At 36.0% G+C, this 142327-nt stretch overlaps 12 protein-coding genes and 1 long non-coding RNA gene across 23 annotated transcripts; 7 read left to right on the forward strand and 6 right to left on the reverse strand.

The window, feature by feature from the left end:
• Window positions 1-10497: 10497 nt before the first annotated feature.
• Window positions 10498-14677, forward strand: LOC143461290 (leucine-rich repeat and WD repeat-containing protein 1-like). The gene has a single exon (XM_076959166.1). The coding sequence runs from the start codon at window positions 12678-12680 to the stop codon at window positions 14673-14675; it is 1998 nt and encodes a 665-aa protein (XP_076815281.1). The 5' UTR covers window positions 10498-12677; the 3' UTR covers window positions 14676-14677.
• Window positions 14678-15184: 507 nt separating this feature from the next.
• Window positions 15185-19163, forward strand: LOC143461295 (DENN domain-containing protein 10-like). The gene is made up of 7 exons (XM_076959171.1): window positions 15185-15327; window positions 15581-15795; window positions 16009-16237; window positions 16380-16491; window positions 17912-18108; window positions 18256-18350; window positions 18534-19163. The coding sequence occupies exons 1-7, from the start codon at window positions 15291-15293 to the stop codon at window positions 18693-18695; spliced, it is 1047 nt and encodes a 348-aa protein (XP_076815286.1). The 5' UTR covers window positions 15185-15290; the 3' UTR covers window positions 18696-19163.
• Window positions 19164-21282: 2119 nt separating this feature from the next.
• On the forward strand, window positions 21283-29938 carry LOC143461280 (uncharacterized). 3 transcript variants are annotated; one of them, XM_076959139.1, is made up of 5 exons: window positions 21283-21322; window positions 22547-22810; window positions 24484-24562; window positions 24696-28914; window positions 29200-29938. In XM_076959139.1, exons 2-5 carry the CDS (start codon window positions 22597-22599, stop codon window positions 29296-29298), a joined length of 4611 nt encoding a protein of 1536 aa, XP_076815254.1. In that variant the 5' UTR covers window positions 21283-21322; window positions 22547-22596; the 3' UTR covers window positions 29299-29938. The 3 variants fall into 3 exon arrangements, with proteins under 3 accessions (XP_076815254.1, XP_076815255.1, XP_076815256.1); XM_076959140.1 differs by lacking the exon at window positions 21283-21322 and adding an exon at window positions 21393-21410; XM_076959141.1 differs by lacking the exon at window positions 21283-21322 and having other exon boundaries at window positions 21854-22810; window positions 24696-24928; window positions 25040-28914.
• Window positions 29939-36577: 6639 nt separating this feature from the next.
• Window positions 36578-43997, forward strand: LOC143461299 (clarin-3-like). Its single transcript, XM_076959176.1, has 5 exons — window positions 36578-36758; window positions 39644-39756; window positions 40426-40611; window positions 40823-40929; window positions 42668-43997. Exons 1-5 carry the CDS (start codon window positions 36649-36651, stop codon window positions 42866-42868), a joined length of 717 nt encoding a protein of 238 aa, XP_076815291.1. The 5' UTR covers window positions 36578-36648; the 3' UTR covers window positions 42869-43997.
• A 682-nt stretch (window positions 43998-44679) lies between these two features.
• On the reverse strand, window positions 44680-46544 carry LOC143461301 (uncharacterized). The gene is made up of 3 exons (XM_076959178.1): window positions 46334-46544; window positions 45779-45924; window positions 44680-45491 (listed from the first exon to the last, which is right to left on the reverse strand). Exons 1-3 carry the CDS (start codon window positions 46428-46430, stop codon window positions 45375-45377), a joined length of 360 nt encoding a protein of 119 aa, XP_076815293.1. The 5' UTR covers window positions 46431-46544; the 3' UTR covers window positions 44680-45374.
• Window positions 46545-50215: 3671 nt separating this feature from the next.
• Window positions 50216-51177, forward strand: LOC143461302 (turripeptide OL11-like). The gene is made up of 4 exons (XM_076959179.1): window positions 50216-50338; window positions 50516-50550; window positions 50705-50829; window positions 51025-51177. The coding sequence occupies exons 1-4, from the start codon at window positions 50293-50295 to the stop codon at window positions 51062-51064; spliced, it is 246 nt and encodes an 81-aa protein (XP_076815294.1). The 5' UTR covers window positions 50216-50292; the 3' UTR covers window positions 51065-51177.
• A 10802-nt stretch (window positions 51178-61979) lies between these two features.
• Window positions 61980-81171, reverse strand: LOC143461293 (uncharacterized). Its single transcript, XM_076959169.1, has 5 exons — window positions 75761-81171; window positions 74400-74448; window positions 68104-68278; window positions 66826-66932; window positions 61980-63802 (listed from the first exon to the last, which is right to left on the reverse strand). The coding sequence occupies exons 1-5, from the start codon at window positions 75766-75768 to the stop codon at window positions 62936-62938; spliced, it is 1206 nt and encodes a 401-aa protein (XP_076815284.1). The 5' UTR covers window positions 75769-81171; the 3' UTR covers window positions 61980-62935.
• Window positions 81172-83174: 2003 nt separating this feature from the next.
• Window positions 83175-87774, reverse strand: LOC143461297 (nucleophosmin-like). Its single transcript, XM_076959172.1, has 11 exons — window positions 87638-87774; window positions 87432-87514; window positions 87008-87185; window positions 86699-86740; window positions 86460-86572; window positions 86276-86361; window positions 85728-85809; window positions 85484-85618; window positions 83839-83904; window positions 83618-83695; window positions 83175-83373 (listed from the first exon to the last, which is right to left on the reverse strand). The coding sequence occupies exons 1-11, from the start codon at window positions 87675-87677 to the stop codon at window positions 83326-83328; spliced, it is 951 nt and encodes a 316-aa protein (XP_076815287.1). The 5' UTR covers window positions 87678-87774; the 3' UTR covers window positions 83175-83325.
• Window positions 87775-100935: 13161 nt separating this feature from the next.
• LOC143461281 (uncharacterized) lies at window positions 100936-111308 on the forward strand. Of its 2 annotated transcripts, none has more exons than XM_076959143.1 (12): window positions 100936-101224; window positions 104995-105121; window positions 105241-105436; window positions 105519-105622; window positions 106269-106489; window positions 106705-108423; window positions 108530-108715; window positions 108809-109023; window positions 109199-109271; window positions 109405-109539; window positions 109656-109774; window positions 109941-111308. In XM_076959143.1, the coding sequence occupies exons 1-12, from the start codon at window positions 101024-101026 to the stop codon at window positions 110089-110091; spliced, it is 3447 nt and encodes a 1148-aa protein (XP_076815258.1). In that variant the 5' UTR covers window positions 100936-101023; the 3' UTR covers window positions 110092-111308. The 2 variants fall into 2 exon arrangements, with proteins under 2 accessions (XP_076815258.1, XP_076815259.1); XM_076959144.1 differs by having other exon boundaries at window positions 105519-105613.
• LOC143461298 (pyridoxal phosphate homeostasis protein-like) lies at window positions 111107-116185 on the reverse strand. 3 transcript variants are annotated; one of them, XM_076959174.1, is made up of 7 exons: window positions 114032-114381; window positions 113498-113609; window positions 113115-113258; window positions 112826-113027; window positions 112341-112582; window positions 112033-112130; window positions 111107-111281 (listed from the first exon to the last, which is right to left on the reverse strand). In XM_076959174.1, the coding sequence occupies exons 2-6, from the start codon at window positions 113600-113602 to the stop codon at window positions 112050-112052; spliced, it is 774 nt and encodes a 257-aa protein (XP_076815289.1). In that variant the 5' UTR covers window positions 113603-113609; window positions 114032-114381; the 3' UTR covers window positions 111107-111281; window positions 112033-112049. The 3 variants fall into 3 exon arrangements, 2 of the variants coding, with proteins under 2 accessions (XP_076815289.1, XP_076815288.1); XM_076959173.1 differs by lacking the exon at window positions 111107-111281 and having other exon boundaries at window positions 111473-112130; window positions 114032-114380; XR_013118032.1 differs by lacking the exons at window positions 111107-111281; window positions 112033-112130; window positions 112341-112582; window positions 112826-113027; window positions 113115-113258 and having other exon boundaries at window positions 113608-113737; window positions 114032-116185.
• Window positions 116186-119306: 3121 nt separating this feature from the next.
• LOC143461304 (uncharacterized) lies at window positions 119307-123429 on the reverse strand. The gene is made up of 3 exons (XR_013118034.1): window positions 123409-123429; window positions 120391-120937; window positions 119307-119765 (listed from the first exon to the last, which is right to left on the reverse strand). It is a non-coding gene; the product is annotated as an uncharacterized LOC143461304 (long non-coding RNA).
• Window positions 123430-123446: 17 nt separating this feature from the next.
• LOC143461285 (low-density lipoprotein receptor-related protein 1-like) lies at window positions 123447-132341 on the forward strand. 4 transcript variants are annotated; one of them, XM_076959153.1, is made up of 22 exons: window positions 123447-123934; window positions 124265-124406; window positions 124838-124923; window positions 125083-125275; window positions 125765-125995; window positions 126488-126625; window positions 127222-127354; window positions 127569-127740; window positions 127908-128039; window positions 128194-128295; window positions 128565-128702; window positions 128770-128950; window positions 129186-129319; window positions 129405-129549; window positions 129644-129813; window positions 129928-130071; window positions 130234-130347; window positions 130569-130700; window positions 131124-131354; window positions 131480-131573; window positions 131876-132000; window positions 132189-132341. In XM_076959153.1, the coding sequence occupies exons 1-21, from the start codon at window positions 123835-123837 to the stop codon at window positions 131970-131972; spliced, it is 3009 nt and encodes a 1002-aa protein (XP_076815268.1). In that variant the 5' UTR covers window positions 123447-123834; the 3' UTR covers window positions 131973-132000; window positions 132189-132341. The 4 variants fall into 4 exon arrangements, with proteins under 4 accessions (XP_076815268.1, XP_076815269.1, XP_076815266.1 ...); XM_076959151.1 differs by having other exon boundaries at window positions 123448-123934; window positions 130231-130347; XM_076959152.1 differs by having other exon boundaries at window positions 123448-123934; window positions 130231-130347; window positions 132192-132341.
• Window positions 132342-132385: 44 nt separating this feature from the next.
• Window positions 132386-141469, reverse strand: LOC143461284 (low-density lipoprotein receptor-related protein 2-like). Of its 3 annotated transcripts, none has more exons than XM_076959147.1 (22): window positions 141094-141469; window positions 140759-140900; window positions 139282-139367; window positions 138650-138851; window positions 138310-138543; window positions 138063-138203; window positions 137393-137519; window positions 137070-137241; window positions 136653-136781; window positions 136349-136453; window positions 136127-136270; window positions 135811-135976; window positions 135569-135702; window positions 135305-135446; window positions 135027-135187; window positions 134775-134915; window positions 134431-134547; window positions 134087-134218; window positions 133778-134008; window positions 133545-133652; window positions 133132-133282; window positions 132386-133037 (listed from the first exon to the last, which is right to left on the reverse strand). In XM_076959147.1, the coding sequence occupies exons 1-22, from the start codon at window positions 141188-141190 to the stop codon at window positions 132932-132934; spliced, it is 3168 nt and encodes a 1055-aa protein (XP_076815262.1). In that variant the 5' UTR covers window positions 141191-141469; the 3' UTR covers window positions 132386-132931. The 3 variants fall into 3 exon arrangements, with proteins under 3 accessions (XP_076815262.1, XP_076815263.1, XP_076815264.1); XM_076959148.1 differs by having other exon boundaries at window positions 133545-133653; window positions 133782-134008; window positions 141094-141467; XM_076959149.1 differs by lacking the exons at window positions 140759-140900; window positions 141094-141469 and adding an exon at window positions 139553-140620.
• Between the last annotated feature and the right edge of the window lie 858 nt (window positions 141470-142327).

Raw genomic sequence — 142327 nt, forward strand, 5'->3', positions numbered from 1 at the left:
TTTACGCACCAATAACTTGACTAACTATTCTTTTTCGTTCTCTTTTCACAGCGGGGGCGCGGCGTAACAAGAAGAATTTATAGAAATGTGTCACTTTTAGAAATGCTTAATTTATACTAAATTCACTTTCTTCAGTTTTACAATTATGATGTATACAGGAAGCCAGATGATGTTTCTACTAACCTGTAATAATCTCATCAGTCTACGACGCATAGGTTTCTAGTAATTAACGATTGCAAATGTGTGTGCGGGGTTGGCCACACCTAGTTTTTTTTAGTAAACTCGCGAGCCTGGTTAGGATAGGGTTAAAAGATCCACAATTTATTGAAACAACTGACGATATGCACTGTTAAAAGAACGACAATTTATTAAAAGAACTGACAACATGCACTGTTAAAAGCACGACAACTGACGAAGTGCACATTTCAATCGCATTCATTTAATTACAAGTTGTGTGCAATTGCTCGAAGATAACTTTTTATGTCCATATTTGTTGAGTCATAATTTTCAACTATACTCTTCAGCCGTTGGTTGACCGCGTCGTAGCGCTTCTTCCGAGGTGGGCCATCGATTCCAGCACTCAATTGCTCAATTAACATTTCGTTGGAACCTTGTTCCCGCTTAATTTTTTTGACGAGTCTTCGAAGCGTCAAATGGGATAATGAGACACGCTTGCTGAAAGCATTGTGCCATCCTTCTATGCTATTATTCGTTCGTGGAAGGTCATCTTGAACCCGGTGGAAAACATTCCAACACCGGATAGGAAATAGAGGTTGACAACGATTCCTGCGACACAATCGTCCAATCCAAGTAGTTTCATTTACTTACCTGATGCCTCATTAATACAATAATTCACACTCACTTCAGTACATTGACTCTGCAATCTCAATCGTACCAATCACAAGAAGAGCAAAATATCTGTATTCACACTTCAACAACACAGCATTAAAGTGACACTTGATGCTGCTTGCTTTGTGAAAGTTTTTCAACATCTGGTGACAAGTCATATGAAGCAAGAACCAGAACATTTTCTAAATAGGCGTCGGAAATGCGTGATCTTAGCTTGCTTTTCGTGAATTTCATTGTTGAAAATATTTGTTCACATGTGTACGTGCTACCAAGCATCGAAGCCATTTATTTTGCGCTGTCGGTCAAGCTGGGATAAAGACTACTTTCAAGAAGCTACTTTGTGTAAAACTCAGGCAGCGACATGCCCCTTGCTATTAAATTTTGCCTTCAATTCCTTACTCTTTGTATCTATAATGACTAGTCTAGTCTACTGTACAGACAATCTCGTACTTAGTAATTCTCGTGCGTATTCTTGTGATATCTTATTAATATGTGGGCGGGCCGGCCGCCATGCGAAATCGAACACTTTATGATACAAATATAAAATATAGATATAAAATATAAATCGTCAACTTTATGATATATACATCACAATTCATTAATGCACACCATTACAAAGACTGCACATCACAATGGCTCATTGTTTCAATGTTTGAGAAACACGCAAAAATCTTGCTTGAACTGTCGGTTCGATAAAGTGTCGTTCGATCAACTGTCGTTTTGATTAACTGTCGGTTCGATAAAGTGTCGTTCGATCAGCTGTCGTTTCGATAAAGTGTCGTTCGATCAACTGTCGGCTCGATTAACTGTCGTTCGATAAAGTGTCTTTCGATCAGCTGTCGTTTCGATCAGGTGTCGTTCGATAAAGTGTCTTTCGATAAAGTGTCTTTCGATAAGGTGTCGTAGTACCATGCAAGATATAATATGATTTGGAAACAGGCGTTACAACTTTAATAAACATAACAAAATTACGTACTGCTGCAAGAGTTTCAAGTTTAAGCCTATATACTAAATAGGCTACTATATAACTTGACCTGTTTATTGTATTTTTTGTTCGTATATACGAACTTTATAACTAATAAGATGAAAACGTAGCATTGATATACACAGCATGGTACTACGACACCTTATCGAAAGACACTTTATCGAAAGACACTTTATCGAACGACACCTGATCGAAACGACAGCTGATCGAAAGACACTTTATCGAACGACAGTTAATCGAGCCGACAGTTGATCGAACGACACTTTATCGAAACGACAGCTGATCGAACGACACTTTATCGAACCGACAGTTAATCAAAACGACAGTTGATCGAACGACACTTTATCGAACCGACAGTTCAAGCAAGATTTTTGCGTGTTTCTCAAACATTGAAACAATGAGCCATTGTGATGTGCGGTCTTTGTAATGGTGTGCATTAATGAATTGTGATGTATATATCATAAAGTTGACGATTTATATTTTATATCTATATTTTATATTTGTATCATAAAGTGTACGATTTCTCATGGCGGCCGGCCCGCCCACATATTAATAAGATATCACAAGAATACACACGAGAATTACTAAGTACGAGATTGTCTGTACAGTAGACTAGACTAGTCATTATAGATACAAAGAGTAAGGAATTGAAGGCAAAATTTTATAGCAAGGGGCATGTCGCTGCCTGACTTTTACACAAAGTAGCTTCTTGAAAGTAGTCTTTATCCCAGCTTGACCGACAGCGCAAAATAAATGGCTTCGATGCTTGGTAGCACGTACACATGTGAACAAATATTTTCAACAATGAAATTCACGAAAAGCAAGCTAAGATCACGCTCAGCTAATACACCGAGGGGAGAAGCCTTCGTTATCGAGGACGACGATGAGAACGAATTCTATATGTTTGCATCTCAAAAGAATCTGGATATACTGAACAACTGCGCTAATTGGTTTTGTGACGGTACATTTGATGTTGCCCCACTTGGATACCAGCTGTACACGATACACGCGCTGGTCGATGAAAATCGCACGGTGCCACTCGTATACACCATTACCGAGAACAAATCTGAAGCTGTGTACAATCGCATCTTTTGTTTATTGGAACAACAGCGACCAGGAATAGCCCCAGAAACCGTAACAATAGACTTTGAAATGGCAGCATATAATGCTCTTTCTTCCAGCTTCCCTCGGGCAGAAATTCTCGGCTGCCTTTTCCATTTTGGCCAATGGCCAATTCCGCTTTCTTCCAAGAACGAATAATAGCATTGAAGGATGGCACAATGCGTTCAGCAAGCGTGTCTCATTATCCCATCCGACGCTTCGAAGACTCGTCAAAAAAATTAAGCGGGAACAAGGTTCCAACGAAATGTTAACTGAGCAATTGAGTGCTGGAATCGATGGCCCACCTCGGAAGAAGCGCTACGACGCTGTCAACCAACGGCTGAAGAGCATAGTTGAAAATTATGACTCAACAAATATGGACATAAAAAGTTATCTTCGAGCAATTGCACACAACTTGTAATTAAATGAATGCGATTGAAATGTGCACTTCGTCAGTTGTCGTGCTTTTAACAGTGCATGTTGTCAGTTCTTTTAATAAATTGTCGTTCTTTTAACAGTGCATATCGTCAGTTGTTTCAATAAATTGTGGATCTTTTAACCCTATCCTAACCAGGCTCGCGAGTTTACTAAAAAAACTAGGTGTGGCCAACCCCGCACACACATTTGCAATCGTTAATTACTAGAAACCTATGCGTCGTAGACGATGAGATTATTACAGGTTAGTAGAAACATCATCTGGCTTCCTGTATACATCATAATTGTAAAACTAAAGAAAGTGAATTTAGTGTAAATTAGGTATTTCTAAAAGTGACACATTTCTATAAATTCTTCTTGTTACGCCGCGCCCCCGCTGTGAAAAGAGAACGAAAAAGAATAGTTAGTCAAGTTATTGGTGCGTAAATGAGTAATACGTTTCAATGCGGAGAGAGAGCAAAATTATATAAATATCACAATATCTCAAAAATTACAAAATCCAACTTTATCAAACAAACATGGACAGATAGCTGAACATCACAATGACCCATTGTTTCAATGTTTGAGAAACACGCAAAAATCTTGCTTGAACTGTCGGTTCGATAAAGTGTCGTTCGATCAACTGTCGTTTTGATTAACTGTCGGTTCGATAAAGTGTCGTTTGATCAACTTTCGGTTCGATAAAGTGTCGTTCGATCAACTGTCGTTTCGATCAGGTGTCGTTTCGATCAGGTGTCGTTCGATTAAGTGTCGTTCGATTAAGTGTCGTTCGATTAAGTGTCGTTCGATAAAGTGTCTTTCGATAAGGTGTCGCGTCACGACACAGCATAAACCATATTTTATTATTATATCATATCGTACATCATAATATTATTCATAGGATATAGTCCACATTTCATCGTAATTACTGAAAAGGCGTGCAGTTCAGCTAAGTCTAACAGTAATGGAAAGTTTTAGCGCTTTGTCAAGATGAGTTTGTACTTTGGAGGGCTGTATATCAAGGAGGAATATCCTTGGTCAAGAGTGGGCAGCGGATGTGTTCCTGCTGTGACCGTAAACTTCTGCAACATCCCAGTGAAAATCAGGAACATTTCCATCCTGGAGATACTTTCGCCCAAGCAGCTGCGTCCACCTGTTGAAAACGGAATAATCTTTTGGGAAAACACAAACTTGCCATTTTCGTCGATGTGCCGACTAGGATCAAATTTTTCAGGTTCCGGCCATGTGTTTGGGTCATGATGAGCAGAAAATATGTTAGGTGTAACGTGAAAAGCAAAGGTTATGTTAACTTGAAGCGTTATGGCACTGTTCATCACAATAATCTACTTTCGTAGCTCACACTAACAAATGTCTTGATAGTTGGCACTGATACACAAGTAAGTTCGTTGAACGCAAAAGGCTGTGTAGGCTTACATAGCGGGATACGTGTAAGAGAACAAGAAGTATGTAGTTTGCTTCAAACCTTTGTATTTTTGGGAATGTGGTATCCGTATATAACTGTGTCCTCCGTGGTCAAGTGATCAAGAGAGTTAGGTAGAGCTGGAGTATATCGCATGACTTCTTGAAGAAACGCACACGTTATCGGCATCTTCGCCCTGTGTGCTATGCTCGGGGATTCGTTTTCACCTTTAATGTAACAAACAATTATATCAACGAGTTCAATGTAAATACTATCTACAGTACACGCAATTAATGCTATTTTAACTATATGCTTTTACACACCTAACCTTTACAATAGCCTAACTAGGCTGCATGGCATAATAGCAATAGCATAAAATATTTCTGTCATTGTAGAAAACGGAAAATCTCACCAATGACTGTATCCACTTCTTGCACTATTCTTTTATGGTATTCGGGAAAATTTAAAATCGTGAGAAATATCCAGCTTAAAAACGTGCTAGTTGTCTCGGTTCCAGCCACGAATAAACATCTTACAGTAACGTCAAGCTGTTTGTTCTTTACCAACAACAACTCTTTATTACTAGATTAAATGCATGATTGGGAACGTACGTAAAATACATGTACTTACGAAGTTGGCTTACCGTGAAAGTAGGGTCGGTTTTTCCTATAGCGAATTGTTTTTCGTACAGATAAGCATCGATATAATCTCTTATGCAATTGAGGTCAAACGTTTGCTTATGCTCGTCGATGATTGGTCGTATGGCGTCTCGTGACGCGACACCTTATCGAAAGACACTTTATCGAACGACACTTAATCGAACGACACTTTATCGAAAGACACTTAATCGAACGACACCTGATCGAAACGACAGCTGATCGAAACGACAGTTGATCGAACGACACTTTATCGAACCGACAGTTCAAGCAAGATTTTTGCGTGTTTCTCAAACATTGAAACAATGGGTCATTGTGATGTTCAGCTATCTGTCCATGTTTGTTTGATAAAGTTGGATTTTGTAATTTTTGAGATATTGTGATATTTATATAATTTTGCTCTCTCTCCGCATTGAAACGTATTACTCATTTACGCACCAATAACTTGACTAACTATTCTTTTTCGTTCTCTTTTCACAGCGGGGGCGCGGCGTAACAAGAAGAATTTATAGAAATGTGTCACTTTTAGAAATACCTAATTTACACTAAATTCACTTTCTTTAGTTTTACAATTATGATGTATACAGGAAGCCAGATGATGTTTCTACTAACCTGTAATAATGTCATCGTCTACGACGCATAGGTTTCTAGTAATTAACGATTGCAAATGTGTGTGCGGGGTTGGCCACACCTAGTTTTTTTAGTAAACTCGCGAGCCTGGTTAGGATAGAGTTAAAAGATCCACAATTTATTGAAACAACTGACGATATGCACTGTTAAAAGAACGACAATTTATTAAAAGAACTGGCAACATGCACTGTTAAAAGCACGACAACTGACGAAGTGCACATTTCAATCGCATTCATTTAATTACAAGTTGTGTGCAATTGCTCGAAGATAACTTTTTATGTCCATATTTGTTGAGTCATAATTTTCAACTATGCTCTTCAGCCGTTGGTTGACAGCGTCGTAGCGCTTCTTCCGTGGTGGGCCATCGATTCCAGCACTCAATTGTTCAATTAACATTTCGTTGGAACCTTCCTGCTTAATTTTTTTGACGAGTCTGCGAAGCGTCGGATGGGATATTGAGACACGCTTGCTGAACGCATTGTGCCATCCTTCAATGCTATTATTCGTTCGTGGAAGGTCATCTTGAACCCGGTGGAAGACATTCACATGTGTACGTGCTACCAAGCATCGAAGCCATTTATTTTGCGCTGTCGGTCAAGCTGGGATAAAGACCACTTTCAAGAAGCTACTTTGTGTAAAAGTCAGACAGCGACATGCCCCTTGCTATTAAATTTTGCCTTCAATTCCTTACTCTTTGTATCTATAATGACTAGTCTAGTCTACTGTACAGACAATCTCGTACTTAGTAATTCTCGTGCGTATTCTTGTGATATCTTATTAATATGTGGGCGGGCCGGCCGCCATGCGCAATCGAACACTTTATGATACAAATATAAAATATAGATATAAAATATAAATCGTCAACTTTATGATATATACATCACAATTCATTAATGCACACCATTACAAAGACCGCACATCACAATGGCTCATTGTTTCAATGTTTGAGAAACACGCAAAAATCTTGCTTGAACTGTCGGTTCGATAAAGTGTCGTTCGATCAACTGTCGTTTTGATTAACTGTCGGTTCGATAAAGTGTCGTTCGATCAGCTGTCGTTTCGATAAAGTGTCGTTCGATCAACTGTCGGCTCGATTAACTGTCGTTCGATAAAGTGTCTTTCGATCAGCTGTCGTTTCGATCAGGTGTCGTTCGATAAAGTGTCGTTCGATAAAGTGTCTTTCGATAAGGTGTCGTAGTACCATGGCGTCTGGTGGAGTGAGTTGTAAATTATAAAAAGTTCGTCTTTAATTGATCTTACTCAGAGTTACAGTATATACGTTGCCCTAAGCAACAAGGTCAACTGGCATAGGAAACTATATGTTTTCTTCTTTTAGGTTAGTAGTTTGACAAGAAGTTAACGAAAATAAAGTTTTTGGTAAATGGTATTTCTACTCAGACTTATCTGATATAGGCATACATACATACGAGCATCGATATATAGGCTGCTATATCGATAAGCCGCAGACATTTCGAATTTCATTGAATTCATTATCAATATTAATAGTGTTGTTGGTAACATTTATTTATTCTTCGTATGACACGAAACTCCCAACAGTTTGCTTTTAAGTATATTTTGCGGTACTGTTCGCACTAAGTCCATATAGTTTGACAAAGATGGTGTACAGACACATAATCACGCGACACTTAATCACCGACACATAATCACTTGGACAGTTAATCACGCAACATTTGATCACACGTGGGAAATGTGAGTAACTGCACGAAGATAAACTAAAATTTCACTTGACAGATAACGATCAAATGTGTTTTGTAAATGTGTGATTAAATGTTGCGTGATTAAATGTCCAAGTGATTATGTGTCGGTGATTAAGTGTCGCGTGATTAAGTGTCGCGTGATTAAGTGTCACCAAACTAATAAAAATGTATGCCGGCGACTCTTATGTATGTTCTATTTATTGCTGAAAATGTTCAGATACCTCTGATAGCATATTCAGCATTTCGGAATTTCTCATTTGCGCTTTAAACGGTGGAATAAATCGCAGGAGGTTGTAAAAGTAGATCAAAATCATGATCAATTTGGCATCTTTCGGATCTCCATACCTACATGTAAAGTTGTGAACAAATGAAACGATGATGCAATGATTGCGTTTGTGAAACAGAAATCCATCGTTGTATACACTAGAGTGACTAGACCATCGATATAAGTATAATGTAGACGTAACTTACTGCATCTTCAATGTGTGCAATATTTCTCGAAATTTTGGGTCATCATAATCGAATCGCCTTCCAAGTGCGATAACGCATATGATATTTGCAATAACGTTGTTATAGTAATCCAGCTAATAAAAGCAAGAAGTTGTGGGTTACTTTTAAGGATTTCATATAAGCCACCCAAAGTATAAAGTTGCGTTTGCATTTTGTATGAAAGGCTTTCAGATAAAATTAATTCATTTAATTTATTGCTTGTCATTATGGAGCGGGAAATATGAAACAAACAAAAGCTAATGTTGTGTTAATGATGTTAATAATGTTATGAAAAGAGAGTTACCCCCAAAGCCACAGGTTTTCCAACCATAGTTTCTAGCTTTTCGAAGAAATATTGCGCTTCCTGAGTTATTATATCTTCCATTTTCTTCTTCCCCATTCCAAGGCTATGAAATTAAAATGAATATTATAAAATATGGCAACAAAGCTGCGTGCAGGGTAGATATGAAATACTCTTTTATTAACGTATTAAAGCAACCGTACTTAAGGTAGTCCAGTCTTGTAATGACTCCGATCAAAGTCCAAAATGCTCGATTTACGTTAAGATATGACAATTGTGAGAGCAAAAAAGACAACCTTTGGTGCCGCTTACAAAATCGGATATTTTACTAAACAATTACAACTCCCTGCAAGAAGTATTATGATCGCCCACGCTTAAAGTAATTATTACATCATTCGCGATTACGTATTTATCATTACGTCACGCGCTGTGCCTCATGGTATAGCTTACGCTGAAATTTTCTCCAAATAATCTTTCATGTATTGGCTATTTTTATACTCGTCTTAGTCTGACAATCTATTCAATGTTAAATGTAAACTTAGCTGTAGTAGCCTAGTTAGGCTATGTGTGATAAATTGTTTGCAGACTTCCTTTACTTTACTCTGTAGTTTTACGTCATATGTAGCATTATTGGTATAAGTGACGTACTTGAATAATCGAGCTAAGTTTCAGTACCAGGCTTCGGTATATTTTCTCTGATCAATCTCAGCGAATTTTTACCAAATATATCGACGTATTTTTATGACCAGCATCCTGAATGTGTGAGAAATGCTTACTGATTATTGCATTAGCGCATGTATATATTCTTGTACCTATTGATAGTTTTGTCTAGGGATGTGCCGCGAAGAAGATTATTCGGGTTCGTGCGAACCCGCGGAACCCGCAAAACTAAAAGTTTTAATACAAATGCCCAAACTCTCAAAATTATCGGAAAGCTTTGGAATTGTTGAAAATTTTCCATCTTTAACCTTTCATAACTTGTGTGGTGGTAGTATTTTGGTATAGACATAAGCTACATGACATGGAAACTAACCAAAATCAAAGTTTGGAAACTGAAAAACAACGCGTCAACATTAACGGTCACTTGATATATGATGTTGCGCAGTGGTGTATATCGTAGACTTGAAGAAAAGCACAACTACTATGGCGTAACGTGAATAGATACAAACACAGAATATAAAGCGGCGATCGCTTTGTTGAGCGATACAATTTATGCAAGTTGAGGTGACACACCGTATTCATGTGCACAAAGCAAGTACACAATAATGTGGGGAAACAACTCTACAAAACATCGCTTTCCAACCCTCCACAACTAGTAAGATTTTATTCACAACGATTATTTAAATGTTAACCAAAGACTGTACAAAGCAACCTGGCATTCAAGATAAACCTAAACTTTCAAGGAACAAAAGTGACTTCCAAAAGTTGACAGCTAGACTAGACTTAGGCACGGGTTGCCGACCAGGTGTGGTTGATATTACGTCACCAAGTGAAATTTATGTGCATGATGGATGTTGGGAATCGGGACAAAGTATGAATAGGATATCTCCTATATTGTCATCCGCGGGAACACTTCAAAATGGTCATGGTCGGAATTGGATAAGCGATAGACTTGGTGCACACTTGTTGATTTTTAATGCAAGAAGCTGTCGTTATTGTCACAAAAAGATATTTGTAAAAGATAAGAAAACATTTTTTAGCAATCCTGTGGACTGTTTGGGTGACATTAAATTCAGGAAATCGAAGAAAAGTTTTAAACGAGCAAAGAAACGTAGATTAAAATCGAGGAAACTTGTAACCTTGCATCACTTTATTTCAGGAAATATGTTTGAATCAACTAAAGAAATCAAAAACTAGTACAATATTGACATAGGCACAATTTTATGCAAACTTTACAGCCTAAATTTGCGATTTCTGGTTGTCCCACTCAATTTCTATAATAAGGCTGTGGGCTGTGACGTATCATTGGGGTCGATACGTGAGAAGCCGCCGTTGATAGAACTCGGTGGACGCAAAGAACTCCGTGGTTATCTGGCTTCTCAGAAGGGGCTGTTTCCCAGCATCACTGGCCGATAAAATCAAATCCAACCATCGTATATTTGGCGATGCAAGACTGTGTTCTGTATTAACTCGGGTTCCTTTAAAGAATACGCGAATACGAAAAACGCGCATCCCGCAAACACGATACTGATTACTGCTATGTAATTGATTACAAAACAAAGGTGGCACTGTATGCCACTAGACCTTACTCAATTTGTTATTCTTCCGGTACGTTTCCTAGCTTCAGTTTGATTGCTTGTTCCAGACCATGACGCTTTCATGCAGTCACAAAAATGTTCAATTGCAATTAAACATGGTTTGCAAAATGGACATAATTAAACAAGAAATTAGCAAACTGGAAATATGAAATATCCAAGCAAGAAGTGAAAAAATAAATTGTATGATATGTATAGTTTGGTTGCTAACAGGCATAATAATCATCAAATGCAAGGCACAACTGGTAAAACTTCTGTTCAATAAAGTTCTGTTTTTAACTAGTTGTGCCTTGTATTTGTTGATTGCATTATATGTGTTTAAACCTTTTCATGGTCACTTTTTTTCTATTTTCTTGATTGGAGTTTGTTTTGACAAATTATTTCAACTTATGTCGGCTCAGTAGCCTAATGGTTCGAGCGCTGGCATTGCAATAAATATGGTTTGTGTTTGATACCCAGTGGCGCTATAGTGGTCAGCTATTGTAATGTCCTCAGGCAAGGCATTGACAACGCTTGCTCCTGTTCAGTGGACCTGGTGGACAGTTCTAAATTCGGGCAATGCTGTATAAAATATCACAAAAAGAAAATAAACATATGTGTGACAAACGGAACTTGCACAAAGGCTAGCTCGGTAACCGGGTCTTGAGCGATAAGGAATCATCGCCGGGTTTAGCACATGCAAAGACTTTCCTGAGTCCAAAGATAAAGATTATATCATAGCATTTAAATTTAATGCAATTGTGAGGATTTTCTTCACTTCTTCAGATGTTTGCAGTTTAATTCAGTTGCAGAGCTCTCTGCATTTTTTTGTTTGAAATTTTCTAGGATACCAGTAAATGGTAATTAATTCTGTATCATGGTAATTTACAGTGCTTTGTACTTCTATGTATAAAAATATCTAATTCAGCATTTTCTTTTTACAGTATTCGTATGGATTACTTGTTAAATGCCATATTTTGACCACATTTTTATTTTCTTGTTCGAATTAAAATCCGATACTTGACAAATTCCTGTATGAATTAATGCAGTTTGTTAAGTTTTACTTAAGATATTTCCAGTTCACCAACTTTATGTGTTATTGATTATGGTTGTTTTCATATCCTGTTTGGAAAATTCCAATTTGTTCAAATCTGTATAAACATACTAGAGTTTTATTATGGTGCCCCACATAAAGTACAAGTAAAAATGATTCTAAAAAGATAAACCATAATCAGATAACAGATAATCCACAGGTGTGAAGATAACCACAATGGTGTTACAAAGATGAATTACTTTCTTTTGTTTTTTTATTACTTTATTCTTAGTTAATTAAATTACAGTATATGAAATTAAGCATGCCAAAGTAGCTGTTTATAAAGAAACAGGTTACGTTATCATAGTACAAGCTTGGTTTATCAGGAAATTTAATCGATAATCCCTGCAAACACTTACCTCAATGAGGATATTCAACATTACAAAATTGTTTGATTGCTATAGGCTACAGAATTTGAAAGTTGTCGCAGACTATTAATTAATAACTTTTTCATGGCTTGTAGTTGTACCATATTTGATACCATATACAGTAACCATGAAAGCTACTGTATAACTTTAATTAATTATCAGTATAAATGTTAACTATAATTGTTTTATATGAATGTTGTGTGGTAGGGTGGGTTGCCTCGGTTTTTAGTGTGTTAAATTTAAATGTCTTTCCTAAAAAAGCTTAACAACCATTAATTTAGACAGACGCAGTCAAACTTATCAGATGGAGTATAAATATACTGCTCTTTGGGAATAGTTAAAGTTAATATGTTATTTAATATTCTAATAGTAATTTATGACAGGTAAGTAGTAACAGAAGGTTTGGGGAACTGAAGGTTATGGCATCTAATGTCAACCATCCTGCATGGAAGGGAAAAGTTGATGAAACATTTCTTAAAGTCATAACTGGTGTTGATTCATTGGCAGAAATTGAAGACCTACAGCTCTGCTCTCTTGGTCTTCAAAACAGCCATTTAGAGTCTGGTGTTTTTAACAAACTTGTGTCATTGGAAGAACTAAATCTGTCTTGTAACAAGTTAACAAAAATACCAGGTGATGTAGTGCTGAAAGAACTTAAGTATCTGGACATATCCAACAACAAAGTAGAAGATGTTGAATGGCTGAGCAAGTTTAGCAACTTAAAAGATGTTGACATTTATGGGAATGAATCTGTTACTATTGATGACCGATACAAGATTATGTTTCTTTTGGAAAATCTTGAAAAACTAGATGGCAAAGGAGTTGAAGAAAAGGAAAAAATTGGTAATAAGTTCACATTGGAACTCCTCCAACGTATGGAAAATCGCTGGACTCGAACATTTGCTCAGATGCTTGAGAAGGCAGACACGGAATCCAAGGTTAATGATGTTATTAAGAAATTTACCACAGTCTCAAAAGAAACAGTTCGCTTTGGAGCAAACTCATTTAAAGGATTCAGATTATGGAGAATTGAAACAATTGCCAAGCAGCTTGTTGCATTTAAGATCACTTATCCAAATTGCAATTACATGAAAATGCTTGATGGAGAGATAACGTCATCAGTTTCTACTTCACCCACCACACTTCAAAAACACAAACATGTAAAGGGAAAGGAAGATCAGTTTAAAAGAAAAAAGCTTTCGGTATCAGGTGCTGAAACCCCTTTGGATTACAAGCCTGCCATTTTTTTACAGTGTCATAGTAAAGAAGAAGGTTGTGATGACTTCTCAACACAGGTTTGGTGCTGTGCATTTGAACCAGATATGAATGATCCTCAAAAGACCACCAATCGTGTAGCCACATGTGGAGGAGATAAAGTTTGTGTCATTGACTGCAATGTTGGAAAGGTTCAGTCAAGATTTGAGCAAGCCAATGAGGAGTTTTACACAGCTGCTTGGACAACAATTTCACTTGGAAACCACCTTTTGAACATTCTTGTTGCTGCTGGCAGCCTTGGATTTGTGCATTTGATTCATGTTAGTCAAGGAATAAATTACGGTCGAATAAAAGCCCATTCTTCTCCAGTACAGCATGTTGTCTTTGCAAATACCGCTCCAACCCACTTGTTATCAGCTGACAAAAAAGGTTTTATATACCTTATTGATATTGACATTCCGACTTTACCAGAGTACAAATTTACTATTAGAAAGCTCATGAGTTTTAATGGAATGGATGCTATCCCACTGAAATTAAAAACTGTGAAGAACTATTTGTTGGTTGGCAGTGAAACAGGTTTCTATTTTTGGAAGGCTCAAGGTTTGAAGTCTCTCCACCTTTCTACTGATAGTAAGGGCAAAAGCATACTTAAGAATATACCGCTTTCTTGTGAGGTAACATTTCCGTTTGTTGAAGAAGAAGATGGCATGTTTGATGCATTAGAAATGATTACTGATGAAGTTGTTGTCACCAAGTGTAGCCTTAGTGGTGTTATATTTCTCTGGCATCTATCTGAAGTAGAAGACAAGCTGACAAGTCTTCGGAAAAGTGAAAAGAAGGTTGTTGAAATACAGGCATTGGCTGAACTAAAATGGGCTTCCACAAAGCAGTGCTATATGAATATATCGGTCTGCAGAAAAAAATGCATAATTGCAGCTGGAGATGACATGGGCCATATATGGCTATATGATGTTTCTACAGTGATAAATTCAAATAAAACAAGAGCTGATATACCATATGTTGTGATTCAGCCAAGCAACATAGTACCTTACCCAGTTTGCACCAAACCAGATGGTGGCATGGTATCGAAAAAAATTCGTGGCAAAAATATCTACAATGATATATGCCTTAGCTCTGATATGAAGTGCATTGTTGTTGCAGCAGATAATAATATTGTTGCAATATATAAAGACTGGGTGTAATAAATTATGTGCATCATTTTTCACCCCAGAGTACTTTTTTGACTGTGTTTTATGGTAAAAGTGTGTCTGTCATTCTAAAAGTCGTTTTTGCTGCTGAAAACTTATTTTAGTTGTTTATTTGTTAATTGACATACTTATTTTTGTTGAGAAGTGCGTTATATCCAATGGTTTTGGATATTTTGTTTTTTAATTAAAATGCAGTAAGCGGTCCACAGAAGAATCATTTTAGCATGTTTTTTTTAGGTGCTTTTTCTTTATGTGCAGCAAAACACCACTCCCACTTCACTGTGTGGCAATGCTATAAATATCAATTTTGAGCAATTTAGCCATTTTGTTTTTTTTACCTGGTTGCCTTGCATAGGTTTTGTATACTGTCGAGTCATATTACATAGTTGGTGTTCTTCATTCTAACTTTCTATTCTACATCACTGCCATTTCATAATGCATAGACTATTTTTCGTCATGCAGTTTTATTGTTTCTATAATATTGCACAAACGCCTTCAATTTTAATGGTGAAGCATTATTGTTGTATGCAGATATAAGATAACTACAATCTGCGTGAGGAAAATGTTGTAGATCTACTCAACATTTGCTGTGTGACAGAATAGTGAAACATGGCATTGGCTTCATTAAATGCCGCTGGAATTGTTGGTGAGTTTGTGTATCTGTTATTTTAACTGGTTGTTTCCTTAATATTTGCTGCCAGGGCTAAACTAGAAAATATTTCAATTATGCCAACTGATTAATGATTATTGTCAATGATCGGTATTGTAGTTTGAATTATTTGAAACATCTGTATTCAAAAAAAATAATTTTGTTCCAATTTTCTATTCAAAAAGGTGCCACTTAAACCCAAGTGTGAGATTGTTTGATAGGTAAAATTTTTATAACTTTCTTGTTTTAGAAAGGGACAAAAACGGAGGGATTATGTGGGTTTGGTCATTTCCAACCTTTACAGATCTACAGAAAGACATTGCAATGAAAAAATGTTGCTTAACTTGGCAAACGGACAAACAAATGAAAAATATGGACATTATTCCATTTGTATATTATCAACATAGCAAACTGTGGTTTTATATATTATCAACAGTCACTAGTGAAGAAACTGCTGTAAAAAGTGTAAGCTTATTCATTTCACAATGAAAAGTGGTTGTAAATGGTATTAACTACTACTAACACATAATAGACGATATAAACTAATTTACCATTTATAACAAGGCCTTCTGAAGTTTAATTTGAAAACCTAATTGCTAAAAGTTCATTGCAATAGAAGTTTTGTGTTAGACTATTCTTTGGACATGTCAATTATGCGATTTTCATTGTTTCTTTAAGGTATCCCATTTCTCTATTATATTATGTGGAAAAGATTTCAATCCTGAAAAATATAGCGCTTTGTCTCGAATACTGAGCCGTTGTTATGACGTGTCTGGAAATCCAGTTATAATACTTGAACAGTACTTAAAGGTGCTTACCTTGGGATACTGCCAGAGCAATAATAATGGAGTTTTTAAAGTTGCAGACTTTGATATTCAAAAAACTTACTTAGCTGCTAAGCTTAAAGGTATTATAAAAAATTCGATTTTTATTTGATTTATTGTATTTTTTATTTGTGACAGGAAACTGAAATTTTAGCTATGAAAGTACTTTGGACTACTTTCATTCATGTGATTACAGTATTTAATGTTTATCTTTATAATTTGTAGACTTCATAAATATGTTTGGAATGGAATCTGTCTTGGTGTATGTTGCAGTTGTGTTGAAAAGGAGAGTTGTTGTTTTCCATGATAGAATACAAGCACTACTGGATCTAATTAGGTAACTTCCATCATTTTGCATTGGTTTCTACTGTATAGACCAGGGGTGGGCAAATTTGTTCAATGAAAGAGTCACTTGCGGAAAAATATAAACACCAGCGAGCCGCAAAATCAGTAATGATTGTCAATTTGGTTATTATACTATTAGTAGTCATTTTGGGATATTACTTTTTAACTAAAAGACCCATAAAAACATGTTGGTGAGGTGCATTTTGACAACCTTTGCCATAGAGCAGCGTGGTCCAACTGCAGGCCCGCGAGCACCGATTTTTTGGCCCACGAACTGATAGTCAGCTTTGATAGTCGCTATTGTCGAGGAAGAACCTCGACCGCAGATGTCACATTGATCAGCATTTAATAGCTAAGCTCTTCAGTTCTAATTTAAAAACATTGGCCCGCAGGATAAAAAAATTTTCTGATTTTGGCCCGCGATGAAAAGAAGTGGGACCACGCTGCCATAGAGTATAGAATCTATACCTGAAAACAATGTCGGAATCGATGTCTAGTGTTACGTCATAAACGAAATCCTGGCCTAAATAAAGAAAAACTACACAGAAACTTTCATAAACGGTACTCTTGGTAGCCTTTACATTTTTTGGAATTTTACGATTCGACTAGAAGAGCCACAAAAAACATGCCGGAGAGCCGCATGCGGCTCGCGAGCCGCAGTTTGCCCACGTCTGGTATAGACCTTGAACTTCGATCTGGCTTAATGTGGGTATTGTTCAAAACACGACAATCATTCAGTTACCACAATTAATTAAACCTAATTGACATACTTACTAGTGATTGGAAGATTGAAAAATTTTTCTTGGTGATTGTTTCTATTACCAGTTCCAATTTTTACCCACTAAATAAACATGCATACTATTGGTTAATTGAGAAAAAAGAACTAAATAGGCATGTATACTGTAGGTCTCACAAATTTTATTATGAAAGTGAAATAAAGCTGGTATTTTTAGATGTGCCTTATAGTATAGACTAATAAATGTGTGCGGTCAATGTGGAAAACTATGATGTCAACGTTGGTTATAAAACCTGAAGCTGCTATAACCAATAAATAATTCTCACTGATAATTCGAATTAATTTTTCTGCCACTTGTTGTAATCAAGGTTTAAAAATATTCTGCAATAGAAGAATTTTGTATAATAAAAATTTTTGGTCTGTGCTAACATTCTTCTGGTGTAGATACATACATACATGTATTTATACAAATATTAGTGAATTTCATTGTTAAACTTCTTGATCTAATTGCTGAATTTCAGCATTTAAAAAAATTCCAATGGTACCAATGGCATATGTTTTCCATAAAAATCGGTGTAACACTTAAATTATGGGTAAAAATAAGGGTTCAACCTGTTCTCAAGTTTTTCCGATTACTTGTTTCTGGTATCAATCCTAATGATCTTTTTGTTAACAGAGCAATACCGTCCCTGGCCTGGCACCAGCAAGACTGGTCGCATCTTCATCCTTGGGTTGAGGATTTTTCAGAGTTGGAAGAATTGCCATATTTTATCACAGGAACAACGAATCTTGATCTAAAATCGGCCTCTGAGAATTATGATCTTTTTATTGACGGCACGAGAGAAACTATCACACTTTCTACGCATGCAAAAGGTTCTATTTCACTCACTTTGATTACCATTTCATCATTTATACATACTGTCCGTGTCAACTTATTCTCAGTATGAAAGTATCATCCACATTGCTTTATGATGTAAATGAACACTGTAAGTAACCTAATGTCATAATTTGCTTTTGTAGATACCTTTGCACTTGGTAAAATTCACAAAGATATTGCCAAAACAATGGTTGATCTCGCCAGTGATATTGATTCGACGAATCAGGACTTAATCGAGGTGGGTAGTACGTGTTTAATGACCATAATGTAATTCACAGTGCATTTAGGTTTTGTAAAAGATGTGCATAATATGACAGTTTTGAACAAATATCTACACTGCTGGTTCGAAGAATGCTCCTGGCGTTACAATATGTAGCAAACAACCGAAAATGATCATAATTAATTGGCAAATATTTTTTAGGCTATCGATGTAAAAACTCAGGACATTATTTCCAAACTGCGCTCACTAGGTGGCAACGAAGATCGTGTATCTCTTAAAGAAATAAAATCTAAGAAATTTAATCAAACAACTGAAAACTTCTTAATTAATCTTGCAATCGCTGAGAGACTAATTGATTCCTGATAATTATTATGTACTCTACTTTCATTAAATTTATTTTAATTCATAAGACAGCTCTGTATGTTTTCCCACTTTCAAATTCATTTTCATGATGAACAGAGCGAATCTTTCATGTTGACAAGTTCACGAACAAGTTACTCTTGGTTATTTTTCTCAATGCTATTTATTCTTTGTCTGACCAATAATATCCTTCCACAGTGAGCAGAGTAAACAGTGCATGCATTAACCTTGCGGTCTCGACTTGCTTACCAGATTTTTTACTGTCATTGTGGTATGCTCAAATTTAACCCACATCAAAACAACTACTTTTTTCGCTTCCACAAGGCAAATTTCTTGTAGCATTGCCGTCATTTGTGTATGATTTTCATCAACCGTTTATTCGCTTCACATATATGTGCGTTTAAAATTACACTGCTATAACAGTCCCGCAATGTTGATTTTGTGCAATAAACTATATATTTCCTTTACAAATCTAAGCACTGCCAACAATGATCAGCATTGGAACGTTACGTGCGTCTTGCGGAATATTTGATTTCTTTGTTCCCTTTACAAACTGCATGTTGCGCAAAGTTTTTGTTAGTCGTTCCGAAAGTCATCTCCATCGAAGCAGCAGCAGTCTTTCTCTGAGCAGTGTCTTCTCAGGAGACACAGTGCAAAGCAACGTTAATCATTTGTACTGTTCTTGAGCTGAAAGAAGAGTGAATTTCGGAGTAAGAAAACAATCATGTCAAGCGCTACTACGTTCTTCCACTTTGGTCGATGTAAGATAATTAATCAGAAACTTCCTTGCGTTAAAAAAGGTCTTAACAGAGTGCCATTCATACGTGAAGCGCGAAATATGATTAGTAGTTATTAATCCGTTAATAGCTAGCTGTGTTTGTTTCACAGCGGAAAAGAAATTTAAATAGCTTTTGTTGCACTGAAGTGCTACCTATCTTATGTAATAAGTGTGTTTTAAATACAGGTAGTTACTTTCAAAAGAAAATAATTAGGCCAACTTTTGCTACTTTGAAACGACTTAACAGGTTTTAGCTCTGGACGATACGTTTTACAAGTGCAAGTAGAATTCGCCTAACATGACCACCCGCTTTATTTGAACATTTTGGTACAGTCCCAAATTTTGCCATATAAAATTTTCTGTTTACTATGAAAAGTCTTCGGGTATTGTGACAATTTTTTCAAAACTTTCGTGTCAATTATGAAGCGTGACAGAGACAATCGTGCCACATGTATTCTTAATGCACTTACTGACATCGACTTTCATGTTGCTGTATAACGTTAATGATAGAAAATGATGAATTCAATCTTTTTGTTATTTTGTGACTAACTGTATCGATCCTTGCGTGGTTAAACGGTACCGTAGCAGCTTCGATTATTGTGACCATTCGATGTATTCTGACCAAAATGAACTGATCCCAAGGTGGTCTTAATAAGCAGAGTCCAATTAAATAATAATAAGTAGCGCTCAGTAGTAAACCTGAGCGTTCGTGAAATGGTTAAGTTTGTTGAGAACGAAAATGTTCGTACATACTGTAGTGTGTATGTCATGAACGTATTTCAAATTTTCTTGCTAATTTCTGGTGTGGTTTGATTAGCCTAATTGGCCTAAACCACAATATTACTTTGATTTTGTTCATTGGATTTTTGTCCGTGCGGATGTATTTTCTATATATACTGTACATTCGGTTTATATCCTTATAGATACACATTCGTTATTTACAACAGTAGCAGGATTTCACTTTAAAATCGTTTACACATGTACTGTACGCACAATCCGAATCTACACATGTATTTTGATAGATTCGTGTTACGCGGTTGATCGTACTTAATGTGATTTGATGGCATGTTCTCAAAACCTCACAAATTTAGTTTGGTAGCAATAAAACGTAGTAATTTTTACCGTAACCCAGTGAACTATTTTCTGTTGTAAGCATTGCAATCGAACAGCAAGTCATTGTTTATTTTTTGTACTAGGGATGTTTTAGTCTTAACGCTACCAGGAATGGCGTCGTTTCACAAGTAAAGAAGTATTGGAGTTGGACGGTAAGATGTTAGCAATCCGACTAACTAATTGCAGTTTTTAGACAAATAGCATTAAGATGGGTAGGCCTATATGAAAATCCTGAACGTTGATATTTCTCTATACGACAAACTCTTCGACTTTCGGAGAGGACTGAATTAGCGTGGTCAACAAAATCTCTATTAACTTATAGGGCATTTTACTTTCGAGACGTTAACCGATAATTCTATCTAAAAAGTTGCATTGATATATGATAAGCTCGAAGTGACCACTTTGCAGCCTCAGGCAACACGTGTGGGTAGGAAATATTAATCGCATAGGGTAGACCGGTGTCGCGTTAGGAATGGTAGATTTTTATATTTTTTATGCTGGTGAAAGTCATGAAAATTGCGCAATAGGATAGGATAATATAGCGGACCAATACGGTTAAACGTTTAATGTCAGAAGTTATCTCGCGCCTAGACGGATAACTTTTCAAAAATTGAAACTTTTTTGTCAAAATTTGATACTTACCCGATTATAATAAACTTTTTACAAAGTTTTGCTTTTTCGTTACAGGGTGGAATTTATATAACTAGAAAATTTTGTCGCGATCAAAAAAAGTCTTTATGTAAGTAGGTTCTGGAGCAATTATTTGGACGTAAAAGTATTGCAAGTATCTATACCGCAAAAAGTTCGATATAAGTATATGTTAGGCTGTAAGTCATCAATATTTATTTTGTTAATTATTTTGCTGTAGCCTATTATTCTTTTTAGTATGATTTCGGCGCATCTATGCGACTATTTTTGTAAGGTGCTGATACTCATCACATAAATGCACATAGCACGTAATATATCAAATGCTGATAACTTAGATAACTAAAAACTATACCATAAAAACCGAACGTATACTTGCAAATGGCACGTGCCTTCATGTGCTCAAAAGCGGGTTAAGTTTTGTCAACAACCGGCGGTTTGGTGATTTTGCATTCCCTGGTTTTGTATACAAAAGGTGTGATTTTTACATTCTATGGAAAAACACTGGTTTGACGGCTTTTGCAATGCCAACAAAGGCACGATATTTTCAAAGTGCGTGGAAGTATTGCCTCAAGCTATATTCGAACACGTAGCGCTTAAGCCATTGGTTCATTTTACGCTATGTTTTTGGTATCTTTAGGTTACAACAATAGACAAATCGCGGTATACTGTTGTAACTGTTGTAACTGTGGTACATACACCACAGTTTAATACATATATGAATGATAAATAATTTAGAGTTGCGTTTGATAATAATTATATCTTTTTACTTATGGAGGTTTTCAAATGTATAAGAAAGCTTGGCTACTTAATCGATTTGAATAATTGCTCAATTTGGGTCCATTATATCTATTTATTCCAATTTACAGCAGTTTGTTTATTTATAACTTTTATTGAACCATTACTTGTTTATTTATTGTATTTAATTTTTCGCAACGTGGCCAATTCAAGAGATCAGTTGCTATATATACTTTGTTGTTTGGTTTGATTTTCGCAGTGAGAACGTTAGTCCCATTGTAATTTTTAATGTTGTCAAAATTTTAATGATCTCGTTGTGCTTGTTACAAACTTTTTTAGTCTATTTTTATCACACTATTCCAACGCTGAAACATGTAGAAAAACATTTGGGTCACGAAAACTACAAATATCTATGTTTGTCAAACCAGACTGCTTATGTTTACACGCATTGTTTTCAAGATATTATCAAACCCTAATATATACTCATGTACAATAGAGAGATCTGCTACAGTCATTAGCCTTCCAAAGCTAGCATAAAACATGTAAAATGTGTATAGCATTGATTTGCTTCCTTTTGCAGTAACAGCACGCTTGTAAATATCGTGCTAAACTTGATGCTGTCTCTACGTCATGAGATCAAGGTCAAGGGAGAACGATTTAGTCGATCAAGATTTTGTGCGACAGGTTAGTTTCACCTATCCGAAGATAACTTTTTCCCAACAGACGAGCTGCTTTAGGGGACGAAGGCAGATTCAAGTATTATTCCGTGATTCAAAATACAACATTTCGAAGCGTGATCTTACTACTGAGACGCGACTTAAAAATATCGTATACGTCATTACAGGTTTGTCTTACAAGACTAATGTGTAGAAAATGCCTGTAACTTGTTGTAGATGACTAATACTCGTACAGTTACTACTGGAAAACTTGTATTTTTATGGGATTTTAAAATAGGCTCAATTTGACAGTTCAAGGCAAATTTTCACGGTCACGTATGTCACCGTTCTTTCCGAGGAAATAAATTTATAGCGAAGATACATATAGCATAAATTGTTGCCTGTTCTCGTAAAAGGCAAGTGAGAAATCTTGTTTCAATAATATTTCCAAAAATGCTAGTAATTCACGAAAAAGGGTACTCAATGTTTCGATTTTACTTCGCCATTATCAATTTCCGCTTTGCGCAAGCATTTTTAACAAACAATAAGCTTGTTGCGACAAACTTATTTTGACGAATGGCGAGCCAAACAAGTAATAGCGCACAGTAAACTTCTGTAATGATAAATTATGACGCGACTAAACGGGATATTATGAATCGAAGCGCCGACGGGCACAACGTGACATTTTTCTGGTCGTCAAATCGACAATTAGTCGGACTGTAAGAACCAGGTGGGACTAATGACTTCGTGTGCTAGCCTTATCTTTGGTCTTTAGGTAACGTCGTAATTGTGCATTTGTTTATTGTTTACCTTTTTTAAAAGGCAATTTAACGTTGATTTCAAACCAGAAGTGAAACTAAGTAGTGATGTCAGTTTGTTGTCGCCAGCTTACACAGAAGGTTTAGTCTTATATCGAAGATGTACCTATAGGCTACGTATGCTGTGGTAGTCTTTTTTCTGTCAAGCCACGACGCACGTTTGAAAAGGAGTAGATTTTATATACTTCTTCGTCTATAGCAAAATCTCAAACTATAGGATACTCAATTTTTTTCAATCTTTAAATTTTTTAATCCGTATTAATTATAGCTTATGGTAGGTTTCAATAAATTCTTGTAGAAGGCTCACAGTTGAGGGGTAAATTCGTTGCATAAGCAGTCAGTATGCAAGTTTTGATAAAGTTTTGTATGCATTGGCTTTCTGCCACCACCAAATCAAAAGATACGATGAGGAGGATTTAGCGAGAGCTTAGATTTTTGGTTAGTTTAGTTTGTGGATTTTAATGTTTGTCCTTTAGCAAATTAATCTGGGCCAGCAAATTTGTATAAGGTCGTGGTTGTAGGTTTATTTTCTAGCTCCTGGCAGCAAATAACTTAATAATCCAAAACTCGAGATAAACAATTTTTGAGGTAATGATGTCCGCCTCTTCAACCTGTCGTGGTGTCGGTTTATATGAATAGGTTTGATTTGACGTGAGATTTGCGGCCAGCGTTTTATAAAAACCTAAATCAATCAGCTTATAAAAAAAACAAACATCTTGAACCCGTCGTACATTTTCTGGCCATAGGCAAGTTTAAAGCAAAAAGGCTGATTTTATATTTGACGGTTAGGAAAACATGAGAAGCATTGAATGGTTTAAACAAAATACAGAAGGCGATTGTAAAACCTACAAATGCCCTATACGTAATCGAGAATCTGTATATACGATTGCAAAATTAAACTTTGCTATACACGTAGCTAATAGTAAGAACCTTATTTTAAATTTCATTTTTCAGTATAATTCAGCGATAGGCAGTGTAATTTGTTTTGAAAGCTGAAGTAAAGTAAACAAAAGTTAACATTGATTTGCTCGTCCTCTGCTTAGGTGTGCGGCCTCGGAGTCAAGTATACATTTACGATGTTGGCAATCATTTACCTGCTTCACCTGACCAAACGAAATCTGGGTAAGTCTAACCTTTATCAAAGAGAGTTTCGAGCAAGTAGTTTGTAAAGGCTTCCTTTAAACTTATCACCAACTATCTTGTTATCTCCATGGTAACCTAACCACACAGCAATTCTATTTGAACTGTCTTACAGAAGCCATCTTGTAGAAAGTTTAACGGAGACTAAAGACTTGGATTGTTATTTGATCCATTACAACGAGCCAAAAATTATTGACAACCAACCATCACCCGTTGAAAAGAATGCTATGAGCCAGTCCGAGGAACCTGAAAGTTCATCTGTCGATACTATTAAAGCACGAACTCTCGATATACCATTGGAAGCTAATAGAAAAATGGAAACAATTGATACACCTCAACGTGATTTAAGTACGTCGCTATATGGTGAAAAGATGGATGTTTTAGAAGGCAATGTTTCACAATCTACTAGTAATAATCAAGCAAAAGATTCCGACGTTATTAAGGATACAATTTCTTTAGAGGAAGATGATTCATCATCATGCAGCGAGACTGACACATCGTCTACATGGTCAGATTCATCTGATAACGGAGAAAGGCTTGTTGATGAAGTCCAGAATGACCTCAAACGTGACAAAGGGGATTATCTCAGTTCGCAGCACACAGAAAACGACATTTTCTCGGATGACGACATCCATCAGAGCAGCTTTGATGGTTTTGCTCTCACAACTTCCTCCTGCAGAGTACTCACTGCGGAAGATGCGCTTCCTTTTGCTCGGAAGTTTGGGAGCGTCGGCGATATTTTGATGGCATGCAAACGAGAACTCCCCTTGACATATTCGAGCAAACATTTTGCAATGGAGCTGCAACAAAATCAACTCAAAAACGACGAAGAGACACTTAGTGACATTTATAAACAATTTAGGGGCATGTGCACTGATAACTGTGAAGCAAAAAGAACTGGTGGGTTTGAAAACGGTTTAACTGCGCCTACTTCAAAAACTGCTGCAGAGGGCAACTTAAAAAAATCGCAAACCAGATATTTAGACGAATCTTTTGCATCAAAGACTTTGCCTAGATGCCATAAAACTTCAGCCCGACTGAACTCAAACTCAAATTCGCCTCCTTGTAACATACTACAAGCCGGTCTCACGCCATCGCCATTGTTGGACAAACACAAGCCGCCAGTAGAGGCGCCATTAGACTTTCCCCAAGAAGGTACAGAAAGTCTGAATGCTGGTAGTAACCCTGGAAAGAAAGTTCCGAAAAATAAAGCTCAACCATGTAGCACTGGCCAGAAAGAAGAGCTTTCAAAGACTGAAGACAATTTAGAAAGACCGGAAAGCCGCGAATCCAAGTCTTTCAAAGGATCACTCCGCGCTGCTTCTGTATCATCATTGGTGAAATTTTTTGATAAGCGAAAGAAAGGCTTAAAGAAACGTTTTTCAATGAAGAGAGTTATTGATTTGACTCGCTTGAATACACGAGAAACACAAACTGGCTCACCAGAGTTTCCCAAAGAAACCAAAACCGCAAAGCGACATGACGTAACAAAGACACGTTGCCATTCCTCTTCATGTACGAGCGAAAATATTAAAGACATTGTTGATAAAAAAACTATAAGCAAAAGTCAAACAACGCAGTGTTTTTTTGAAGCCAAAGGTCACACCACATGTGCGGTGCCTGCGCTTGCGGCAGTGAACACAGTTGTGCCTGAAGGTGAAGACATATGTTTTGCGCCAGCTAATAGCAAAGCTAAATTTGACAAACTGCTTAAAGACCAAGGAAACGAGGCTTCTTCCGAAGTCGAACCGAAAAATGAAGTTGGTCCTGAAAACTTTGTAGCGGCGAAAGAGTTGTCAAATGATACTGCTTCTTTATCATGTACTCCTGAGAGCACATACACCGCAGTTGCCAGTAACACCACTGAGCATAAAGATGATTTTGAAATAACACCTGAGCCGATTGTATCTGATATTGTTGACATTACTGCTGAGGATAAAGGTGTCCAGCACAGTTCGAGTACTACAGAAGATACGTCATCTGAATTCCCAAGACAAAAGATCGAAGAGAACGCATTTTCTAAACCAATAAATACGCAAGACATTGTCGCTAATGGCATTGTTGACGTTCCTACTAAACCAGATTTAGTGGATAAATCTGAGCCCAAACGTTTTTCACAAGACGATAGTTTGCACCAAATATGCAAACCGTACCCGCATCAGGAAACAGAGATATCTAATGATGATCTACCTCATCCTCCTAAGAAGTTCTTAGGCAACAGCATATCCAAGGAGAAAGAGTTCCCTTGCTCAGCTTCGGATCCGTCCGTCTCTCCCACGTCTTCTCCTTCCTTAAGTCACTTGGATGATAGTGGTGGGGAAGACAGCAAAGAAACAGCTGCAGATACCGGGTTTGAATCCGAAACATCAACAGAACTTAACCTCTCCAACCGGGCCAACGTCAAAGTCCCTACGTCCTTTACTCCAAATGTTATTGTCAATCCATCCAACAATCCATCTCCTAGCTTCAACACTTCAAGTATTGCTACCTCCAGTACGACTAAAGATCATAGTAAAGGCAAAGAAGCCATGAGTAACAAAGAGCTAAAAAAAGACTTTCTGAAAGTACCTTCTCAAGGAAAATCCATGGAAAGAAATTTTGATACAGATCGCGAGAACATTCCCCGCAAGACAAAGAAAAGCAGAAGGGTTAATAGCAGCGGCGAGTTTAGCAAGGTGTCTTCTTTTCCTGATTCTACTTTAAAGACCAAATCCCGAGATAGTTCTTCCACCATTGAAAGTATTATCGATGAATATGACGAAGAACTTTTGAGGAGACTCCTGACCACACCCAACAAGCCAAAACGTAGACGCAATGTAAATATCGAGAAACAAAAGCCCTTGGGAAGCTACTTTCCAGCTGATATGTTGGATGGAAGTCTAAATAAAACCGAAGAACGGAAGCCATCAACATCCATGCCATCTGCAGACAAACTAATTCATGAAGAGAGGAGGTTAGAAGTTGCGGAAGAACAAAGCAGTGGCAGACCATCCTTGCACAACGTTCGACCGCAACTGCAGAGCCAAGACCAAAACCTCAACCATAGGCTTACTCTTGCCCATGCAAATCCTGAAGGACCTTACAATTCCCACGCTGCGACACCACCCAGTAGTGAGCACCCTTATAATGGCTTTAACGTGCAATCACGAGACATATACAGTGAGTACGGTGCTGTTAGGCCTAGAATGGATGTACCCTATGGTGCACTTCCGATGCTCCGTGGAGTAGAACGTCCTTTGTTTCATGAACTTCGCCTACCTATGGTCTCCGGTTCCGTTCGACAACCCTTTCGAAGTCCAATCCCCGGGAATCCGTACAATCCAAGTTTTATGCAAGCTCCCATGAGAACACAATTCCCATTGTCAAACCCTTTCAGGAACTCTTGGGTCTCGGGAATGCCTACGGCACCACATTGGGGGCCAAGACATATTCGAGGACAGAATATGATTCCTCCAAACTTTCCGTATATGAAAAGCGGCCCGCCGCCTAGGATCCCGTTTGAATACGGAGCAGATTCAGCGTATCTTCCTTCTTTCAATCAAAATCCTCAATTTCATAAGTTTAGAGAGTCCAGACCTCCGTATGTTTCCCCTCACGTGCGGCAAGATAATTTTATGCCAGAATACGAGCCGGAATATCAAGATTATCCAGAAATGGACCCACGTTATGAAGAGGATGAATATGAAGAAGATTACAATCGTGAGAATTTGCATGAGTGGTTGGATGAAATTGAAGACGACTGCCATCGACTCCAGATAGACAGTAATGTGTATGACTCCAGAGAAGATCTCAGATATCAAAATACCAACAGTAAGCAATACGACGATAACATATACGGCGTAAACGATCCTTATAAAGGTTTTAATGTGAGGCCTGGCATTTCCCAACGTTTTATCCCTGCTCACAAAAAATCAACAAGAACACTCACGCCACGACCGTCCTTCAACAGATCTTCTACGCCGTCACTGAGGCCACCGCAGCATTCGGCATCTTTTAGGATGTCACGGCCAACAAGAGGACAGGAGGCTCAGAAAGAAGCCGAGGCAGATCCCGATCAAGCGTCGTACTCAGATTTCCTAGCCGATTTCACTCAAGAGCTTCGTAATCCTAACCTGAACCAAAGGGAACGTAACTTTCGTTACAAGGTTATGGGTCAAATGCAACGTCTGATGCCAGTCGTGCCTTGGCCGTACTTAATGCCCTTTTACGACGTAGCGTTAAGAAAATTCGAATCTAGCTCGAGATTGATCACAACGTCAGAGCAGAAGGATGAAGATGCAAGGTTGATCCTTGATGAAATGGTTCGAGATGTCTTGGCGACCCAGGGCGAACGGGTAAAATGTTTTAAGTTATATATTATTGTCTAGTGTAAGGTCTGGTGCAGCCAGAGATTTTTCGCGAGCGGATGTCACGTTTGTTCAAACGAGCTAAGAATAAAACATAAAATCGACCGGAGAAAACTTTATGTGTGGATCCAATGTAAGAATACATTGTTTGGTTTAAACTTTAATTAATATAAAATTGAAAGACGAAAATGTATTACCAGACATATTTTACTTATAGCGTTTATTGTTGGTTATCCACTACATGAAAAAAATTTAATACAGTTTTACTCTTAGGATGGCGGAAATGTCCATGATCCATACTCCTTTCACAAGAGGTATGATCCCCATCACAATGAAAGTTTCTACGACCAACAAATGACTCACAGACGGTGAAACTTATCTGGTAATGACACTACGTAACTTTAAAGAGAAGAAAAGTGTTTGTCTTCGTCCAATGCAAAAAGACATTTGGCATTGTTGACATTTTTTAATGAACTTTGGACTATGTTATTTTCGTCAACTATTTGGTGTTGAATTTCGTTGCTGCATACCACAGCCACACACTATTTGTGGTGTAATCATGTATATACAATTGCCTTAAAACTATGTTAAAATTTATGTTGTATCAACAGTGTATGTCATATGCAAAATGTCAGCTATAACGAAAAGGCACTTATGATTGCATGATTTTTTTTATATTATCGACATTATTTCGTAATCCTAATGTTGTGTCTATTATGATTAATAGCCTATTTATTGATGAAATTCTCTCTAAGAATTTTGCCTTATATCATACTTGATACAAGACGTGATATGTATTTTGCAAAAGGTAAGAAATTGTTGTAGTGTTGCCTATAATTGGCTTTTCGCCGCCTACAGGCTGAAACATTTACCTAAAAAATTACTCAAACGTCCCAACATATATAAATTAGTTTTGGTTCACGATTTGTGGGAAAGTTCGTTCAAGAAGCGTAATCACTAATCGTAATGAATAGCCTATGATATAGTAACGTCAAGTCTTTTTCCGGGATTTTTAGACAATTGGCAATCTTCTACTCTATCACGGTGGCTTAGCTAGAACTAGTAAATTTTGTAAACTAAACCTTTGCTTTATAAACAATTTCACACCATAAATTGTATAGTGCTGTGGAAACTGATAAAAGTCGTGAGCTGGCAGCCCGAAAGAAGTTTCTAGTATAATAGCTTGGGTTTGCGGTAAGAATCATAAATTCATCTAACATATAAAACTTGACGTTTTTGTCAATGCTTTGGACGAATATCAAATTTCTCCGTAAGGCGTAGGTTAATATTGCTTGATGACTTCTATTTCTCTAAATATTAAATTTTGTATTTGATAAAAACATTCAGTCGGCTTAATATAAATTCACTGCAAGTTTTAGCCTACATGTTAAACTACTATGGTTGCCACCAGGCATAATAACATCAAATACAAGCCACGATTGGTGAGACAGAGAACTTCATTTCTGCCATCGTTTCATTAACCCATTCGGGTTTGCTTCATCAGGGCAATACATGTTAAACGTTTAAGCAGCAATTGCTATACCGAAACTACGAAGTATTGTGTAAATTTTTATATTCCGACTTGACTACTTCCTCCCAGCTTTGTCGCCGATTCCTGAACAACCCAAACTTGCTGAACACGTCCAAAGTTTCTGTCAAACACTCCATTTCTGTAAAGTTTTCGCAACAAAAAGTACAGGACGCTGCCAGTGAGAAAAACGGTTACAGAAACAGCAATTGAAGTATCTGTAAAGGATAAGTCTGCAGTCAATAGCCTATACTCCTATAGTATACTGAGGAAGCAATTCTTGCTGAAAAAAAAATAACAAATGAAATATAAGTTTTGTATAATAACTAAGTCTCTAATATTGTGATAATTGCTGAGTGTCTAAAACAGACAATATAGGCTACTGAGGAAAGGATTTGTACTAATATGCAGTGGTTAAGCAGTTATTCAATCGTTAAATAATGACGAAGATGGCGGTTTTTATTACGTCACGACAAAAGAAACAATGGGGATGACCTAGATATTTGGATCAAGTATGAAATGAATATTTCCTGTAGCAGACAAGTGAAGAGTAATAGATAAAATAAAATCGTACATAAATATATAATTAGAACATCTTGCGTTAAATAAGCCTAAACTAGCTTACCGTTGGTATAGCCTACAATATTTGTACTGGTTAAAGTAGATGCTAACTTTCAGTACAGTTTAGTCTTGGCTGTTGGCTCAAGTCTAGTTCGGTACCGATAACTGTGGTAAAAACAAGAATGCTTTACCAGTTCATTTATTGAGTATTGTCATCTGTGACATTCCTATGCTGAATATAAACATTACCTGCTACTGATCACCGACCGTTACATATGGAGATGTATTCCACTCAAAACGCATCAGCTAGTAGCCTACCATGCACTACTACCATACCTAATACAAACCCCAGTCATCAAACATATAGTTTTTACATTGTGATGTCATAATCATCGCCCTTTCCGTTATTATAGTACGACAAATTTGCGATACAATTTTGGCAATAACTACTTAGCCACTACATAGGCTATTATTAAAAAGCCTTTCACCTAACCTAACCGCCTATCTTTAATGAGGCGTAAGAGTTTCAAAAAAGGGTCAATGTCTTTGTTTATTTCTTTCTGTAGTAAACTTATTAAAAATGCAATTACTTGAAAATTGCTGACATTTCGCATGCGAACTAGATTAGTGATACTATCTCATACTGAAATATGGAAAAGCACATACCACTATATCCCGTTGCATAAGCCCTAAGTCAGAAGTGGATTTTTGGGCCTAAAAATAAACATTTCCCAATTTTTCAAGCCAATTTCTCTCCAAGTTTTCTGCACTACTGGGAACTTTGAAACGCGCCAACTGCTAAGGGGAGTTCCTAGGCAAGAAAACAACACCAACTATGCTGTCTTATGATTGGTCCAACTAAACAGACCTTTTAAAGCCTTCCTATGACGTCTAAAAGAATCACAGAAATCTGATTTTGACCCATACGTTTCCTTTTACAACAGGCTGCGTGACCTACTTAAGGTGAAATGTCACTCTCTATTAAAATCCTCTCACAGGTTGACCGTCTCGCTCACCTCCGCCTCTTTAAGAATGCATCACAAACGCCAAATCTACTCAGCTTATTAGTGTACATAGGCTACTTGACCATTCGTAATAACTACGGAGATGCGAGTCGGCCATAACTCTTTGGTTCAAGGGGCAGCTCTGCTACACCAGTATGTTTACTGAAACATACTCTTTGATTTAAGGCCAACTTGTTGTTGGACTTTCCCCTCACTTCAACCTTAAAAATCGATTAAAGATCGATCGATCGATAGGCTACTGCTCGTTAGCAATGCAATCCTTCCTGAAGCACGAAATTTTCTTTTTACAGGTTTTATTGAAAGATGAGTGTGACGCTGCTAAGTTTTTGCCTCTTTCTGTAACACATGGTCGCCTTTTTCAGTGGCCGTCCTGTGTTGCCCGCGCCCCCTATGTCGTGCCACTGACCGTATCCGAACCCTAAGCATTGAAAGATTAATAGTTGGGCTTTATGGCGAATAATGGACCCTCTTAAAAATGACTAAACATCGAGCAAGCACCCCATTCGTCTACTTTCCGCCCATTGAAATGGTCCAGAGTACGGGAACTTTTTCCCATTCCAATGGTTGAAAGTATGCCTTTCTTACCCTAGAGTAAGATATATGCCTTTGGAATGGGGAGAATTTTACTTCGGCACAAGTATGGTTTGTGAACCCCATTCGTCTATTTTTCCGCCCATTAAAATGGATCTGCTTTCAGCAATGGGGTTTCCCACAAACCATATTTCTGCCGAAGTAAACATCTCCCCATTCCAAATGCATATATCTTACTCTAGGGTAAGAAAGGCATACTTCCTGCCATTCGAATGGGAAAATATTACCGCATTTCTACCCATTTTAATGGGCGGAAAGCAGACGAATCGGGTGGAGCAAGAAAGAAGGTTGTAATTTTAATTTCCCTACAGACAATGACGAAAAATAAACAATACAATACAACTTACACCAAATTTACAAATATTTATTTCACGTCAGTAGCCTACTTAAGTTAAAAAACTATAGCTTATGTTTATAATAGCAGTTTCCTCAAAATTTGTAAGTCAGTAAATTCTATCTTTTATTTAATTCTAACCAAGCTATATAAGCCCGTCTTAATTGCTAATTTGTTATTTCTTTCCATTTCAGCTTCCCGAACCCGAAATTATATCGAAACTATTGAAAAATCTCAATTTTTGGTTTGTTATCTCTTGCGTAACAAGATTTTCCCTATTGTCAATGCAGGAAGGCTAGATAGGTTACTGTAGTTACATCACATGTTTGCTATTAAATTATTATATAAATATTAGCTTATAGGCTACTTACAGAAGTAAATCCGTGGCACTGCAAACTGAATGACACAGTACGACACAACAATATGTAGGCACGCGAGCATTGAAGGGTACACGAAAACAGGCATTGACTCTGGACAACTGAGAGAGTTCATTAGGAGGTTAAAAAAGCTTCAACGTGATGTCAATGCATTATCAAGGCTTCATTTAAAGATATGATGTATCCATTTTATGTAAGATAATTTGATACACTTCACCAAAATGTCCACACAATGTTAATTAGTTTTGCAACAAAAAGCTTTCGAAAACGATATACTGAGCTCCAACATCAACCCGAAAATTAACAAATCATATTTTTACGAAAAGGCAATTATGATGACACAAGCAAAAATTTTTGCAACAAGTAAATATTTTCAAATATGTTACGAAAATATAGACTATAGAGTATAATTAAATAATTATTATTCACAGTTTCGTGTCGTGTACAGCAACAATCAGTCCTTGCCAAAAAGAAACATGTCCGCTTAACTTGTGGTGTAAGTACAGCCAGGTACAACATATCTTTGGTAAACTTGTTACTTTTACAAAAGAAGTAGACTTGGTAAGTATAAAAAAAACTAATTCTGTTCTTAGATTAAAAAAATAGGAGTTGTGTTCGAAGCAATAAGTTGGAAAATATTTGAAATATGAGACCGCACTATAGACTAGGCTACTATAAAGCATTTTAATGTAGTCTTATAATCGCACAAACTCTTGTTTCTCATCATGCTACACGAAAATATTCGCTGTCGCTGGGCTATCGACATAGAAAACAATTTTTCTATAAATAGCTCATCAACAAAACAGATACAAACTCACATACAGATCGTGTTGCCAACTTATTTCTTTGGAGGCTAAATACAATTTGTTTAGAAATTTTTAGCCCAAAAATAGCTTGTTTGTTTAAATTTTTAGTGCATTAAAAAAAATAACAAAGTTTGTTTGTAATTTTTAACGTACAGTTTTGCAGTTTAGCCAAGGTTTAACGGGGTCTAAAGCTGAATGTAACGCTTTTACTTTAAATTATGAATTAGCAACACTGATTTTGCACACAGCTTGTTGTAGCGGCGTGTCGTAACCAAAGTAGCGGGCGCCGCAGCCTGTTGTTTTCAAATAGCATCCTGGTATTGCTTACTGCTCAGTGATGGACAGGGTGCTGTTCGTAAAGTAATCAATAGCAGCTTAATTTTTCAGCGAAGTGAGCAGCTGATGCGTTTTTTTTTCAAAAAAGCGTACATTAGTTTTAAAAAGAATATATATTTAATTATTGGTAGTGTGGGTGAGGATAGCGTAAGTTATACAGTATTTATGTCTTAAACACCCTTGATGTAAACAAACTGTCAGCAATCTAGTTTTCAGCAGCAAATAACAGCAGGGTGCTATTCAAGCAATCACAGTCTGCTGTTATTTATGTTACCAACAGCAGCCTGTCGATTACAGAGCAGCAACCAACAGCTTTTATGTTAAAACTAAACAAAACTAAAGCAAAAGCAGAAAACCATACGTAGGTTTGTGAATATTCTGTAGTAGATAGTGTTGGAGCTGCACACACGACAATTATTAAGTACGCTGAACTTTTTTTATTTTTACGCCCATTTATTATTGAATGAATGAAGAAAAGTTGTTATTTGGGCGAAATAGGAAAAGAATTGAGGCTTTAATGCACGCCATCACACCAAAATTTACGTTTTTGATTATTTTTTGTCGAAAACTGCCGTAATCAGGTGATTATTTACACCAAAACAACGTTCAAGGAAATGTTGAAGACATGCTTAAGAGTTGTTATTGTGCATGAGACCGGAAAAAATAACACCCCGCCCAAAAAACACCATCCTGGGGTATAGGGATCGAGGTCCTGTTACTTTGGCCATGAAGGGTGATGTCATGATATTTCAATTGGACCCTTCAGTTGCGCAAAAACATGTATATCACTTCAATGTTGGTCCGTAAATAGAGATGTGATTAATAAAGAGAATACGCTGACTCGAAATGTAACATACTTATAACAGATTAAAACACATGCAATTGGGTACTATGCTACAATATTTAGGTCTGGTACAAAAGTGCCCAACCAAATGATGTCATAATGAGTAGCTGGGGTCTAGTATAGAAAGACATCCTGTAGTTGTGCACTTATATACTAGACCCCAATATGTAACATAGGAAACTAAAGTTAGTCGTTGAAAAGGTATTGACGTGTATGCCCGAAGACTGTCTGCGTGAGTGAAGGTAATAAGGATGACATATCAATTACGCAAATGGTGGAGATTATGATTCTCTATTTAGGATAAAATATTGAGTAGTAAATTGCAGACACCCCTTGTAGAAGGAAATGAGGCAGTATACTGGTATAATATCCATTTTAAAAGAGCATTCTAGTTTGTTTTAATTTGCTTTGTTATTAATAAAGCGTATTACAGAATTAATAAATTGTTTATATCGTATTGTTTATTTTTTACCATGTGTGTAACCAAGGTTAGTCTAGGTCTTAGAAGACTAAGACTTTTTGGTTAAATTTGTGTTAATCACTGATGTAATGTGGAATAATGTATCTTAATCTTAAGGAGTGTCCCATCAAAAATGCACAGTCATTCGTTATTGGAGTTGAGTTAAATTACAGAATTAATGGTAGTTGGGCACATGTGGGGCATTAAGCCTATATTTGTAGTTAGTCTACTAACTGGTCTATATACTATAATATATAATATTGTTTACCGAAGCCTGTATGTATGGCATATATACTTTGGACGAAACAGTAGTACACAATGCTAATAATTGTTTATGGTATTTATGATCTAGCTTAAGTGCCTTATTGCTTTTGTATGAAACTAACCTTACCTCTTATTCCTACCAAATGATATTCAGTACGGTAAAATGTAATAAATAAGTTGTTATTACCTAGTTAACCATTAACTTTTTGATATTGGTAGTGTTTTTTTTCAAATAAAAATTAGATAATCTTAATTATTTATTGTTGAATATACCGCTTGATATGAATATAGGGTGAAATTTTTAGTTCCAAGAATTTTGAACCCAAAACTTTGATCAACATCATAAAAATGTACAGTTTCGAAAAAGCACATAAGCTAAGAATGTGCCAAAGTATTAATACTTAATATATATATTTTATTATCTTGGAGGTATAAGTAAAATTAAGAATATCATCAATAGCATATACGTAGTAACTTTAAGCATCAAAGAATTATGTCTATGTTGCAATTTTTAACTAATATTTTTAACGGCCAATGCCTCTTAGGTTAATTTTTAGATCTAGTTATATATAAAGTTAAAGGCTGGTGGTTGCAGCATGAGGAAAGGATATGCTTTTTGTACTTTTGTTGCTGGACTTGGTGCTGTAGCATTGATTAGTGCTTCACTTGGAACCGAAACATGGGCTGTCTTAGACATACAGAGAAGGTAAACAATAAACATAGTAATTATCTTCTTAATTAAACGATTTACATACCACTAACAATAGCATAAGAATTCTAACCCCCACGATTTTTGCTGCAGCAGTCATATTTCTGATAGAATTAGGTCAATAAGCTAGAGGTGCGACTTCTATTTTTATCTGATTATTGCAAGAAAGTTCCCTGTTTCTGGTCTATAGAGTGAAACAATTGATCGATCAATCGATATAATTATTATCTATTTGTGGGTAGTTTTAACCAGTTGTGGTTAGTGCAGAAATATTACTAACTTTGGCATTAATGGCTATAATATCGCAAAAAAAATGACGAGGTTGTAACTATAGACCTTACTTCCCTAACCTAGTTGTAGGAAAGTAGGGTCTATATCAGGGGCGGGCAACATACGGCCCGCGGGCTGGACCCGGCCCCCGACGGGATTTTAAGCGGCCCGTAGACAGTTTCCGGTCTTACATGATATTGTGCCCTGCGGCCACATTCTGCCGCAATCCCTGTATTGCGTCATTGAATAAGTCCAAGTTTGCCAACCTTAGAAAGATGGCCATAAACCTACTTGTTCGGTTCGGGTCTACATACATTTGTGAGCAAACATTTTCGACCATGAACATTAATAAAACAAAGCTGCGTTCCAATCTATTCAGGAATCCGGCCCGCCAATTACTTCATTTTCTCATATCAGGCCCGCCGACCAAAGAAGTTGCCCGCCCCTGGTCTATATTAACAAACATTTGTGCTATTATTGGTTCTCAGTATGTAAATTTGTAACCATTACCTACAAAAAGTGGAATTGAAATTTGTACATCAAAAATCCGAATGTGCTGAACAATCAGAAAGTGGAGTTACTGGGAAGCGTGAAACATATACTGCATTTTATGCTTACCACTCTACAGTCAAACATAAAAGTACCATACCACTCATAGACACCTTAAATAGAAGGACTGGTATCTTCTATGCTCGGTATCTGGAACTTGGGTCCCAAGTCGGAACTTTGGTCCCATCATAATTTGTGTGAAATACATGGTAAAACCTTCATTCTGGTGTCTCTTGGGGGGGTTTTGAAGGGTGAGGAATTACTTTTTCATACTTTTAACCTTCTACAAGGTCATTTAAAGGTCAAATCACGAAAAAATAGTCCAAAAGTACAGTTCATACAGTACCTATACAGTACATAAAGAACTGTATACAGTTTATACAGTTCTTTTCCAAAATTCAAAAGATTCGCGGCACACCTGAGAATCTGTGGCGGCACACTAGTGTCTATGATTGGGACCCAAGTTCCATAACCCGAGAGTGCGAGTTACTAGTCCTTCTATTTAAGGTGTCTATGATACCACTGTATAACATAATGTTGACTAACCAACACATAACCAACACAACCGATGTGGTCAATAGCATGCATAAAATTGCAGATCATTTTTATTTTTGATGGTTCACTAACTGCAACATATTTGCAACAAAAATGTTAGTCTACCTAGATCAGGGGCGGGCAACATACGGCCCGCAGGCCGGACTCAGCCCGCAGACAGTTTGCGGTCTTACATGATAATGTGGCCTGCAGCCACAGTCAGCCGCAATCCCTCACTACTTGCTTACTACGTAAAAAATAGTGATTGTTAGTTATTCTTTAAGAAGAAGTGTAACAATCTAAATGGTGATGTCACATAAAGATAAAATAGGAATCGATGATACATTATTAATCCGGCCCGCCAAGCACTTCATTTTCTCATATCAGACCCTCCGACCGAAGAAGTGGCCCGCCCCTAACCAGATGTTATAACATAGTAACCTAAAACTAACCGAAATATTCGTTCTAGTCTAAGTATAACTTAGACAATTAAGTTATAAATAACTAAAACTAACTTTTTGCATACCCATTCTAACCTATCCGCATTTCTTTAACCGCGGGCTGCATGACCTATTTTTGGCCAAACGTAGTTGCTTTTTAGATAATTTATTTCAATCCATAACGCAGTGAGAGACATAACAACAGTGCTACAATGTCAGGTCTGATAAAATACATAGAATATAATTAGAATTGATTCAGCAATTCAGTAATCAACTTTTACCTTAAGTGTTTAATAGAAATATCTGAAAGGAGGATAGTTTTAAGAAAATTTGGGCTAAAAGTAACCACAAGACAGTTTTTCCTAGAGATGCATTTTGTGATATTCTTAGTAAATTGGTTGCAAGGAAATATAAAATCAAAAATAAAATTGGTGAAATATGGCAATAAGTTAACCAACAGCATGAGCATCGTGTCTTACTTTTTTACCATAAGAAGGGACCGAACAAGCACCTTGTATATAAATAATGCTTCGGTTCAGGTGATGGCTTTTACAAAGAAATACGCCGCAAATTTCAATTAGAACACAGTAAAATGATTCAGCGTAGTAAAAGATACTCCAATCATTTACAGCCTTAACAGTTTCGGACAATGAAAAGTTTTATTTTGTGGAAACAATACACATAGTGATACATATTCAGAGAAACAAATTGATTTTTAGCCATACTTTTTAAGGTGGCAAAACTTGACAGGTCATTGTGACATCATGCCAGGTATTGCTGTTTGTGTTTCAGTACTACTTTGTACTGGAAGCTTTCCCATGTTTAGGAAATATGATAATTCCCCCTCTAAGTTCCAAATATTTTTCAAAACCTGACGCCTATGATTATACCTAATTGCAGTGACTGATCACCAAATATTTTCTGCTAACTTTTCATAGAACATCTGGCAATTCCTAACTGTTTATTTAAAAAAAAAGTTATGTTATGTGACTTGTTTGTTTCTAGGAGTATGATATATACCTAGCTAAAATTTATATTGATCAGTAATGTAGACTAAATTTTATTTGTAACTGTTTTCTGTCTCATTAGCAACTCCTCCTCAAATCCTTGTGATGTAAAACGTCAACTAGGCCTTTTTAATGGAATAGATGATTACCAAACTGGACGTCAATGCCTAACCACTGGTACTGAAGAATACAATGGTTTGTTTCTGTTATGATTTGTAAGATATTTTTGGAGTATATATATAGATATATTTTAAATCCTGTTTAGTAAACAAAGTGATAAAAGCAAGAAATGCACATTATAGTGTTTGAATGCAAATGTTTAAAGAGTTGTATGAGGATTAAGAAAATTGTGAAAGCAATACCTCTTTAATACTGGAGAGATAAGATAAAAATATGTGATAAATAACAACAAATTAAGTGGCTGGGCATCGATATTAAGCATTTATTGTCAACTTTCACTTTTCAAATTAAAAATTTGAAAACTTTGTATTTAAAGTTCAGTATTAAATGTATGTACAGAGCGCAATCTGCCAATGCAATATCTCCATACAATTCGCATGTGCTCACAATATCTTTGGGATATTCTGACATCATAAAAATAGCACCCAGACATATCCACCATGCTAAAAGTAGGATCGTCTCAATAAATGGGGACCTATACACTTGAATATCTCCGTTATTATTCAGTTAATTTTAAAAAGTTAACATTGTTGTTTTCAAGAAAAAAAAACACTTTCAAATGAAGCAGTAAAGCTTTTTCACTGCAGTTACACTATAATCTATTCAGTTTCCCCAACTTTGAGTTAATGTACTTCCATTGTATAAAACAATGTGATTGAAGTTATTACAGAAGTTTTTTTGCAGTGTACTCTGATGATGAAGTTACTCTTCGTATCAACTCTGGCATATTATATGCGGTGATTGCTTTGTCAGTTGTGGCTATTTTGTGCGGCTTATTTGCAACGGCAGTTGCAGGATATAACTTATTTGATAGGCCTTATGAAACTTGGGCTGGTCCATTTGGCCTTCTTGCTTATTTTACCACTGGCTGTGAGTCAAAATAGATATTGAAAACATAGATACATTTATATTTGTACTGTAGTTTGTATATACCAGTAAGGAAACATGTGTAATATGTAGTATATAAATTAACATTCTAACACACTAGAACTGAGGTAATTACTTTTTAGCGGGCAATTTTATCTGATGAAGAAAACTGCTATTGCTAAGCATGAATATTCACAATGAGTTTTTGTTTCAGTTATTTTCGATCTGGTGGCTGTTCTTATGTATGTCATTTATGGATCTACAGACATTTTAGAAAATACTTTGCCTAAGGAGTGTGAGTCTGGAATTTGCACAGACGAGGTTTGCAGCTAGCATTGGTATACTGTAATTAATAATGTAATTCAACTTTAAAACAGTCCAAATGGAATTCACTCTTTGTTAATGATATGTATGTGCTGAAACTGCTGGCATAAATGTGTCCACTCAAAAGTCATTTTTGTCCCATATATTATCTGCATTTATACCGCACTCGATCTTTACCCATCACTGCCCTCACTGTTATCAGTCATAAAGATTTAGTCCTATACCTGACTGTAGTGAAGACTGGAGAGCCTATCTAAACAAAAGGAAATTATGTGCAAACAGAACATTTCAACAGACAAAAAAAAATTTTGTCCTTGAATGGTCACAGTATCTTTAGATTTTTCCATCAGTTTAACAGAAATTGCTTAGATTAGTGTTGATTCTTAAGGTGGGCCTAACACCAGTATCGGTGCTTTCAGGTTAAGAGTTTATCTTTGTTAACTGTCCATGGCATTGAAAATGCTGCAAAAAATGATTGTTTTACCATGTTGACCGAGATATTTTAATCTTAATGCAAAAAGTTTATCATCGAAATAAAATATTCACACAACTGAAAATGAAAAACTTGAATGTTTTGCTATTGCTTTCTTACTTTAATACAGGGGTTCCCAACCTTTTTATGTTCTCGTACCACTTAGCCACCACGGATTGTCAACACGTACCACTACAGTCGAAATCGGTTAATCGCATATCGGTTAATCGCATACATCGGTTAATCGCATAGCATTGCATAATCCCAAACCATTCCCATTCACTTGTGAAGAAAATTCAACGGTTAATCGCATAAGGGTTAATCGTATAAATCTGTTAATCGAATAGGAATTCTTGATTGATTTGTAGACTTGTATCACTTAACCGCATATTTCCTTTGATGAAGTGTTAAGTTGCTGAAGATTATCCTTACCAATAAACAAAAATCGAAAAAAGGCCTTCTCTACAGTGATTATGAACCACAAAACTACGTTTCATTTAAGGATTGTTACGGATCGTTACATCACAATAGAACAACAAGACTAATTTTTATTTAATGATTATTACGTCGCAAAGCGCAAACCACGTGTCGAAATCGAAAAGAAGGAAGCTCACTTGTTGCGTCATAATGCATTGTGTCATTCCAAAAATCGGCGGAGGAGCAAGAATGCGTGCGCCGGAGTTTAAAAAAGAGAATAGCGGAGAAAATGTAGGAAATGCATACATCGGTTAATCGCATAAAAAAGCTTGGCAAATTGACTATGCGATTAACCGATTTCGACTGTATTTTCAAAACAACAAATTTGATCCAGTATTCGCACAGCAGCATTGTATTAATAACAATGACAGCAGGGAGCAAGATCGACAAAAGTAGCTTACTGAGTGCAGAGAATTTAGTACGGAAAGAAATAAAAGTGTTGTTCGCATATTTTAGCAACTCAAAATTAAATTGTTATACTACTATGCTGTATATCGCATGCAACGGAGAGCTGCTCGCGTACTACCTGAAAAGCTCCCGCGTACCACCGGTTGGGAACCCCTGCTTTAATATGTAAAAAAATATTTTAGCTGAACCTGCGTATAAATTTATATTTGTGAGGGTAACAGAAATATTCAACTTTGATATATTTATAAAATTGAAGTTCGTGTATGACTCAGCACATGGCTAAGTTGCTGTGACTGTGAGTAATGTGAAATTTTAAGTTGGATAAAATAGCTTTGACTAATTTCATGTTTGCACATATTGTGATCAACTTTTTTAAAGGGCTGGGAGCAGACTGGTGGGGTGTTTGGTTATTCCTTGTACCTTCTCATTGCTTCCATGGGTGTTTTCATACTGGGCATAGTGCTTGTCTTTCTCTCCGGCAAGCAGATAAAGAAGAGACTAAAACAGAAGTTTTGTCCAACTTCTCCTGAAGTGGAAGAGGAAATGGAGGAAAAGAACAAGGATGTTATGATATTTTAAATTAATTAATTAATCTAAACACAAGTATGTCTTTAATGTGAATAAAAAAATAGTCTTTAAGCAACTAAATTTAGAATCCTAAAACTTTAATAGATTAGAAGTTGTGCAGCACAAGCCACTGCGCAGACATTTTCTCTATGGGCTGTGTGATTAAATCTTCATCAGATATTACAGTTCATGCTTGCATTGTATTTGATATATTATTTCTTCAAGTCGTACTTGAACAACATAAGGTGGATTTAAATGTGCCACATTGATTTTGTATTTTTCAATTTAGTGTTATTTTAATTGATACTCTAATTTTTCTCGGCCATTTGTACTTGATTATTGCACTTGTTTTTCACTATTTTAAATGAAGCTCGTTATTTAGCTGAAAATGCTGTGTGTGATAATTTGTGTTTTTCTAAGCAAGGTTTATTCGTTTTGCTTTGACGAACTTCACGATCTTCAATAATAATTAGTTGTAGCTATCAGTGGTGGGTTAGGGTTACAGGTACTTTAAAAAGCTGCATTTTATATAATGATAACTTATACAATACGACCTAATATTCTTTCTGGTTCATTGATTATTCTGAAATTACTTGATTTTTGTTGGATTCTAAGTGAACTATTACGAAGTTACTTCAAAATTTTATTATTTTGTATTATATTGAAAAATATTTACAATATATGTAGCTTAGAAATTTGTGTATGCCTATTCTACTTATGCCACACTTTGATAGATTTCAAATATAACAGTTCAGTAAATTGGAATAAAAATGTCAAAGCCTTCGTAGTTCCCCACTCACTGTACTTGATACTTGTGACATCGTTGTGCAAACATTTAATGTACTATAGTGTCTTGATTACTGTGGAAATTTTGCTGCTAATTGTGTAAGATCTGAAGTACCTATTCAAGTGGTGCTCTTCTACTTCTTTTTTGCCTAATTTTTATCAAATGTGTTGCAATTGAATTCATTAACATATCATAATTTTATTTTGCGTAATTTTATTTTTAACTTTAAATTTTGATACCTTCAGATGGTGGTCCTGCATTTTAGTACGCTTTTGTTTGGCGCTGTATACAGGCAACGTGCATTATAGAACAAACAAACTGCATTTACTAGCAATACAAGTAGAATGATAGCGATTCGTTGTGTGGTCAAGATGATGATCAAAAGTAAGGTAGTTATGAGGAAGATGCAAAATGAAATTCAGGGTTGTTGCCCTCAAGATTTAGAAAACATTTTGTTTTTTTTCACATTTGGTATGAACATTGTGGTGATGGTGTGAAATCAGCTTTCATTATGAGTGAAGTGTGCTCGGACTGAGACCTGTCTGGATTTTTTGTTCAGAAGGAAGTTTCCTTGAAAAAAAATGTATGCAACTTGCATAAAATGCACTGTTGTGTGGAATTGACGTTAACTGGATGGCAAACGGAGAAAGACCAAGAAAGATATGTATAAGTGTAGTTTAGAAAGTGTTTCAAGACAAATGATATGAGGAAATGAATGATTCTGCCATGGGAATCACCAGCCAACCCTTGAATCAAAGTATGCAAAACGGAGCGGAACCCTTGCAGGAATCAGAGTATGAAAAACGCTATGGTAATGAATTGGTATGAGCATTCTTTAGTGATTCCTAACTTACTTATAAATTTTATCAACAATGAGAGGCTGTAAATACCAGTATTATGATTCAGACATTTGCTTATAATCGCAGTGGCATAGGCTATGGCAATGCCAGTGATTAAAACTGAACATTTTTTATACTGTTAGATATAATGTGCAAAATTAGCTGTGAAAAACACACGGTGTTGTAATCAAGGAGTAACCTTTCTGACTGAGTAGGTTTTTAGATAATATTTATTTATTAACGTAAATAAATAAATGCACAAGGAAGACATAAAGTGCACTAAAGTAGTGCAACAAGAATACATAATTATGTTGTGGTTGTTTTGCATCATATCGAGCATTTAGTACGATTAAATAAAGAATTTCGCATTTCAACTATTATTTCGACCAATGGTATGGAACTAAATTACTGTATAGATCAGGGATGTCCAACCTTTTATTATAGTGGGCCACATTGTCACTTGAAATAATTCAATGGGCCGCAGAACCTATTAAATTTCAAGAAAAATGGGTACATAAAGTACATACTTTTGGAGTGAAAATGACTAGCGGGCCGCAGGTTGGACATCCCTGGTATAGATGTTTCCATGTAATTTCCTAGACTTCAGTAATTTCAATATCAAGCAAATGATGATTCTGGTAGTATGATTCAGCCACTTCGTGTTAACTAGTTGTTAATATGATGCCGGTAATAAAATTCTATTGCTTTATGGTACCGGTAGTTGCTGTTGTGGAGAAGTTAAGCCAATATTAGCACCATATTTTCATTTCCTTATCTCCATGGTAAAACATAAATCATATGAAACGTTAATACAACTGATCGTTCAAAGTTTTGAACCCCACAAATATCTTTTTCTCAAACATTTTTGTATATAAGAAAACCACTGAAAACATCATGTTACAGATTTCTCTACAGTTAACACTTTTGGCAACTTCCTGAACTTGACTTTAATTTCCATTTCTTTGCTTTGCTCTTCAATGCGTGTCATCATATACTTCATATGGTTTTCCTGTCAGTAAGAAAGGCATTCATATCAGCTGTTTTCTTAAATGTAGCTTGCATAGTTGCAACTTGCATTTACACCTTTTGCAAAAACAAACGATAGCAAAATGTTCTGAACTTACATTATATATTTTTACAAACAAATTATATGGACTTAGGCTTGAACTATTTAACTCAAGTATTAGTATTTTCAATACTTCAGTGGTGGTAGTAAGCATTTTTCTGCACAAAAGTATAAAGGTATTAGGTATACGATGAGAAACTAATGAATAACCAGTCTAATATGTATCATACCACATTATCTTTAGTAGATTCACGAACATGTTTGAAGAGAATCTCTACTTTTTGGCCTTTTGAAACATATTTCACAATTTGAGGTACTCTGTAATCCAAATCCTTTTCAGCAATTTTGGCTTTCACAGTAAAAATTTTGGGCTCATCTGAAATTAAACAACAGTATTTTAATGAAGATTGTTTTTGAATACTGCAACTCAGCTATGCGGAAACTCTTTTACTCTAAACGTAAGGGATTGTGTAAGAAATTGCTTTAATTTATCTAAAGTTGGTATAATTGATTTGAATCACCTATTTGTGTAACTGTAGATATGGATACAAGAATACAATAATGGGACAGAAACTGGTTTGATTTAAAGGGCAAGGCAAGTTTGTATATCATATACAAATCTGAAAAAGCTTGCTATATTGTTTTCGTGTTCGGAAAAGCAAACTTCAATAATAATACTAATGTTTCTCAACACTATTATGAAATTAATGTTGAGCAGTGAGCATTATTATTCTCTGATACAAATGGCCAAATTAATTATATATACACACAGTATATGAAAATACCTTTGCTTAATACCAGAGTTGATGTGGTGACGTTCCTACTCTGGGAATAAAATCGCAAGGCAGTACTCATGAACCGCATATCCACACTTCGAAGCATAATACTATCGCATGGTCACCAAAAGCAAAAAAATAACTTTTCTTTTAAATATCAGGGGGGGAGGGAATACGTCAACTGTTAGTTATCTAAAAGCTGTAAATTAAATAAAATTCAGTAATATTTAGATCTAGGCAAACAATGATAACGGCAGGCATAATGTCACTGCTTTAATACTATCAAAATGAATATTTTACAAGCAGATTACTTTGTTTGACATCTACAGAAACATTACATTGTTTTGTAATGGACAGATGTAAAAATGATCTAAAAACCTAATGAATCTGTCCCAGACAAAATCATATCTTGCTGCTGTAAGTGTGATAGCTTGTTTCCACTGATTTACAATATAATACGTTATAGTGAAAGGACATTTATTATTACACGACAGTAACATGTTTTTGTTAACAGTTAAGGATACCACAGCAAAGATGCAATAAATAACTGGTCGATTTTTGAGAATAAACAACCCCGGTTGTCAAGCCACTACCTGGGCCATAACTGCCCAAGTTTTTTCGTTTTGTTTCTCTTTAACAGAGTAAATATGTGCAGATAGGCAGCAGTATTATTTTTGGATACGCTTAACAAATAGTTGACAGAATTTATCTAGAAAAGGGTAGACACGACTATTTTTCAATATGATAGGAGAAATTACTTTATTGAAAAACATTTATGAATAATTATACTGCGTTTAACTTGTGGGTAACTCACTGTTGTTTCGAAGCCACGGTTGCATTTTATAATCTTCTGGTAGATTCCTATAGATAGTCTTATAGTATTGTATAGGGATGGGCCGATAAGAACCCAAACACATTCGCCGAATATCGCCTGTGTGATAGATTCAGGCGAACACAAATAGGCCTAGGCCTACTAACAATGGTGAACCCGAATACAATGTTACAACAAAATTTATCGACATTGGTAAGAAATGATTATCTGTTTTCCTGTCTAAGCTAAACTAGAGTCAACGATTCTCATTGAAGGTATTTCACGGAAGCATTTTGCTTTTCTAATAGCCATTTGGTCACTAACTTTTGAGAGTGACCATTTCACCGAAAGTAGGTCACACAACCCATAGTTAAAGATAGGCGGTAAGGATATTTGGTTTCCAAAAACTTGATTATAGTTGTTTATGGTTTAATTAGAGTTATATTTAGATTAGAAGTTAGATTTTGGTTAAGCTTAGGCTACTACGTTACCTAACATTTAAGTTAGGTTTACAAGAAACTGTGAAAAAGAGCTTTGAATGACCGATTTTTTTCAGTGAAATAGTGGCAGCCTTAATTTTTGGCAATTAAGTCACCTTACAAGAAATATTTAGAAACTTTTTGATGAAATTTTATTATCTGGTGATGATACCAGTAGATAGGCTTACCATACATCCCGTTTTAGCTGGGACAGTCCCGGTTTTTAAGGCTTTGTCCCTTTGTCCAGTCAGTCAACCAAAAAGTCCCAATTTTTGTCATTTAGTCGGCCAGCATTGCCCTAAACTACACGAATATTAGCATGCTGTGATTGGTCTGTGAAGCCAACTTGCTAAAGAGTGATGCCTGATGCATGTTCTTGTTTCGTTGTGTGGAATGTGAAAGTAATTGTTACGTAATTCTAGTGGGTAATTGGTCCAGTAGTGGGTTGATTGTTAGCGCATTTGCTAGTTCAGTAATAGTAGCGAGATGTGATCTTTCTGCAGTGAGGTTATTGAAACAACTTATTTCGTAACGGTACTTCTTTGAATTTCCTCGTGCAAAAACCATTTGAATATGAACGCCCTTATTACCTGCAAAATTAATACTGACTTTTCCTGCTGTGATTTTTTGTGAAAATAAAGACTTCTTCAAGAAGGTATTGTCTGCAAAAAAGTATGACTGGGCGAATGTATAAATTTACAGATGCTTGAACACTTTTTTATTTCCAAGTAAAATGCATTATTTTAGTTTTTCTTAGGGTATTACTACTTTAGTTGTCCCTGACGATAGCAACGCAAAATAGTTCCATATACTCCTAGCAAAATATGAACCACATTTATCTGATAAGGCTCGTTCAATCAATCAATCATTTTATTTTTCGTCAAAAGCGCGGTGGGGACGAAAAATCAAGCCAGTTGTTACTAACACGTGCCAATGAAAAGGAAAAAGTTACTAAGCCGAAAAGGCTTAAAACATGTTTAAGAGAAATAACGTTAATATTTTCTGGTTACAACTAGCACGGTCACTAAACCTATAGTTAGTTAAATCCATAAAACATAAGTTAGAAAAGTGAAAATTGTGTTGGTCTGTTAAGAAGTTGTTCTGAAGCGCCCCGGTTTTTCATCACAAAAATGTGGTATGCCTGTCATTAGAGCCTAACTCTGTTACACCGCAGTACCAAATCTAGCCTAATTGTTGACAGTAATGTTTACAACAGGGTATTCCCCTAAATTAAATATTTATTCTTCTAAGTTACTTATTTAGGGTTTTTGAACAAGAATTTGAAAGGAGAAATAGATGTGCCATGTTTTTTTAGGGTTCCGATAATTCATGGTCACTCGTAAATTTTTCCTTAGAAATCGAATTTCATTCGAATAAGTTCGGGTTTGACACTAAGCAATCGCTTGCATCATCGATTCTTTTTATTCGAAACACAAAAATAATCAATTTATTCGTAACAAATTTGCCGTTAATTCAATGTGTAGTCCATGTTTCTGTGATTAGTAACGATTAACTTTTAACAACCACAGACTTAAATTTAATCGTTAATCACTGGGCAGTTTACAGTCTAGCAAAGCCAATAATAAATAGTCATTTTGATCATAAACTTCACGATTAATCATGGATCAAGACACATTGACCGTCATAATAACGCAGGAGCAAAATAACTTGCATTGCTTGGCCTAATTATTAATTAATTAATCTAATCAATATATCTTTCATTCACTTTTTCCTATATGATTCTATTGTATAAAATTGTGTAGACCCATATAAGGTTGTACGAAGGTCGTGTTTTAGTCGTGCAAAGACTTTTCTCAGTCTGAGGATAAAGATTTTTAATATCATAGAAATATAGCCTACCATGGGCTACCAATGTTTAAATCTACTTTGGTGGCACCAAATGCAACCACTTGATATGTAAAATACAGCGCAACCCCACCAACGTTAAATTGACTAATTATTAATTAAAGCAACAAACATGTTAAAAGAAAGAGAAGGCTAGAGTCTGCGGACATATATTTGCAATAAGTCTATCTTTAACTTTTAAGCAATATTTCGCTTTATTTAGGCTAATATATAGTGGAGTGGATAAGCAATTCATGTACCTTATTTTTAGAAGATTACTCAATGACCTGAAGTTTGTTTACAGACATGAAGGTATTTTAGATTTTACTTCTGTAGATCCATAGGTCGCGGGCCACTTTTGCCTCTCAAAGATATTTCATTATGGTTCTAGAATCTAGATCCAACTATGCAAAACATTTCGTGGTTTATTCACGTCTGTTATGTTGGCCAATCCATGATTTACTAAGCCTTGGTCGAGTTATAAAACCTTGAAAAAATTTCCTACTGGGTATATAAGAACGCTTCTAAAAAATGAACAATTTTAAAGAGTTTTAAGCCTTTTATGACAATTTTAGTATCCGGAAATAAGTATACGTAGGAATACTGTCAAGAGAATTCCGAATAGCTCTCCAAAATATAAGAATTGTCAGGCTATACCTCGTTAAAGCCTCCATGAAAATTAGTCTATTCTTTTAAAAAGGAAACTTGAGTATACTGAACAGCTGTCAAATTTCCCAGGCCCATTTTAGTTATAGACCTACTGCAGTGAAAATTCTGTAAGTCTTAATTGTTTACTCACGTCGACTTGGTGAAAGTATAAGTTTACGAAAAACATGGGAAATATTTCCTTCTACCTGTTTTCATATTTACTGTTGTCAGGTAACAAAGATGCGAAACTTTACCTAAGATTAAGTATAAAGGTTACAGTACAGGCACCAAGCCAGATTAGAGCATTGTTTTTAGTAGCTATCTAGAACAGCAAATTCTTCTATATATAGAGCACTTTAATATCATTTTGATTACAAAACTTATACAAAAAGTTTAACATTTTTGCAGTTTTCGTCCTAAATGGCGTAGCCTCGTCGTTGGATGTAAGTTAAACTTGTACAAATATTTGATTTTTTCTCGTAGTTACAGTGCGATATACTTTTGTACTGTATGTTGTATGAATCCTGTTTGTAGTCTGATACAAATTTGTTTTCAAATTTACTACAACTAAAACCCTTAATAAAAATATTTGTACAGGATTGCAGTGCCCGTGAACTTAATGGCATTTGTCAAATGAGCCTTTTTCCAGTCTGCGGGACAGATCATCTTACCTATCCCAACAAATGCGTGTTGTGCGCAGAGAATGCTAAAAAAACAAAAGAGTAAGTGTATGACAGTGAAAGAGTTTTATTTTTGCTGTTTGATGCAAGCATCTTTAGTGAATACACTATAGCCAATATATATTTTTAACCTACATACGATAACAGTCATAATTAATCACATATAGCAATATCATAAGATACAAATCAATGGATTAATGTAGTCTTAAATTACTTAACATTTATGTGTCAATATAGAAACTGGATTAGAGTCGCTCACAAAGGTAACTGTAGCTAAACCTTTCAGCAAATAAGCAGTGTGATTGATGAAGATGACGTGGTTATCATCACAAATGTATTTCTGCTTTATTTGCCATACGACCAAGGAATAAAATACTTAAAGTTCTGCAAGTTCTCAGGTTGATGTTTTTGATATAGCGTTTAGCCCAGAGCTTATTCACCTTATTGTAATGGTACGCCTCGTTTGTACTTGCTCCGAACCTTTTACAGCATATACCGTAATCAAACCCTCCATAGCCCATATGTAGGCAAACTATAGGCCTACTGTCAGCTGGTCGCACTAAACCAAAGCGTATTTTTGACGATATAAAACTGTGACTAAAGAAATAAATTACAGTTGGTTGTCCAACTCAAACATTAACAAAACAAATGAAAGATTGTATTTACTTCCTTTGCATGAAATAACCAGTGCTTTACAATTTATATTATTGGTGCACATTGCATAATCGTGTGTAGTCTTGATAATGACTCGCTGCCCTTGGCCCGTATATATTGGAAAATTAGCCCTTTCGTTCTCTTGAGTTATGGATCACCCTGCTATAGGCCTAAAGCGAAAATGCCGGCATCAGCCTACAAACACTTTCCTTTTCTGTTTTCGCCTCGTCAAGTACAGTAGATTTAGGTTAGATGGAATTATGATGGCGCTGAAGGATAAAATACTTCCAGTGCTTGCATGATAAAGCTTTTATACCATACTTGAAATGTTTCAAATTGAAAAAGTTAAGTATTCGTGAAAATAAGTAATGAAAAATAAACTTTGCTAGTCCGAAATTGCAAATGCGCTTTTAAACTATACTTTAAGAGAAAATAAGCCATTTTTAATTGAAAATCTTTCTATCTATATATTAGGGTACAAACCTGTTGTTTCTAGCTTATACGAAATTACTTATACTAAAATTTCTGCGAACCATTTTTCGGTTTTGTAGTTGAATTCTTTGCAGTTTTTTTTATACATGATGAAAAATAAAGAATTCAGCCCGAATATTTTTGCAAGACTCGAAATTGTGAAAATAGCATAATGTGTCCGTATTTATGGACGTATTAATCTAATATTTTAGTCCGAGTTTGCAGTTACGCACATCTCTGGGCTGCATAAAACGCAAAGAAGGTTTTGTTCTGCAATAATAGCTGTCAAAGGTCAAAAAGTATATGATTTGGTACGGGATTTGCTGTGATGCAATTAAATAGCGTATTACGAGACGGAAAAATAAATCTGTTTTTGGAATCTTTTACATATAGGCTTAGCAGACCGCCAATATATACCCTATTGAGGACCTAATAGGAGTAGAGAATTTCAATAACTATTTTCAAGGGTCCATTTACACTACTGCCATGCATGGACTGTTGCAAATTATATTTGATACGTGTTGAAGTAATCTTTTGGCCTCACATTTGTATGAATTTTGTTGTCTTTGATCGTGCAAAGATTATGGCTTTCACAGTTAAATGGTTTTTTTGTAGGAGATCAAAAGCTTGCCGCCAAAGTAGATTGCAGATTTCTAAAGTCAGTATGACAACTTTTAAACTTATCTGTTACATACGCGCTATAATAATAATATACCTGATGCCAAACCACACTATAGAGTATAGACTATATTAACTACATTTTGGTATTTAATATCTGTTGTAGCTTCATACATTTTGGTATTTGGAGCAACATTTTTGTATGTGATATTTGGAGTTGTTGTATACAGTATACCTAACTACCAAGGTCAGTATAATACAGATTAAAATCTTTTGTATAACCGGACGTGATCCTTAGAATCGTTTCAATTTGTAATTTGATAATTGAAGTTGGAAAAAATCGTTTGAACTTTCAAGTGAAGCGTTACAAATTCGAAGACTTGCTGATTTTTTATCACTGCGGCAATCTCTAAGAAATTTTCAACTTGTGTTGTTGTCAACACTTTCTTATTATATCAGTATACCCTTTATAGACCATAGTTTATGGTCTATAACGCGGTTGTGCTTATGTACACATATAGGTTTACTAACCAAATGAGGAAAGTCAGCAAGAGAAAATAGTAATTTAACACTAGAACGGCCGAGGTGTCGAAATCGACACTTTTTGAATTTTGATGTAAGTTATATTTTTTTTAGTAAAAGCAGTTGCAACGATATAAAATTTTCAGTAGCTTCCTAACTTTCTTGAAAGAGTATGGATAAGTAACATTTACCGAAATTTGATTTTCAATTTATTTTTTACAACTTGTTATACCTTCAACGGCCGAGGTGTCGAAATCGACACCAAGATGATTTGAGAGGTTCAGTAGACTACAACATCTTTTTACTTCGCACGATTGCACTTGCAACTAACATATCCTTGAGATTAGCCCAGTTTTTATCTTTTCAAGTGATTGTTTATCTCATTTAGATACAGCTTTTACGGAGAGTTTATGGCATCCTAAACGTACTTTGTCCATGTACATTTGCACAATACAAACTCGCTTTGCTTTGCAGCGAAGGCGAACTGTAAAATGCACACGACAGTTTTTGTGCAACGTATGGATTGTATGCCATACGCTATTAGCAGAGCTAGGCTATAAACTATACAGTAGGCCAAAACAAAACAAGGTAGGCGTGGACGTTTTCGACCAAACGGCGAGAAAATACACAACTCATGCAGCAAGTAGACGATGACCTTTGGCTGTTTGGACAAAACTACTGGACATAGTAGAGCTAAATTCCTGGATTCTGCACAGAAAATGTTTCGGTAGCAAAATCGGCCGACGAAGCTTCATACTCCAGCTTACGGAGGGGTTGAGGGATGCTTACGCGGTGAAGCGGAAGCAGGTGGTCCAAAGAGAAGTGAACCCAGCGCAGAGAAGACCATCTGGAAAGCGAAGGAAATGTGCGGAAGAAAGTCGTAAAATTATATAGTTACAGTTTGAAGTCACTGCAACAGGCCAACTTGCGGATTGTGTTGTAATGGCGACTGGAAACTTACACAATGCAAAAACCGCACGACGTAAATAGATCAACATGGGTCCTGCTGTAAACTCTAAAGACATGTCACATTGTGTGTGGGAAACATATGAGCTTTTTCTGCAATAGTTAGCGTTTTGTGAAGATACCTACCATCAGAATAATGATTGTTTATGTTTCAACTCATAAATATTGTTTTTTTCGTTTCTTACAAATGTGTGCAACGTCAACAAAGGTCGAATTGCTGTAGCTATTGTAGTTTTTGTTTCTACTGAACAAGCAAAATACATCCTAAATTTATTACGGAAGTATTTAGTTTTGAGTTTTTCGCTAAATTAAATCAAAAAGTACATTTTTAAGGATGGTGTCGTTTTCGACACCACCGGCCGTTAGAGGTAAACTTGTTTTCCGGCCGTTCTAGTGTTAATACTTGCGTTAACTAATATTATTGGCAAAGATAAAACTATTTAATGAGTTTTTATCATTAAATGTAATTACATAAGCCAAAGACTCACTTCTGTTATTCATAAATCGCCCAATAAAATTTATCTTGGATAATTAAACAACATTCACAACAAAAAACAAGAAACATAAAAGTATACTACTCAAAAGTCTAAACGAAAAAGAAATAAACATAAAAATGTACTCTTTAGTTTATTTTTTAATGTCGAGCGACAATGATATAATAAAATATATACAGGCTGACATCACAAGGATTAGAATTTGCAGACTAACACATCAAATGATCTGTATAGATGGACAGCATACTGTAAATCAAAACTGCCGTCAGCCAATGTCATATCTAAACTGCCGTTTTTACCAAAATACGGGAACATACATTTTATGCGAAATGTGTTTTTTACATCGTAGGCGATATCATCACGTAATCATATCAAAAATTGTGTTTACCATCAAAGGTAACCTAAAACGCGACGAGCAATTGCAGTAATACGAGCAACTTGCTGAATTGAAATGATAAATTTATATATGGCAAAACTAAAGTAACGTGGAAAAATGCTGTTTACTACTGATGTATAAATTTAACAAAACATTTACCTTCGTTCAGAACAGATATTCAGACACACGTGTATATGCCGTACCAGTATCCACAATTAGCCGCTAGGTGGCAAAAGAGAGTTATCTAGATTTGAAGATGCCAGTTGTAGACTTGAGGCTTACCCCAAATGAGGAAAGGCAGGAATGTTTTGTCAGAAACATGTTGACGAAAAGGTGCATTATTGTTTCAATCTGTGCAAAAGTTACCACGTGTTCTTAATTCTATTTCACTTATTGTATATAATTGCCATCAAATCGCAAAATTGTCGAGCGCAGTTACCCCACAGAAAACGTCTCTGTGAAATAGGATGTTTGTCTTTAACATTTTGTTGTGGTTAACCATATAATTAGTTGCTCACAAAGAAATGGTATTGTGGTTAGACACTGAAGACAGCGGAAATGCGCCCTCATTCACGGGGCTGCATTAAGCCCGTCAGTATAGCACTGAGGTCGGTTTTTGTTGGATGTCGGCAAACACAGCTAATTTACTGTAACTTACTAAAAAGTATTTTATTGGCGCAGCAATTAGACAAATTTGGTTTTGATTTTGCCGATAATAATCTCTCGTACGAGCTTATAGTGAAGTGTCTATCTTGTTCTGGGTACTTTTTGTCGCCATCAATCAGTTTTAACCAGTCGCGTGCTACTGCATTCAATGAATGCTGGTTGTATGACTGCTGCAATCATCTCTATTCTTCTCCAGTTTAAGTTTCGACCCAGTAGGATATTACACAAAAATAACGTTTAGCGAAGAAGAAAAATTTCCAAAAATGTATGGGGCTTGCAGAATTTCACAATGGATAATAAAATTTGTATTAGCATGACTCATATGCGAACAATTGTGCGGCAATGTCGTTTACATGGAAACTCATAATTGTGATCTATGCTGAATTCTGCAGTAATTTGAAACCTAAAGTGGTCCAAAGTACATTGCAATTCCAACGTTAAGATCGGTTGTATAGGGTCTAAATAACTAGTAAGTACTTTGAACCCCAGTATGTTTTAGATATTTTGAGACTAAGACCTATAAATAGGACTAATATGTATCGCACGCGACAGGCTCTTTCTTAATTTTATATGACGTCATAGAATATTAGGGGTGGTAAGTGACTGAGTTATTGTGCCTAAGTGAAGTTTGGCCTGACCACTATACTAAGACGTTTTAAAGGCAGTCATTAGGATTTAGCTTAACCATTATTGTCACAAAAAGCGTCGATTTATTATAGCACCTGAGCTAAACTTGTTTTATTTAAATCTCGCGATTTAGGCTGTGTATATTACAGGTGTTATATCCCACCCACATTTTCCGCTCGGGTTTTATGAAATAAAGAGTTGGCTGGCCCCAACTGTAGCGTGGCGTTGCTTTAACTATATTAATCTGTTTAAGATCAAAGACAACATTTTGATCTTCATATAGGTAATTTGCGTGCGTTCGCAGTGCAATTTGGCCTTCAATAAAGCGTGGAATGGCGTTAACGAAAGGGAAAGGACCTGATGACGCATTTGTGTAGAAAAATACAATCGAAGCGTTTGTAGGCGATGGCTTGCTTCTTTGTGTCACCTTTTCAAGTAACACCTGTTCTCAAACACCCGCCTTTCCTAATGGATTAAATGTATAATCAGGCAACAGGCGACTTCGTGTCAACGCCGTATTAGTCTAGCCCAGCACGATTTCCGGCAGCAAGAGAAATCAGGGCAACATTTAACAAACATGGTAAAATGTGGGTCGATATTAAAAGGTGACGTAAAGATTTTTACAACGCGTATAATGTGTTAAAACTTATTTCGATCTGTTCATTTGTTTAAGAAGCCTGTAATATGCATATAGATTAGATAACATTAAGTAAACAAGAATACTGTACTTTCTGCTTCACTTAAGATACCATGGAGGAACAGTGTTCTTCTGCATTGACAGACCAAGATGCAAATTCAATCCTACTTGGGATATATAACCACAAACGCTTTCATACAAATCAACAACACGATAGAAATTGGAAAGATGTTGATATTACTTAGCTCTAAACTTTTCACACAGGGTAAAACTCGCTCACAATTGACAAAGTTAAAACATCGATCCGTGTCTAGGTATAGAAGCAAGGTGTTGAATATTTCTCTCTACGCATGAAAAACGAAGGAGTTGGTGCTCACGAATGACTTGCATTTCGCTTCTCAGTCGACCTGGCAACTTATAAACAACTGTATCAAACCAGGATTATAAAGTTATGATCATACTTTTCTAAGAACGCGAACAGAAGTACAGCTATATTGTCGCTGAGGTTAAATGCAGCTAATCAGGTTTTAAGAAGCCAAGTTGCATATAAGTAGATAGTTGGTTGGTAAACCGAAGAGAGTAGTTTTCACGGTATATTCACAACAAAGTATATTTACAACAGTTTAAAACCGACTTTGACCTGAAAAAGCTATTTTTAAATCCACAACACTGTTAATAGCCGTACTTCAAAGCCGTACAATAAACGATTAGATGTTCTCTATATATTATCAGTATTTTATAAACAGCATTTTGTCCACATTTCAGGAAAAAACATTGCCGTAACTGCGGGAATATTTTATAAATTGCATTCGAGAATGTAGTAACAATCCTACCGTTTACAAAAACGCTTTTCTTTTTTTGAATTGAGTTCCAGTTATACGTGTCAACAGTTTTATGTGGGCGTTTCCCTTGACGTCTATCATGACGTATACTGGATATTTTGTCAAGTGCAAATTGGTTTCATTGCTGATAAGCTATTGATTTAACCGTTTGTCAGTATCCATAGAATATTATTAATAGAACTAGGAAGAGCACTTATGAGCAGTGTACGCCTTTTTATCAAACTATGTAGTCACGTGCTGAAAAGGGTAGGGCTGACTTTTAGTGGAACATAAAACGCATTTGCTTACCCTTGCTAAACATTTTGCCGCTAATTTTGCGCAATAGTCTGTGTATCAGCTATTCATGTGTTGATGACAAACCTTGCCATTTGTCACCGAATTTGCCTTTAGTCGAGGTTACATGAAACGTTTCAAGTCGTGAAATATACAAAGGCGCACATTTTTTAAAGAAGATGTTCGCGACGCCAGCATAGCGCGAGATTCAGCAAAGTTTAGCGCGTTTTATTTTGCTTATTGCCTCGTCCGTATCGAAGTCGTGTTAAAATTGCTGTGATGGCAAAAGACATGTTTAACATCATATCTGAAGACAAATAGTACGATGCTTCATTGTCGGACAATTTGAGCCGAGATTGACAAATCAAAGGGTTAAGAAAATGTTTTTTGTTTGTTTTGGACGGCAAATTTCGCTTCATGCTAAAGCGGTTACAGTTCCCACACTTATCTTACCCGCTTATCATTTGTTGATCATTTTTAAACAATAGACTAAAATATCTTAGGACAGGTTAATGACAGCGTTCTAGTGGACTTAGTATACCAACTGTCATAGCTCGTCAGACTGGCTGCGTGGGCCCAGACCAAACATACCACTTGTCAGAATTCCTATATTGCCAAATATTGCCTATTCATCGTTAACAAATAGAACTATGATCCATCACGCCGACACTTATTAGCATGATAATGATCTTAATGACATCATTAATACGCGTAACCTAATTGTCGTCAAAATATAATGTGATTTCTAGAAAATTCAAATCGTTGCCGACTTTTTATTGTCTAGCTATAGACGAAAAATCGTTTACCTATGAAACATCGGGTGCTTTCCACACAAAATGACATTACCATGTACATTTATTGAGTCGCAATAAAACTTATTATAAGATTTTTATCTATGCTCTGATGCATTTTCTTTTCTTTAAAACGTTCAAAGGTGTTAGAAAGTTTGCTTAGACGGTTGCTAATTTTTTTGAATTGCTCGTACTAAATGAAACGTTCAAGTCAATTACTTTAAAAGCACATTTTTAGATATTTTTTCATTATAAAGTTGTTAAATTTCTTTTAGTTTTGATATAGAAGACACGGTATACCCTTTATACCCTTCCAAGCTTACTTTCCGCGTTTCTTGAATGTTACTTGTAAGTAGCTATAGTGGGCGTTCATTAGGTACAATTCCTATGAACTATGTCAACTTAATTCACTTGGTAAATATTATGCAAAGGTGTTCGGCTCGTTTTCAGCAATCTCCTCTGGCACCCACCCGACTATATTTACATATCAATGCTTTTTAATCGTTTGAACACAAACATATATATTAAAAGAAAAACCGACTAAATTAACTTGAAGGCGTTTACACATACTCGAGATGCCGCGCTTGGGTGTACAATACAGGCCGTTTTTTGGCCACGCATAGACAATTAAATTGTCCTATCCTACGAAATTAAGCAAACATAGATTTGACAGGTTGTAAATGTACTTTTTAAAGAGATATGAGCAAATAGTGACCCTTGAGTGACTTTCTTACGTTTAATGTAATCGCGTTTATTTTGACTGGTCACTGTGAGAAGTATTTTTGTGTAATCACATGGTGCAATACGGTATGGCGAAAGAAGCAACTTTAGAATTCTTGCTTAAATTACATAACTGCTTGGTGAACTCTAAAACATGCGCTTCGTGCCATATTGCATAAACATATTTTCATTTTTGGAATCGCAAGAAAATTACCAATCCCTCGAGGGCTTGATGCAGTGAATTACCGCAGATAGTTACCCAGGCTTATACTGTATTATACAAGAAAGAGCATTTCTCACATTTAATGTCTTTGCGAAAAACTGGTGGGGGCTAAAGTTACGTAAAACCGTTGCTGTGAAATATGTTCCTACCAAAACTAATCCTTTTTACCAACTGCTTTTATGGAATATCTAATTCTAAACATGTCTAAATTTTGTCTTTATGTATGATGGCGTATATATACAGTATGTATATGTCGTATGTATGTCAGTATGTATATTGCCGTTTAAAGGCGAATGTTGCAATGAAGATCAAAACTCTCTAACTATACAAAATTAGAAAAGAATGGAAGGAGATTTTATTTGAACTGTAAATGTTCATAAACCTGCATAGATCTATACGTCCGATCGAATCAATCCATATATAGGCCTACTGATGTATTATAGGAATCCAAATGACAAGGACAAACTTGCTATAGAGCAGGGGTGGCCAGACCTGCTTCATGCTCGAGCCGCATATAACAAATTCCAGTTTTAAAAGAGCCACAACACAAACACAATAAAAAAACAGGAATTTATTCACTCACATCGAAGTGTAGCGATTGATAAACATTAATGCTGCGTGGTGATACTATGAGTCTCCACCTTGGCTATTGGCTTCACCAACTCTTTTTGCAATAATCAGTATAACCGTAACCAAGACTTAAAACTAGGTCAACCCTGACGTACAGATTCAATCTGACAGTTTACTTAACTACAGTGTACAAGTTAGCACACTTCTGTACAATAATGTACTTTTTGGTGTGTAATTTGATTATTACTAACAACGAGTCCATTGTTACTACGTGTGACAGAACGTATTGTTTCATAATCGGATCAAACAACTCGTCTAGATCGGGAAAAAGCATATTTAATTCAACAATGATAAATTCGTTAAAGAGCCGCAATCAAACGCTCAAAGAGACGCATGCGGCTCAAGAGCCGCAGTTTGGCCACCCCTGCTATAGAGTTATCCGTGGTCCGCCACTTCTTCGAAGTTGATGAAAATAATCCTTCCTTTTTTCCTCCTCGAAACGAATGCAGTTTCGTCGATTTTTTTATCGCTAAACTATAATTACTTGTTTACAAATTATGGTAGGCGTATGCAGCGATTAGATGAGGAAGGCCACAAAGATGATGGAAAGTTGGAGAGCTATAGGAATAGAGCTATATACATTTTTTCTGGCTATGGCAAAGTACAATCACAATGAAAATTAAATTTTTCACCAAAGTTTAATGAAACTTTCAAGTTAACAGTTTCGAGATGGACGTAAGACAAACTTGCATTCGGCTGTTCGTTGTTTAGTCAATGTTACAAATTCAGTATTTTATTCAGTATTAATAGTTTTTTGGACTGAAACGGTCGGTCTCCAAACTTTCTAATGGCCTCTCAAAATCTATAATACTTCTGCATCTACTGCAGAAAATTAGCAGTTGTAGTCTCTAAAAGGTTGCTGTCGCCTAAAATTTGTTTCGTGGTCTTTTAAAATTCCTTAGTGGTCGTCAAATTCAAACTTAAAAAAAAACGGTTAAAAATACTATATATCAGGTGCAATATGGGCACAAATATATAACTAATAACCGAAAAAAAGTTTCCGCTATCTTATACAGCGCTGCTGTTAGGCGGACTGTATTAGAACTGTGGTTAACGTCGACAAATCGTTTTAATTACCTCTCGGCATTATCAGATGTGTTGATGCAAAAACGCCGCCAATCCAAACTTACCTATAGCGCAGCCCTCAGCTAAAACGGGCACGCTTTTGGCGGTCGAAATTTTTTGGTTTAAGGTTTGTGTGCTTTTTATAACGGGTAATTTACAGACTAGACACTGTGATATTTTGAGCTTCCTTAATCTGAGAACACACATTTCGAAAAAATGACAAGCAGCATACCAGTGGCGTTAGTTTCCAACATTTCTCATGCCACATGCCTCCATAATGCAATGTTATACTGCGCAGTCAGCGACTACCACTTGAAAGTTTGGATCGGGTAACGATGAAGCTTAGATCACATAACCCTTGTTTTCCTTGGTAAATAAAACACATTCTGCAAAGCTAAGGTTATTGCAAGGCGTTTCTTACAAAACCAGTAGTTATTATAATAACATTCGGTAAAATGCACCTGGTGCGGAGAAACGTAAATTGTGTTAATAATCCATAATGTTAAATTTGGTTCGTTTTAATTAACAATGGGCATTACAGGTCCCTATACAATATAGTCGGCTGTGCCTCATCGGTGAAGCTAATTAACGTATAATCAGCAAACGATATGCACAAATTAAGCAAAGAACATTGTATTTTTTAGACTGGAATAAATATAAATACGTATAAAAAAGTGAAAAGGACAAAACGGTCAAGGCTTTACGTGTTGAAGTCAAAGACTACGAAGTTGCTCGACATAAATGAAGATTAGCAACTTAAAACATGAAATTCAAAATGACATGATTTGAATCCAAGGTATGTACCAATGTAGTGCCCATAGGACGGAAACAAACAGTTTTTGGACACACTTATGCACTAAGCAGAAAAGCACAATTATGCACTACGCCTACTTTGTAAATTATTATAAAGCTAATTGCAAAAGATTTTTGAACATTCAAGTTAAAGCGTCCGGTAATTGTAAGAGTGGTTACGAAAAAACACTATCTCGAGCAGCAAAATGCAAATTTTCTCGTACAAAGAACATTTTGCAGACATTTTTGAAACTTATAGGTAAGACCTGGGTAAGTATAGCATCGCTGCAAAAAAGTAGAATAAATTTACTAGACCAAAAGACAACAAAAAAATTATAAAAAACACTAAAACAAAAAAGACGTTATTGCACAGGGAATTTTAAAGAACCATCTGGAAAGAACTTGCAGAAACTGATTACATGAGGTTACTCTTTTTCGTTATAATCCGAAATTTGCATTTATTCACTGTTTAGCTTTGCGAAATTTTCGTTTATGCAGAATTGTCAGTTAATTGTCGCTTTCAGCGGGTTGATATTCGTTATGTTTGTTTCATTGAAGAATTTTTAAAATTTTCTAGATTTATAAACATTAAGAAGCAGAGCGCAAATAGGCACAAAGGATAGGTGTTGTCTAGCCTTCGATCAAGCTATTTGACACGTTCAAACACTTTGCGAACTACTACATGTGTTACACAACTCCTCTGTGATGAACGTAGTGTCGCATTCATCCATCCATCGACAACAAATAATATCTAGGGTCAGGGCAGAAAATATTGGTCTCGCTACGTCACGCGTTTTCTTTTGTTCTTATGCCGTGACGGCTTACGGCTTCCCGATTTCCGAGACCTTGACATCTTTGAGGTTTTGCGAGTTCTTTTCATTGGCTTAGTTATGGTCAGTTGAAGCGCGGAAGGTACGGTTGGCGGTTCGGGAACTGTGTGCGGTATCTCGTGCAACGTCTCGATGGTCGTTGTATTCTTCCGGTGACTCTTCCTTTTTCTTGACTTCTTATTTTTACGTGTCGGTTCAATGCCGAAATCTGCTTCGACTACACTGGTTGGCGTTTCAGCTTTTGGTTTTATTTTTCTCTGCTTTCGGCGATTTTTCTTCCGTTTCTTCGGAATTTTCTCATCGTCTACGCCTGGCCAGTGACTGGCAAGCGCTGAAACGGTAGGCGGATAGCGAGGCTCCACCACTTGTCGGTCTTTTATGAGTTGCGCCCGTGAGAGTTTATTTTCGACGACTTTCCGTCTCTCAGGAGAGAGGATTGTAGTGGGTTTTTGCTTCTGCGGAGGAACAATTGAAAGAGGGGTGTAGGGACCGTCGCTCATTACAGTGTGTCTAGTCACGCCCAACTGTTGACGGTTCGTCCTCTCCTTCATAATCTCTAATCTGATTTTTTCTCCAAAACCTATCCATACTTCTTCTCCTACGCCGCTAGGCGACGTTGTAGATGCAGGAGTGCTGTCCAAGGGATACGTCAAAAACTTCTTCTCGTCTCTCCTCTTGGAGCGTCTTTTACCGCGTCGGGGTCTCCCGTTCCCGCTGAAGGCGATAACCCACTCTGGTCGCTTCACATTTGTGTAACCCACAAAATAATCCGAACCAATTTTTTCTTCAAAGTGGCATCGTTGGTTGATGTGCCTCGCCTATGAAAAAAACACAAAATTCTAAATACAGCTACTGTATACTTGCCAAAAATTTCCCTTAAACCTACTTTATCCGAATGTGATTGGGATCCAGCCTTGCTACAGGCATTTTGTAGTTACCCCAAAGCTACTAATGATACGGAAAGCTAAAATTTTTGGCTTTTCCAAAATTTTATCTCATCACCGCGTGGTGGTATTTTTATCAAAATAGTGATTTGCAGTTTTGCCACATAAATTGCAATTATGGCCAGAATTTGTTTAATTTTTAAAATCTGTGAACTAATGACCTTTTCCTGCACTGATAAGGAAAAGCTGAATAATAGGAGTATTGATACAATCAATTATATTGACCTCCTGCTGGGTGGCCGACTCTGCGGCCGAACGTCTTTTCCCGCATTTGCCGTGTTTACCTGCGATCGCAAGCACAAAGTTTAGACCTGTTCAGAGCGCGCAAACCCTTTTCTGTCGTTTCAAACGTATGTTATGACTGAGTCAGTCTGGAACGGCAAAATAAAACTTGTTCTGAAAGACGCATATCCTGGCATTTTACGAAAATTCACATCATCAGCATAACACACCTGAGAGCTTTGCATTCTTTGTCTGAGTAAAGGTGATGAAACATTTATTTTTGTGCAGAGCTAACCATTTTATATATGTTTTTTAGTGATCGTAAATTTTCAATAAATTTATGCAACTTATATTTGTTTTGTTCTGTGTCACAAATGTCAACATTTCTTTTTCGCTAACCAATAATTATAGCGGTGATATATCAAGATAAAAAAATCAAGACATGGCAGTTAAAAACTGAAAAAGATCCTAGTTAGGTCGAATTTTAAAAAACCAACAAGCGCTGAGATGATAGAAAAAGCTTTTTCTTTCCTTTTTGTTTCATTAGCCGTTTTCTGCCACTGTCACAGCTTTTTTTATAATATAAGATAAGCCTTCAAAAATGATGGGCAAGTACCAACCATACTTGAGCAATTCCATTTTCAAAGGCGCACGAGCAATGTAAGGTAAAACTACAAGTAAATTTATCGCTATTTACTGATCATAAATTTGCCAAGTTGCTGGAAAATTTATTACTTGTTTTTTTTATACGTTGCACCATTATGTTCCTTTTTCGAACAATAGATATTTTTACATATCTTTGATCATAACTAACGCAATGATACAAAGTGCGTAAGCAACCTTTAAAAACTTTGGAACTATGCCTGTGTGTTATCAACTTGAGCAAATATCTAAACAACTACGATTACATTAATAGGGTTTAAAAGAAGTTATAAAGTCCTATCGTCCCTACTGACTTTAGTTGACCCTGGGCACGCTTGGTGCAGAATCTTTTACAGCACAATAAAAGCCGGGATTTTGATAAGTGTGCTCGATGTGTCAACAAAAACCAAAAGTTTAAAATGATTCATCTTGTGAAGTTGACCCTTTCTCTGCAAAGCGTTGTATTGTTAAGTGTGAATCATTTATAACTAACAATCGGAACTTCTGGTTTCCGTGTGGAGATCAAATGGCCAATTGTACCAATCAACAATTTTCAACGGACAAGGTAGGGCAAAGATTGATATATAATTATATATTTGCGACTAAAGATGTAATCTCGAAGTCTTCACGACAACACTTCAAACGCTGACAAAAAATAATTCAAATAACTTTTCTAAACCGCAAAGGCCAGGTTTGTCTTGCTGATATCCGTCGCTAAAATCATCAAAGCAGTATGAATAATCGCACCCTAGAAAATCGTTTTGTGTTGTGTTTGATGACATGTGGTTTTAACAAAGAATATGAAAATAGATCTATTGCCTATCTACTCTTATTTTATCACGTTAGCGACGCAGTTTGAACCCATCGACTTAATTTTGAAGATTGCTTGTCAGCCTTACCAATATTTATCACAGATTGATGGCATCGCTTTAAGTATATTGGGCACTGGTGATTTTTTTAATCGATATGAAACTTGGTTCTTAGCCATTTACCGTTATCCGTCTGGGAATGTCAGATGTAAGCAACAAAATTGTACGACTTTTTTATGGTTATATTTATTTAGTAAAGTCATCCGTAACTCTAATATTTGTCTTTATTCGTGCATTACAAATTGCACCATTGCGTGTAGGTTGAAAATAACTTTATGAGGCCATTTTAATGCAATATCGCTGACATTACATCAAGGGGCAAAACAACGTAAAAAATGGTAACGATCGCGTGGTCTAGATGCTTTCTTTGCCAGCAGTCTAAAGCTTCGGCAGAAAAAAACAACAGCGCAGGTCTCACTCGCGACCAGGAATCACAACGCGCCTGTAAACCAATGTGAAACCAAGCAGCCAAGTGTCATTTGTTGGGTTTACCGAGGTCGCTAAACAAGCGGTGCGTGGCGGTATAATTTTACCCCGAGCTCAGGTCATAAAATCCACAGTCGAAATCATTTGGATATACGGCCAACACGACTCCAATCTCAAACAGAAATTTCATATTGTTTGGCTAAGGGTGGTCCGCAGCGATACAAGTTTGCGGTTTTCTAAATGAGACGTGTACTTTGCCTCGCAAACGTGCTAATGGATTAATTTTCTGCGCCAGTTATTAATGGGTTGTTTTATTTTTAAAAGCGCGCTTGCTCAGACCGGGAGCTATTATGATACTTATGGCAATAATTTTACGGGATAAAAGTGATCTTATAGGATCTGAGTCAAAAAAACGAACAATTTAAAATTGGTAACTAAATTACTTCTCCCATCTCAGTTTGTTTTGAACTTGTTATTCATCTCAGTCATTTCGTTTAAATAATGGTGAATCAGTAATACATGTCTTTTTAACATTATGACAAAAGAAAGTCTAAATAATGAAAGATATATTTCCAATAACAAACTTCATTAACTCCAAGTTTCGACATCTTTAGGAGTTTTTTTAAAACAAACTCATTCCCTTGACAGTGAAGTGGGATGTTATATACGTGTATAGGGATATTGGGCGGAATCCCTTTTTAAGCCAAAACATAACCACAATTGTGTATGGGCAGTTACCTTTCCGATGAGTTTCCCCCTCTTAGAGAAACAAATATATCTTCCGCTTTCGACTCCACGAATTGTGATTTTTCCACCAAATGATAGGGAGCTTACTTCGATGCGGGCTAAAAACAAAAACAGAAAATATCACAAAAAGTTTTTATACCGTTATTATGAGCGTAAGTCTTTCGTTATGGCAGTACATCAAAACAATGAGAACAAGTTTTAATATTTTTTTCCGTTTTAAGATGATTTTAGTTCTTCAGTTGCGTCGTTTAGAAAGGTGCGTCTTTGTATCAACAAAACTTTCAACACTCGCCAAAGGATCAAATTAATCAAAAAAGTTTGACTGAAACAAAACAAATCCATTGTATTCAATACTTTCACGGACAACGCTTTGCCACTTTATCCGGTAATTAACCCCTTCCGTCAAATCTGGTAAATATGCTACTAAATCATACGTTATGCAGTGGACTAAAATCGTTATAGATGAAAGACATGTTTGCAAGCTTACAACCAAAGCGCAATTGACTCAAACTATACCGCAAGTAATTTATCATTTTCGTCTGCTTTCGAATTTTTTGCGTTATCTGACCAGTTTCAAATGTCGAAAACATAAGAACCCTAGAAACGGATGTTAGACGGATTGAGTTAACCTACACCTGTAGACTGTAGTTCACATGTTGGTATGATACTTCAGGTACAAGTGTGCAGTCAAGCATCTTGCAAGTAAGTCACGTTTGGAACATCCAAACGATGACCTGACCTTGTTTTATAAACTTCCTGCAAGGCACTTTTCTGCAAAAATACTTGCGTCTCTTCACAAACCAATCTTGGTTCGCATTCGCCGTAGACCGAACAATTTTTATAACCCTATAAGAAGGAGTTTCGTCAACAGTTGGAAATGTACAAATTAAACGAACAAATTGACAATTACGTTCGATCATTTAAAGAAGACATGTGTTTATATCTAGCAAGTGATGGATGAAGGTGCCACATATCCCAAGGCACACATTTGCCATCAACAAATACCGTTCCGATTAGCGCTGACAAACACACACGTTTGATTGTTGTGCGGACCTGTTTTTACCATAGCGGGCCTTACAATTGAGAAACTTTCGTACCGCTAAGACTTAGACCACCTCTGTCTAAGTAATGTTTTCTGGTTAAACAATCGGTTGTTGATAGCCTGGTTTAATTCCAGGACTTGCCAAAAATTCAGCCCATTAATAGCCTTCTTAACGAAAGTATCATGACGGCCTTGTTTGCTTATGTTTATGTGATGTCAATACTTACTGTATTTGTTTCTCGATTTCCCGTTTGCATTTATTTTCTTCCCGAGGATTTGGACGAAATTTCCAGTAACCTTGGAGTAGATCTCGTACATTCGACGCGTTGACATGCTACTTGCGTCGCTACGGCCACCACTGATATTGTCCAGTACTTGTTTTGGCAGTTTTCGTGCATAGCACTGCAAAAACAAGAATCGAGTTTCATTTCTGGGTGCTATGAAGTATCGTAGCTAAAGTCCAATGGCAAAACCGTATTTTGTAAACTCGGCGTTTTGTGTAACTCCATCTGCGATTGCAGTCAAAACGTGTAACTCGTTAATGTCTATTGTTAAGCATCTCCAAGCTTAGTCAACCGGAATATGTTTGGAAGAAACGCGTATATAGAGTTCAAGTGGATAAGCTAACTCAAGCCAAAAATAGGCTTGGTTGAGGTCAGGTGTGCTTAATGAACTAACAAAAAAAATCAAAAAAAAAAACAAGGAACTTCAATTGTAAAAGGCTATTCAGCGTGTACCTTGCATGAGTTTTATGATATAAGAGAGTTTGTTTTTCACACTGTGCGTCGAATTTTTTAGGTCACAAAAAGCCAAAAAGTTTCAAATCACACCGATATATGCGTATCCCACAGCAATTTTGACTTTTAGAAAACCAAACCACAGTTATTTGGCTAATTGAGACAAGTATTGCCAAGAGTACAAGTACTTGGGAGATCGTTTTCCACCGCAATGTACACTAATGAAGGATTCCATGCAATTCTAATTGCACGGACTACTGAAACAGCTATGGCCGTGCTCTCAATACCGATGAGTAATTTAAATCGCAAGAATACGAAATCAGAACTCAACTTTTACTAACAGTAAACCAAAACTATCGATTTTTTGGTTTTTTGTCGCGTTGGCCCTCTTGAATTAACCCGGCGCTATTTTCTCACGAATTTAAATCTCAATCTCGTGAAATCACCATTACTGGGTGCCGGGTAACTCGACCTAGGCCGGCCGCTTGCCGTCGAAAATTTATCGCCCATGCCGCGCCGGTTAAAGCCATTAGCGTGGTATTAAGAATCACACAGCCGGTCCGGGACAACGTTCTTCTCAGATTCCGCAAAAAAACAGCAAGGTTCGCAGAAGCCAGACTTCTCAGATTTTCAACGAAAAGCCTTTGTATATTTCTATAGTTGGAATTACAAAGGTTTATTCTAATGCTTGACAGTTAATTCCTTGCTTAAAGCAAATTGCCAGCATTACCGCAAGACATAAAAAGTAATGCGTTTAACATTGCAGAAGACTGTAATAAATCTTAAAAAGAATCTCAACCTCTGATATGTGTAAAAACAGAAAATGTAGCCATTTGTTTTCAGACAATAATCAAGACACTTGAACCCTGTTGATACTACGTATTTAAGTACGTCACACGCCACCCTCGTTTTGTCAAAATGCGTCCAAAATTTGGGCAAGCGTGAACGACCGAAATCGATTTTAAGAGTCAGTTTTTGGTGAAAATAGATCTATTCAAAGAATCGGTCAATTAACGACATCATCTTGCGCAAATGGCTAGCATTTGCTCACACAAAAACGTCACCGGTAAAAACGTCAGCCAATGTGTTTTCACAAGAAAGATCATGGCGCGATATAAATGTGAGTTGTGTGTGCATTAGAATGTCGTGATTATTTAAAAGCAACTGGTTGATGAAAGAAATATCTCCATATAGCCACTTTGAGAGGGGAAGTGATTACAATTGTTAAATAATGTTTAACATTTACTGTATATTCACGAAAGATTCTCGCAATCTAACAGCAGTTTCTCGGAAAGGTTATATATTTACTTGTATATACTACAAAAACCTCCGTTTTACACGGTCCGACGTTTTGTCGCCAAAGCAAAAACCAATAAACATTCCGTGCGTTTTTCTTTAGATCCGAAAGATACAAAAAATTTTTACAAGTAATCTTGCGAAATACCAGTGTGTTTAGCAAATGATTCAAATTTTCCAATTCAGTCGTCATTGATTTGGGGTTAGCTTACACGTGTTTTGGGGGCATACGAAGCCCCAAAGGGAGGCGGCAAAGCGTTTGAAGCCCATGTTAAAGATGCCGTCAAGTTTGGATAGCGCTAACCGCGTGTTGTCGTTGTTATATTTGAAAAACAAGAAATAAATGACAACATTACGAAATTGATACCTTTGATCATAGCGACTACCGTTTATAATATAGCCTGAAGTTCGATACGTCTGTCAAGTTATTGTTGCTTTGGATGAGCAACTGTGATAAGCCTTAACAAACGTACACCAAAAGTGAAACAAAAACACACGTCAACATTATACCGTTCTATAACTTATATTATATTCTTTACAAGCAATCGTATGCAAAATTACCAACCTACAACAGTTGTACGTAAGAGAGAAAGATCTTTTATCACTTTTCTTGCAACTGAACAGCAGATAAAGGAAAGATCAAATTTCAAATCATTGATAAAAAATCGATGATTGATGGCAAAGTTTTCATACGATCGTGTATAATATTTTCTCGAACTGTATACCCTGGTATCAGTTGAGGGCGGACAGTTCTGTCTTACGATAGCGTATTGCTATACAAAGGCGGTAAAACCACGATAAGGTATTAGTATTTGGCTTAGATGTAACGGCCTAATTGGCTTAAGATTCTCTGAGCAAAACGTTAAGTATAATCTCTCCAAATTAACCATAGTTCACTTTGAAATCTTTCAACGTTGCCTAAATTTGCAGCGGGATTTATAGGGTCATATATTTAACCTACGGATTTTCACAGCTGGTAAAAAACTCCTCGTCAAAAAGCTACGTAACTTTCCAGACAACTGATACAGAACACCGGCACACACCTGATCCAGTCGGCACAAGCTATAGTAGAACCAAATAACAATGGATTATCACGTTTAAACGAGTTCGATAGGGGTGTTGCGTGCTCTTGTTGTAATAGCTGTCCAATTTATTAAAACCGATTTCATTCGGTCGGTAACTTAATCTGTGTTACAAGTACATGCTCGTTACATTTCGTAGACTACTTCAAAATGAGCGCTTAAGTTCGCTTTTTTTTCTCACAGGGTTTGCCAAGATTTATGGCAAACGCTTTACTCGGGTCGCTCTTCTCCCTCGTAAACAACAATGTCAAAGAAAGGTGTGTGAAGATTAAACTGTTACGAGCAAAACTCCCGAACGATCCCGAAGATGTTACTTGTGTGGCCTTGCGGTTAGAATTCCTTCCCGAAGCAAATGCAGTCGAGACGATTGCCAAAGAATCTCGGCTGCTGCAGTATTCAGCAGTGACGTCCCTATGCGTGATGGACGATTTTTCGCTTGGTTGAGTAACAACTGTAGAACTTTGACCAAACAGGCTGTCCTGCACGTCTGTGGGAACGTGGTTAACGAGGTGGGTTTAGTATCAGATTACGAAGCGACCTTTCAAAAGACTTATATTAAAATCATCGTGTTTTCGACAAGCCGGAAAAATGGACGAGTATTTCTCATCTGATATTACACTTGACCACCGCAAAATCCATGCACCATAAGCCTGCAATTTCCATTTAGCATCACCAGCTGCCAGGTTGGGAATATTTCAACTGCGGCTTTGGGAGTTAATTAGCTGTCAAGGTGCACTTACACAAATCACGATTGAAATTTAAACTCGGCATTTTCTGGGCGAAAAACTGTGTGGGCCAATGATGCTCGGCACGTGCGTGCATACTTTGTCACCCGATCTTATATGGTTTGTTATTTCTAAGCGATAGAATCTGCAGCTGATGACTGGAAAAAATTACGCTGACGTTCTTTCCAATAACTTGTGCATTTAACTGCCTGTAGGTTGACAAATATTTAAGGTAGTGTCACTTTTCCAAAATTAGGTTTTAGTTTTTGACGGCGTCGTTTGAGATTTCACTAATGTTTTGCGTCGATGGTGATTACGCATGACGTGGTTAGGCTGGCATCAAACGAAAACGTGTCATTATTTCGATTTGCTTTGATTGCCACAGATGATGTCTTCGGTTCGACCGTTATTTATCCTGTGTTTGGTACCAAAGCGACGCTGGAGGGTCCTAACCAATTTACTTAGCTATCAAGAGCGGTTTGACCTTTACGGAGAGAACCATTTTGAATAAAAAACATAGGCCTTGTAAGCTATGACGAGTCCAAATTCTAAGCCATCATCCTTAGCCCTATATATTGCATTACATTAGTTCTAAAGCAGAGTCTAAAATGTATTATAATATAAGCTACAAATAGTTGGTATGCAAAAGGTAGGTATTTTTAAATCTATGTTTGTGTAAGCAAAAATTACAAATGGATTCTTTTATTGCTAGAGTTAACTTAAGTATTGGATAGCATTTATCAATATATTTTCCCGAAAGAAACCGTGAAATAGGCACTTCATATAGGTATAAAATTGTCTTAAATAATCTCTTAACTTTAAATACAAAATATGGTTGATATCAATAATTCTTGCTTCGGAATATATGATCTAATAACTGTTTTAAGCTCGCAGGGCACCAAAACGTCACGTGAGTCTTACTTTCAAATGACATAGCGCCAAAAATTTGAAATTTTGTGGCGAAAATGAAGTTGCATTAAATGACTCCTCGGTTTCAGTTTTTACCACAAGGTAATTGCCTCCCGTTAAAATAAAGCTAAATGTTCGCAGACGTACAGCTGTTGTAGGGTTTAAAGATTCAAACTGGAACGGCACTAAAAAGGCAAACATGACCTGGTGCAAGCGGCAAACGACTTCCAAATAACCAACGCAGGGCGCACATGTCAACAAGCCGTGGTTGAGTATTCAAGTTTTTGACAAGATCTCGTTGCTGTTTGTCTATACCAACATCTTATATAATAATTAATAAACAAGTTTGAACTGGTTCCAACCAACCTGTAATGCATATCGTCAAACTCGAAGCAAATTTATTGTCGCAAACAACAAAAACGCGCGGTATAGTCATTAGTCACGTTTATAAGGAGTTTCGTCTGATAATCTGCACACGCAAATTCATTGGCCAATGAAAGCAAAATCTTACACCTACACATTTGATCGTGTTTACAAAGAATTTAATTTGCTTGTGACTTTAATTGTGTGCAGCAAAAAAACACGACTAAGCCAATTGTCGTCGTCATCTTGTAGACTGAGGTTAGTTTTCCACGAAAAGTCACCTTTCTCAAAACGTGGGGATTTGGTTACAAAAATCAGCGGGTGGACTCCTATCAAAGTTTTGTTGAGGCTGGCTGCAAAACACTTTATGACGCGAAAACTGAAATCGGTCCTCCGGTTTTTTACGAGGTCCTGGTCAGTTAAAACACGTTCGCTACGATTCATGCGACCGATTTTTGATCTTTATTGCATCCGGAATAGAACATCTGGGTGGTTAAAAACCGAAAAACTTTTATCGACGCAAAATTGTTTTACGCCCGATTTAGGACCCCGTTTTGGGGCCAAAAACGGCACCTTAATGGGGCATAATTTGTACCAATTAAATTCTGTTCTAAACGTTAATGAAATAGACCCGGGTTTGGGAGCAGCTGTTACCGTAGTAAATGGACATATTGCTAAAAATAAGTGCACGGCGCTCAACGGACCGCAAAGCGATGTTGTAACGTTCTAAATCGCGTTCAACACACCAAGACCAATTGTTTAAAAAAGGTGCTTTGCGGACGTTATGAGGCTGAAATTCAGTTCAAGAGAATACTTGATCAACTGTGTGGTTAATGTTGATACCGGGCGGTTATATTTTTCTCGGCGCATCTGTCACCATTCCGTTCAATCTGCGGCGGAAGACATGCTAATTAGTAATTACACGCGTTTTTGATCAATTTTCACCGATTGGTTAGTTTAGTGCGTGCGCGTGCTGGACGCTTGTAGACCCATGCCGACACATTGACACTAAGGCAACACTTAACCAAATGCACAAATATACAAACAGCGTGTCTGAAACACCAAACCGAATACCTAATCGCGTTTTTAAACTCAAACAGTATGTTTGGGTTTGAAGAGTGCTAGCTTTAAAAGTTAAAAAATGGTAGAAATACTTCTACTATGATGCCATCGTGTGGAAAAACAAACAGATGATAGCTATGTTTATAACCACCGATAAGTAGTAATTTGTTTTATTTAAAAGCCTATATTCGACAAGTTAATTTGTTCATCCGCAGACTCATATCAGTTTTTGCACTCCAAACTATTTCATAATCATCCGTTAAGCGATATTTGGAAAATAACAATAGCCTTTGATCAAACATATGCTTGAAAGATGCTGTTAATTAACTTTAAGCTGCTTGATACTTACCGCAGTCTTTATTTGAAGCATGAGAATTATTACGTAGACCATTTTCACCCTGTGGAAAGCAAAAACAAATTTAAATTTTATTGGTGGGTATGCACTATCGACCAAAGGTACCGACTAACCACACACATACACTTGTTAAAATACAGGTGCTACAGACACAGACAAGGCGTATTGGCTCTTGGTCAACAAGGACCTACGAAAATGCTAATTGGCTCACGCAAAAAGAGCCTTAACCAGTTGTTACAGTAAGCCGAAAGACGCGACTTCAACAAAACATATAGTTGCTACGGAGCTACGCTATAGGTGGAAAAAAATCTCGTATATTTGTACAAAACAACCAAACAAGCAAAATTCCCACCAAATAATTTAGCAACTAAATCCATGCGTGATATAGGGTTGTTTATGACGTCATTTTCAACCTCCCGACCCTTCGGGGGTCACTGGTTGGGAATAGAAATGGACGAATAAGATACCTGTTGATTTGATGCATTTTTATTGTGTGATACTTTGGGGAGAATTTCAATAAATGACACCGGCGAGCGGTGAAACAGCTCATGTTTCGGCTCGGTGCAAAAACGTGTCAGTTAAGGTAAACATGCGCGAGGTCTTGAAGCTTAGCAAACCGCGTGGCGTGCGCGCCGTGAATGGAAATGTGGCTAAATCCGCGCCAGCCGAGTAACACGAAGGCATTAGAGCAAAAACACAACTTCTACCGCTTTCTTATATAGAAATATTGTAAAAATTTGTGACATAGTCAGGGTCTCCGGAAACGCTACCCGCGGATAAAAAGCGACTGGTATCGCCCAGAAATTTACGGTTGGCTTCGCGAAAATGAAATCGTGATACAATGTTTAAGCATGAAGGATAATGAGAAAGCGTCAAAAAGGTGCAAACTGACATGAGGAACAATTGTGCATGGAATTCCAGTCGTGGGTCCCAATGATGTAATGGATTTTTTTATAGAACCATTGTGGAGCAAAGAAACTAAAGCGTTTTACCGAGAACAGTTAAATTACTATCATTTCTTTTACAAAGGAACATTTATTCTCGAACTTATGAGGCGGTAAATCAATAGAATGGTCTAAACTTTGCTCAGGTGAGTTAACCCGCACGTCGCGATACACGCTATCTATCGCATATCGTTAACTAACGCAGCATGCCTATGAAAACCACCGGTTTAATATGTTTAGTGACACCACAAACTTCATACGTCAGTACTTTCAAGTGGAAATAACGATAGGCCGTTTCTAATTGGCTATAATTTCAAGCACCATTTAGATAGGATGAGTTTATCCTTAAATAACAACACTTAAAAACGTTTATGTAACGACTATATAAGTTAACCAAATGTTTGTACTTACGTGTTCATGATGATGAGGAGAGAGAAAACAAACCGGTTAAGTTTAGGACGGTTTTTAAACTAAAGCTAATCCAATGATATTCCGTTATTAAAACATGTGCAACTCAGTATGAACTTTATGTGCTGGCTTTTTTCAGTATATTTTCTGAAGATATCGCATTTCGTCTGTAAAAATAAAAAAATAACAATAACTTCATCCACAACGAAAAAATACTCTTTTACCTGCCTTAGACTCTTGTGATCTATAAAAACTTGATAATCAGAATAAAAACTGTTATTTTCGTTTGAAGTCACATTTTTAAAATTAATTGCAACTCCGGCTATTAAATAAAACTCTGCCTAGAAACGTACTGCGATATGCGGCTAAACATGTATTGACACCTCGATGTACGATCCTGTCGCGTGCTCTTTATTTGACCAATTACGATCTCTTTGTCGCGAGACGTAATATAAATACAATTGACTTAACTGGATCATTTCTGCGCGAGAAAAAGGGGGAAGACTGAGAAAAACGAATATCTTAGTAACCAATAACAATGTCTATTTTTGCTATGGAATCATTTAGAGTCCTCAACGAAAAAATGTAGTTCTCTTTTACTGTATACTTTGTTTTCGTCTCGCAAAGGCGAAATTTTTTAATTACAGCCAGGTAAGCTAACCTTACAAAACTTTAATGCTGCCGAGCAGGCAAACTGCGACTTACGGTTTTACAAACCGCAGTCGTATTTACGATACATGAATATTATTTCTTTTTATCGCAAGATGAAGGTCATGAGCACCCTTCGAGCGTCACCGTGTGGCCATAGCCTTTTTCAATTCCAGATGACTAAGCTACGTAGTACTGCCAGTCGATACATGGAACTAAAAAATAAAACGTATTATACGCAACATATCAAAAATTCATTTGAGTATTTCTGAAACTTCCGGAATGATTGTAGGAAATACTGAAATCTCAATCCACGTAATAAATAACATTTATTTTTCTTTGCGAAAAGTTTCAAATTTTTAGTCGGCAATATCAAAGAAATTTTACGTCTCACAGTCGGAGTTGAGGAGTAAAAATTCATCATAACCAGCGTGTAATTGGTCATCTGTCGTATTCTATAGATGCGTGTAAAGTGAACCCTCATCGATCAATAAACAACTTCGATGCGTCGAACGTAAAATGGTTGGCCTTGGTTCAATGCATGTCGTTTCTCGAATCAAGTTTCGCTCGAATAAAACAATAAGCAACGCACCAGCAAACCTACCTGCTATTGCTGTTATGTTTACTATTACAGAAAACTCATCTTAAAATTATTAAAAATATCTGTTATTGTCATAAAGCTTTAAACAGTAAGTATACGGTCGAAAAAAATAAGCCGTTATTTGTTTCAAACAGATATTTTAATGGTTAGATTATTTTATTACAGTTATAGCAATATTGAGTGAGTGTATTCGTTCTCGTGAGCTTCTGTTTCTAAGGATGCTACAAGGGGCATCTAGTTTAGGGGTAATTTTGATATTCTTTTGACGTTTACTTTGAATTGCGCAATGATATCACCTAATAAACTATCAGATTTCAAATATGATAACAATGTTACGTTGCGTTGGTTACTTTACGTCACGCTATGCAACAAATGGTCAGCAACTCATCATAGAGTTGGTTTTTGTTTTATAGGTAGTACCCAATTCCCACGTTAAATCGAGTTGGGTTTTAATTATTAGTTGATGTGGCCTAAATCGTGTATTGTGAGGAGTTCGTGATTGAACAATACTGTCTCGAACTAGTTGTTTACATGAGCAGCGGGATAAAAATAACCTTAACAAATTCTATAAGGGACAAATTCCAGAACTGATTCCAGTGGTGACCTCGCGTTTAACAAGATAAGCTTTGTTGCCCCATTTAGAAAGTATACAGTCATATACATATAGTATAAGCTTTGATATTACCCATTGAATTTTGAAGTGAAAACGTTTTATTTTGCACTTGATTTCGAATAGTATTCTGTAAGCCCTAAACTCTTGTTAAATATGTGAGTTATCACAAAAGTATGGGTCAATTTATCATATTAAGAAATTACTGCATTTTCTGCACCTTGAAATAAATATTTATGATTTAGTGGGCAGTGGTATTTCGACGGAAAATTTTTTTTATCGAAAGATCATTCCTATGGAAAATGCTGAACACTGTTACATTGCTTTTTCTCTGACGTCATATCATTCACGTTGGTGCTTTTGTTTCGTTTGATTACAACAGTTCTGAACTTTGCAGCCTGTAAGAAGCATTCTAAGTGAAATAATAAAAGTATGACAAAAATTTTCGACTTGTAAACAAACTGTATTTCAAACCATAATTCTCGTGGACTGAGCGTATGCACGTTTCGTAAAGAACCATTTTGTACCAGTTCGTGACCTTTTCACGGTAGTTTTACGCTAATTACTAAATTTGTACTAAATTAAAAATTACTAAAATAACGTTTTTGAGATGGCGTGCACTGAGCGTTATATCAGCTGGCTCGATGGAGGCGAGATAATATGTAGCTATCCGTATATCTCAGAATTTCTTAGATAAACGACAATATCGTACAGTATATCTACGTTGTTCGCCTTTTACAGGCACCTAATTTTACACAAAAACAGTTTGAGGTTTAAAGAATTTACAAATCTGAACTTTGTGATTGTCAATTGTTCGCTTTTAAGCACGAAGTTTGCCCAAAGACATTGCGAAACTAAGATGAAGGTAGTTGGAAAAGGGAGAAAGTTTAAGCCTATATTTTACTCATAAGAAGCTCTCAACCAAAACAGCTACAGTAAACCAAAACAAAATCGTGACGTTTAACAATATCATCGGAATAACATAAACAATCGGCTATATGTTTGTTTGCTAGAAACACTAGGCCTTTTTTAATTATTCTGCCATATTATTAGTCATCTGATTATTCCTTAATCTCGTTTTTCTGACATAAGGCTGAATAACGTAGCGCTCATTGTATGATTACACAATAAACCTTTTAAATGCTTTTTAAAGTTATTTTCTTATTTTAAGAAAATTTTCATGAAAAAAAAACTTTGTGATAAACAACTTTGCTAAACGGTTTGTTTATGCCCGAAGGATAGCCTTTATATTTTATTTTTGTTTGAAAAGTAGCAAGCGGGGTCTATGTCCATAAGAAAAACACCTACAGGTAGCCAAAACGACAGATTGATCTGTTTATTTCGCGGGTGATTGTGACAACAAGTCTTATGCGTTTCAAGCAAGTTATATCGAAAAGCCGACGCGAAGACACTCTACTGGCTAATAGGCGTAAAGAAAAGGTGCGTACTTTTAGTCAGTGCCCTGTTCAAAGGGTCCACTTGTCCTAATTTCTTGAAGCTGCAGTGTATGCCTATATAGCATGGCTGAATGGGTTCATCTCGATTAAGTACGTTTCCTTTCTTATGATACTTTCATCCAATTGCGAAGTGGTGAGCGGCCTGAGAAAAACGTCTATACGTTTTCAACTTTCTTAAATTATCGCCAAACAACACTTAATTGAAAAGTGAGACTTACAAGTTTCTCGCGACACTTTCTACGTCCCGCTAGAATTACGCAACCTGTACGTCACAATACGCTATAAAGAGCGTGAACTATTAATGTATATCCTCAAGTATCTTAGCAAGGTCCGTCCTGAAGTGAAAAGGGTTGAAGTGTTACAAGTCTTGTCGCGGATTTCCCTAATGCCTTGAGCAAATAAAGCAAGATGGAACGAGATTTATGTTTTGAGGATTTTGAGTAATTCTGGTGTTTTAAGGTTATCAAATCAGCTTGATTCCAATTCAGAGTTTTCCAACCTGAAGTGACAAGTAAAACTCACTATTGGCCATTTGTTGAGGTTCTAAGTTGAGAAAATTATACCACAAGTTACATCATAATAGACAAAATTACAAAACAAACATCAAAGCCAACGATGAAGCAGGAATTTGGTTGAAAATGATGCTTTCCTTACACTACAGCTTTCCGTACTGTTGCAACCAAACCGCAGGACTATGTGGCTTAATGTTATCTTGACTGCAAAAGACCAGCAAAACATTTACACGTGTCAGATGAAATAATCTACTCGTATCCGGATTAAAACAATACGATCTTGTTAAGTGCCGTCGTACAAACTTGTTTAAAATGTTAACATTTGACCAGAAAATCAATCACCGGTACACCTTTTCAGATAAAATACAGCTTACGGGAGTAAACCGACGCATGTCTTGACTTACTGCGGTCACAACCTTGTACTAATCGCGATTGCTACGCGTAGCTATAGGAACCGAAGCAAGTTGCAGTAGTCTATGTATGACGTTGGAGAAACATCTACTTCGGCTTGCGGCGGATTTTATTAGGTCCTGTATTAATCTCTGCTCCACATTGATAAAAAATGAATCAACCACAATTTTCAGGAGCTCCGTACAACGTCAAGTCTCTCAAATGTAAAATTCCACTGCTTATAGAGACGAAGACTCTGGTTAACTAATCAAAAAATGTTTTAAAAGCTCATTTTCCGACGTCAATATTAACCATAACTTCATAAGCCTATCTAGTTATGTTAAAATAAAGCAAGTGCAGAAAAAGCAAGAGAAATACATTAAGCCATAAATAGGATTAGCTTAACTTGAGACATTATTTAGAGATTATCACACATACAATAACTGTTTATCTGCAGGCAATAACAAAGAAGTCGATATGTTGAAATTTCTGTTCAAAATTTCTTTCTCAAACAAGTCTGTACCGTTTTTAAACTTTATGAAAACATTTTTGTTACATTTTGATAATTTTGATTTTAAACGAGGACACAATGCACCACTAGAAAGTAGCACGTACAGGTTTTCTTAATATTTGCTGCAAAACAACTACTTTCTTCACAAAAATCGTTCTACCACACTTGAAACTATTCGCTGAAGCACACACTGACCAAGCCTGCCCATTACCAAAAGTGCTTTTCAATTGTTTTCTCACACTGAACGCCGCTATATTTTTTATTGTCGCATTGCGCAATAATGTTTCGAGTCGTTTGATGAGAAACGAATTTTCGCTGAGATTAATTCAAACATTCCAAAAACTTATTAAATACTTATCTGCTCTTCATGAGATGTTGATGCCAGTGATACTTTGAATCTTGATAAACAGGATGACAGCTTAAACTAATGATGATCAGCGGGCTATCATCACAGTAAGAAGCAAAAGTTTTCTGTTATCCTGCTGCACAAAGAGAGACAGAGATGGACTTTTACTGTATATGAAATTCTCGAGTAAATCCAACTCCCATATATATGTCTGTATGTGATTAGTCCTAAAGGCTACCATTCACCCAACTTCATAAAACGAAATAAAACCCGTTATTTGTCAGCTGTTGCTTTAGTTAGGTTTTTGTTTAGGATGAGAGCCTCAGTTCACACCGATCGCAATTGAAAGGAATAATTGAGATTTTAATCAGCGTTTGTTTCAAAGAGAAGACAACAGTTTCGGACGGTAGCCGGATGAAGCCTGAAGCGAACAAGTCGAAAGCGGAGCTGTATAAACGAGGTCGACGGGCGCTTTAAATTCTACACGATTCACCAAGAAGAGAAGACAATAGGGAGACGTCCATGTGAAAGCTCAGTCTATCAATGTGATTCTGTGAATGTGATCGAGGCAAATTCCAATCGTTCCGCCGGCTTGTTTGTCCTTGGCTTGACAACGGCGAGAAATTTAAATGTGTATGGAAACACCAAGTGGCTGCAGTGAGCGCCATGAAAGCAGATACAATACAAACATTTTAATAATTGAAAAGCTGACATGTTTGGAACAACAGTTGTTTTTTTTATCAAAGCACGGTAGGATTAAAAGAGTTGTTTTAGGCATTTAAATATATGCAATGTGATACGACGAAAACGGAAAAAAGAAATAAAATACACAACTAAAAAAATATTTAAATATTATATTTAAGTACCCCAAATCCACTGTTTCAATGCATTCTAGCTTAGGTAATGAACAAATGTTGTTCAAAATATAGCACTTTTTTAATTTATTTAATGTTTACACCTGCTTTCGTGGCGCTCATTGTAACTACTTGGTATGCAAAATGCAGCTTCGTTCTACTGCACATAATTTCAGACCCAAACAAATAACTGCGATGGGAATGTGGTGTATGAAAGACGACGCTGAATTCACGTAAGGTCTCCTCGATTGTTAAAAAAATACATCATTTCTACGTCATCAAACTTGTGACACATCACGTTACAGAGGGTCAGATCAATTTCAACTCTATCGTTAGTTGGCACTTTCAGTTGCAACACGACGAAGAAAAAGTGTTATCTATAGCAAGTGACGACTAAGGAATTTTAAACTATTATTCGCTGAAGTTGGTGTATTACGCAACCATCAATTCATGATTATAATAAGTCCAGCTAAAGTCGGGGTTAAGAGGGCGCGTACTACACTACTCTGGCTTCATTAAACTAATTTCTTTCCCAGGGTGTAATACCGTGAGACAAAACAAATGGAAACTGACCGGAGAAAAAATGCAACATACATAGTCTCCAGTTGTATATAAGATGAACGTCCAGCAAAAATACATTGCTTGCTTTCCAGCCGGTCGCAACCTTTGTTCAGGCCAAGAACACTTCAAACAATGATTAAAAACAGCTTAATCGGGGGGGAAGCTATTTTCTTGAAAACTAAACCACAAATTGACATGAAATTAAAAACAAATGATGCTTGAGGTTGTAATAAACTTGAATAACTTCGCCAATTGGTCATTTTCAATTTTAATCTTCTGAAACTTACTCATAAACTAAAACTCAAATTTTATTAAACGCCTTACGGCCTCAGGGTAACTTCAAGGCCTATGGACAAATCAGGATCTTTACAGAAATAAACTTGCAGATGATTATTTTCGTCGAAAAGACTAAATAGTCCGAATCTTGCCCCAAATATACCAAGCACCTGGAAGGAGTGCGAAACAGTTGTTCATATCAGAGGTTTCGAAAAATACTCTTTTGTCTGTGTTTTCTAATTAAGCGCTGAGTGTGAAGTATACGCCCATCGAACGTGTTCTTAGGGTCGCGTGACATAGCCGGCATAGTTTTCATTTCGACCCTTGGAATTTCCTTCTGCAATAATAGGATTGTAATTCGATATGCACCAGACCGAAAAAACTGGAGCAAACCTCCGGAAAGTGCAGACAATGTTTACTTAAACATAATCGTCCAAAGAATAAAACTGAAATTCTGCAAAAACTTGCCCATGCCAACAATTCTACTGAAGACGAAATGATGAGAAATACCATAATGATACCTGTATGTTTCAATGGGCGGTTTGCAGGATTTGTTATATTTCATGTCATTGGGAATTAAAAATATTGCTCAAAGTAAGTTCCTGCCGTTTTGAATTTAAAAGTCTGTCTTTAAAATTAACGCAGTTTCGATTGTAAAAAGCCGTTGCAGCGTTTATTTTGTACACTCGGTAAAACGCGTGAAAAACACGATCAGGTCAAAATAGCATAGGAAAAAATGCCCGAAAATGTACAAAACGCAGAAAGGGCACTCGCGGCAGTATATGGCAGGAGATAGATGCGCTTACAATCCCAAGTCTTTCTTGTGTGCTTTCCAGAGGTCTTTGATCCACTGAAAACGTTAAAGGATGAGTTAGCAGATGTTTCTACTGTTTATAACAATGAGCCGGGCTAAGTGGCCCATCGTGAAAACTGGTATTTCAGATATAAAGACTGTTGTTACGACAAAGAGCTTTAAGCTAGGGTGTTAATGTAAACCGCGACGGATGCTTCTGCGTTCATTCGTGATGACTGTTCTTTTACCATCCTACTTTGACAAGAATTAAAAACCGAAAGTCTCAAATTTGGAAACCTACCTCATCGTTTGAGACTTTGAATGCCGACTTTACCCAGTTGCAAAATTTATCTTCTTTTTTCGGTTTGCCTCCTGGATACTGTGAACAAAACGACATTTTGATTTGAGCTGTTACTAACATCACTCAATAAAGCAAGGATTAACAAATCCATTTTTCTTGCAAATATGCTGATTAACTAATGCAGTCAGTTGTCCAATATGCAATCGAAGATGCGTAGTTACCTTTTTGATTGCTGCCTTCACTTCATCTACGCTTCCATATGCTTTGGCTGGTGTTTTCTTTCCACTCTGGGTAAAATATTTTTAATTAAAGTCAAATAATCAAGTTTAGGATTCGGTTAAGAAGTGCGATTGATGAAATTTAGCGACTTTGAATCTTACAATACCATGTGGAATGCTGGCAGTGACCACAAGGCGCCCCGTCACATCATTAAGTATCGACTGTTTAAACAAGTTTTGTTACTATAAGGGAAACGAAATTGGCACGGTCTCATGTCCCCGCAAAAGCGCATTAATCAAACCCGGCAAGTGACAATGAGCGCGCGCACTTGGCGACAGTCAACGAGCGGTTCACGGTGGCGTAGGAAATGAACATCAATCAAGTTTCCCACGTGTAGGCGAACGGCTGGCGACTTTGGGTCTTGTAAAAGGCGACCGCATGTTGCAAGTCGCTAAAATTGATCGACAAGTCGGTTGTAAAGCGGACAGACAGAATGTGAAACTTTTACAATAACAGGATTAATTTGAGGGGTTCGCAATGGGTCGCATTTGAAAACATGGACGACCATCGAGGCATAATGACCGGGAACCAATGAAAGGTTTATTTGACGTCATTATACACTCGAAAAACAAGGGAAACGTTGTAAGGTCGTTTGGTCAATGGCACTCATGTAGGGTACAATAATCAGTTCGTGTGAAACGTTTGCCATAGGATGCCGTTATTAAACCAGGAGCTAAAAATGAAAGGTTTTTAGTGTTCACCGTAGTCAAAATATTGAACAACATTTAGCGGGTGGCGCTGGCTGAAAAGGCCGGGTTGCTTTTTCACGCTTTTTGTGCAGTTTGGGTTGAGAGTTATAAACAGACTTCACTCGAAGCGGTAATTGTTGCAAATGTGAATGATTTCAAAGTCGGTTCCACTGGTAATTAGGCTGTTGACACTTTTCAAAGCTGAAGTTGTCTACAACACCATGGTAATTAATCACATTGGTTTCTTTGTTTTGGTTAATAACCTGAAGGAATTTCTCTTCTCGGACTTGCCGGGAAACGTGGAAAGTTTTAACACCTCAAAACTTTACAGACACCTTTCGGAATTTACTGATTACAAAAAATGTATTTTCTTGAAAGCGTCCACCCCAAATATTTTAAGGGGGCAAAAGCACTTAAGTGGAATGATCAACCTCAATCTTAACAAGGCGGTGATCAACACACGCGGAACAGATGCAACACAAACCCAACGAGGAGAAAATCTACTTCATACAACATATGAATAAGCGTTGCTAAAGATGCTTATCGAATAGCGAAAAAAAATACCACTTCTGACTTCTGAGAGGTCCTTGTGACGCCGACAAATTAATGCTGTGACGTTATTAGGTGCAATAAAAATAAATTAAGTTGCTGCTGGGAATTTTACAAAACTTTGCTAAGGATGTACTTCAGTGAACTCTGTAACTCCATTGACTAAAATGAAATGGTGAAGACAATATTAAGTGCCACACTGCCTTTTAGCGGGTAAAAATTTTTATCCTATGCGCCACGTAAGGTGCACTTACTTCGTTTGCGGCCACAAGGCGAGGCTTAATAAAAGTCACTGCCTGAAGTTAAAACTACCACATATTACAAAAATTATGACTTCCAGATGTCGCACCTGTGGTGTTTTGTTTTCTTTTTGCTGAAGAGGAGTTTTTGGTGTTCCAGCATCAATAGTTCTTTTCTTTTTCTGTGGAGTAGTCGTGTCTGGTTTTTTATTCTCATCTCCTGCCTTCGTCTCCAGCTTACGTTTCTTTACAACAAAGAATGGTTAAAAAAATGACCATAATGAAGCAAAAGTACCTATAGAGTGTAGATATTTTATGTTAAAACTAGAAATCTGGAGGAGAATGCCCCACTACCTTAGGTTGAGGAGCAGGAACTGGTGTTTCTTCTTCGTCCTCATCTTCCTCTTCCAAATCAACATCATCTTCGTCGTCTTCACTGAAATGTTATTTGCAATCATTAGTAAACACAATATAACTTCCTAATGTTGTTGAATAACAAATATTGAGGATTAAAACAGGAAGTGTGAAAAAAATAGCAGAAGTGTAAAAATCGATACACATTGAGGGCAATAGAACTACAATACAAAAATTGTGTAGTTTGCTTCCTATCATTGCTTGAGAGGAAAATAAAATGCTAACCATTATATCGGGATCAAATAGCAACTCTGCAAATAACATACGGTAAAAGTGTAAAACTTGCAAAGTTTGTCAATAAACTCCATAAAAACCAATAAATACTGGTTTGCACGGCCACCTAACCCAAAATATGCCAGTTGGAGTAGGAAGAAAAGTACTTTCCAAAAATTATTCTCTTGCTTTAACAGTAATTTTAGCCATGGAAATGCTTTATGTTCAATAAGTGCCGAAAATATATTTTCTATACAACATTAATAATCCCATACTCCTCATCCTCGTCGTCCATAATTTCTTCTTTTATTTTCTGCTTCTTGACTTTCCCAGACTTGACTTGCTTTTTCCCTGCATCCCCCTGCAAGACATATATATATACGTAGTATGAAAAATACAACTAGGTCACTTCTTTTAAAAGTATATAAATTTTCCCAAGTTGTGTGACAGCCTGCTTACATTTTCCTTGATTTTAGGCTTCTCTTCTTCCACCTCATCTGAAACATCATCATCCAGATCCAAAGAAACCTCATCATCCGAATAGTCTTCGTCTTCTGAGTCATCTTCGTCTCCTGCAAATATATATTTAAAATCTTATAATCGCGATTAGAGATTTTCTAGTCTTTTACAGTTTAAAGTTTACTTGAATCCTTTGATATCTTACAACCAAATAATATTGGAATCAGCTTAGTACTTACCCATCATCATATGGTTGCCAACAAGGTGAACTGGCCCATTGCCTGCAAATAATTCAATAAAATTACTGCAACTGTATGTTAAATTTATAAGAAACTAAAGTCTAAATATTATTATCACAATAACCACTATAAACCGTACCATGACAAATTTTAAAGTTTTGAGAAAGTAATTATGCAAAAGGCAGTTATACTGAAATTTGTATCCAATAAAGATCACCATTGTCAAATACAGATAATAAAGTTTCTTAAACAAACAATAAACAAAAAGTCTTTGAACGTGCTCCCTGATTACTTGAATAAATCACACACCTTCAATGAGCTTAAATATAGCAGGAGGAAATATGGTTAAATCTGAGAGGTTTACATCTTCTTGCGAACCGCCTCGTAATGAACAAAAACAAGCTTCAACTCTCTCCTGTCTGGAGTTGAACGATGTCACTTCAAGTAATTGTCTTTCACCATCTTTTGCACCAACACCCATGCAAGCCTATGATAAAGATGAACTTCAAGTGCCAAGCATCGAAAGTAATGACTTTAGTGAAATGATAACAGTAAACTGCACGTAACGCATTACCACAGTATTGTAAATGTCCTCAGTTTCGATAATTTGCTAAATCAAAGTGGTTGCTTATTTTGTTAAAGACAGTAGACATTGCTAATTACAAATAAAGATGCTTTACAATAAATGTATGCAACAGTCATCTGCAAAAATGCCTTTTTCATATTATTTTACCCTTTTCAAAACGAGTTGTTCTAACCCTCCATCATCACGACCTTCCCAATGGTTTGACTTTTCAGCCTTATCTAACTTTATACCTGCATGAACAAATAACTTTCAATATATATGACATATGATTCAAACAAGATTTGATAAGCATAATTCAAATCACATTGCATTCATCATAAACAATTCTTCTATGATATGTATGAAAAACTTACACCAGAGATATTCTTTGCTCATATCTGTTTCAAAGTCCATTTTTATTATTAAGATAACTCTTCAAAAAACGAAAGTTACAAATACTTACAAGTAGAAACCTTTAAAAAATAAAATCATAAACAAAATGTAAACATAAATTATTTATATATATATAAATATTTGGCAAGTTCACTTTAAGACTACAATATGCACCAGCCAAGATTATAATGGCAATAATTTGTTTCCTGACAGCGTTGTGGCGCTTTATTATAATATACTAGCAGCAGCAAGAAAACTCACGCTTTTTAGAACATGCAATAAGGCACGACCAGATTGATACTATTTTATAAAATTTCTGTGATGCAATGGAACCTAACAGTTTACTTTTTTCTATGTTTGCATCATTTTGTTCTATTTGAGATTATTCCTATTTTTTATCTCAAAATGTTATTGCATTTGTTCTACTTCGTATGTTATAGTTCAGTTTTTGACATTGATGTCGGGAGCAAAAAAAAGGTGCTAATCATTTCTTATTTGTTCATTTCTCACATGCCATTTCAGTTTTATCTACGGTTCTGTATTTCACAAAAAATCATTAAACGGCTTCATTAAATGAAAGTCCGTTGAAGACACAGTATGGCGAGCTATTGAAAATGCTTTTCCTTTTAATATTGATTAAGTTCATTTTCAGATTGTTGCATATATCATATACTATCTACTTTTTTATTTTTGATTTCTGTGGCCCGAACAAACTGAAGCTGGAATTTGACACTGTTCCAATATTATCAACTAACTGATATTATTGGAATTGATACGAATAATTGATACTAATATTCTTTGTACTTGATTGAGCTAAAAATAGCATAAATCACTTGCAAAACAAACTCGAAGAAATCGCATGATGGAAAAACATTTAACAAATAGCTAGTATACTTAATACCTTCCTCAACATGTTGGTACTACATTTTATACGACATGACCTAAAAATGACTGCTTCAGTTAAAGATCGTACGCCGTAATTTGTAGAAAAAATCTGAGGTGGACAATTGTACCTTAATTACCATTTGTATGTTATTTTAGTTGTCTTAGGTCTGTAAAATCCAAGGAAGCGAGTCAACGCCACTGGTTTATGAGTGTTATATTTTACTAAGCGAAGTGATTATTTTAGTTTACCTAAGTTGCTAAATCACAATGCGGTGACCGACAAATTCTCGCTGATGGGTTAATCACTCTCGTTTTGGAACCAGGGGTCGAAGGGGATTAGTTTTAAATTAATTTAGGACTTGGAAAAAAGTGTCATTTTTAGTTGAAAAATGGCGTTTGTTTCAATTCGAAGTCTAGCTTCGTAATTTAATCATGAAAAGTAAGATTTGGATCAGAGAGGATTAGGTTTAGGTTAATTTACACCTTGGAAAATTTAGTATGTCGTTTTAATTTGAAAATTAGCAGCATAAATTTCAATTCACAGACTAGCCTAATTGCTGTTACTGTATTTTCCTACTTTGGTAAACAGCTGTCGATAAAATAAGTGTCTACTTCACCAGCCACTGTTTACCAAAGTAAGAAAATATCAATTGCTTAACTGGCGGCCAGTGAAATACACGAAGCCATTACTAAGATGCGTATAGACCAGGGGTTACCCCACGAAGATCCTTGGGTCACAAATTATGATTTTTGCATTTTTGTATGAAATACCGGTTTAACGTTTAATTGAGCTATAAAAGCAATTTAATTTAGCAATATATATGTGAAAAATTCCATCAGAATTTTTTTGGGGGAACGAAGAATGCTCTGACCTGACAAAGAGGTACGAGCAGCAAAAAAGGTTGGAAACCCCTGGTGTAGACATTGCATTTGTGATACTTGCTAGACATGCTCTGCACGTTACGAAACATACTTTATGGGATTTCTTAAACGTCTGCGCAAACGTAAGACAAATTTAGGTTTATACGCACAATGCAGTTTACAGCTTTTAATGCCTTGCCAACTTAGCAAACTACAGTCGAAATCGGTTAATCGCATACATCGGTTAATCGCATAGCATTGCATAATCCCAAACCATTCCCATTCACTTGTGAAGAAAATTCAACGGTTAATCGCATAAGGGTTAATCGTATAAATCGGTTAATCGAATAGGAATTCTTGATTGATTTGTAGACTTGTATCACTTAACCGCATATTTCCTTTGATGAAGTGTTAAGTTGCTGAAGATTATCCTCACCAATAAACAAAAATCGAAAAAAGGCCTTCTCTACAGTGATTATGAACCACAAAACTACGTTTCATTTAAGGATTGTTACGGATCGTTACATCACAATAGAACAGCAAGACTAATTTTTATTTAAGGATTGTTGCGTCGCAAAGCGCAAACCACATGTCGAAATCGAAAAGAAGGAAGCTCACTTGTTGCGTCATAATACATTGTGTCATTCCAAAAATCGGCGGAGGAGCAAGAATGCGTGCGCCGGTGTTTAAAAAAGAGAATAGCGGAGAAAATGTAGGAAATGCATACATCGGTTAATCGCATAAAAAAGCTTGGCAAATTGACTATGCGATTAACCGATTTCGACTGTATTTAATCTAACAGAGATCTACGGAAAGTACGATCTAAGGACCAACTTTTGGTTTGTTCATTATAAATTGGTGTTGAAACAACCAGTTTTTCTTTGTTTATTTGTTAAAAATCGGCATGAAAATAAAAAACTTTGGGGTGCACATTGATAAATCTCCCAACTAGGGTCAATCGGCAATTTTGCGGCTGGTAAAATTTTCTCTATAATTACTGAAAAAATTTAGAACAAAAAAATTTTTTTTTAATTAACCTCACCTAATATTCCTTAAAACAACTTTAGCAAATTTCAGGGAGCTACTCAAAGTAAAACGTTTGTTATTACCCTTAGAAGGTTGCTATCTCAAATAAAGACCAGAACGATATGAAAAACAGCAAAAATTTTTTTTTCACTCTGTAAACTAAACTGCTGTTTCTCCAGCAAATGTTGCACTTTTTTCATTCTTTTTTCACACTGAGTAGCTGTATTCTTCTTCCGTGTATGTACAAAATTTTAGATTTCTATGTGTGTTTTTTCAATCTTTCCTTTTTATTTTTGTGTGTGGTATCACAGTTACAAAACAACCCCCAAAATGCGGACAGCAAAACGTGGTAATTCTCGTTTATCAAGTGCGTTGTTTGCACGCGATTATTTGCTTACTTAGGTCTATTTGAGCAATATGGAGTTACCAAATAAGAAACCAAGGAAGTCTGACGATGACGTAACGTTAAACCCAGCTCTTCCAGCTATTAAAAACGGCGAAATGTCCATTCGAAGGGCCTCATTGGTTTTCAATACTCAAAGCGTAATGACTCACTTTTTATTTTGCATTACACTGTAAAATACGATAATCGTTAAGGTTAATTTACGCTTATAGGATATGCGAGGTATACTAAAAACGTCTTAAAACTTGGCCTATCCATTGTATAAAGGCAAAAGTAAAAACGAATCGTAGTGGTTGCGCATCGTTTTACACATACCAAATTACTTGAATATTATTCCCCCTTATTATTACAATATTTATACATACACATCCCTTATTACTCAATTATTCACAAATCAATGAATAAAAACAATTTATTTTGCAATTGCTCTCAACTCCAGTGTTCTTCTTCAGTCTTGCACACAACAAACTGCAATACTGTAAAAGGCTAAATACTCATAAAAAAAACTTCCGCAAAATCAGGGACATGCGGATGCATTTATGGGAATGTGTGACTGCATTTGAAAGGAGTGTCTGCAATAACCCAGAAAAAGTAGTCTTGGAAGAAATCGTTTTGCTCCGTTTTTGAATCAGTTGAAATAAAATAAAATTATAGTAAAAAAGTAAATTAAATTCTGCACAATATAGTGAAATTTTTTTTCTCTAGCCCCAGGCAATTGTATTTAAAATGAGCTTTAAATTGCTAAGTAAAAATGTGACGCTATTTAACTGGAACTTCAGGAACTACAACAAAAAAGTTAGACTGCATAAAAACATATAGCCTATCGCAAGTAAACTAGGCCTAAGTCGTAATCACACAATTTTGTTCCGAAACTGGTGAGGAAATTGGTTAAGAAGGATTCAAGGATTAGTGAGTCTATTTCATTACGGCGGTAGACTAGCCTAGCCTACCGTTTATAAACTATGCAGGTATATTAAAAATTTTTTAATGCAACGGTCAGGCGATAAAGTACGTTTCACCGAAAATAGAAAGTGAAAACTTTAAGTCTTATTAAGCTTTAGGCAGGTCTATAAACAGTTGGCTTGCGCCTAACCTTAATGCAGATATAATTCTACAATGACAATTCTGTTTTTAAATCAAATGGCTAAAATTAAATACAATTCAATCCAATCCAATCCAATCAAATCAATTTCGTAACAATGGTAGTGGCCACACCAATCCTTACCTTTAATAAACCAACACACGCCATGAGAGCCTTATACTTACTCTTTAGCTCAAGTAAACCAAGACACATGTTTAGAGTAGGTTACCACTTTTTTCTTACACGCAAATCTTTAGAGCAAAATTTGTGTGCTCTCACAGCAAAACTTCAGAAAACCTACCATAACGTTATACCAATTAACAATACACCACTCAAACCTTATTACTCGAAAATGTAATTTAAGTTTTCTTATCGTATTGTACAAATATTATAAAAAGAAGCAAGAAAACTTTAAAAAAGTTAAAAATTTTTAAAAACGAGTTTTTTTTAACTTACTTATTTTTCAGGCAAGTTTCAAAAAGTTTGGTCCGGCAAGCCGTGACCAAAGTCCCTTGCCGCATCCCGTATAATTGCAGCAATATGCAGAGATGCAAAGACTCCAAATACTCATTTGGTTCGACTCACACAAGGAAATCATTTTAAATTGTTATAAAGTCGGCTTTTATATCTGTGAAAGAATTTTCTTAAAAATCACTATGCAACAGCTTATGGCCAGATTTAGAAGGCCTAAGGGGCCCCTTTCAATGTTTTCTGGCCATTTGCTTTATACCTCAAACGACCAAAAATGCACTGCAGTATAATGCGAAAATTTTCGTCAAAGTTAATAGTGCTGAATACGATGAGGCTTCATCTGACTTCTAGTAAAGTTGCATGTAATTCTTCGGTATGGGTAGCCTCTTGGAAACAAAATTTCATTCAGTATAGTGTGCTAATTGTCATAATTAGCCCTTATTCCTACGGAATTCTCTTGCAGATCTGATGAGTTACAATATTATTACTGTTTTATTTCATGTGTTTATCAACAAGCGTTGTGCTATATTTTGGGATGCTTATGTGGATTTTTTCTAAGGAATTGTATATTGCTTTTTAGAAAAGAATTTATTTTAAAATTGGTTGTGTGAGCGAGGATAGCATAAGATATATTTACGCCTTAATAATTAACCTTCACAAAAAACAAACTGTAAGCTGTTCAGTTTTCAGCAGCAACTACCAGCAGGAAGCTACTCGAGCAATCACAGTCTGTTATTCTTTATGTCACCAACAGTAGCCTGGTGCAAGTTCACCAACAGCAGACTTTCAATTACAGAGCAGCAACCAACAGCAGGATGGTATTGGAGCATCGACAGCTAGCTTATCATTACGTCATCAACAGCAGACTAGCGTTACATATTACCAGCAACAGCTTATTCCTTGATTACTGAGCAAACAATAAGAGGGTGCTATATGAAAAAAGCTGCTGTATAATAGTGATAACAACTGTCGTTCTTCTGATTACTATGTCACTTAGCGTATTTTTATCGAAAAATTTTTACAAGTTTGTTTTGTCAGCTTATCAACAGCCTGGTTACTGCACTGTCTCAGTGTCCAACTTTATATGGCTTATTAGGTAACATGTTTGCATTTATGAACATTGCTTTGACGTTATAAATTTCTTTTGTATTTGTGACAAGACACCAAGTGCATCACGTGATCAGCACAGCATCATTGGAAGAATTTTGCAGAGCCGCATATCAATGATGGCTTATGCTGCAGAATTAATCCAGCAAACAAGACAACAGTTACCCAAATCGCACACGATCTGGAAACCAAGTTAAAAGAAAGAGGGAATTCCCCAACATGACGAGGCGTAAAAAGGATGTAGATTACCTGGCGTTCAACTCTTCGGATTCCAACAACTACAATTGACGCGAACATGTGTGATAACAGTGGATGAACCTAAGCTACCAACCGAAGAAGTCATCTTATTGTCTAATCAGACTCTATGAGCGAACTTCTTGCTGCAAGTCGGACACACCTTAGATCGATTACCATGGACATGGTAACGGTTATATACAGTAGAACTGTTGTCGAAGTAAGACACACAGCGATACATAGTGAAAATACAGAGGATACAGCGATGCAGAGAACGCAAAGCGAGTTTTAAGGCTGACTGGGAAAACGTATGTGTCGAAAAGACTGAAGAAACAACTGTAAGATATGACAATTTATGAGCGAGCATTAATGTTACAACTGAAACATTAAGTGTGATTACTGTATTATTTACAAACTTTTCGGAGGCGATTTGTAAGGGTCGACAACTTGTACATTTGCTGCATGGTCGTGTTCTTTTGTTCCAGAAATCAATAAGTTGGTGTAAGCGAAATAAAGATTATAACCCGTTGGCAAACTAAAGTTGTCCCTAAGTTGGCTCATATCGTGCTAATTAGCCATCGACGAGGCAATCAACAATCAATTGTGACACTAGCATCAATCAACAGCCAACCAATTAACTTTCGTCACAGTAACTTATTATGCATGTTAGGTGTAGTTGCCGTGCTAACCAATATTCATCTTTATCATTTGATTACATTGTTCTTGCACATTTTAAGCCTTTTGGGCTCTGTTGTTTTTTCTCGTTCATTGTTTGCTGGTGGAGTCGTTAATTGTTATTTTATCACGCTATAATGGTTTACAATTTATTTTTCGTTCCCCCACAGGCAATGACGAAAAATAAACAATACAAACCACCCTGCCTCCCTAAATCACTGATCAGTAGCTACTTGACGCCACCCATAGCAGGATGCTTTACCGATCAGCAAACAAGTGATGTCACGAATTACAGGAAGCTACTCAAAAACAGCACTGTGATAATTGATGATGTCACGAGAAAATTTTAACATGTGCTTTAACAACTGCTATTGTCATAGAGGTATAGTAAAAGGCTTGTGATAATATTATGATTTAATGTAATATAAAATTGTGTAAAACATAGAATTCTCGTCCTTAAGTGTAGTATCAGTAAAGTTTAACGCTACGTCAAGACAGTTTCCTGTTTGACGCTGCAACTTATGCGATCATAGTTCGTCATGCCTTTTTTCATGTGTGTTTGGCCTGCTGTAAAAAGTCGTACAGTCGCATTATCAATTACCAGCAACTAGTAGCATAATACAGTTGAAAGTAGCTGGAGTCGACTAGTCTAAATGCTATAATATTAACTGTTAAATGAAATGCTGTTGATGTGCCAATGTTCTGTCAATTTGTAATCGTTTAAAGAACAAACAATATACTCAGTTTATACAATCAACATTCTTGTGCAATCTGCTGATGAGTACAATTTAAAGAAGTTCAGTGTCGAGTTAGACAACTTTGCTTGTCGGCTTCACAAGACAATCAGCTTTTAGCTGAACAATCGAGTCTAGGGTTGATAAAGCAATTAACGACCTTGAGGCTCATTTATCATCGAGCGCTATAAACATTCAGACAATCGTAAATTGTATTGGAGTGACTGGAACAATCAAGTTCAACAACCAAAACCAATCATTCCATTACAGGCTTTACGGAGAAAGTCTAATTCATAGAAGCGAATGAATGGTCCGCGGATGGCATATGGTAGCAGAAAAGATTAACTACAATGAGTTAGAGAGAGGAAAACACCACATGACCTACGCCCTTCGAGCACCACTGATAACTAGGGCCCGCAAAAGTCAATAAAGTCAAAATTTTTTAAGGACCTCGTCTGACCACGAATCAAAGAATAAAGTTGTTTTCAGCACCTAGGGGATTGTTTCTAAGAAGTTTATAGGTCAAAATAAAGTCAAAATTTATAATAAAGTCAAAATTTTCAATAAAGTCAAAATTTGTCAAATTATGGCTTTTGACAAAGTTTTTGTGTTTCTTGAGAGTAATTTTTGTAAAAATCCTCGTGGAAGCATTGTAAATCAGGAACTGCGACACAATTAAACCATATTAACCCATAAAAGCAGGAAATAAGTCACAATGCCCACTTGGATCAGCAGTAACTTTTATTTCAAAAAGCTATTGAGAAAAGACAGAAATTTCAAGCCTGAAAATGTTAAAAATTACATGATGCTGTATTACAATAAATAAGTTGAAACACTTTTCTGTAGTGATTTCTTTAAAGCCGCGTGAAGGGGGTTACATTACTTCTTCCCTGTTTAATTTGCTGTTTATTAGAATTTACCATTGCGGAGAAAATCGAGGCAAAGTGCCCTTTTCACAAGGACAAAATAACACAAGCTACCTAAATCTATCGCCAAAAAACACGACGCACTTTTTATAATCCAAAAAACACCTTGACTTTTCGACAAAATATTACGTTTGGGTCTGAAATTGACAAAATATTATGTTTGGGTAACAGGAGGAAGAACTGTGGCCTCTACAAATAAGCAATTTCGTTAGGTCAAAATAAAGTCAAAATTTGATAAAAATAAAGTCAAAAAAAATTTTTTTTAGGTCAAAATAAAAATGGCCCTACTGATAACATACTGTAATTTTCTTTTTGAAAATCTGACAGTAGGGTATGCTGATTGGGAGCAAAGCATAGATATCTTATATTTAACAACTAGATATCCAACTCTCACTGAATAGTAAAGCAAACCTGCGATGACACATGCGCCCAAAAGCGTTGGGAGAGAGTGAGGCAAAGGCTTTTAGCCAATTGTAAATTGGAGTAGTTTTGTAAAGGCCTAATTCTATGGAAGTTTTTCGAAAGGCCGAGGTGTTTGCACTGCTGAGGTGTTTGTTATATATAAGATATCTATGGAGCAAAGTCAGCCTGCTTGTGGTCGGCAATCACCAAGTGGGTTATCAATTACACTGGACAACAATTTACAACTTATTTTTTATTCCTCGCTCATTTCAAGTTTACCTAGACTAATTTTGCAATGCTGAATCCAAATCTGGTCTTAGATTTTTTCTAACACGTCACGTTTTTGAGATATGATATATGCTCACGACAACCCATAACTGTGATTTTGGCTAATTTTGGCTGAGCGGAACAAAACATTACATGTAATCAACCCAGTAATTTCTATTGAAAATAACAGCATTATCATACTGCACAATTTAATACAACCCAGGATAATTAAATCAGACAAAAATAACATTATATTCCCTCAAAAGTGCTTTATACACTTGCTCTTTCGAGTATGTTCAGTGTCAGTTTCACGCTGAAGAAACCAGCAGTAGTCCCCTATCATGTTTGGGTTAAATCGACCTCTATACCGCGATTCCATCACAGAGATGTCTTGGTGAAATCTTTCCCCATGCTCGTCGCTCACATCACCCAGGTTTGGCGGGAAAAATTCCAAGTGTGAATGAAGAAACTGCAGTTTAACCGACATTCTGCAGCCCATTTCGCGGTATGATTCCAGCAAATTGTCCACTAGTTCCGAGTAATTTTCTGCCCTGTACTTCCCAAGAAAATTTTGTACAATCTGTACAAATGCATTCCAGGCTTTTAATTTTTAATTCAATTGAATTAAGCTTGGATGGAAATACTGGGTCACGGATCAAATCATGTATTTGGGGGCCAACAAATATTCCAGCTCTCAGTTTAGCATCACTTGGTATTGCACCAAATTTTTCTTTTATATGCAGGAATCCATCTCCATTGAAATCCATTGCCTTCACAAATTGTTTGATCAGACCCAGTTTAATGTGAAGTGGTGGCAAGTACACTTTGCTCGGATCAATTAGGGGTTGGCACTTAACATTATATCTTCCAACAATGTAGTCCGTTCTCATTGGCCATTCAGTTGTGTCATAGTGGTTTGCATCGTCTCGACTGTCCCACAAACAGAGAAAGCACATATGCTTGGTGTAACCCAACTGCAATCCGAGTAAAAGTGACACAACTTTAAGGTCTCCACATATGTTCCCCCCCCTACCCCTACCCCCCCCCCCCCCCCTCTATAGTCATGGCCAAGAACATTCAAGAATGCATTAATTGTGAAAAGATAGAACATTGCATTTACAAAATAATGTCAATATTGATCTTACATAACATGCATTGTGACATAATATGACCAACAATTCGCTGGGAAAGAAAATTGCACAATACCTTGTACTGTAGAACCTTATAATATAGTGCCAATCAATGCAAAATCCGAATTTCGTGAATTTTTATATCTTGAAAACCTGACGTGATAGACCAATTCTGATTTCAGATTTGGAATCAGCGTCCCAAAGTTAGTCTAGGCAGTTTATTTTCATTTGAGGAATAATTTTGCTGTTGTCCAGTGTTATCATTGTACTACCTTGTTGCTTTTTACTTAAGATTTTTGTATGCCAGACCACATATTGACTGATTTAAAACGTCGGAACGATGCAGACTTGAAGGCTGTAAAGATGTTTCATTATGGAAAGTCAGCCTATCGCACTTGTTTACTAGACCCACGGTTTTAATCAATAAATTAGATACGTTGCAGTCAACAGATCTCTGTTGTCCTTTAAAACATGTAAGTACACTGTAAAAAATCTTTTCTAATTATAAGTCAGTGAGACAATTGAGACTAACTATAAGCCATACTTTTCGTTGGAAGACTAACTATTAGTCTCAATTGTCTCACTGACTTATAATTAGAAAAGATTTTTTACAGTGTAGCCTAGGCCTAACTTGTATAGGGGATCCTAGTCGGCTTGGTAGCCATGTGGTTCGAGCGTTGGCGTCAATTGTGGCTTGTGTTAAGAGCTCAATATCTATAGTGCCAGTGGCGCTATACCGATACATTTCTCCTGTTAATTTGACCTGACAGACATTTCTAAATTCGGGCAATAGCACACTAGGCTATATAAAAATCAAAAAAAAAAAAAATGTGTGACAATCAGAACTTGCAAAAAGTATAGGCCTAGCTCGAGCTGGTTAACTGGGGCTTAAGCGATAAGGAATGATCTTCAGGTTTAAATTGTGCAAAAACTTTCCTTGGTCCAAGGTTAAAGATTATCTTATGGCGAAGGTACATTGTTGTTGCGTTGTTACGTTGCTGCGTTGTTGACTCCTTGTCTCAGAAGGCTGCTATTTCTGTTGTCTGTTACCTTCGCTCATATATTAAAATAAATGAACACGCGGTTCTTAGTTCAACCTTTACTCGAACGGATGTCCTGCGCGCAGACAGTGCAAAAACGAATGGCGTGGTAAAACGAACGTTCAGTGCGGAAATCAACACGTGCTGGGAGCATTCTGAGGGCGCCAACCAGCGACAAACCAAACAACCACCCAACGGCCGCTACAATCTTACCTTACTTTAACCTCATTACCCTTACCATATCTTATTTAACCTTATTTTAAGACTAGAACGGCTGATACGGTCATTTTGACCGTTTTAGAATTTGAAGGTGCAATGTATTTTTTTTACGGAAATCGCATGGGTGCCAAATTTCTTGAGTGTTCCTAAGTAATAAGCAGGAATGCTCATGCTGAGTATCAAGTCGAAGACTGCTTTCAAAAATATCTTAGAGGGTGGTTTACCTCCAAAGACCTTTAACGGTCATTATAACCGCTATACAAAAACCATCGTTTGCAAGTCTTTTGTACTCAAACATTGTCTTTCTATTTTCTGATAAATTGATTTTATTTGTGACGTCATAGAGTCATTTATCAAAAACAACTGCATGACAATTCAGAAAGCATTTATAATAAATTTTCCCAGTTATCAGTTAGCACTGGAAAGAGACTTACTTCAGGTTATTGAAGAGTCAAAGCAGGCATCCATCGGTGGCCCGTTGTTGTTTTCTACAACATTTTGGATTTCGCACGCATCAATACTTTTGTGCTCCACAAAAAACGAACAGGTGGCAAGGTTTCAAGACGAGCTTTCATCTTAAGCTTGCTACAGAACTATGTAAACTACTTGAAACATCAAACAGAAATGCTACGGTTGCTAGAACTTGCTCACTATGGAATGCTCGTCAAAACAACAAAGCCAAGAAGCGTGAACAGTGTGAAATAGCTCCAAACTGCATACAAAACAAAACCAAGAAACTTTGTTTTAGATGTAAGAAACCGTATGTGGCCAGTGTTCCGCCACAGAGTGTTCCAAATGTGTTAGATGTGCGACAACGCAAATGTGAAACATTTTCCAATTTTGTGTCCAGGTTTTTGATCATCTCTTTAAATAAAACTGTTTTTCATGCATAGATTGATCGAGTTACGTGACTTGAGTATTTATTCAACAATTAGTTTGCAAACACACTGCGCATTTACTAGCAAAACCGTGTTTTCGAAAAGCGATCAAAATGACTGTTGAGGACTTATTGTAACTCCGTTCGTTTTAGTGTTTACCATCCATATGCATACCAACGTGCATGCCCTTCACGTTTCCCAAATATTTTTAACTTAACTTCCTTTTCCAATGTAATTTAACTAATTAATTGTGTTTGATTACTTGCTAAATTCTATTAAGTTAGTACAAATGCACAATGTTAATTGTAGTAGCATCACTACAGTTAACATTGCACACTTAAAGTCCTTGGGCTTGGCCACTTTTTCTTGCTCGTTACTTGTTTGCGAGTGTATCTTTCATTCTTGTTTTAGCATATTTTAACAAGGTTCTAAAGCATAATTCTTTTTTCTCCCTACCGTCAATGTCTAAAATTGAATTATACAATAATCATAAAAAACTGCCATTTCTGGGCTTGCCTACCTTTGCAGTAAAGAAATTAACCAATTCTATGAAGATTACATTCTATTAACCAATTAAACTTATTTACCATATTACTGTTTCACTATTACAAAGAACAAACCTATAAACTTTGTTCTAAAACCCTAAAACCCTAATGTCAATATGTTATTATAATAATTACACTAAATCAATGAAAATAATACATGCGCCAACACCAGAAGTTTAATTGCAATAGCTGGTAGGCATTCTGTGTTACATATGTCCATTAGCCCCGTAGCGACAAGCAAATACTTTGGACTGGAAAGGATGGCATTTCTCGACAAAATCAAAAAACAAAAAAACATTCATCAGTACAGATATAAACAAAAACCAACAGTGTTGCATATGTAGGTGTCTTCAAATTTCCACAAAACGTCTGTTGTTGGCCTTTCTAATGTGTGCATTTCCTTTTTTGATGGCCAGGTATTGTGCTGTATAGTGCTATAATGTTTTGATCAAGTATAGAAAATTTGTTTACTAGCCTTTTAAAATGGGTGATATATATGAGCAATCTCCAAAGCCAGATGGTGAAAGATTAAAGCAAGAAGATGTTATTCGTCTGGCCGATGCATTTAGTGAAGGTGTTGCATGGGGTCAGGACGCTTGGAATTTGTTTGGAAAAAAATTTTTAAATCTTTCTCCTGGTGAGATCCAGAGTGTGGAGGAGAATCATTCAACAAGAGCTAAAAGGGTATTACTATTATAAACTACATAACAGACATTTTCTTGCACGTTAAATTGCAGTACTCCATGCTAACATGTTTTTTCATTTTGTATACATATGGTAAATAACATATATGCTGGTTACCTGAGCCAGATAAAAACCATGAAAATAAATAAAAGTGTTAAAAAATCCTTTTTTTCTGTAAATTTTGAGACAAGGTTAAGTTTGTTCACTGATCTTCTCCATGTAGAAGGTTATATACTTAAATACCTGCTTAAAATGTAAACAAATGGTTTTGTCCTATTTGTTGTGTTTATTTTAGTTTTAGATTTGTTCTACTCTGTTATCAAAAACTAAATTTTTAGGCTGTATATATATAGGTGTATACATAGTGTCCTTTCAGTTGTGCAACTATTGTTTGTAACTTGGGTTATGCTGAAGTAGAAATAAATTCAAATATTGTAATTTATAGATGCACATAAGATCGGCCATTTTTATATATACCATGAATAAGTCAACTTTGCAAGGAAAGCTTTATGTTTACAAGAAAAACTTCATGAAATTAGAGAAAAATGTTATAGTTTAATTTTTTTGTTACCTCAAAGATGGTGGGATGGTCGAAAGTAATTTAATCACTGCTTTGCGTAATCGAATTAAGCCTAAAGCTTTGAGTCATGTTCAAAAACACCTTAACAGTACATTTCTGCCAGTATGCAATGCTGTCAATGCATGTAATCACACATCATTGAATTAAAAGCATAAATATACATAATTCTGTGTAGAATTTTTGTGCTTACACGACTACAAAACCATTAATTGTTCTCTGTGCTAAAACTAAAATATACTGTAGAAGGAACGAATTAATTGCAGTTTTTGTTCTTGAAAATGAACTTTTACCAAACTTCACACGATAAATCCAATAGTTGAGATCAGAGTTGTTTTATCTTAATTATGACCATCATTTTATGAGTTAACCTGGATAAAGGTCATAGAAAGTAAATTTTTCTGTGAGAAGAGCGCTACAATTGCACAGAATGTAAACCACAAAAGCCTTTTAAATAGCTCCTGATGACAGTTGTTTAGTCCTTTTGCATTATATAGGGTGGATGCATGGTAAATGTCAAGGGTCTTGACCTATAACAAAACTTTGTTATGCAACTGGGTTCATGTATGTGAACTGTTTTTCACATTTAAGTTTAACAGGATGAACACATGAAAAACAATTGCCTGTAATATAAATAAAACCAAGGTTATACCAATTAGATTTTGCATTTCTGTAGGTTTAATTAGTTTTGCATCGTGCATATGTCAATGCCTTCTTTTTCCTTGTTTTGTATTAATGTTTCCTATTATGACTTAGAATGCAAGAAAATGACCACTGTGTGGCTATAAGTGAATGTAATGTGTACACTACACTGAGTAACAGCCACTACACGCCACTTTGTATGTGACATATGGTTTAACTAGTGAGTAGGAAGTTTTGAATATTTTACTGGTAAAAGCAGAAAAATCAATAAGCTCTTATCAAAATCATAACATCGTAACTCATAACTTACAAAAATCATAACTTACAAAAATCAATAACATCGTTAACATATACATGCATATATGTAATGTATGCAAACATATATATGCAAAATTTAACTTCACTCATAATTCGTTTTTCTGGTATATGTATTGTTGTTATAATATTTATTTTTGAATAATTATCATTTAGGATTTATGTAGTAATCCTATGTGATAAAGCAATTTCTGCATTTGACCGATCTGCAACTTTTCACAGTCAACTTGCAGACCGTGTGCAGGCTCTCATAACCGTAGCGACGTGAGTCTCCTGTGGATACTTTCAAAATTTGTTATGTCAGCCATATAATAAGTGGAAAATGATTTAAATTATATCATAATTTATCAGTTAAAGGAAACGTTTCAGCATTATTTTGTTGTTTATTATCTCATCAATTACTCAGATAAAGCAGAATGCTGAAACTGAGCAGATTTGGGTTTGTATGCATCTCAAATGCCATTATTTGAATTCTTATGTATCCAAATCTTTTGGTGTTTAGCACATCTACTGTGTTTAATTTTGTTTTACATTCTTAATAAATGAAGCAACTATTATCCACTGGTCAACACGATTGCACGATTTTATGCCAAAGATTTTACAACGATGTTAGGCTAATTTGAGGTCGCTGATTTCAAAAATGGCAATTGTTTTTCTCAATTGACTTTAGTTTTTGAGATATTTAGATTTTTCACTTTCGGAAATTCCACTCATGTCACACATAACGCAATACTAGGTTTCAGGTCTCAGCCAACTGTAATACACTTGGACAATAGTCAGTAATATAGTCAAATACATGAATAACACAATACTAAATCAATCAGTGCGTAATATGTCTGTTTTTATATATAGTTGCTGGTGAATCGCTTTTTGTATGACTTTCTTTTATGGTGGACGTCAGGACAATCGCATTGAAGACTCAGCGATAGTCTGCCATCACGTTTTGTCCCATCTGCCCTGGTATCTTTCTTCCATCACCTTTATTTTCCATCTTGACTGAAGAAAGGTAGAAGTTCCTCTTCTCTAGTCCGGTACGCTGTTATCTTTGCATCCGCCTTTAGACAGTTCTTCTCCAGTCTGAAAGCTAAAACCTCAGTTACTTCTTTTGGTAAGTTATGGTCTCTGATATGATCATTAAGCTCCTTTTGTGTAAACTGTTCGGGAGTGGAAGAGCTTTCTTCATAATCACTAAAACTGTCACCACTTTCTTCACTATGCTTCATTTCATGCTTTTCCTCAATATCTATTTCTTGCAAATCTGGCAGTGATATAAACACAGGTACGGCAATGTTTTTGAAGTGCTCAACCGGTCGCCTTGCTGATCCCAAGTTAGGGTACTCCAATGTACTCCTCTTGTAGCGTTTAAAACCTCTGAGATTCAGTCAGGTTTTACAAATCTTATGAGGAGCCCAAGGCTTATATTGATCGCCAAGCTTCACACCAAAATATGCAAGATATACTTGCTTGGCAAAATCAGTGATGTTTTTTTTTTAATCTGAGCAGTATACTCCCCACAAATGTAGCAAAATAAATCCGAGCTGTTTACACATTGAGGTCGTGATGAACTCATATTTATGTAATTATACTTAATTGGTATAGCAAGAATATATCCTGAACAAAACAAAATCAATAAAGTAAGCAAAAACATATCCATACAACTAACCAGTTTCAAGAAGAGTAACACTTTCTACACCTACAACTCGAAAGAAGCAAACTTGATGATAGCAAGGTCAGTGATTCTTGCCTTCAGTGCATTAAATATTTCAAGAAATCAGGAGAAATTAGCGCATTTTTGTCAGTACATCAACAAATAAGGCAGGTTTAATTATTGAGAATCACAATTAAGTCTATTCATAGGTTCCAACCTAAACAAAAACGTTAACGTGATAGCTAGAACACTGTCACTAATGCCAGAAATAGTGAAAAATGCTGAAATAAAGAAAATAGCCATATCTTGAAAACTAGAACCAATTCAGCAAAACCAATGCCAAATTCGGAATCAGCGACCTCAAATTACTCAAAATCCGTTAAAACATCGCTGGCATCTCAACAATTTTTTTTTTTTGCTGGGCAGTGTTATATATATATATCTGATAATCTGAACCAGTTTAACGATTTTGGTGGCCTTGTTGACGCTAACTATTAACTACTAATGATTTTTGTAACAAGTTAACTATTAGTTTCGCTAACTGCCTTTTTTACAAGTAAAAAATTCTGTTTTTGTTTTATCTTGCAGGTCTCGAATATGTTTTTGCGCTGGCATGAAAATCAAAAAGAACGTTGCACATTTCAAAGCACAAATGCCATTTTAGTTAGGGCGAAACGTATAGCAACGCAACAGAGATGGTGGTGTCGTTATTTAGGTAAAATTTTACTTTTTTAACCATTTGCTTATCTCATATTCTGTGCTAAATCTGCAGAGTCATACAAAAAATCCCAAAAAGTTACATGTTTCTTATCAAATAGCTATTCACTTATTTAGATGAAGAAAACAGGGATAGTTTTGATGAGCAACAGGACGAGTTGCGGAAATTCATAGAAGAATTAGTGGATGTACCCATATCAGAACCAGAGTGGACAAAATTGATCAAAAAGCTTGACGTTTCCAAAGAGGTAGATAATGTCAGTACTGCCCATCCCCACAATAAGATGAAGCAAAGACAGACACTGTTGGAAATGTAAGAGTCAGTGATGTTTAGTGTATGTCGCCGTTTTTTCCATAGGTCATGGATAATTAATAATACGAGTTAATTTGTATAGCTGGATGGAAAGACATGGCTATAAACTTGCAATATCTGATTTAAAAGATGTTCTGAAGAAAAACAAACTTCGAAGAGTGATCTGCCAAATTGCAGGTTCAGAAGGTATTTGGTATTTTGTGAGTAGAAAAAAAAGAAAACTTCTCAAACTTAACCATTTTCAGCTGTTAAGTTAATGCTTTAATAACTAACAAGAATAATTGTAAAGTTGTTTGCAGCTTATAAACATGGTAAAAAATGTATGCCAACATGATAACAACAGTAGACTCTGCTTAGCATCACCACCTTGGGACCAGGCTATTTTGGTCATAATATCCAAATGGTCACAATAACTGAAACTGCTACAGTACCATTTAACCGCACCAGGATCGATATAGCTAGACACACAATGAAAAAAATATTGAATTCATTATTTATTTCATTAACATTAAGCAGCAACGTTAAAGTTGAACCTCAGTAGGTGAATTGAGAATACATGTGACACAATTTTCGCTGTCAAGTTGCATAAATAATTGACAAGAAAAATTGGTAAAAATATCTGAGAAAGGCGGAAAAATTGGTCATTATATCTGATGCCTAGTCATAGTAAACGGAAAATTTTATATGGCAAAATTCGAGACCGTACCAAAATGATTATTTAGCGGGTGGTCATATTATCTGTGGTCATATATAGCTAATTCTACTGTTTCAGTATGATGGAACGCAAATGCAACAATGAGCGTCGTTTACCATTTGTCATTACATTTAATAGGTGGTTCATCTGAATTGCATCAACAGTTCGAACATTTGCTGGAAGATGAGTGGGATCACATTTTTGATCATATTACTCCTGATCAAAAACAGAAGCTTTTTAACGAATTTTCAAGCTTACATGAAAATGCCCAGGAAGATGAAAAAGTTGACGATTCTTTCAAAAATGTTATATTGAAGGGCAACATTGGCTTTCATAAGTTTATTGAAACCTTAGCAGATGTAAATAAAATGTTTGTATGTCTTTGTAAACTAACCATGTTTTTTGCACGATTATTGTACACACTGTATATCTAGTATCTACAGTTTGTACAAATAAAGAATGTCTTTATTTTTCCATAAGCATTTGTGGTAACCTTTATATATGTGTATTCAATTATTTAAATTTCATGTTCACAGACATGCTATGTAAAACTTTCTATTTCTTTTGTTTTTAGATGAAGGTAGACCTGCATAGGTTATTTTCCCATTCAAAATACAGAAGCGTCTTTACTATGAAAAGACTGCATCCTAAAGCTCCTCACTTTAAGGAAACTGAAGCCTATCAGAAAATGAAAACCACCTTGGCAGACAAAAGATTTGTGGTTTTACAGGGCTTGCCAGGCTGTGGTAAATCGCAGTGTGCAGCTGCCTATGCTGAAGAGTTTAAAGTCAAGCATCCAACTGCTGTGGTTTGGTTCTTCGAATGTAAGAATGATGAAGACTCCTTTTCTGCACTACGGCAGTCTGTTATCGACGCAAAAATTTGCACAAATGGTTACACCACGACAAACAACATCAGAAGACAGATTTCCATACTAATAGCGGACATAAAAAATTCTTCAATTGCAGTTTTACTGGTGTTTGAAGACCTATACAAGGCTATTAAAGCAGATTCTATACTGCAAGACCTTATCAAGGAACTTACAGAATATGACAAAGCTCAAATCATTGCAACCTCAAGATCTGTTACCCCATCAGCATTCACTCGCCAAACGATCCGTGGATTTACAAAGAAAGAAGCTCTAAATTTCCTCGAACCAAAAGATCATGATGAAGAGAAGATTGCTGCACAAAGTGTTGCAGAACTTTATAGCTATTTGCCTCTTGGTCTGGCTCCCGCAAAAGCGTATTGTGCTGAGCAAAATCTGTCATACAAGAAATATCTATTAGCAATGCAACAGGAGACTGAGGCATTAAAGCTTATTAAAGAATTTGAAGATGAATGGATCAAAGACTTTTATCATGCATCTGAAAATGAAACAGGTCGAAACATCCTTGCCACCATGATTCTGGCTCTGAGCACATTGGAGTCTGTCACACTTCAAAGTAGGACAGTAAACTTTCAAGAAATCTTCTCATATGCTGTCTACTTTCACCATGAAAATATACCTGTTTACTTGTTCAAGCAGCTAATGAGCCACTGTAACATACTAAGTGAAGATAATGCAGAGCCAATGAGTGATCTTCTCTGTGAAATTGCTACTAACAAACTACTGAAACAGTTGGAGGATTCTTCGATTGGCGTTGTCAACCGAAATCAAGAGGATGTGTACTTAAGCACTGTTAGTACTCACAGGGTTGTTCTATTTGCCTTGAAGAATAAAGCTATGACATCTGAATCTAAATTAATAGATGCTCTATATGCATTGTCATGCTACTTCCAGAAAGACAACCGTCTTAGCCATCAGCACAACCAGCTCTTAAATCTCATGCCCCATGTCACTAAGGCACTCTCAGTTGATCCAGTTGTCAAGGAGACAAAGGGCATCTTCAGAAATATGCTGGAAATACGGTTGCTTGAATTAAAAGGTTTTGCGAGTACTCAAACCGATGCCCAGGTTGAGGCAGAAGAGCCACTGAAAGAGGCTCATGAACGAATGCTGAAGTTGCTGTGTAGTGCTGGTAAGATTCCGGTGGAAGAACTTGATGCTACTGTGGAGGAGAGAATCTTGGAAGGCAATGGTCCAGATACTTTTATTGAAACCAAAGCCCGAATTCTTTATCAGTTTTCCAAGAAAGCTGTTGATAAAATTGATCCCAAAATCTTCAGTCTCCTTGCCCAAACAGTTGTCTTAAACCGAGAGGATATAGAATTGCTGAAAAGAAACTGTCCACCTGGGAAAAAACTTCCTGATATTCCTGAGAATGCTCCAATTACTGATACCAGGTTGAAGGTACATATACTTTCATAGTTCATATCTAGCAGATTTTTTTTGCACTTCTAACAAGTACAATATATGTGGTCTCTGTCAATAATATCTAACTGGTTTTATTATGAAGATGCTACGTGAGCACAAGCTAGCTCTTTCAGAAGATAATTTGAAACAACTTTATCTACCTGAGCAACTAGCATCTATATTGTACACCAGAGGGCGGTTGATGTTCTACGATGGATTTGATATTGATAGCGATCGGAGGGAAGAACATATACGTTATCTTAAGTTATCATACTACATAGCCAGAGAGGTAAAAAAGTACGCTAGTCAGAACATTTGGGGAGTCTGTATTTTGCCTATATTTTCAGGTGTAATCATTCATATATGGTTTATTTGCACATAGACTGCCAAAGACACGGCTTATTTTCTGCTGCACTTTTTGATATCACAAACAAATGGACTGCTATACTTGAAACTTGAAAAAGATGCTGGTATGCAGGACTTCCAAGAAGCTTACAAAAAGTATAAAGGTTACTTGGATTCCTCCAGGAAGTTCTTTGAACATGGGATTCTTAAGGAGGATGGCAAAACAACGTATAATCTCATGCGATGTTACAGGTACAATGTTACATGTGACTATCACAGCTGCGACTACTGATTGCAAAATTATGCTTTATTCGTACGTGTTTATAGGAATGATTAATTGTTAATTGCAAACTGATTGGCTTATTAAAATTTGTTGTTTAGTCTTTGTTATGTATTTCATTTGCAAATAAACATCATGTATAAACAGGCAGATGATTAAAGCAAACCAGCTGCAACTAGAGTGTAAATCGTCTACCCCAGCGAAAGAAGATCGTTTTGAGGTTATAAATCTTTTGCAAATTATAAGTCACGAAGACAAAGGCTGCATATAAAACCAATCAGACACGAGACAACCATCTATCTTGCAACTTGTCCTGATTTTATATTTCAAAAAAAGGTTTAATTTATGAACAGGTTTGTAACAAGCTTAAACAGCTAGTTACTGAACACCCAGAGTATGCAAAAACGGCGTTAAGAAGCTTGATGGTGGCTGGAAATTTCTGTGGGTTTGGAAAAAAATTTGAACTTGCTATTGAATTCTATCGAACGGTGTGTATCAGATTGCTAAACTTCTGTCTGTAATCATACTCACAGTGTCTTTCCATTTTTTTCTGTCTGACCATCAATAGAAGTTATTGTCAGTGACAGACATCTTTTTGATCTAGATTCTAGATCGGACCAAAGACGAAGAAGAAAAATACAGAAATATTGTATTTGAGGCTACCTCTCAGTTTGCCAAAACTGCTTTGTCCGACTTGAGAGAGCTTGAGAGTGACAGTGCAAGGTAAACACTACAAAGTTTCCACTAAAAGTATTTTACAAAATTTTTTTGTTATAATCTATTTGATTTTAAATGAGTTACGTTTGCTGATTAAACCATTGGCGTTGGTTATGCAGTACATAGTTAGTTAGCATTATTTTGTAACTTGGCTGTGTAATTTTTTTGGTAGAAAAAATTGCAAAGAAGCCTGTGAGCGAATTGAAAAGGCTCGCTTACTTGTGCCAAGACAAGAAAAAGGGGAAACGTTGCAAAAATTACAAAATGAAATTAAAGAATGTACTGATGAGAGTGCTCCAAAGAAGTCTAAAATCAAGGAGTAGCACACCGAAATGCAAGATGAAAATCGCTTGAAGCACTTTGGCTTGTTATTTATCAGTGTTTTTTTTTTACTTAGCCTGATGCCATGTTGAAATCCTTATTGAGAGTTTACTGAGTATTTAAGGTTTTGTATCGAATAATTATGGGATAAGTTCAATTTTACATAGCACTTTAATTATAATTTCAAATTTTTGTTTTCATTTTTAACCGCTTTGTGTTTGATGAACTTGATTTACTTAAATTCTATTTGAATCAGGCTGCGGATAGCTGTGTGGGCAATTTTCTAATAGCAAGATGTATTTCTGTTTTTAACACCCTATACAAGCTGATTCAGGTTGCAATCTCTTGTTTTACATATATTCATAACTTAATATAAAGTTACGTTCGGAACATGAACTAGTGCTTCAACCAACCACTGTGTCACCATTTGCTGTGACATTAGCCAATGAAAATGTTGTGTATTGTTTATAATTGTGGTTAAACCATTCACGTTGAATTGAAATTATATGTGTTCAAAGTGATATAAGTCGAGTGGCTATTTGAAAATTACTCTGGGAAGGGTCATTCGTGGTGAAATGACTTTATTCTCGCTTTAATTTTGTTTAGTGTACTACTCACTGCTGCACTTTAGTCTGTCTCTTTTTTTATCTAAAATCTCGAAAAAAATGTGCTTATTTGCTGTTTTAACCATGCCTCTATCAAGTGACTTTTTATAGCATTGCTTTTTAGAAGTTTACAATTTTTGTGATTGTTGTTATCAAATAAAAATTTGAAAGGTAATTAACAATAGTATTAAACGATGTTAAGCGATAGGTTATGAATAAAGAGAAACATTTTGGTAATAATTATTTGTTCTGCATATTTCTTGCATTTTGAGCTATGTTGTCGCCATACAACTTCTCAGTAATTTGTATGTATAAATTTTCACATATACTCCTTGTACATTGTAAGAGCATCATTGTTCTGGGGAGATACAAAGTAGATTATAACAAAGCAGCAAAATATTACGCCATTAACAAGCGCTTTTAAGTATATTTACTCAATCCAGTACAGTGCTTATTACTACTGATTGTTTTACAATTTTACTAATTATGACATTTTTTGATTTTGTTAGTTTCGTTTATTCACCAACATGCTTCCAAATTTTTTGTTTAATCCATCTTCCTGAGCCTTTTACTGTTACAAGTTGTTCCTGTAATAAATAATAGCGTTGCATAAATGTTTTACTCTTTATTAGTAAACCCAGTCTGATTTCTGGTGAAAATATAAGTATAACAGCCAGCAATAAATTATAAGTATAATCAAATATAAATAGATAATTTACATTTTCCTATTGGCTATCAATACGAATGCCGAATAGCCTACATTGCATTCTCTATTAACTAACACATCTTTACTTTTTTATTATATATACATTTGATAATAATTTGAGCATGATTTGGTTCGCTTCAGTCATGTTCACTAAGGCTGTGTAGGTGCAAATCGATTTTGTGGTATTAGGTACGGTAGTAGTGTAATCACTATGCACTTTTATATAGTTTAGGGGAAAAGCAAATACAAATTGAACTGAAAATAGTCAGATATGGTCACAAAATAAATCATTTTTATTGTATTATAAACAATAATTATTTATTGTTTCACAATCAAGTTGTGATAATAAAAAACATTTAAACCTGACGACAAGTGTTGACAGCTTTCTCAACTAACCAGGATATCACATGCAGTTAAACAAAGAAACAGACGCTAGCAATTCAATGAAAATACCGAATTGTTTAGCTGAACTTATAAATCAACTGTTACCTACATGATATACATTTAAATATAATAACAATTAAAACCAACCATCTGATTTAGATTAGTTCTGGCATATACCATACGCCCAAGGTAAAATAAGCAGTAATGTAATAAATAATTTCAAACGATTGTAGTCATAAAACTGAGACCAATGCAAAAGTTGTGGTCAAGTTTTTGAAGTTTGTGAATAATCTCGTGCCCCAAATATATTTGAACCCACTCGTACACTTGTACTTCCAGCTTTAATCTAGACAAATAACAAAAATATTTTAATCTAATATGACCAGAAAGTAATTTATTTTAAGTTGGTTGTCAAACCTATGCAAAATTTTTGGTTTATAAATACCATTTAACATTTTGATAAGATATCATATCCATACAGAGTCAACACAAGCTAAGCAACATATATGACTACTTATATCAAAGATATCCAGTTTCTAATGTATAAAATATTTACTGCTTCTTCATAATCAGCTGACATTCCCATGCTAAGGTCCAAATCAGACATGGGTATTTCAAGTGCATTGCAAACATCTGTGCGACATTTCCACAAGAGTTCAAAATCAGGGTTAGGACCAGTTGAATAGTCATGGCCAGCAGAACCAATGGTCATCAGTCCAGAAAGTTTCAAGTTTGGACATTTGTTATAAATATGTATCGACACATCGACACATTTTTCCGGGCTTGCTCCACTTTTACCTAATGTCAAAAAATTGCACAAAATCCAGATTCCCATATGAAAAAAGCCACAACAGATTCTTATATTAACCCAACATTCAGCCAACAAAATGCATGCATGAAATTATACAAGTAGCCACAAAGTAACCAGAAGAAAATGTCACCATTATGCAACAATAATATTTGATTGCAATCTGACAACCCAAGGAAACATTGCCAGTAAATAAGATTATTTAAAAAATGATTATTCTGCACTGGCATTACTTTCTTCGCCACTGGTATTAACTTGAATCATCACACGGAGAGGCTCAGTGCCTTTCCACCTCGAATTAACAGCGTCTGCTTCCTGGGAAGCTGTGAGAGTTTCTAACATGTATAAGTTGGTTACTCTCATCAGAACGCTGGCCATTTTCTTTTGAAACATCCCAATATAATGCCATTTTATGTCAGGACAAATAACCGTCATCTGTTATAACAACACACAAAAAAAGTTTGAAAGCTTAATCTGAAAAACTTTGCAGTTTATTCTGACAACATCCGCATCTGTAAGTACATCTGGATTTGTAGATTTCATGACAAGTTCTTTCAGATAATTTTCACCAAAATGACGCTGACCAGCTTCATATGCTTGTCGCACAGCTGCAAGAGATTTGGTTTTGCTGACGGCTACAAGAACTGGGTCCCTTTGTGGCAAACTCTAAAATAAACAGTTCACTTGATGAAAAGTATTGCCATAGTTTAACAGTTTTGGTTTTTAGCTTACACACTGTTCTAATAGTCTGTATACTGTATAGTCTGTTCTGTATAATACATATATATGGCCTTAATCCTTGCAAGGTAGCTATAAAACTTGAAATATTTGTTGTCGATAACCATAAAAGCTTACAAATAAACAAATCCAAAACAAAATTCAATTACAGTTTCCACAACACTTACAGATGGTCTACGTTTTACAGCTTCTCTCATACCATTTCGTATTCCAACCAGATTTGCAGCAATGTCAACCACAACTTCAGGCATAACTTTGTATTTCATTACCATCTTAACACTGCACGGAAATACAAAAAGCAAATAAAACTATAGGAACAGTGAATTATTACAAAATTAAAAAATACACCCGTCTCCAACTCTCCATTGACATTCTAACCCGGGTTGTATTTCATAGCAGCTGCACGCCTGAGATAAATTTCAAGCAAATTTTTTGGGCATTTGACTTTGTACAAATAAATTTATTTAGTTTTACATAATAGTAAAATACGACTTTGTATTTGAGGACAGTTCACTGTTTGTTTGTATCAAGGGTGTATCAAAATGTAAACATAAATTACGCTACCCTCATTAACCAACCAATCTCTAAATATATGTATTTAAATATACGAAACATAAACAATACAACATTCTTTTATAAAAAATCAATGTAACTTTTTGTTGGAAAAAACACATCAGCAGCTCACTTCTTTGAAAACTAACCTGCTACAAATCACGTCACGAACAGCAGTCTGTCTGTTACTAAGTCAGCAAGCAGTGGCAGGGCGCTTTTGGAAAACAGCAAGATGCTATTTAACAATAGCACACGTACTTGTGGTTACGACCCTGCATCCAAATTTCGATGAGAATCGATGAAAACTCATCGGGTCCACAGGATGTTTTGATAACGTGTCATGTTAGGATAGATAAGTTTATAGTTACAATTATAGTAATAGCCTGGATATGAACTAAAGAAAGAATGAATAGGTGCACACTTGTGTTACCAAGTTTGCACACCCGGGATGTCGGCCGGATTCAGACCGGATTCTAACCACACCATGACACCAACTGATCTCGTGGAACACGAAACAAACCAAAATTGAGAATTAGTTGGTCATATAATTGGGGAATACCCACAAAGTGATCCTGAAAGTCTCTTACTGCAACAAAATCTGACAGAATTTATGACGTCACATTGGAAGGAGAGATTTTGACACTATGACAAAGAAATAATTCGCTTGTGCACTACTTGTGTGAGGTATTACACAAGGAACATATCCGTCATAATGACCGCATTTGCTGGCGGTAATTGTTTGAATATGAGCGAGGACGATTGATGGTTGGTGACTTGTTTTGCTTTTGCTTCGATTGATGAGTTCTCATTTCTCAAATTTGCGTGACTATGCTGTTAGTTGCTTAATTCTGTCTATATATATTGCTAACTGATAATGTTGCCATTTTATTTATTATAGACACGAAGGTTTTCACCTTCGGGCAAAGCTTACGGAATGTTACATAGCGCTGTAGTAACCAGTGAAATCGATCACATGAAAAGGGAAGATTGAAAACATTACATCAGTATTTATATGTGACACACCAGTTCAAGCGAGGAAATTATCTGACGTCATTAAGGAAAACTCAAATCTGGTAAACACTGAATTCCAAGATCCCAAATTAAATTCCAAACATCTCAAAACAACTCGTGAGTCGTGACGTAATCGTCACATAGCCTTCCTACCCAGAGTAAAGCTTGCCTGAAATGAAATTGAAGGCAACCTTTACTCGACAAAATTATGTCTGTGGTTATAATATTCATCACATTTGTTAAAACAAGAATTTGGTACAGTACAATGACAGAGTTCGGCAAATATAACAAATATCGATACACCGTTTCACTTGAAATACAAAACATGAGACATAAGCTTACAGAAGTGTCGCATTTCCCTTGCGTGTCGAAGGTAAAAAATGAGCGATCACGTCTGCGTGTGTCGTTCCGCGGCTGAAGCAAGCCTTGTTTGCGGTAGAGAGATGCGCCGTGTGGCGATGTCCAATGGACTTTGTCTTGATGCGTAAAAAAATATATACAATAGTTTGCTCATGCTCTTGGAGATGTATAACACGTTGGTTAGGCAATCAAAACTTCATCACATCAACCAGGCATCAATGTCATTAGTGCTGTTGTTTCCGAATTAGTCAGGTTGATGATATTGTAGATGGAATGTCCTGAAAACTTCCTCGTTGACTAGCATTCGTAGTTGGCTGATCTTGCTGTTGAAACTTGGACATCAAAACTTCATAAATAGCTGGTAACATTCTTTCTCGCTCAATATGCAACTAACTCAGCAATTTCGAACTGATCGGGGCACCAATTTATGACAAAGAAATAATTCGCTTGTGCACTACTCGTGTGAGGTATTACACAAGGAACACATATGTCACAAAGACCGCATTTGCTGGCGGTAATTGTTTGAATATGAGCGAGGACGATTGATGGTTGGTGACTTGTTTTGCTTTTGCTTCGATTGATGAGTTCTCATTTCTCAAATTTGCGTGACTATGCTGTTAGTTGCTTAATTCTGTCTATATATATTGCTAACTGATAATGTTGCCATTTTATTTATTATAGACACGAAGGTTTTCACCTTTCGGGCAAAGCTTACGGAATGTTACATAGCGCTGTAGTAACCAGTGAAATCGATCACATGAAAAGGGAAGATTGAAAACATTACATCAGTATTTATATGTGACACACCAGTTCAAGCGAGGAAATTATCTGACGTCATTAAGGAAAACTCAAATCTGGTAAACACTGAATTCCAAGATCCCAAATTAAATTCCAAACATCTCAAAACAACTCGTGAGTCGTGACGTAATCGTCACAACACTACAGCGGTAGATATAATGCATGTAAACATATATTTCGCGTAAATTACGTAGGTGCGTCTAAGTACGTCAACAAAACAAAAATGCATTGGAAAAAGATATATTTTGAAGTTATGGCCAGCAGTGGTGTTTCTTTGATGAAGTTGTATTTTTTTCCATGTAGTTGTTTGTGACAAGTCACTCAATTTATCACATGACCAGTTCATTATGTCATCGGAAGGTTTCAGACAACAGCATATTGATGATGTAAACGCCGTATGCTGCAGAAACAATCAAGCAAACAACACACCCATTATCCAGCTCGGACGCGATCTGGAAACGAAGTTCAAGAAAACGACATTCTCCAGCATGACGATCGAGGCACTTATGTAAGATCGAAGATGCGTTTGTTCTTTCAAAGATAAATATTCTTAGCCCTGGAAGTTTAAATTATGTGGCGCTGAACGACCAGACAATTAGGCCTATAGCAAAAATTCTGTACCCTGAAATTCTTGTGGACTAGTGTTATAGCCACGGGCGAATCGAAGTCATCAACCGAAGAAGTTATGTATTACGCTATTGTCAAATCAAACTTTGTGGTATAGCTCATTTCGACATGCTGACCACGCCTTACCAGGTTATATTGGCATAATAGTCAGTATAAAGACAGAGATTGACAAAGCGATTGACACAGCAATTCAGATGGAGTTTTAAGGCTGACTTTGGAAACGAATGTGTCTAGTTGACTTGGGTGAACTTTTATTTGTTCGAAAAGTGTTGTTGGTAGTAATACTGTACGAAATGAAAATTTATGAGCGAACACTAATAGTACGACTGAAACTTTAAATGTGATTATTATTTGAGAATACAAAATTTCAGAAGCTATTGTGTGAGGGTCGACAAATAAAATTTGTACTTATGCTACCGGTCGTGTTCTTTTGTTCCAGAAGTCCGTAGGCTTGTGTAAGCGAAATAAACATTATAACTAACTGTCAAACTAAGACTGTTCCTAAAATTGGCTCATATCGAGCTAATTCGTCATCGATAAGGCAATAAACAATTAATTGTGACTTCAAAAACCAACCAATCAGCATTTTAGTCACATCGCATTCCCAATCTATACAATATTTTTCTATGTGCTGTTTGATATTTCAGCATTGACACTATTGTGTATTACTTCTTTTTAGCTTTTATTTATAATTAGCTCTTATTTCTTGTATCAAGCTTGCTGTCAAGGTAAGTAAGTTCTAAGTTTAGCTGCGGTGATAACCTTTTATTGTTACAACACAACTGTAGTTAACAAGTTGCATTCTTGTTTTCTTTTTTGTTTCCTCATGATTTTTTCTGCATAATTGTGCCATAAAAGGATTATCTCCATACTTTTTGCTCCCCACTGTCAATGGCGAAATATAAACGGTACGACACAAAAGTTTTTTCATGATTATTCACTTTTCGGAAATCGGTATTGACAGTATTCCGCATTCCGTACTTTATTATTATCCAGGTTTCACCTTGAAAATAATTTCGTTCAAGTAGCCTAACTGAAGCAAGTACGCTAGCCTGTTGGAGTAAGTACAGTCTGTACAAGTTGGTAAGTATAGTTATCGCTCGTCGGTACTGCGCGATTCAATTGTTTAAAACAGCTTCTTATAGTTGGTTTGGAGAGAAGACACAAAAATATTTATTTTGCATTATCGACGGCAAGTCTAGATTGTCCTGTGGGTTTAGTTTAGTAAGTTTTGGTAGTCGAAGTGACTATTTCACCGCATGTATGTCAGGCAGCCCGTTGTTAAAGATAGCTGGTTGTAGGTTAGGAGCATGGTCATGCAAAATGTTTATTTTAACTGCTTAAGGTTTTATTGGAGTTAGATTTAGATGGTAGATTTAGGTTACAGGTTACTTTGTTAACAAAAAACTGAGAACAATAGCTTCGAACGCCCAATTTTATCCGGTGAAATAGTGGCAACCTTTGATAACAGCTGAATAAAACTTAGTGAAAACTTGGAAAGTGTGACAGCTGCACGCAGCATGAGGTTCATCAACGTGCAAGCCCGAATTATTTTTGTTTACACTGTTTTATAATAAACAAAGAAAAGCTGGTTGTTGGAATACCTATGTATATTAGCCGAAAAACAAAAAAATTGAAGCTTTGTTGCACTCCATCACAACTAAATTTGCCTCTTTGCACGATTTCTCAAACTGCCCTACTTTTCAGTCGGGGTAATAGACCGTTGAAGTAAACTGTCAAAGTACAGCTATTTTAGACGAGAAATTGTGCTTGCAAAAACGCAATTTTTGGTGTGATAACATGCACCGAACCTTCTCATTTTTGTTTATTTATTTATTATAAATTAGCCTACAAACAACCAGATTTTGTTTGGTTTATTTAAGGTATTGCAAATTAACGTGATGAGTAAAATATTTGGTAACACGGTATGTAAAAATGTTGATTCCAATGACAGAAAGATGCATCATCAGTTAAGGCTTCAGTGTACGCCATCAAGCCAAAATTTACATCTTTTGATGCACGATTTCTTGTCGAAAACTGCCTGACTTTCAAGTCAGGATAATGTACTTGACGTCATTTCTCACTTCAGTTATTTTTTAATTTGACATACTTAAGATGGTTAACCGAAAGGCAACTAGATTCTTTCTTTGTAAGCATAGCTTTTATAAGCTTATACGGCATATGCTAAGCATAATGTAACTCAAAAGGAGGATTGGGTATTGTTCTTTATACACTGATCATTTGACCATGCTAAGTTAAGCATAACTTGAGCCTCAAAATTGTAAACTGCCATCCACAACGCAGCCTGACTTCATTTTCATATCATGCTTAAAAAAAAGTATCATACATGTAAATTGTTGAAAACAGGATAAAGTGACGGGTTGTAAACGGAGTTTGTGACATGTGGTGTAGTAATGTTACATTAATAAGGGTTTTAGACGAACAGCAAGTTTGCTCTATCATGATGGTAGCAAATTAAAAGTTTTCAATGTACGGTATGTTTAAAATGTTCTTGCAGCTCACCATTTTGCAACTCTTCACATAGAAAGCTAAAATTGACATTATTGCATTGTTTTAAGGATATGTTGTAAATATGAGGTTGTTTAGAGCATTGTTTGCATCTAAAAAATGGGGGAAGCCACCAGTTATTGATGCACATACACATGTTCAACGATGGAAGCTAACAGCTACGGATTACTGGCAAATTATCAAGGACAAAGGCTGGTGGTGGCTACTTGCTGGTGTTGTACCTGCATATCGCTATTGTGAATACAAAAGTGATGTTCGGATGGTGTCCATGGTTCGCTACAATGTCAAACTATACCCCGAAAAACCAAAACCGCAATTATTACCCTTTTAAAAAAATTTTTTTACGCATGTATTTGACATTGACATTTCATTTATTAAGTGGTAATCTTGTCCTGTTCAAGCGTTATAAGCAGCGGATTACTAATCAAACTTTGCATTGACTTTAAAGGGTATTGCATATAGCAAGTACTTCCATTGCAAATTATGATACTTCTCCAACTGGTTTCTGGTTTAAAATAAAACTTTCTCTTCTGTTCTTTGCTTGTGACTTGAAATCTTCTGCAAAAGAAATATATGATTTTTGGAAACTTCCTCAAATCATCATTTCATATCAGAAAGAGAAACAAAAGAGTTGTCACCAAAGCCATGTTATCAGCCAGACTTGAATACCTACTGTATGCTATGTTGTTAAAATATTTGCTCCTGATATGGAAACATTGCCTGTTTGAGACATTTTGCTAGGAATGAGACACACTGCAAAGTGTAACATATTTAAACTTGTTAGCATTCAAGCTTAAGCTTCGTTAACACGACATAAGGTAGTTTATGAAAGTGTTCTGAAACCAAGTAATGCAACTTTCGGGAGTAAGTTGTACAACACAAAATAATAGAAGTTACCGGTACCCCGTTGCAATGCAATGGAATATAGTACAGATAGTACATCTCCTAAATATTTTTAAGGAAGTTTTCATACTTGCTGACAACGTACAAACATAGCTTTAGTTAGCATTTTCTCTCAAAGGTTAGTGATAATAGCCGTATTTGACGTTAATAATATGTAAAAATTGGTTTCTTTTTGTGTAAAACGTGCCAAAAATGTGCTTTTGACAAATATAAAAAAAGAAAACAATTGCAAAGATTTCCAACGTAATTTTAAAGAATTGTGGACTATGACTAGGCTTACCATACGTCCCGTTTTAGCCGGGACAGTCCCCCTTTTTAACGTCTTGCCCCGGCGTCCCGATCGGTCGGCCAAACGTCCCGGTTTGGCATTCAGTCAGCCAGCATACCGCATAGAAGCCATACACGAACATTAGCATGTTCTTATTATTGTTTTTGCTGTGTAGCGTACCGGTACTTCTTGAAGAAGAATTCGTGATCTTGCTTGTTATTTATTTCATTGTATTCGATAAAAATGTTATTGCGACGTCATATGTCGAAAGCGTCCCGCTTTGAAGCCACAAAATTATGGTAAGCCTAACTATGACCTGCTAAACAACCGCTCATGGTTCCAAGCACGCACAGCACCAAACAAGTACTGCAATACATAAGGAAATACGTACGTACAGAATATTTTATAAGAGAACCGTCAGGCTGCACGCAGTAAGAGAGGCATTATTGGCCCATGCTCCTTCAGGAACACCATTTTAGGGGCCGTAGGCGTTTTCACATCTTTATTCCATTTCCTTCATCGCATTTTGTTGTGTTCGATTGCTTATCTGTTACATGATCTAAGAAAACACATTTAGCCTAATGGTGAGATACATAATATCAAGATCGTTCATAATAAGAGGTTTCAAAGCAGGGTTGCCAACTGGTATATTTATATACCAAATTCAAGACATCTGGTATATTTCAAACCTGTTTGGTATGCGATTTTTTCGTTTGGTATATTTTGGAAAACTGGTATATCCTTGGTATATTTTTGAAATTAAAAAAACTGTTTCTAAATTTCTACCACAGATTTACTTTACAATCTGGCAACCCTGCAGTAACAGACTAACAGTAGAGTATAGGACTGAATTTACTGAAACTGAACTGCTGAGTGCTGACTGTCACTCACTGTTCTCAGCCGTCTTGAGAAAACGGTAGCTGGGCGCTAAATTTAGTTGGTTTATAAGGCGTTATACGATAAATTCAAAATTGAATAATAATGGCATCAAGGAAATGGAAACCACGTTATGATGGTCAACGAAAATTTCGTTCAGAATGGTCTCATGAATTTCCTTGGATCTCTAAATCTAGTGATGGAGGAGATGCACCTTATTGCAAACTTTGCAGATGATGAAACTAATGCTAATCCAGAACCAATTTATGTGGGCTAAAACTGATCTGCAGTGTTTTGCGTTGACAATAGTCACTAATCAATAAAACTAGTCATATTATGAATTAAACAGTCAAAGTAACGTTTTTCTGTAAGTTAGATAGCTTTCAAAATTTACTCCTAAAGTTGGTGTGTGTGTAAAAAGTGTTTTTACATTAACGTTTCATTTGCTTTTTCAGATCTGTTTGGTATAAATTTGGTATATATTTTTGCAGTTTGGTTTGGTATACATTTGGTATATAATTTTTTGATATTTGGTATATATTGCTCTGCAAAATCTGGCAACCCTGTTTCAAAGTAGTTCTATACGGCGTTTCAACATTGTACACATAAATTTTCAACTAGGCCATATTATTTTACGTATAAATGTTAGAATACATTTCATAGTTTGCTCTTCGCCCATTTTTGACGGGGTGGTCATTTGCAGAAATTAAGAAAATTCCATGATAGTTCGCTGTTCGTTTTTCTCATTTATTTTGACAATTGGCGGAACAAATACTGCTTCTGCAGTGGCCTGGGAGCCACTTTCAATACCAATATATCATTCGTGGGAAAGTATTCGCCAGTTATTTATTGAAATATTGTTTATTGATGAAACTGCAATTGTCGCTTAATATTTGGAAACTTTCTCTAAATAACGTTATGTGAAAGCGCCGTTTAGTACGTTACCAGGTGATTTCATAACATCCGAGTTTTAACTGTAAATAATCCCCATTGCCCAACGCTTATTTTATCGTTTGCGATTTCTGACATATTTGTGTATATTGTGTTGAATACTTCCGCTCACATCGCTCCGCTTTATAAACTCGAACTGATACGCGAGTAACCGCGCAGACGGAGATATGAATCGTATGAACGTATTACGTTAGTCGTGTTAATTGTAATCTGTTAGACGTGTTTTAAATGGTAAATGCTAAGTTTGTGATTGTGTAATAATCGGAACCTGTACAGTTCGTACAATAAAGGATTGTTTCTGATAAACTGTATCTGATTAATCGTAAGAGCTTTCGGCTAGTAACCGTAGTAACACGTTAAGGTTAGAGAATTCTAACCGCACGCAACCACGGAGTCAGATCATTAATTCGGCAGGTAAATTAAGTCCGAATAACATAAGTTAAGACAAGCAGTGACCTCCGCACTTCTATCTCCGGGCACTAAAAACCCTAGCCGCGCTTCTGATTCCGTGTGGGTGCAATGCCGTGGCCACCAACGCTCATGTTTATGTAAGTTTCGGGAAAAATATTTTATATAGTTTTGTAATGAAATGATTGTTTATCGTTCCTTAGTCTGTAAGGGCGACCACTTCAATTACAAAGTTTGTCTCTTGAATTGTTGTCCTCGAAGTAAATGAGTCTCAGGTCGTTGTTTCGCTTTTCTTAATCTTAGAATTAATTGTACACCATGACAACTGTATAAACTGATTATATTGTTTCTTGTTTAAACGATTACATTAAATAAGACACTGGGACAGCTACATAATAAAGTCGACCACTTTCTAGGGTTAACTTAGTAGACTGTGACGCAATGAATAGCTATAAATGAAAGAATAACTCACGTCACGATTTATAACGATACACAGGAAGTCATGCATAGGCGACACGTAACGCAATGCTTTGCTTTGCCGATTTCCGTATTCTATGCGGCATTCGATTTGCAAGCAATTTTATATTATCATCACAGTTTGATAGATATTTTTGATGACATCAACAAAAATTATGAACTTATAATGAATTATTAAATTGTGAATTATAAGTTTGACCCTAAAGATGTCGCCGAGTGGAGCGTCAGAAAAGTTTTGGTAAAAACTTTCTTGTAGCATTAAACTGAGGATTAATATAATTTTTAGGATTTTGCAGTAACAAAACCAGCTTTTCTCACCTCTGCAGCTGAGCAGTAAGCTGTAAGCAAAGCGTTCACCAGCAAAAACTGTTGTTCACATTTTATATCTAGCTGTTACCAACATAGTAAAATTTCAAGCTTCTTTTAAGCTACTTTAAACAGAGTTTGAAACAAAACTGATGAGCCATTGCTTGAATTCAGAATACGCTGCATTGCCTTTCGCGGAAACCAAATGTTGTACGGTTACAAGTTTTTTTTCATCAAATGAGGTTTATCGTTTATCTTCAGTATGAAAATAACTCTCATTACTTTTATCATTCTTATTTACATGGTCATCGCCTGGAGCACCATTGTGGTTCCCGAGGCAAGACCGTGTTGTTTTGCTGCAACAAAAAACTATTTCAGAGAAGCGAGGGAGAGACCAGAACATAACTTAAGGTATCTACGGTATAATATCAGTGACACATGACTCAAACCATATATCAATACGTTGTTGGGGCATTTGTTATTTCACAAATCAGTGTTATAGCTTTACGTCAGAAGAGTGATGTGAACGCTGCGTCAGGTAAAATACGTTGTATATTATGAATGCACCGGTTGTTAAGGCAGTCAGTTTACCATTACAAATAAAAAGTATTATTATTACTTTTACTTTATTATTACCATTACTTATTATTAGTAATAATAAAACAAATACAGTAGCAAAAATATTTTTAGCACGGTTGAGAAATAAAAGCCAAATCGTCAAACAACAATTTTACCAGTTAATTGTTGCAAATAGCCTATGGCCAATCGCTGACAAATATAAGTTAACTTATATTGAAAAATAATAATTACCACCAACGTTGGCAATCGATCTGCAGGTGACCAAGTTATCGAAAGAATGTTTTTGTAGAGTGTATTGACGGACCAAGCGCTTCGTATAGAGGCAAGAGAAACTACACGGCCTCGAGTACCCCCTGTCAACGTTGGAATGCCAGACACCCTCATATACCAAAACAAGAACCTCCTGATGGAAAAAATCACAACTACTGCAGGTAAAAGCTAAACTGACGGGAAGGTGAGTATATACCTGTATAGGCTACTCATAGGCCTACCACTTTTAAGTCTCGGGCAGAACAAAATGTTGTCGGAAAAAATGTACGAATATTTGGTGAAAAGAAGATCTGGACAAAAAATGTAACCCACTGACACCGCTTGACACAAAGATTACAATTAAGGTTAATTTAAGAGATAAGTTTTTATAATCTATAGTTCATATTAGCCATAGCGCAAACATACGGAAAGGGAAAATCCATTTTCACTTTCCACCGCTATAATAACTTTAGGCTATATGAATGCAAAATGTTTGTATTTGTTTCTTTTGCAGCACAAGTTTGTAAGCACACAAACAATCCTCAAAATATGTTTTGTAGAATTACATTAACTTAAGTCATCCAATACTTTTTTTATGCATGCTTTATAACAGGAATCCTGATTTCGATATTCACGGAACTTGGTGTTACACCACAAATGCCTCTAGGAGATGGGAATACTGCAATATATCTAAATGTCGTAAGTAGGCCAATGATGCTAACTTTAACAATGTCCTTTAAAAACAAATAATTTCGCCTGCTTGAAATAACACTATACAGTACTAGGCTAGAGTTGATGTATATTCAACATACAGAAATAAATTGTTTAGCTTTGTAATGTTTTTATTTATTTATTTAGAGGATAACTCCAAGGTTTTGTGGTCCACTCAAAGCCTTGTGGGCAAAGGAACAATTTGGTCACGTTCTGCAGATGCTGAGATTGCTTTAAAATTCCCTGACATTAAATCAATCTACAATAGTTCTGAGTATTCTTTTGTCTGGTCTATGGCAAGTGATCCATGTCACGAAAAAGTGTTTTTCTCTGATCACATGTAAGTATAAACTGCTGTTCCGAATTTTCATTGTGTTTAAATTGGGAATGCGGAAACATTCTGCGGACTTGTCATTCAACATACCTCGACCTCGTGAGAACCTGAGCTTTTCACCTCAAAGTTTAAGTTTATTTGAAAAGAATACTCTAGCAAAAGTTAAAAGTTAAAGTTAGGGTAAATCTGGGAGTAAAACTCGGGTTCGTGAGAACACTTACAACTGGTGAGGCTCGGTCTCGTGTTCGGTCACTTCCCTACGTACTTTAAATTAATGCTGTATAGACGATTATATTTCGATTCTGTAATGACTTACATACAATACAATATACTTGCTTTCTACCTTTTTAATTAGCTTGTAAGGTTAGCAATTACAAATTCAGATACCTTATACTCCTATAGATTATGAAAAAATGGTATCGTTCCTTGAATCATTGACAAAGTTTTACTGCATGATAAATTTAATCATATACACTTTTTAACTAAAATAACAAGACACGAAACGTTGTCCATTCACTCCATGACAACCAACGAAACAACGCACCGTTTAAAGGGATTAATGCGATTTGTTGGAAACATGGCTTATGACTGGCTGACGCAGAATTTATACTGGACTGATTCTAGTTTGGGCAGTATAATGGTGGTAGAAAAGACGATGAAGCATTACGCATTTGTATATCATTCCACAGACCGAATAGATTCGCTAACAATTCATCCTAAGCAAAGGTAAGCCCTGCTGAGAGTGTATACAGTGTAAACTATAGCTACAGTATAGATGCATGATTTAATGTTCAATTTGTCAATAACAGACTCAAGGGACGTAAGACATTATCTTCTAATTAAAATCATTGATGGTTTTCAACCGGATTGTCTTGGGGTATTGTATTCAATAACATAAACAGCAAGATACTCTGGCATTTTTTTTGACGGACAAGATTTATGATTAAATTAAAAAACAATTTGGTCTTGTTACCGCACTTTTTGAATTTGTACAACACTAAACTAATGGATTCAAGATATAAACGTTAAACGAAAGAAGCTTTTCGTATCAACATTGACCTAATTAAAACAAATCTTTTATATCATTAAAAATTGAAGTGAAGGATGCTGCTTATACGTGAGCTTGAAACACAATAAATGCCACGATCCTAAATGATTGAAACCGCTAAACCAAATGCTTTAAACTGCTTTATAGCTCATATTGGCTTTTCTTTGCAGAAAGTTATTTTTTTCGACTTTTGGGAATATGAGTCACATAATCTGCACGGATTTAGCTGGAAAGAGAGAAAAGATTATTATTTCTCATGCCGACAAACTTAAGTTCAACGATCTGCATTTTGATTATTGGGATAACAGGTGCATTTAGTCAGTATTAATTCTATTAAATTTTAAGTCATTTTAAGTGCGCATGACTGTTCGTATTATTAGACAAGTGGTACATTTATCGCCTTTGGCAACGTGTTACAATTCTGAAAAAGTCTTAACCTATGTATGCATAACTTGGCGATTTGCTTTCATTATGGTTTACACTTACATGGCTGCATTGAAGTGTATAATAAAATATAAAGCTATTTTTCTTTTGCTTTAAGTTTGAACAAACTTTATAGTTGAACAAGTGCATGAATATTTTTCGACAACATTTGATTCCAGTCTTCTTTAACGCAATCTTCCAAAATTGTTGTATATATAAGGAACTATATCAACGCTTTAAAATATTCCAAAACTGGTGTTATACTAATATTGTACCAATATCCAAATAGGGCAATATAACGACCGTTGCTATTTTTTCCCAACGAACGTTTACCATATGATTCGAATCTATGGTGATTGACTTATCCTTACAATTGTTATTGTGAAACTGAAATTAGCCTGCCAGTTAACCAATATGGCTTATAGCCTATCTTGTAAGCACAATTTCACTGCAATTTCTTCTTTTTCTTTGTCCGCTTAAGATTGTATTGGATTGATTACCCAGGATTATTTTTACCTGGATCTAGTATCGGGAGTAGTTTTTTAAATGGTAGCGACGTGAAAGTTGTCTATGCAAGTACTTTTGCCAAGTTCAGAGGAATAGCAACGTATCAGGTAGATTTCTGTATAGCAAGTAAACTCCATTAAATGTATGGTAAAACAAATTTGATTGAAGCTGAAACACTCTATCTACGTCTATAGCTAACAGTTATACGGAGTAGTAAGGTCTTTTCAATAAGAAGTAAAAACACATTAATTTCGAATTCTTATACTGTACAGTGTACACGTTCGTTGATGGCAATTATTAATTGGGCTTTTTTTTTTTCAGGATACTATATATGTATCGGACCGCTCATCTTATAAGAGCAGAGTAGAAAATAGATTCTACAAAATATGGTATATTAATAAAAATAATTATGATCGTCGGTTTTTCAAAACGCTAAACACACCAAAAGCTGTCACAGTTTATAACATTAGAGAGAAAACTTGTTCGGATGAGGGTATGCTGTTTGTATACATATTGTATATATACTATATTGTTATTAGTATGCCTACTTACGGTATTATTACGTTGCAGTCGTAAAGCTACATGTAAAATGCAGTTTAATAAGTTACTAAAATATTGAAATTTATACCATATATTGTCTATATATTGTCATTTTTGTAGAAGATTTGCCTGAAGGAGGTTGTAAAAATATGCCAGAATGCGAACACATTTGCCTACCTCGGATTGATGCACCAAGGGAATGCGCCTGTTCTATCGGTTACACAAAGCTAGGAGAAACAAAATGCGTGGCGCGTAAGAATATTGTTGAATGGATTCCTTAATATTGACGATACGATCATGTTGCAACATGCTTTGCATAACGTTAAAAATATTTCTTTTGTCAACGTTGTAAAACTTCTTTATTTACGAATAATTTCAATTCACGTCAGTGAAAATTTGTTTTCAGGTATTCAAACAGAAAACTTTTTACTCATTCATGATGAAGGACAACAGAAGTTGTTCCAGTTGTCACTAAATGAGAGTAGATCTTTTAATGTCATTCCAATGGGTACGACAACAACACAGTGTTTTTAGTGTAAACCGATGACTACACAATTCGACCTGAAAACTAATTTAATTTATGCTTATTCATCCTAATTTAAGCTAAACTTAATCTTTAAATATGTCTGGTCAAAAATACTTTTTAGTCCCAACACATTTGCCAACACAAAAGGTTTTTATACAAAATACACCAGTACATGAATAAACTTTTTCGGTTTTTCTAAGTAATCTAAAAACTATGGAAATCTGGCTATTGTAGCCTACTTGACAATGCAGCGTATTCATCAAGCGTGTCGGCAATGGCTTTGGATGAAGTCCGACAAAGATTGTTTTGGTGGGACCGTACACAGTCTGCCATATATCAAACTGGTCTCAGCGGAATTGATCCTAAAATTCTGATTAAAGGAGTGCATGGTAATAGCTTTGCTGTTAAATGTTTACCATCGAATTATATTTTCGGTGTCACAATATAATTTTTCAGTGAAAAGCATGACGGTAGAAGCTCAAACCGGAAATCTGTATTACGCTGATGACGATACAGAGTTTATTTATGTTATCGGCATTACAAAGAATGGAGCATACAGAAAAATGTTGATGAAACCAGCTCCAGAAAAAAGACTGCTTACAAATATACAAAAGATTGCAACAGATCCATTACACCGGTAATTTAAAAATTTAAACACCTAACCTAACCTCCAGACATACAGTACATACATTTCTCTGCAGATTTCTATATAAGCCTACGAACAGAGACATTGTATTTGGGGTAGAACTACAAATACAGCTTTTATCGGTATGGTTAAGTTAGGGACTACAAGATTACAATACAGTGTACATTGTATTATAATGTATAATAACTGAAAAATGTTCTCTCCAAAAGTGTGTGTTATTGTAAAGGCATGTGTATTGGATAGACACCAATGGCGACTACAATGAAGGAGAACTAAGAAGGATGAATTTTGACGGAACAAACCAAAAGCTGCTTATCAAAAACATGTTCTACCCGAGAGCAATAACTATTAATATAGAAAGTATGCTATTTGTCAAAAATGCTATATCACATTTCTTCAACTTCCATCCATCAATTTGTGTAAATATGATCATTTTCGGTTTTAGGGAATAGTTTATTTTTTGTGGATCACATTGACATTGTTGATGAAATTTCCTTAACCGAACTGCAGTTGGACAAGGATGATAATTACATCTACCCAAGGAAGCACGTATATAATTTAAAGTTATCACCTTTCACAAACATAGCTAGGTAAATATCAAACGTCAAAATGACTAGCGTCTAAAGTTATTATTATTATTGTGCCTTGATTACGTATCTTTTGATTTTCTGGTGAACACGCCAGCCTAGAAATAGACGATCCTGTCATGTATATTGCCACCACAACGCAAAAAGAAATACTTCAGCTGAATGTAAACTACGAAAATACATCTCTAATTGCCGTGAACGGAACTCCCCCTTTCGTTCGCTTGACATCAGTGAATGTTTTTAAAAAAGACTCTTCTAAAAAGTTTTGTAAGTACAACTATATAACCAAATCGTTGCCGGTTGGTTGCGCATAGTATACTTAAGCACATTTAGTAAAAACAGTCAAAAGAGAATGAAAAAATGCTTTTGACTTACTTGCAGCTTCAATTCCTAACCCATGCAGCTCCAATGCTTGTCAACATATCTGTCTGATAACCTCATCTAATACTTCATCTTGTGCTTGTGCTGACGGATATAGTCTTGTCGATGCGGTGAACTGTGAGGCTAATAATGAGACAATAAAAGGTTAGAGCCAGGAAAAACGTCTTAGAAATAGTAGACGTCTATTTCTTATTGGCCATAGCAATCAATTATAGCTGGGCTTCGCGTCTTTTATAAGTGCATTTGGCATATTTTAAATTTACGCTGATTGTTGTCATTGCTCGTTTGTGCTGTAATTGCCAGAAGACGAACCTCCATCTTACAACAACACTTGTCCACAAGATCAGTATGTAGATGTAGTACCATGTCTGAACATTTCGGTTCCCTGGTCAGCCCCAGTTTGGATAGATGACAATACTGGTAGGTTTACAGTATTTGGTGACGTATGATTCGTACATCAAAAATAGAAATTTAGAATTATAAAAAATAGAATATTTTGCTTTGGTGTTTTTTGCAAAACCGTATGACATCATGTAGCCTAATCACCGTCTTCTCGCAATGAAACAAACCATAATTGATTAATTATTTATGCCGAAGATGGTTGTTGTTATCCCAAAGTAAAATATGTCACTAATTAACAGAGAACAGCAAGCTGAATTTAACAGCTCCCGATATATCTAACTGGACCGAGATTGGCAATCACAATTATCTTTACACCGCTACAGATGAAGTAGGAAATGTTGGTCATTGCTCTTTTACCGTGTTTACAACAAGTAGGTTAATTTGCTTTACTGATTTAATGTGGGATGTTACAAAAAATAGGCCTGCCGCGGCGCATTGGATAAAACCTATAGCCTAACTGTGCCAACGATTGGAGGTTTTAGTCCCGGTCCGTTTAGTGCTGGTAAGACCTATACCAAGCTTTCCATCCCTTCGATATCAGTAAAACGACAACCACTGAGGTGGATGATTTTCTTCCGAGGTTAGACGATATTGTACTCGTTGCGGTACTCCTTGTTACTGAATCTTATATTCAGTATAGTGGCAAGCGCATATTATTATACACATAGAAAAAAACTATTCACGAGACAAGGAAAACTAAAATGTTTTGCAACGAGATCGCCTTGGTGTATTCTATCCATAATGTACGTAACTTGTTGACGTTCTGTGGATTCATGATACTGTTCGATCTCTAGGTTTGACATGGGAAAACGCAGAAAGATTTCTGCCGGATCTAACAACATTTCTGATCAGCAAAGAATGTCGTGGTGAGCAGCTAATAATCAACGTGTCTTGCAAAAATCGTTCATTGTGTGTCACACATGGCGCCTTTCAAAATAAAACGTTGACAAACATATGGGATTCAGCAAACAGTAATTTGATTCAATCAAAAAATTCTGAAATTACATGCCAATCTCTTTGTCGAAGTAAGATGTTAGCTAAAAGAATATAATTTTAGTATAGTTTGTCTAAACGTTCTATTTGTGGTAATTCAGAAACTATCGTAAAAATGGATTCAAAGTTTATTAACATGTTGTATTTTACGCTTAAGCTACAAAAAGCAAAAACACTGGTCTTGACGCTGGCGCAATTGCAGGAATTATCATTGCTGTGAGCCTCGTCGTTGTGGTCGGCGCGTGTTTTCTGTAAGTTAGTATAAGTTGGAAAATACTTTATGTATCCGTATACCTGTAGACTATAATGTGTTTCAATTTTAACACTATTTCAGAAATCTTTTCAACAAACTTCCACAATTTCACAAAATAATTTAAGATAACCGTTGTTTCTTCTTCTATACTTACATGAAAATATCTGAAAACAAACGCAACCTATACTTTTGGCCAACGTACAGTACAGTAACACAAACTTTGCATTTTTATGATTAACATGCAGGTGCTTCCAATTTCTCTAAGAATATCATCATTTATCATTGTATGGATCTGTTTAGGTACTTTCAAATGCGACAAAAAGGATCTTATCCAACAACCGACAACATTCCACTTCCAGATGCTTGCCAAAACCATCAATACCACGAGTTTCATTAAAGCCATTTTAAGCTTCGAGTTTCGGATGGTACAACATGTTTGTATTGTATATGTTTTTCTTTGCTTTTATGTTGAAGTGCTTTAACTGAAGTTGAGCTTTACTTGAACAAAAAAAACATTTCATATAATAGCCTATGTTTGCAGATGAACATTACAGACTTTTATAGGCGGTTGGCATTTTTTGCTGCATGTTGTGTTAACTTCTTGTTCTTGCAGAAGTTCTTGTAAAGATTTGGCATGTGAAGAGTTTTGTACGTACTTCCAAGTTCCGATTATTGAAAACAAAAAGTATTGCTGTTTGTGACACAATGAAACATCTATGGCAAGATGAAATTTTACGACTTCAATAAATTATGTTGTTATTAGCGACATATTAACTAAAGACGAAGTATGTACAAAACGATTAAATTATTCGAGTGTATCCAAGTGTCAAAGTTATAATACACGGAAAAGTAAAAAATCTATATATAAATTAAGTTAGTTATGATTTACCACATTTGGAAACTAAAGAAAGCATAATAAAAAAAAAATGAAAAACAAATAAACATAGTCTTTTTATCCATAAGAACGAAATAGATTATTTACGTCTCCTTACAAAGTTTGTCGAAGAAAATATATAGAGCACAGGGTGATAAGTTGCAAAAAAAATATAGGAAAAGATATAATTAAATGAAACTAAAAATCATTTTCATTCATTTTCTTATGCATATAGATTTGGATGCATTTTAGTATATATGGAATTTTTACCTGGTCTTGACGTTCATGTAATTGGCGTCAATCGGTTTCTTAAATATTGAATGTATTACCATATGTCTCGAAAAAGTGCATAAAACTAGGCTTATTTTAGCAGTGGTTTAAAAAAAGAAACAGATACTATAAATGCAAGGAAAGGGATTCATTACACAAAACGCTAACAAAAAAGAACAACTATACAAATGGACATAAAACATTGACAGAAATCAACCTAAGTTAGCATAAGTTGATTCAACGAAGACTTCTCTGGTATGCATCCTATCGGTTAAAGCATCCCCTCTTGCGTAATAGAACGATTTTTTCCGTTTCCACCTGTAAAAACGCCGGTTGTGTTTAAGCTGTGTTCGGTTAACTTCGGCTACAAAGATAGACTCATATAATTGAAAGCAACACGACTGCAGCTTACATTATAAGAACTGCAAGGGTAAAGCATACGGTAAAGAGGACAACAATAACAATTGCAACGATCGGGCCCGTCCCCAAGCCAGCATTGGCCGCTTCTATGCTCGGCTTTTTTATTGCTTCTGACACGTCGACTGGCTCACTGCTGGTGATGTCTGTAAATACACAATCGAAGATAGCTACAGCGATGGTGCTCTGGGTAACAGCTTTTTATACGGCATATTTACCGTTGTGGGTTTAACTGGAAAGGATAACATCGTTTCACTTTTTTGCTTTTGCGATATAAATATCAAACGATTATCACGAAAATATTACCGCAGTAAACTGCGTAAAATAAATAACAAAAAAATTTAAAACGGCTCAATAAAACAAGAAAATTAGCTGCTGAAACCCATTTTATACAGCAGAAAATGACACCTGTAAATGTGGATAGAGCTGAAGTTACAGGGGATGTTGAGGCTACGTGTTTGTGGTCTGAATCACTAGAGATTGTTGTAACGATTTCTAATCTTGTCACTTGAGTTTCTGTGAAATTCAAAATTGATAATTTCGTTTTTAAATCTTTATAAAGAACAAGAAAAAGGTGACTCAAAACAGAGGTGTTATATTGTTTTTATTAACTCAGAATTATCTCAAAATTTTTTTCAAACCTGTTGTTGTTGTTGGAGATTCGCAGACTACCAAGCGGTGGTCAGGTATTGACCATTCACCATTCTCTTGACAGACATTGGTTATTGTTTTGTTTTTAACTTCATCGTATCTGACAAACATTTCTCCAACTTTGCAGAAGATATCGTAAACCAGCTTACCGTACTCGCACCTGTCGTCGGATATTTGGATACCGTTGTTTGCCAGGAGTGGCAACTTTTCACATGTAAGAGCTGAAATAAAAACCCAGTTTTCCAACGAAGTTATGTTTAATTTAGAAAAGAGATGCCTAATGTTAGATTATTACATACATGTTACGGTGACGGAGAATGAGCAGTGGCCAATATTTCCTGTGCTGTCTGTCGCTGTATATCTAAAATAGTAACTTCCGGGACCGTATTCAGTTGCTATGTTTGGCGAAGTAAGAAAGAGATCAGCTTCATCTATTGTTACCAAAATTGTAAATATTGTAACCATTTAAGTGTACATTGAGGTCGTTTAGTATCGGTGACGCAGGTTTCGCTGAAATGGTTTAAACGTTTTGTTTGGCAGGAAATGGCACGTTTTAGAATCATAATGGAGACCTATAGCCAACGGAAATGCCAAGGTTATTTCCTCCGTTAAGTTTCCTACTTATACGTATAGCTTGTTATACCTGTTTCGTCATCAGTCCACTGAGGAGGGTTCCAGTGTAAAGTGGTCACGTTCTGGCATGTGAATATTCCAACTACTCTGTCAGTTGGGCACGTGTTACCATACGAAGGCGGAGAATCTGAAAAAAAAAACAAAGTTTATATTTTACCAGCAATACTTTACCAACTATACAGCTTTTAAACATTGAGTAACAAGAATGGTTGCATAGTCTCATTGCTTTCGTGACGACAGTCAACATCAGCAAGCAAAAGCCATAACTATGTACACATGATATGTTTCAAGTAGCTTAAACGAAGAAGTCGGTATAAAAAAATACGTCAATTAAACCTATTGCCTTCAGTATACCAAAATGTCCTGCTGCTGGAATACAATTGAAACCAGCAGCGTCGAACCCATCAGCGCATTCACATCTTGACATGTTGTATGATGTCATGACGCAAAAGTGACGGCATAAGTTGGAGTGATCACAAGGATTTGGTAGCTGATCTATGTAGAAAGCAAGAAAATATTAATTATTAGGCACAAGACGCAAAACATAGAGTAAACCAGAAAAAAATAGGGCAATAGTGCATAAGGGAAGGCAATCGACTGTCTTACTGTAGTAATCATAAAGGTAGGATGTCTTGAATATGGACAACGACTGAGGTACAAAGAAGTCTCCGACAGGGTTCTGTTGGCTATTATTTCTTAATGAATATTGGGTTACTCCACCTTGCGAGGTGTCCACAAGGTATATCGTCCAATTATCCACCTTTAAGCTGGAAGAAAAATCATTATATTAGTCCATATGTCATTGCTGCGAGCAGGACGAATTACAAAAAAGCGAGTACAAGCTACAGGAAATATGAAACAGAACAACTTTTTACTTCGCTTACTCTAAAATTTTGGCCAGTCTTGGTAAATTGATCACGTATGTCTTCAAGTTTTCGGGCAGCTGCGTATTTGCAGAAGTGTCAAAGTGGTGTAAAGAAACCTCGTGGAGGTTTACATAGTTTTCAACAAAGAACAAGCTTTCGCCTAAAAGTATAGTCTAATATTTTATAAAGAATTATATGATTATTTCTACATATCACCAACATATCTCCCCCATCTCGTGTTTTCTCTATTTTTGCACAAAAAAGTTTCAACATCGCCCATACGTTCATGGGAGACTGTAAGAGCAGTTGGGGAACGCAAATTGTCTAGAAGAAGCCGTTGGTCTCTTCCATCAAATTTCATTCTCCACAATTCGCCTCGCTGTTTACTACTTCTAGTATCAGTCCAGTATATATATCTGGGATAAACCAAAGAAATTAGAAAAGAAGCTCAAAGCTTTGCAGGAAACTACATACAAGTTACTAAGCCTATACTTACTGCTATCCACACTTGTTTTGACACTTACTTGTTAGTAATATCCAAAGCAATCATCTGAATGTTGGTGTTGTTATTTTCTGCTCTGAGCAAAGTCTTGATATGAGAGCCGTCATTACTCAGCATTTGAATAAATTGTGTGTCGTCATCAAGAAAATAGATATTCCCCGATTGAGGATCAACTTCTAAGCTTTTAGCTGGATGACACAAAACAGTTATCATCATTGTCGTAAAACAATGCATTACCTGACAAAAGTTTTATAGCGATTCTACATTAGTTCAACACCTTTCATCGAGTATATATGCTTATTTCTAGCATACATTAAACTTTTACTTTGAAAATTTACCATGTGATCCGTGCAGCAATGTTCTAACTCCAGACCCATCCAAGACAAATCTTCCTATTAACGACTTCTCTTTGTCTGACCAGTATATCAATCGGCGTCTGACGTCAACGGCCACGATGGAAGCCCTAACATTATTCTCCGATCCTACAGGGAGGGCATTTGCCAACTGAAAAGCTTGCTTTTGTTTTGATTTATTATTTTATAACAATGTTGTTTACTAACTTATTGGAAGAATGCTGTAGTTGTAATGTATAGTGTCTAATGGAACTTGAAATATTTTTTTAAAACCATCATCGACCAGCAAAAGGTAGTCATCATGCAATAAATCTATAAAAATATTTTCAACATTCAATGAAAACAAATACCTTTTAGGTGATAAAATTTTGCAGGTATAAAACTCTTTAAGTGTGTGATAAACTGTTTAAACATAAAAGTTATTTATACCTATACGTTAGCTTAGGAACAAAAACGGTTTTACTTGCCAAAGTAAGCACAGTAGCTTATATGTCATTACTTATACACGTACTAGGTTCACACGTTGAGTCACTTGTCTTTTGGTATCCAATTGCGCATGCGCATGTTCGTACGCTTTGTAAGCTTGGCAAGCATATTTGATCGCAAGGTGGAGCACTGTCGCATTCACCAATCGAAGAAACTGCAGTGAATCGAAAACAAAGTCACAATCACTTTTATACAGTTTACTATCAACGTTATTGTCAAAATGTTCTTTAACCAGATTGTTGTATCTATTGTTTAACTACATCTGCTTAAACACGGGAGTTGACGCTTTTCTCTTATGTTATGCAACTGTCCTAAAGGAAAGCAGCCTATAGCCGAGTTTGCTATCAATATTTAGTTACTGTAAAATTATGAGATATTGGTTGAACAACATATAAATGTTTGTGAAAATTATCGTACTTACAAATACTATTTTAAAACGTACTTTCGTCCAAAGAAAATTCCTCATTGCTGCTGTAAATGGCAATTGCTCCTGGCCTATCCGTAACTTGATATGAAAAACGATTTTCCCCTTTTTTTGTCATATACCACAACTTGTGGTAGGTTCCTCGTTGAAAGTTCCTGTATGGATATACATCCAACAAATAGATGGTATCCTAAAAATTAATTTTTTCATTAAACATTGTTAATGACTTCGCGTAATTGATAACGTATAGCAGTTGATGCATTCCAGGTTTTGATTTTGTTTGCAATCTGTTCATGGTCTTAATTACTTGCCATAACCTTTTATAAGATAAGTACATTTACCAGATATGCAGCAATGTTTCGGTACTTGGGTTTCAGATAGCTAGACTCAATCTGTTTAACTTGTGTTCCATCCATGTTACTACTTCTAACATAGCTATTGAAGAAATCACTATTGATCCAGTATAGCCTGAAAAATATTAAGCCGAATGTTTCAATTAGAACGCTAGATTCAAACTTTCCTTATATTTTGAAACATTAACAAAGGCTACTTAGCCAAGTGTTTTAGTGAGACCGAGTTGGTATATATTTAAAAGCATAACAAGTAAAAATTTCAGTTAAAGAGCAAGTTTTGTTTTTTTTCTTCTTTAATTAAATGACTTCACGTCAGAAATCCCAATTAATAGAACAAACATAGTTTGCAAGTATAAATTAACTCAAGCTATTCGCGTTTTCTTTTAAAAGCCATCTATCTAAGGAAAGCTAAAATTCCTATTCGTTGCACATCCATAAATGACAGCTAAACAATACAAATATTATAACTTGTGGCAATCGCTATCACAACATAACAATTAGGAAATCTAAAGGCATAATGCACATCAAAAATAGCTAACTAAATTTTTTTGTTGTATATTTGCTGCGCTATGGTGGTTTTATAGAGCAGCAGCAATGAGTGCATCGGTACCAGCTCAAAAGCACTTTATAAAAGGATGACTTAACAAGAAATTATCACCTATTGTCCGTGTAGTCCACGCAAATACTAACAATCTTCAAACGTGATTCGAAGTGCAGCAAAGATCGAATATGACGGCCAGATAAGTCGGTCAAACGAATCTCAGGACGATTTTTGTTAGTAACACCAAGAAACAGCCATCTGCAAACAACCAAAAATTTCAGTAATTAACAAGGTCTTAACAAGAAAATAGCTAAAACATTTAGCTGCAGCAGGTTTTGAAACTTATTTAGGTCCACAAACAAACCTGTGTTTGGCATGCAATGTCATGCTATCTATTGTCTCACTTCCAGTTTTATACACCGGCGTGACGTACTGGAAAGTGCTGTCAGTGACCATAATCCAACCACGTTGGTGTTGGATCCAGTAAAGATTTTGAGTGACCCAGTCATAGGCCAAATCACCAGCATCTCCCATAATTCCTTCCAAGCGTGACACAGTCATATTTGTGTTTAGGTAATGCACATTCAAACGTTTCAAACTTAAACGAAAAATATGCGCATTAGTGGAAATGTACAAAATGTATAGCATATATGTTTTAACTTTGTAAGGCAGAAAAAAGCATGACGATATGGCGCTATACATACAGAGTATCGGTAAAAAACACCCTTTGGCCCAGCTTGTCAGTGGCAATGGAAATCAATGCTGATTCGTCAGTGGTTTTGTATATTCTGCTTGTAGTTTGTGTTCTCCCTTCCACTTTTGCAATTTCCGGATCGGCCGCTAGTGACCAGACAGAACCTCGATAACTTGCATCATGGCTTGTCCATATAACCTTTGAGTCATCCGCTAAAATAATTTTTAAGTTATGTAAACATTTCAGGAAGACGCTGTTAGCACGCATACTTGTTCCACCCACAAACACACCCCCTAAAGCCCTAATACGCCTCCAGCCACGAGGTCACGTTTGTAAACAAAGTTGTAGTGAAACCCAATAAAAATAGCCAAGTGGTACGAATTCCAGTAAAATCAATTTTAGAGCAGTTAAATTAGCTTTAAAATGGTGTTAAAATGTCATGAACTTTGTTAGCGCACACAAAAAAGCAAGAAGGAAAAACTCTAGAATATTTTATTGCGTAAAAGTAAAAGAATAACATAAATACATCGTTACATTGAAAAAAAATATCAAACGCGTTTACTTTTGTTATATCCAACACTTGTCTGCACAGCACAGCATGAACGTTTAGGCCTATTGCATACATAAGTGACAAACGCTTACGACATTTAGGGATAGAGCAAAGTTGCCATTTTACATCAGGATCAACGGTGTAACACCAAGTTCCGTCCAGATCATTATCAGGGTTTCTAGAATTCAAAATTCGTGTCTGATTAGAATAATTGTAGTAAATAATAATAGAACTGCATTAGTCATGCAATTAGCACAAGTCACATGTCCGTTCTTGGTCAATAGAAGTATAGAATTTGTTTGATGCAAAGACTTTCAGAGCGTAAAAGCAGACAATAACCACTAAACAGCATTACAATTTCACCTATTTTTAGCTAGTCGTGCTCTTGATGACATAATGGTACGCTGGTAAACAAATACTTCATAGTAAATAGAATTGTGAGCAGCTTGTAGTAAAATGAATGACGCGAGACGTGAGTAGTGCTGCTTTTTTAAAGTCATTCCTGCCCAGCACGACATATGTGTCATTACACGACCAAAGACCTTCAGATTAGACTGGCTAGTGCTTACACAACCTAATTACTTGCATTATCATGCACTAACTGCTTTTCCTGTCGTTTTAGAAAATATCGCAACGGATGTTTTTAATCCGCTCACCATATGAGTTATTTTGCACAAGGGTAGTAAGGTTATTTCCCTATTTCCATGTGCGTAACTATTTTCATTTTTTCAAAGTAGTTTGAACAAATTACTTACACTTATACTTTACAACTGTCCGAATTATGTCTCAATTGTACATTGTGAAGTGAATTGTGTAATTGTAATTGAAGTTTTATGTAGTTGAAAATACTGTACAGTTGAAATTTGATATAGATGGCATTAGCATGCCTATACATACAGTTATACCAGGGCTTCCCAAACTGGGGGTCGCGACCCCGCAAGGGGTCGCGTAACGAACTTCAGGGGTCGCAGAGCGTATACCAATTTTACACGAAGTACAAAATACAATCAAAACAAAATATACTTCCAGCCTAATAAACATAGAAACCGCCTTGAGAGCAGCATTAACAGATATTGAGCCACGGCTGGATTTGCTTTGTAGCAGAAAGCAGTCGGACCAATCACACTGAATAAATGTGTGTGCTTTTTTGTTTGCAGTAGCCTACATATGTGTAAAGTAGTAAGTAGGCTTTGAGTACTGGTGGCTTGAATTCAGTCTTTGCATCTCAATAAATGTCACTAATGACTAATGTATATTTCGCACTGCTTATCAATTTAAACGTGAAGGGTCGTGGAAAACTTCAGAAGTTTGAAAGGGGTCGCGAGCAAAAAAGTTTGGGAAGCCCTGAGTTATACATATCTGTATTAAGGGTATATTACTGATCTTTATGATATGTAACTGACATATTTCTTGAAAAATTAGGAAAACTGTTTCTACTCACAAAGTTCCTATTAGTGACCGATATTGCTGTTTTGTCACATCGATGGATGAACTTTTGACATTGCTGGACATTACCTTATGACCAATCCTGATTACCTATAACACGTTATGAAAACAAAATTTTTTCACCTGCAGTAATTGTGATGACCACCATCTCGGGGCGTTTGTTTGGGCTCGTGCGGAAACGTCACATCCCATCTTTGGCACGGTATTTCGGATTCCGTGTAATTTCTCTTTCCCCTGTACCACGCACTTGGACCCTGGATGCAATCTATACAGAAAATTAAGATAGGCAGAAGTTAATAACGATAGCCGCAAAAATCTATGTTTAAGATCAAGACCAAGTAGTCTAGCTCGAAAATCAATTACGAAAAAAAAGATAAATGTAAAAGTCGATCTAAAGTATAGCCATTACCTAATTAAAGAAAACTTTTTTTAGAAGTTAGTGTAATTGAAAGCCTCACCTGTTGTGTTTAAAACGAGAACTTGTGCTTTCGCATGAAATAAGAACTGCGCTATAAAATTAATTATCAACAGAAAGTTGCACAATGTTTTCCACATTTTTTTGGCGAAAATCACAACAACTTGTAAACTACGTACTATATGAAACTTATCGAGAATGGAATGAAATTTACTTTTTCTGTTGTACCTAAAATAAAAACTCTTTTCTAGCCTTAAAACTTTTAAATAAACTGATACAGATTTACAAAACACTTGACAAGCTCAAAATCAATTGACTTCCTCTTAATCCCTTACTTTTTATTTCATTGATTTTAAAAACGTGTCTTTGTGAATTGGACCGTAAGCTGAGTAATAAAAATTCTTGAACTCTGTCAAAAAGATCTTACATCTTGCTACTAATCTGTGAAAGATGTTATGTTGGTAGACACTGTTGCCTTTTGTCACGATTTTGCTCATGCATCCGCTATAAATGACGAAAGTATATTAAGCGGAGCCGTTTTTGTGTAAAACTTAATCAATCAGAGTTAGACTTTGTGAGCATTCTATGTCCCATCGGATTTTGGTCAATTACTTCTTAAAAGTAGGCAGATTAGGTTAAAATATTTCTGAGAAACGAAAATAGGGTAAGTGTATGCTTTGTAATGACTTCCTAAGTTGGAAATTAGTCTATATTGTACTTAAATCTTAATTTTTTACATATGGTCTTAAATTTTTATGGCTTGAAGAATAAGCTATTAGAATATAAAACACAATGAAATTTTCATTGTGGAATTTAAGCAATTAATTAATAATTTTCGCTTTCTTTTGGGAAATATTGTTCTTTTCAAAATTTATAAGTTTATCATAGCCACGTCAAATTCTTTCACGAAATACACCGCATTTCATATTTATCAATAAACTCGCTTGCCGTACGCCAGCTGATCTTGGCGACCTATGTGGCCGCGTCCACTCTGTAAGTTGTCGGAACTGTACGGCCCTTGGTGCGACCTACAAAATTGTTATTGATCTGGCTGCTTTTCTACAGGGAAGGTCAACTGTAAACTTGGTCAATATTATGACCCAGGACATCAAGGACAGCTTCGAGGCTAAGGATAAGACCGGTGTTGTACTTTTAGATCGTTGTACTTTTACTTTTATGGCGCCCCGGCTTTGTCTGTAGCTGCTCCTAGATAGACACGTGGTCCGTATGATCATGGAGCTTGCCTATAACCGGAGCTTTAGTCTAACTAACCTAAC

This window comes from Clavelina lepadiformis, chromosome 5, assembly GCF_947623445.1.
Source record: "Clavelina lepadiformis chromosome 5, kaClaLepa1.1, whole genome shotgun sequence".
In the NCBI taxonomy this organism is placed as follows: domain Eukaryota; kingdom Metazoa; phylum Chordata; class Ascidiacea; order Aplousobranchia; family Clavelinidae; genus Clavelina; species Clavelina lepadiformis.

Excerpts from the sequence above, each read along its gene's own strand:
- LOC143461290 (XM_076959166.1), top strand. The coding sequence starts at position 12,678 with ATGGCATCTAATGTCAACCATCCTGCATGGAAGGGAAAAGTTGATGAA.
- LOC143461295 (XM_076959171.1), top strand. The coding sequence starts at position 15,291 with ATGGCATTGGCTTCATTAAATGCCGCTGGAATTGTTG. Across the intron at positions 16,238-16,379 it reads CTTAGCTGCTAAGCTTAAAG|ACTTCATAAATATGTTTGGA; the intron begins GTATTATAAAAA and ends TATAATTTGTAG. Across the intron at positions 16,492-17,911 it reads GCACTACTGGATCTAATTAG|AGCAATACCGTCCCTGGCCT; the intron begins GTAACTTCCATC and ends TTTTGTTAACAG.
- LOC143461280 (XM_076959139.1), top strand. The coding sequence starts at position 22,597 with ATGAGATCAAGGTCAAGGGAGAACGATTTAGTCGATCAAGATTTTGTG. Across the intron at positions 24,563-24,695 it reads CCTGACCAAACGAAATCTGG|AAGCCATCTTGTAGAAAGTT; the intron begins GTAAGTCTAACC and ends ACTGTCTTACAG. Across the intron at positions 28,915-29,199 it reads TGGCGACCCAGGGCGAACGG|GATGGCGGAAATGTCCATGA; the intron begins GTAAAATGTTTT and ends TTTTACTCTTAG.
- LOC143461299 (XM_076959176.1), top strand. The coding sequence starts at position 36,649 with ATGAGGAAAGGATATGCTTTTTGTACTTTTGTTGCTGGACTTGGTGCT. Across the intron at positions 36,759-39,643 it reads GTCTTAGACATACAGAGAAG|CAACTCCTCCTCAAATCCTT; the intron begins GTAAACAATAAA and ends CTGTCTCATTAG. Across the intron at positions 40,612-40,822 it reads TGCTTATTTTACCACTGGCT|TTATTTTCGATCTGGTGGCT; the intron begins GTGAGTCAAAAT and ends TTTTTGTTTCAG.
- LOC143461301 (XM_076959178.1), bottom strand. The coding sequence starts at position 46,430 with ATGCTTCGAAGTGTGGATATGCGGTTCATGAGTACTGCCTTGCGATTT. Across the intron at positions 45,925-46,333 it reads AACTCTGGTATTAAGCAAAG|ATGAGCCCAAAATTTTTACT; the intron begins GTATTTTCATAT and ends GTTTAATTTCAG. Across the intron at positions 45,492-45,778 it reads AATCTACTAAAGATAATGTG|GAAAACCATATGAAGTATAT; the intron begins GTATGATACATA and ends TCTTACTGACAG.
- LOC143461302 (XM_076959179.1), top strand. The coding sequence starts at position 50,293 with ATGGGAAATATTTCCTTCTACCTGTTTTCATATTTACTGTTGTCAG. Across the intron at positions 50,339-50,515 it reads TTCATATTTACTGTTGTCAG|TTTTCGTCCTAAATGGCGTA; the intron begins GTAACAAAGATG and ends ACATTTTTGCAG. Across the intron at positions 50,830-51,024 it reads AATGCTAAAAAAACAAAAGA|AAACTGGATTAGAGTCGCTC; the intron begins GTAAGTGTATGA and ends GTGTCAATATAG.
- LOC143461293 (XM_076959169.1), bottom strand. Across the intron at positions 68,279-74,399 it reads TGCTTCAAATAAAGACTGCG|TGCTATGCACGAAAACTGCC; the intron begins GTAAGTATCAAG and ends TTGTTTTTGCAG. Across the intron at positions 63,803-66,825 it reads GGGGGAAACTCATCGGAAAG|GCGAGGCACATCAACCAACG; the intron begins GTAACTGCCCAT and ends TTTTTTTCATAG.
- LOC143461297 (XM_076959172.1), bottom strand. The coding sequence starts at position 87,677 with ATGGACTTTGAAACAGATATGAGCAAAGAATATCTCTGGT. Across the intron at positions 87,515-87,637 it reads GAGCAAAGAATATCTCTGGT|GTATAAAGTTAGATAAGGCT; the intron begins GTAAGTTTTTCA and ends TTGTTCATGCAG. Across the intron at positions 86,573-86,698 it reads TGGCAACCATATGATGATGG|GAGACGAAGATGACTCAGAA; the intron begins GTAAGTACTAAG and ends ATATATTTGCAG.
- LOC143461281 (XM_076959143.1), top strand. The coding sequence starts at position 101,024 with ATGGGTGATATATATGAGCAATCTCCAAAGCCAGATGGTGAAAGATTA. Across the intron at positions 105,122-105,240 it reads ATGGTGGTGTCGTTATTTAG|ATGAAGAAAACAGGGATAGT; the intron begins GTAAAATTTTAC and ends TCACTTATTTAG. Across the intron at positions 105,623-106,268 it reads CCAAATTGCAGGTTCAGAAG|GTGGTTCATCTGAATTGCAT; the intron begins GTATTTGGTATT and ends TACATTTAATAG.
- LOC143461298 (XM_076959174.1), bottom strand. The coding sequence starts at position 113,602 with ATGGTAATGAAATACAAAGTTATGCCTGAAGTTGTGGTTGACATTGCT. Across the intron at positions 113,028-113,114 it reads TGAAATCTACAAATCCAGAT|ATGACGGTTATTTGTCCTGA; the intron begins GTACTTACAGAT and ends TTGTTATAACAG. Across the intron at positions 112,131-112,340 it reads CAGCTGATTATGAAGAAGCA|ATTAAAGCTGGAAGTACAAG; the intron begins GTAAATATTTTA and ends TTATTTGTCTAG.
- LOC143461285 (XM_076959151.1), top strand. The coding sequence starts at position 123,835 with ATGACTCAAACCATATATCAATACGTTGTTGGGGCATTTGTTATTTCA. Across the intron at positions 124,407-124,837 it reads AAAAATCACAACTACTGCAG|GAATCCTGATTTCGATATTC; the intron begins GTAAAAGCTAAA and ends GCTTTATAACAG. Across the intron at positions 130,072-130,230 it reads TAATAATGAGACAATAAAAG|AAGACGAACCTCCATCTTAC; the intron begins GTTAGAGCCAGG and ends TGTAATTGCCAG.
- LOC143461284 (XM_076959147.1), bottom strand. The coding sequence starts at position 141,190 with ATGTGGAAAACATTGTGCAACTTTCTGTTGATAATTAATTTTATAGCG. Across the intron at positions 138,852-139,281 it reads TTGCTCTATCCCTAAATGTC|CGGATGACTCAAAGGTTATA; the intron begins GTAAGCGTTTGT and ends AAATTATTTTAG. Across the intron at positions 136,782-137,069 it reads GGAATTTTCTTTGGACGAAA|TTTCTTCGATTGGTGAATGC; the intron begins GTACGTTTTAAA and ends GATTCACTGCAG.